This window comes from Ceratotherium simum, chromosome 25, assembly GCF_057802395.1.
Source record: "Ceratotherium simum simum isolate JZ-2026a chromosome 25, ASM5780239v1, whole genome shotgun sequence".
Lineage (NCBI taxonomy): Eukaryota > Metazoa > Chordata > Mammalia > Perissodactyla > Rhinocerotidae > Ceratotherium > Ceratotherium simum.
Genome location: NC_141924.1, coordinates 9,601,160 through 9,709,896, shown reverse-complemented (window position 1 = coordinate 9,709,896; position 108,737 = coordinate 9,601,160). Strand labels below are relative to the sequence as shown.

Sequence of the window (108,737 nt, the reverse complement as noted above, 5' to 3'; positions counted from 1 at the left end):
GCCATTAAGATCTCTTTCCACTTAAACTCCCCTTCATTTAGGGTGATGCTAGTGACCACGAGCTAACTGAAAGGTGAGTTGGGGACACAGCTGGATTTAGTGCTATCTATTTATATGTATGGTTAAGTTACCGCTAGACGTTCTGTTATAAGAATGGCTTCCAGGAATACTCCAACCACTCCCTAGGGTCATTACATAAAGGCGCAGGTCCAAAACTCAAATGAAGATAGGATTCCGGCACTGGAGAGACAGAGCTGGTCCATTGTAAAATTTAAGCAGAGGACTCAGTTCTCATTGACCCCTAATCAAAGTGGAAGCTCTCTCCTGTCAAGAATGTACTGGATTATGTAGCACACAGATTTACAAACACTTGACAAATACTCTCCCTTTATGATGGTAATTGAACACAATAGAATTTATCAGAATTCCCATTGTAGGGCACGAACCCAGAGCAGATAGCATGTCCATCCCTATGAATTCTTTTGCATCCCACTTCTCAAAAAATATTTTAATCAACATGGAATTATCTTTCTATTCTACTGAAAACACTACCAAGTTGTCATATAATCAGAGTATGCAGTGAAAAAGGTAGCAATTACACATGCACATCACTTAGTAAATGGAACTATTTCTGTAGTTATGATGTTTATTTCCAATTTTTAAAAATCATAGTTGTAATGCTCATCTCCAATTTTTTTGGGGGAGGGGGTGAGGATGATTGGCCCTGAGCCAACATTTGTTGCCAATTTTCCTCTTTTTGCATGAGGAAGATTGGCTCTAAGTTAACATCTGTGCCAGTTGTCCTCTATTTTGCATGTGGGTCGTCATCACAGCATGGCTTGACGAGCGTAGGTGCGCATCCGGGATCAGAACCTGTCAACTCCGGCCGTCAAAGCAGAGCACACCAAACTCAACCACTACGCCACCAGGCCAGCCCCCTATTTCCAATTTTTAACAATCGTAACTTTTTTGCTTCTTTTTGTTCTACACACTTTTACATCTAATTTAGTATTCATAATTACATACTTTCCTTAGAGGGCTCCCTCAATTATATAAAAGCACCAAGTCCCCCACACTATGCAAACAATATAAGATTCAGCATCATTCTGTTTACACCCAAGCCATCAATACAAAATGAGTTAAAGGAACCTAGCCAGAACTGATCATTTCATGTATGCTGCTTCTATACTGGCATACTTATGCTTAAGTTAAACTGCCACCTGAAAATGTCCTAGTCACCTGGATGACTGAAGTACTTAAGAACATCCTAATTACCTAGATACCTAGATTTCCAGAGCACCATACATGTGTTTATGCTATTTCTATTCACCTCCTTGCTATTCTGGCACCACCTTAGAATCCACAATTTTAAAATTAGTATTTCACCTAAAAAGAATGTCAGAATTTTTAGTTTATTGTCAGACAACTTCATAGAAAATTGTGAATTTACACTCCCACCAGCACTACACAAAAGATCTCCCTGAATAATTGCTAAGATACTTAAAACTTCTGCCAACTTGACATGCCATACTCAAAGTTGGCCATTTTTAAAGCTTAACAGCTACTGTTAATCATCTATATTTGTTGCCTGTTTACTTTAGGATATTTTCCTCCCCAAACTGTATGTGCTCTATTAAGTATGCTATATTGGTTGTAAAGATTGAACTAGATTACAATTACTGTACCATGGGGGCAGCCCGGTGGCGTAGCGGTCAAGTGTGTGCGCTCCGCTGCTGGTGGCCCGGGTTTGGATCCCGAGCGCACACTGACACACCACTTGTCAGGCCATGCTCTAGTGGCATCCCACACAAAGTGGAGGAAGACGTGCATGGATGTTAGCTCAGGGCCAGTCTTCCTCAGCAAGAGGAGGATTGACATGGATGTTAGCTCAAGGCTGATCTTCCTCACACACACAAAAATAAATATAAAATAAAATTACCATATTTTTTGTGTGTGTGTGAGATCAGCCCGGTGCTAACATCTGCCAATCCTCCTCTTTTTTTGCTGAGGAAGACTGGCCCTGGGCTAACATTCACGCCCATCTTCCTCCACTTTATGTGGGATGCCGCCACAGCATGGCTTGCCAAACAGTGCGTGGGTGCACGCCCGGGATCCGAACCAGAAAAACCCGGGCTGCTGCAGCGGAGCACGCACACTTAACCACTTGTGCCACCAGGCCGGCCCCAAAACTACCATAATTTTTAAAGATTTTATTTATTTTATTTTTTGCCCCCAAAGCCCCAGTAGATAGTTGCATGTCATAGCTGCACACCCTTCTAGTTGCTGTATGTGGGACTCGGCCTCAGGATGGACAGAGAAGTGGTGCCTCGATGCGCACCCGGGATCCGAACCCGGGCCGCCAGCATTGCAGCGCGCGCACTTAACCACCAAGCCACAGGGCCAGCCCATCCATAATTTTTAAAACTAGTTCTTTTCTTGTCCCTGTCATTGGGCCTGTCACAAGTGGGCCAAGCACTTTAATTATGCTGGGTCCCTTCTTATCAGGAGAAACCCATTGGATATGCACATGAGCACACCCAAAGGATGTGTGATATTCCTTATTTAACCAATCCCCTTCAAATGCACATTTTGGTTGTTTTCAATTTCTTGAAGTAATGAACAATTCTGCAAGAAGCAACCTTGTACAGAGAGGGGGAGCAGAGCATAGAATTAAGGAGGAAGATTTCTGAAGCCATAAGCCTGGTGAGAACCCCAGCTCCACATACAATCAGGAGTGTTATCCTGGGCTATTTACTTGTAGTCCTTCAGTTTCCTCATCTATATAAAATGGGGATAAGAGTACTTACTCCTACGCTCATCATCAGAGTCAATACTTGCAAACTGATTACAAAGTAGTTGACATACAGTAAGTACTACTTACCTGATACATGTGTCTACTTGGGTGCATTGATTTTAAGATTTTATTTATTCATTTTTTCCCCCAAAGCCCCAGTAGATAGTTGTATGTCGTAGGTTCACATCCTTCTAGTTGCTGTACGCGGGACTCGGCCTCGGGTTGGACGGAGATGTGGTGCCTCGGGGCGCGCCCGGGATCCGAACCCGGGCCGCCAGCATCAGAGCGCGCGCACTTAACCGCCAAGCCACGGAGCCGGCCCTAGTGCATTGATTTTAGATATTAGCAAATCTCTAAAATTTAGTTGTTTCTCCCTTGTCCCATTAGGCCAGTATTTCCTAGTGTGACAGACTGCTAGTTGTTATCCCAGGTCTTTTTCCCATTTCTTCTGTTGTAGTAATTTTTTTGTTGGACATGTGACCACACAGCTTTGGACTATTATTTTCTAGCTTTCCTTGCAGCTAAATATGGTCACAAGACAAAAAAAAAAAAAAAAGCTGACCAATGGGATATGAGGAGAAGTAATAAAATGTTAATTCCATGTATTAGCCTCAAGATCTCAGTATATGCTTCCCTGGCACCCTCTCCTTTTTCCTCAGGCTAGAAGATGAGCACCAGAGCAAGCACTTTTGGACCCAGAAACGGAAGCTACCTTTTGAGTATGGCAGAACTGCTTACCTCTGGACTGCTACCTGAAAGAAAAGTAAAGCTGTTTTACTTAGTCGAATGTATTTTTAGGGGTCTTTGTTAATAGTACTTTATAATCTTAAGCCTACTATGCTCAGTAAATAACTTAAGATGAACACTAGAAACATAAAATAGAACATGTGCTGGAAAAAAGGGGGCCAAGGAGGGGGAGAGTCAATATCCAGTTCGACCATAAGTTTATTTTTAACGTAGCTAGAACTATCCAATAACTTTATACTTTTGAGCAGGAAAAAAAATCTCCTTTACTTTTCCCTTCTTATAGCATTATTAGCCCATGAAAAGAACATTTCTAGTTTAGAAATGATATTGAGTTTCTATGAAAAATGGAGAATGTATTTCGTATTTGTGGAAGTTAAGAGTCTAAAAGCATAGGACACATTTTCAAAAGACCAATTTTACTTTTACCCACTTATGGTAATATTGCAATGTTAGAATGTACTTAGGTAACGTATAGTTGAGTAAATCAAATGAGGAATCCAGAAGCAACTGGTCTTCTTGAGTTATTCACAGCACACAGTGGAAATTTTGAGAAAAGAGAACACACATTAACAAAAAGAACACCGGCAAGCTCAAACACAAGTTTATATGCTGAGTATTTCTAAAGGGCTTAAAAAGCATGCTCAATTAGCATACAGCTTTTTCTCACTTATATAACAGAGGCATTTCTATCTGCTTGTGTACAACAAAGGGTTAGAACCTGAATCAACTTATGATTTCAGAAATGTGCTATTTCAGAAATGTATTCCATGGAATATATTTCACAGCTCCTACCACTGATTCTTCAAATAAGCATAGAGGGTCTCATCCCTTGAAACTGCTTCTAAACGCTAGCACTTTAAATTGAAAGATAGGTAGAAACCTAGCAATTCTTGGTACAGAGCCTGGACTTAGTCTTATTTAATATAAGAATTGGATGTATAACAGAAAATTTATCATTTTCTTTATCCTTGGAGGAGAGGGAAAGAGAAAAAGGAGAGGTGGAGCTATGGTTGCAGTATTTAAGAGCTGAATAGGAGAACAATGAATCTTGCACAATGCCAACAACTCCACAATGAAGAACAACCATGGATCACATCAATTTTATAATTTATGCTGGATCAAGAAGTTAGGTTCCCCTCTATGTATAATTCAAACCTCATCCTCTCCAAAATAGAAAGATGAATACCTCAAGATAAACTCTAACTGCAACAGTATTTCCTAAGTAGAAGACCAAACACCCAAAGGAGTCCCTCCTTCCAACATCTGTTGATATAAGATTTCATTGAAGTGGAAATCTAACATTTAAATACAAAATCACTTGGCCAAGTAAGAAACTACAGCTGTTACGGGTATTACCCTACATAGTCACTATATGTATTACATATTAAATTAAACCCAGCATTAAATATGCTTGCACAATTATGCTGTGAGTGATAGCAGTAATGCTAGTGAAAAAGGACTAGCTTTAGCCCAAGAAGAGTAAGGGGAAAAAAATGTGAAAACAAGTAGAAAGCAGACAAAGAGTTGGGCATTTTCTGACGAGGAAAAATAATTTTAAACATAGAAATATAAAAAGAAAAGTATTCCCTTATTTCCCCCATGTGGAAATAATATGAAACATTTATTTTATATGTCAGACAAGAACACAACTAAGTAACCCAACTCTACTGCAGCATTATAAAAATCATCCCTTCACCACAGTGTAAGATTTAAATGCATCTGCACAAGGGCACATGTTATATAAAATGTAGTAAGACTGTGGCTATCCTGCCAAGTACTTCCAGTCCCTACCCAGGTTCTACTGCAATACTGGTGGTCCCAATAGTTTTATCGAAATAAATCATTTTTTAAAAAATAAAGCATTTAAAAGGACAAATCAAAATGCCTCACTAACCATATATATCCAACTCAAACTTTATCTACTTAAATGTTATATTTGCCTTCTGCTGATAAACCTTTATTTCATTCAAACTGAGCAATAAATCTTCCATACTGAAGTATTTTTCTTGCCCAATTAACTCAAAGGAAAAAAACAAAATGATTAGTAAAGAAAAATGTAGAGATTTAACACACCCTTTTAATTTGTTTTTAAATATTTTTAAGATTTAAAAAGTGTTTAAAGTTTGTAATTCCTAGTAGGAAAACATTATCTGAATGAATACCCTAATGGCAAACCACTTTAAAATGTTTCAGCTGCATTTGGGGCAGAGGGGTAGGGATTATCTTCAAAGCACCCCAGCTTTCTTCACAAGAAGGTCAGAGGTACACTGGTTTGTATTATTGCGACATCCATTAGGTGATCTAAGTTGCTTTTCCTTCAGCAAGGGCTTTATTTGTCAGAAGGGCATTATGCTTGACCTCCAAATTTGGCTGATAATTTGCTGATGAGATTCATAACCTTTGGGTTGCTCTGATATTTTGACATATTTGCCGGGTTCTGGGCCACATCCTGGAAGGCCGCCATGACTTCTGGATCCTGCAAAGAAAGGTGTTTTTTAGTATTTAAAAGTGTTCTATGGGTCAACAAGTTTATCATCTTAAATCATATCTTTATTTAGACCTATAATTTTGTCATGGCCAAGTTAACTAGGGTTTGGACAAGTCCCTGAAGTATAAATATTATTAATGTGTACTTCAAAGTCAAACTCAATTATATCACTTTAACTAGATAATGAAAAAAAGCATATACAATTTTTTTTTTTTTTTTCTGTGGGGGGACTAGCCCTGAGCTAACATCCGATGCCAATCTTTCCCTTTTTTCTTGAGGAAGACTGGCCCTGAGCTAACATCCGTGACCATCTTCCTCTACTTTATATGGGACGCCACCACAGCATGGCTTAACAAGCGGTGCGTTGGTGCACACCCAGGATCCGAACCAGCGAACCCCGGGCTGCCGCAGCAGTGCGCGCGCACTTAACTGCTTGTGCCACCAGGCCAGCCCCAGCATATACAATTTTGATACAAAGAAAAGGACAATTGGATATAATTACCAACTATTACAGAGGATATCCTATAAACAAATTTTTAAAAACTTAAGCTACTCATTCTGAAAAAAGAACATGAATGTCACAACTGCATAATTAGCTATTTGGTAATTCAGATCAATAAAACATGCTAACAGAGTAACCTCTGTCTCCACACAGACTTATGAAAGAAATGCCTTAGTGATATAAAGTCCATGTTCTTCCAAGTCTTACCTGCATGGCTGCAAGAACCTCTGGATCACTAAGAATTTCATTGAGCCCAGGCATCCCTGCCATTCCAGGCATGCCCCCTCCCATTCCAGGCATTCCTCCAGGAAAATTACCAGGCATTCCCCCAGGAAAGCCACCTGCAAGAATAAATGAAAGAACGTACAGACACCAACCATATTCCCAAGTAGTTTGACAGTATACTATTTCCTTCCGGATTAAAATAACACACACACTCACACGTGCATGCACCAAGAACAAGGGTGTTACTAAACCCAAAGTAGTCTGACCATTCTAACTGGAAGTAAGAAGATAATTTTTACCTTCAAATTTTCTCTTAAAAACTAAGGCTGTAAATCACACTTTGCTACTTTCTGGATTCATTTTTCCCTAGTAATAAAACTGTTAAGAAAACTAATCTTACCTTAAAATAAAGAGAAAGCTAACAGTCCCTTGGAATTACAAAATTATAAAGTCTAATAAGTCATCTTATATCTTATCTTCTCATTCTTTAATATTATTTGTTTCAACTTAAGTTAATTCATGTTTTTCTTCTTTTTAAAACCACAGTCCTCTAAAGCAGCTTTTTCTTCAAGAACTACATGAAATGCTTGTTATAAAAAGCTGTGGATTTTTATCTTCACTCCAGACAGAATAAAAATTTCTGAAAGTGAAACTGAAAATCTGCATTTTTAACAAGCACTCCTCGTGTTTCTTCTTTGCACTGAGAACAATGCTCTAACAAAAATGATTTAATTCTCCCAGTATCTTTTTAGATTATAAACCTGAATTATTTGCTACTCAGTTTTTCAGTACCATAAACCTTTATGTCCACTGGAGATATTCTGAAATCACAACTAGCCAATGTAGGGACATCCTAAAGGGAAATACAGGTAACATTAATGTGTTCTACAGATTAAGAGTTTCTACAAGTAAAGCCCTCATAAAAAAGAAACAAAGATGATAACAAAGTCATTTCCACCTGGCTCAACAATTTAAACATGCCGATAAATAAATAACAATCACAGATAAGGAGATCTAAGGGGCTCTGAAAGCAACAACTAGCTTCTTTTGCTGCCCCTACTGGCTTTGAAAACCTAGCCTCTACCCACGAAAAGATTACTGGTGCAAGGCAACGACAGTTAACCAGTCTGCTTGTTAAATCTAGATAATAAAATCCATATAACAAAAGATTATCTCTAGTTCTAGTCCACATTGGTGGTCATTTTCTAAAACAAAGGTACCCGACGTAAGATTATTTTGTGAGGAAGATTAGCCTTGAGCTAACATCCATTGCCAATTCTCTTTTTGCAGAGGAAGAGTGGCCCTGGGCTAACATCCGTGCCCATCTTCCTCTACTTTATATGGGACAGCGCCACAGCATGGCTTGACAAGCAATGCCTCAGTCTGCGCCGGGGATCTGAACCTGTGAACCCCAGGCCGCCAAAGCAGAGTGCATGAACTTAACTGCTACGCCACCAGGCCAGCCCCAAGATTCTTTAAACAGGAAGTAAGCTATGAGCTAAAATTTATTTTCTTCCTTTTTCTTCAAACAGCAAGTCATCCCCAATCAATATATGTTCTTCTTTTTGTTTTAGTTGCTTGGCACTTGCTTGACCTCTCAGAATAGAGGGTACCTTTACCTTTTCTAGCCTCTGACCATGTAAGTGAAGTTCCACCCGGTGGCATATAAGCCTAACTGGTGTGTAGTTGCCTCTATAAACCTTCCTTTAAGAGAAATCTGGTTACTATTAAACAGCTGGAGGCAGCCGATTCCCCATTAGAATTACAAACTTTAAAAAAAATCTCCTCCTGATCTTTTTTATAATTTTTTATTTTTATTTATTTTTTTCCCCCAAAGCCCCAGCAGATAGTTGTATGTCATAGCTGCACATCCTTCTAGTTGCTGTATGTGGGACGCGGCCTCAGCATGGCCAGAGAAGCAGTGTGTTGGTGGGCGCCCGGGATGCGAACCCGGGCCACCAGTAGCAGAGCAAGCGTACTTAACCGCTAAGCCACGGGGCCGGCCCTCCTCCTGATCTTTATATAAATTTCACACTGCCTCACTCAGGAAGTATTCAAAAATTATTCTGAGTACCTTTTTAATTGTTCTTCTACCTATATCATATAGGCCTCTGCTATCATTCAAGGCTTTGCCTCACTAATAATTTCTGATCATTTGACATTTGCAAGAAAAGGAGAAGTGTATATTATTTTTACACTGGACTCAAAACATTTTTTTCTGCTAACTCCATACAGTGCTTTCACCTAGTATCTCATGAATATCAATGTATAACAGAATAAAATTCGATTATGGCAATTTAGAAATACTTAGAATATATCATAATCAATTCTTACTTATAGTCTTTTAATAAAGTACAATGCTCAGGCCTCAATATATGTTAGCTATTTTTAAAAACTATACTGCTCAAAGTGTGAGGAAACTAACATACTGTATTTCCACTAACATAAAATTTTTAATGAAAATGAAACCTTCTAGAAGATAACATTCTAAAGACTCTTCAGTGTTCCAGGGACTAATGGTACCAAATATAATAGACATATCTGAGCCTCCAAATCAGAATATTATCCAATTATTAACAATACTAATAGTTTTAATTTTTCTTTAAAAATACCTGGAAAAGAGCCATACTGAGCTCCTGATTGTCGTCTGGCTTCTTCCTCCTTTAATACAAAGAAGAAATAAATTATATAATGGGGGTGGGGAGAATCTGCTGTCCACCCCTACCCATGCACAACCAGGAAAAAACTGTAAAAATAAGCTAGTTAGAGGACTTAGAAGAATGACAAGTTTCAAATGGCAATACTGGACTAAAGGATATACCCCATCCCACCCCAACCCCAAATAATTTCCAACTGGATTCTCAATGAGCATTACTTTTGGTAATAATTTCAAGTAGCATTTTGTTTCTACTTGGGGGAGAAAAAAAAAACCTGGAAAGCAATTTAGAGTACTGATATGTTTGTCCATGCTTATGAAAACTGGAAATTCTTACTGTTTTTAAAACTCTCAAATGAAAACACATGGTAGATTACTAAGACTGCTAGGACTTTTGTTTCCCAGGTTCCTCTTTTCCTTACTCTCCCTACATAATTCAACAACAAATACAAGTGAAGATTTACTGATTTTTGTTCTCTTAAAGATAAAATTAAAGAAAATATAAATTTCTCTCACAACCAGTTATAAAGTCATCAAGGAGATATATAAATGTAAAAATTACTTTTGAAGATTATAAACTATAATCCTAAAAGTCAAGCATGATGCTTAAAAATATTAAACAACAGGGGCCAGCCCCATGGTGTAGTGGTTAAGTTCTCGAGCTCCGCTTCAGCGGCCAGGGGTTCACAGGTTTGGATCCTGGCGCAGACCTACGCACTGCTTATCAAGCTATGCTGTGGCAGGTGGCTCAAATAAAATAGAGAAACATGGGCATGGATGTTAGCCCAGGGCCAATCTTCCTTCGCAAAAAGAGGAGGACTAGAAACAGGTATTAGCTCAGGGCTAATTTTCCTCACCAAAAAAAACAACAACAAAATGACAAAAAAATTAGGATGTAATGTTATATAATTATAATACAGCTTTATGTCCTTTAATTCAACAGTGTTGGAAATAAGCAGATGAAAATTGATAGCATCAATGCAAAAAGCTAATACAGAAAAAAACTAGGAGAAACCTTAAGAACAGAAGCAACAATATTGTGAATGAATTATGGATAACTTTTTTCCTAATTTCCATATAATATGACTTTGTAATTAAAAATAAAAAATAGCTAGAATCAATTTTAAATAGCTATGAATCCACTGCTGGAACAGGAGGAATCATAAAACAACAAATCAGGGCAAGCATCCTCAAGAAAACAAATAATACTGCCAAGTTTTAATTACTCAATTGGGAAAAATTCCTGATTTTAGGAGGACACAAGAATATTCTAACTTGGTGAAATATAAGCTCACTTAAGAATTTAAAGACTAAAAATAGCCCACAAATTAAAGGTAACAAAGGGAAGGAAAACTCCCTTTAAGTAGTACCATTATCCTAACAGAACTGCAGCCAGCATTAAATAAGAGCCAGGAATTAGAAAGATATCCTAAAAACTCTAATCTACTGTATTTCCCCCTTTAATGGTTTAGCTATGGAAACCTTACCCTCTGGGCTCTCTCATGTTCTTCCCGAGCCTTCTTAACCCTTTCCATTCTTTCTTTGATCTCTCGCTCTTCACGTTTTCGCTCATACTTTCTCCGATGTTCTGCAATTTTCTGGGCCTAGGGAAAAAAGAACCACAGAAAAATGTTCTCTCTAAAAGCTGAATAAAGTCAACACAAATCAACAGTTTTATTAAAGAATTACTTGTCTTTGTGGAGAGGTGTTCAATTCAACACATAGTTCTGAATTATGACAGTTAGATTTACCTTATAGAAGACCTGACACAACCCAGGCTTTAACAAGCCCACTGTGAAACATAGGAAAGAGACTGGAATTTGAAATGAGAAGTGTTATAAATCTCAAACAATTAACTAGTGCAAGTATGACAATTAGGTTTCAAATTGCATGACAATTCTTGCCTGATATCTGCTATGGGAAGGCAGAGATTTGGAACACACATATCACTTATTTGCCACAGTCTACCATACAATAAAGGGGTGAGGGAAGAGAAATATCTAAGTCTTACAGAACTGCTATAAGGATTAAGAAAGAAAATATATGTACCAGGCACTGGTACACATTCTGTGCCAAATATCTGGAAACTATTATTTATTCAGAGAATAAAGTAAACATAAAAGACTCATATTCAACCATTACTTTAGCTTGTTTATGAGTATTTTAAATTTTTTTCTAGAATATCTCATAAAATAACCTTGCTGAGTTAGCCCAGTTATGAGAATAAAAAAAGAAATCAAATAGTCTCTGATAGTAGATAAGTGAAATTCAATAAAATTTCCACCATCTTAAAATCTTTGGGAATAAATTCTTGGTAGTGAAACTTTCCACAAAGCTGAAGGGTTTACCATGTAAATGCATTAAAATCATTTAAACTAACAATTTCAGATAGAAATTATCTTAAAACAGAATATTCTAGCTTTTGGATTCAATAGTAACATTTTAAAAAGGTTGAAACTTTTTACTTCCATGGGCCTTCATGCTTTATACAGTGGCTGTATACAGCTACGATATATAAGGACAGACCAGACTCAATCTTGGGTCACATTTTATAAATTTTCTATTTCTTTCCTTGCTGTAAACTTGATGCCACCTTTTCCATTTCTAACATTCTGGTTATAATTCTACTCTAAGCTTGCAAACAAAGTTAATAGAGCTTGCTATAATACAGCATGAGAAATGAAAGTATGAAAACCTAATGCGATATCCTGCGTTGAGCACAAACTTCAGTGATTACAGATTATAACTTCCAAATGTTTGTTTCTGTACATCTGTTTTCCAGGTAAGTTACTGCCGGGGCTCCATACTAGAGCCACAGAGTGTAACAGTAATGACTTTCCCTTTCTCTGCTTGAACATACCCTCGGTTGAACTTCCTTTAGCATTGCGCTAGCATCTTCATCATAATCCAGTTTACAGGCAAGAGCAAGATCGTGGGCAGCTTCTTCCCAGTGGCCCAGAAGTCTAAAACAGATTTAAATTCATTTTAGGAGCCTTTCATACATATTCACTTTTGTGGCATGTGGCATGGAGTCTTTCTTCCTTATTATAAAAAAGGATTGTTACAGAAGAGCTTTAAATTAAATACTGAACTATAAACTTTCATGAACTAATTCAATTACTATGTTCTACCCTAGGAAAATTTGAGGGAATTTAAATTTCCTTTATGGTAACTGTAAAGCTGCTCTACTAAAAAATGTTTAAAAACTTAAAAAAAAAAAACCTTTCTTAACTCATAATATCATGAAATCAAAAAAAATTATGTAGCGCCACAGCTTTCAACTCATCAAAAACAGGGTTAACACGATGTATATTTAGCACGCTACCTTCTACAACATAGAAAACAATACGTGTGCACATTTTATTGAAAAAGGAGAGAAAAGATAAATTAGAAATTAAAGGTTGGTGAAGGTAGCTTAGAATGGAGTAGAGGGGATAGTAATGGAAATGAGACTTCTCTGGGTATGCCTGTTAACTCGGTTTTGGCTCTTTTAAACCTGCCAATGTTTACATACTCAAAGAAGACAATTTAATCAGCAAGGATGGAAATAAAGCAAACTCTAAACCTGAATGACACAGAAATAAAAAGAGGCTAATTTTTTATCACATTGACAACATAAACCATACAGAAAAAATTAATTCAAGTAACTTTTATTTTTTTTTTTGTTTTTTTTTTTTGTGAGGAAGATCAGCCCTGAGCTAACATCCATGCTAATCCTCCTCTTTTTGCTGAGGAAGACTGGCTCTGAGCTAACATCCACTGCCAATCCTCCTCCTTTTTATCCCCAAAGCCCCAGTAGACAGTTGTATGTCATAGTTGCACATCCTTCTAGTTGCTGTATGTGGGACCCGGCCTCAGCATGGCGGGAGAAGCTGTGCGTCAGTGTGCGCCCAGGATCCGAACCCGGGCTGCCAGCAGCGGAGTGCGCACACCCAACCGCTAAGCCACGGGGCCGGCCCTCAAGTAACTTTTAAAACAGTATTGTAACTGTGTATCTTAAATGGAATATATTCTAAGGATAAGAACTGCAAAAAGAACTTCGAACTTTACTTAGAAGACATATTATTTTTAAGGCACGATTCTGAAACAATTTTATGTATATCACAAGATAACACAAGTAAGTAAAGAGGGACAAAGATTTTGGATCTAGGAGAATAGTGTCAAAAATACAAAATAAAAGGGAAAATATTTAATGTTGAGTTTTAATGGAAAATATCAGTATAAACTCAAAATTTGATAACTTTTTTACTAAAAATCATTATTTTTAACATGTTTTTTCTAACTGACATTGAAATGACCAAAGTAATGATATCCAGGAAGCAAGGAACACACCTAGTAGCCAAACTTTAGTTTCTATAAATATAATCCCCACTAAAATGAACCACGGTTTCTTGAGAAACAGTTTATTCTAAGTCTGGGACAAGCAAAGTACAAGATGAGCTCATGCTGTCTTGTACCAGAAGGCAAAGAAATGCCCAACGCCTACTAGGGTCTCAAGAGAATCAACAGTAATGCGTGAGCTTTCAGAGGATTAATAAATTTTATTTCAACCTTTTACCTATATCTTTGACATGTGTCTTCATAATCACTAGAGCTACTTTTTTGAGTCACCTAATACAGCTGTCCCAAACATATCCAGCTTCACCTCCATCCACACTTGAAGTAGAGCACTTTTTGAATCCACGTTAATATGTAAATGTCCCTGGACATTTCATCCACAAACCACAAATACTCATTTGTATAATATTAAGTTTGGCTTCCAGGAATGATTACTAATCAGGGTTAAATTCATCTCTATATTTTCCCCTTTTTCTGATTTTTCAGGTGACTCAGCAGTGACTGAAGTAGTTTGAGGCTAGTGAATTCCTTCTTCTATAAAATGTTGGTTGTTTAATGTTAAGTTACAAAGAGAAAGTCTGAAAACAAGACAAAATTTGCAAGGACACTGACATAAGGCCACTCTCTTTTCTTAGAAATACTTTTGAGAAAAATCCTTAAATTTGACTATATATGGTTAAAAACTGTTAACAGTGGTTTTCTTTGAATGACAAGAGTGAAAAGAATTTTTACTTTCTTATTTGTTCCGTATATTATCCTCTCTGTGAATTCTTCCACATTGAGCACATATTACTTGGAAATTAAAGCCTTACGCTATTTTGGGTTTTTCTAGAAAGCATAGTAAAACATCAGATTTAAATTTAAAGAGTTCTGAAAATAATTAAATTCCACTATTTACCTGTGTGCTTTCCCTCGCCACTTGTAAGGCTGAGCTGAATCAGGATTTATTTCAATAGCTCTGTCACAGTCTCGGATGGCAGCATTTGGCTTCTGTAATTTGATGAAGACACTAAAAAATAAGTATGACATTAAAACATATTCATTTCAAACAATAACACCCTTGGGATCACCACAGAAGCAATTCTATTTAAATAAATGAGCAGAAATGATTCACTAGGGCACGCTTTTTGGTTAGCATCCTCACCTGGCTCTCTTGGCATACAGAATGGCCAAGCGGGGATTCAGCTTGATGGCATCCGTGAACAACTCAATGGCTTTCTGTAGTTCACCTAAAGTAAAAGTTATTGAGAAATAGAGGATAAAAAATATTAATAAAAATTGTTGATCTTTTATCCAATTAGTCTTTCACATTCTTCTTTTAGTCCAGTGAACAAAGACTAGTTTCTAAATTAATATAAAAACTGGCTCTTCAAAGCAAACCTTTGCCACACTTATATCGTACATCACTCAAGATAGAGATAATTTTCAGGTACATAACCCCTTAACAAACAGCAGAATACCACATTCTTAGTAGGACTCATAGTGATTTTTTAAATTAAGAAAAAAATAAAAGAATAAAATTAATTTAAAGAATAAAATAAATTTTATTTTATTAATTAAATTGTCTTTTATCCATTAAGTTAAAAGGATAAAATTAAACTTATTAAAGGAAAAACTACCCATACTAAATCCATAAGGCTGGTTAAAAAAAATTACTATTTGAATTCACAGGAATAGCATAAAAATTCAAGAAAACTAGAACTCATGAAAGACCACAACCCACATTTTAAATTCATTTATTGTATCCCATTCTCATAGGTAGCTTCTTTGTTTATTAGTCCCTTCAGTGAAGTCATTCAACAAATACAACATACTATAGAATTAGAACAGTTCTTTGCATAAAGTCTAATTCTTGGACACAGGAAACATGGGAAGGCAAGACAAACAGAATTTTAAAGTAAATGCTACAACCCACTTTGAAAAATATATTTACCCAGCTACTAAATGTGTAAAGGATTTTACCAGAACTCATGAACAATGCAAAAAAAGGTTCAGTCTTATTAGTTGCTACTAGGAGTCTAGGAGAATAGTGTCTATTACAAGTTACTACACTTGGATCTAATAAGCAACTCATACCTACCATGTTCAAAACTGAACTCTCAATTCCTACTCCATCTCTAAATCTATTCCCCATCCCTATATTCCCAACTAAGTAAATGGCTCCTCCATTTAGTCTAGCTTAGAGGTTGGCAAACTTTTTTGTGAAGGGACGTATAATAATTATTTTAGGCTTTGCAGACTGTTAACAGTCGTAACAATTCAACTCTGCTGTTGTAGTGGGAAAGCAGCCACAGACAATACACAAACGAACAGGTGTGACTGTGTTCCATTAAATTTTTACAAAAACAGGAGGCTGTAGTTTGGCAACTCCTGATCTACCTCAAGCCGAAAACCTTGGAGTCATTCTTGACTCCCCAATCTAAAAACCTAAATCCTTTTATCTCTACTTTCAAAATATATCCAAAATCTATCCGCCTCTCACCTTATCACCCTAAGCCCCGAGGTTTCCACACTGCGCACCACGGGGCCACAGGACCCTTGATTTGTTAGCCCTGCACAAACTACTGGCTCAATATAGTTCACATTTTCAACACTGGATCACTACATTCTTTTTGATAATGTCTTGGAAAAACCGTGTTTGTAGTAGTTGCTATGATAAAAAGGAAGAACTGCAGAAAAGTAGATGTGGAACAGGAAATGAGGGTGTCAGTGTCCAATCTGATCCCAAGATTTTAGAAGCTTAGTACCCAACATACATACACAGCTTCTTAGAAAATAAACATGGTTATTTAAGAATGAAATTAGGGGCTGGCCCCATGGTGTAGTGGTTGGGTTCACGTGTTTCGCTTTGGCAGCCCCGGGGTTCACAGGTCAGATCCTGGGCTCGGATCTACACACCACTCATCAAGCCAGGCCATGGCGGGGTCCGATATACAAAGTAGAGGAAGACTGGCACAGATGTTAGCCCAAGGACAATCTTCCTCAAGCAAAAAGAGGAAGATTGGCAATATATGTTAGCTCAGGGCCAATCTTCCTCATCAAAAAAAAAAAAAGAAAGAAAGAAAGAAACAAAAGAAAAAAAAAAGAAATTAAATATATCTGCTTTTAATTTGTGTGTACTATTTTTTCAAACAATCACTGACTTGTTAGGACTATACACTTACTAAATTGTTGGACCTAATTACACTATAAATTAAACTCGTATGCATTTCTTTTTGACCTAGGAGTGTTATTCAAAAAGTCAAGACAGTAAGGGCACTGTAAACAGAGAAAGTTTGGGAACCTCTGACCTAATCCAAGCCACTATCATTAGCCACCTAGACTAGAAAGACTCAATTTCTTGCTTTCCCTCTCTGGGATCATGAAAACACACCTCAGATCTGGTGTGGGGAGCATAACTGATTGAGAACTCCATCTTCTGTGCTCAAGGCTACACTTCAAAAGCTGCTCCCAGCTAATGACTGAATACAGCAAGGATACCAAGGCAGGCCCATTCTTATGAGACGTGCAGCTCCTGTAATGGGCAACTTTATCTTGCCCAGACTTTTTAAGAAACATAGCTATAGCTGAAGACTTTTCCTACGAAGGGGTATAAGACCTATATGATCATCTCACTGCCTTCCCAGACAACTCTGGCTCTCCCTGCTCCCCCGTTTTCCCTCACAGGTATTTTCCTAATATATCTCTGGTATATAGACTCATGTTTTGGCTTCTACTTCTCCAATGAGCTAACATACCCTTATTGGCCCCCACAATCTGATCTACATGAAGTAGTAATAATAATCCTTTTCAAAGGTAAATTCAACTCACTGTGAAACTCTCCGTGTCAAAAAACCCTCAATGGCTTACCATTATCCTTAAGGATAAAATCCGAAGTCCTTAGCATTATCTATAAAAGTTCTTTGTAATTTATCTATCTATCCTCCTCACCACTTCCCACCACCCGTCACCCGCTCCCAGGTGCTTCTCTGACCTCAATTCTAACACTCTTACCTCTTCACTCACCACACTCCAGCTACACTAGCCTTTCTGCTATTCCTTGAATATGTAAACATCCTACTCGCTCTCCCAGTTAGCTTCTCTACTTGTTCTTCCCTCTGTCTCAAAAGCCCTTCTTCACATGGCTTGCTCCCTTCATGTTGTCAGATGCTTTCCTGACCACCCTATGTAAAATATAGCTTCCATCACTGACTATCCTTTTACTCAGCTCTATTTTTCTTCATAGTATTTATTACCACCTAACATTATATTATCAATTTGTTTTTGTTTCCCAGTAATATATGAGGTCCATGAGGTAAACAACTTGGTCTGTTGTTTCCACACTGTATATCCAGCATCTAAAACATGGCCTGAAACACGGTAAGCCTTCAATAAATATTTGTTGAATAAATATATTAAACTAAAAAAGCATAGTAAAAATACTACTAATAATGCGACAGCTGGAAACACTTTACTAAAGTCTTACTTAGTAAGCAAGAATACTTACACCTTAATAAAAAGAACAGTGCCAGGTACTATTCTAGGCATATTACACATATTCACTTATTTACTCCTCATGACTCTATTAGGTAGGTACTGTTATCCTTAGTTTACAAATGGGGAAACAGGGCCGGCCCCGTGGCTTAGCAGTTAAGTGCGCGCACTCCGCTGCTGGCGGCCCGGGTTCGGATCCCGGGTGCGCACCAACGCACTGCTTCTCCGGCCACGCTGAGGCCGCATCCCACATACAGCAACTAGAAAGAAGTGCAGCTATGGCATACAACTATCTACTGGGGCTTTGGGGGAAAAAATAAATAAAATTATATAAAAAAAAAACAAAACAAATGGGGAAACAGAGGCAAAGAGAGTCACTTCTCTAAGTTTACCTAGCTAGTAAGTGCCAGAGCTGAGATTCAAACCCAGGCACTTTAGATCCATAAGTCTAGTGTCTAACTATATTCCTGCCTCTCCAACCCCAAGCAAGGCCTGAACCTACAATCCCTACCTTAGAATATTAGTGTTTTATCCCTTTAGGATGTACTATAAAATTGTGCTTATTCTAAAATTAGAACTAGGTTAAATTTACACATGAACATAGCTTGGAAAGAAATACAGAAAAACAAGAACGTGACTTATTAGATGGTGGCAGTTCATTTTCATTTTGTTAAATATTGCTGAGGAAATAAATAAGAAAATAAATTTAAAAAATACGAGACAAAACGCCAAAATAAGTGACAAATATAATGAGCTGACAGTATGGCACAGTAAGATCCTGGACAAGTCAAAAGCCCTCTGAGCCCTCAGGTTATTCATTAATTTGTAAAATGGTATTAGTATGAGGTTTTCATGAAATAATGCACATTAAAACATAATAAAACTGCCAGACATGTTGAAGGCACAAAATAAATGCTAGATAAATAGAAATCTTAGGAGGTAGCGAAAGGAAGAAAAGATTAGTGTGGAAAAGGAATGGTCAGGAAGAGAAGTGGCTGGGATCAATTAATGGGTGTGAATTAAAAGTTGAAACAGGTGAAGAAGAGCTTTACAGAGAAGCAGCAGAGCACAAGCAAAGGAACGTTCTAGGACTGTGAGATCTGGCTGGAATGGAAGATTAATATTTAAAAAGAAGAGAAGAAAGCTGGGAAGGCAAAATATGGGCTCTGACTCTAGCAGGTCTAATGCTATGATGAAGATCTTCAAACTGTATGCAAAAAGTTAGTCGTAAGTTACAAGCAAGGGAGTGTGTAACAATACAAAGCAGTTCTAAGTAAGAATAATCTAGGGACAGTTAACAGAAAGCAATAAAGGAAACAGACATTTCAGGTAGGCACACTACTGAGGCCATTGCAATAGTATAAACATATGATAAGGACCTAAACTAAGAAGGTAGTAGGATTACAAAAAAAGGAAGTGAATATATTTGCCAACTTGGAACAGTAATCAATACCGAACTCATTCTGCAATAAAACTTCAGTCGTCTTTTAAGTCTACAGATGAAGTCCAAAGGCACATCAGCATTATACAACAGCATCTGTTCAACGATGGCATTGTGATGTACTACCACACAGCTATGGGGGGGATTTGCCGAGTACCCAAGTTAATAAATGATTTTACTGATTATAACTGATTATAACATTATACTTAATATCAGCACTCTCCCACTCTGATAGGATTTTCTGAAGAGGATCTAACATGTAGAGACTAGAATAAGAGTGTTATGCCTATGGACATCATTTGTTAAGGGTGTTACTATGCATAAAGTTGTTCTAATACCACTTTTTTTGAAAGCCTTTCACCTTTTATTTTATTTTTTTGTGAGGAGGATCAGCCCTGAGCTAACATCCATGCCAATCCTCCTCTTTTTGCTGAGGAAGACTGGCCCTGCGCTAACATCTGTGCTCATCTTCCTCTACTTTATATGGGACGCCGCCACAGCATGGCCTGACAAGTGGTGCGTCGGTGCGCGCCCAGGGTTCCGAACCCGGGCTGCCAGCAGCGGAACATGCACACTTAACCGCTACGCCATGGGGCCGGCCCCCCTTTCACCTTTTAAAACCTCTTCTCAATAGAGAAACACCAGGATACAGTCAGGAAAGCAGTCTTTGAGTGACATCAGGATCTGTCTATGCCCTGAGGCAAGGTAATTAATTCCTGAGTGATTTCAGCCTCTATCAATGGGGAAGAGGTAGGCAGCGAATAGGACACTTTCTTCTCCGGTGTAAGATACTCAATGAGTTTAAGTTCCCTTCCACGTTCCCACTATTTAACAGTTACTGCAGTAGAGAAGAGAATATTCAGACTACCAGAGAAATGTACCAAAGAGAAAAAAAATCACTCACCATCATTTAGGGCATCAATGGCAGCCACTTTTTTATCATTTGCCTGATCCATCATCTCCTCGGTTATCTAGGGGGAAATTGAAGGTCAACTTAGAAATAGTAGAGAAAGCAGAAGAGGAAGGAATTTAGACTTTCCTAGGGAAGGGGTAGTCACAACTCCCACTTTCACTCACTTTCTCCAGTCTCCAGGGAGCAAAGAGAATAACTGATTAGTAAGAAATTACACAAGATTAGCTTTAATCTTTCATACTAAACAATAAATTTCACTCCCTACAGTCTGCCTTAGACATGACCTTTGCTTCCCTCCATCCTAACCTGAGCAAGTTGTTTTGCCCTTGTTTTACCAACTCCTTCCTGGTTATTCACAAACACTAAAACTCAATCTCCTCACAATGGAGTAACTAAAGCTAGTTCCTTTTAGGCTTGAATCTTCAGAAGAGAAACAAGTCATTCTTTTGTTCTAACAAACATCTATTGAGTACCTATACTACACAGAATAAACACTGTAAAAGACTGCTGATAGTACAATGATTACTAGTAACAAAAACTTACAGCAAACATCCTACCTAAAATGGAAACTTAAGAAGCAGTTTCTTTAATAAAAGGAAAAAAATCCACTCTATTACCACCACTGTGTTCAATATTACTGGAGGTGCTGGCTAATTCATTAAGAAAATGAGTTGATGGCTTTAAGCATTGGAAGGAAAGTACCAAGCAGTCTTATTTACATTTGCTGAGAAAACCCAATGGTACTGACAAGTACTAGATCTACTAAGACAATTCAATCAAGTTCTCAGAAACTAACAGCAACATCAAAACAAATGCAGAGTTCCTCCACATCATCAAAAATCAATTATAAAATATGACAGAACAATATACCATTCTAAGAGCACACAAGACTTTCACAGGGGTGGGAGGAGTAAAATTCTATTAAAGGAGACAAGATATACACCTTGTTCATGGAAAGATTTTGAATATTTCAAAGCATCCCCAAGTTACTCAATAAATTCAAAGCAATTGCCACAAAAATTCCTACAAGTTTAAGACAAACTTTAAAAAACTTTTTAGGGCCAGCCCCATGGCGTAGTGGTTAAGTGCATGCGCTCCGCTGCTGGCGGCCCGGGTTCGGATCCCGGGTGCGCACCGACACACTGCTTGTCAGGCCATGCTGTGGCGGCGTCCCATATAAAGTGGAGGAAGATGGGCACAAATGTTAGCTCATGGCCAGTCTTCCTCAGCAAAAAGAGGAGGAATGGCATGGATGTTAGCTCAGGGCTGATCTTCCTCACAAAAAAAAAAAAAAAAAAAAAAAGACAACCTTTTTAAAAGAACAAAGACACACTACCCAACAGTAAGACATCCTACAAAGCTAGGGTAACTAAAAAAAAAAAAAAAAAAAAAAAAGACTGGTTTATGGCAACATGGTGCACTTGATACCCTGAACAAGTCTAAAAAACCACCTTTTAAAAGCCATCTTTGATCTCAGAATGTAGAAATCCTCAAAGAACAAGATTAAATAATGGCTTGAAATCCAGCGAGGTAGCCAAGTGCACCATCTGCTTTCACTCTTCTGGCAGGAGTCAAACCTGGTGACCTTGCAATTCTGTTTTGAAGGTAGTGCAAGACACATTCAACAAAGTCTAGATTCAGGTAAAGCGAATGTATGTGGTCTAATCATACACCTTCTAAAATAAATCTGAAACCCCAAATGCCTATACCTGCAAGCAAAATGGTAAACCAAAGATAAACTATTCCGAAGAAAGGGAGAGCCAAGAAGAGAGAAAAAAAATCTCCCCTGTAAATTCATAACCACAAACCAGCTTTTCCACTGGACTTCACATTACTTGTAAAGTTAAACAAACCATAAAAAAACCACGCTGAGAATTTAAAGCGGTCCTTGAGTCGGTAGCCCCAACTCAGAGTCTTGATGGAAGCAAACATATTCCTCTTTGGAGGAACACACCTTCTACCCAGGCCTCAAAAACTTTCCACAGGTGAAGTTTCAAAGACCTCATGGTCAAAATACACACACACACACACACACTCCACAAAGTACCTCAATGAGCAAGAGTCAGGAAAAATAAAAGAAGAATAAGACCAGCAATAGAGAACAACAAAGAAATTAATGTGTTTAAGAGAATAAAGGCAAGTTCTGAAAATGAGTAAGGAGCAAGAGACTTATAAATAACCAAATGGACTTTAAAAAGAAAGTGAAAAGTATCAAAATAAAAATCATAAGTATTTGAATTACATCAATGAAACAGCTGATTAGACAAAGAAAGCATACATAATTCAGCAGTGATAAAGATATGGAACTTAATAGCAAAAAAGTCTAATATGTATCTAACTAGGGCTCCAGAATGAGAGCAGAGAGAATGGGTTAGTGGCAATATTTGAAAGAGATACTAGTTGAAAATGCTCCAGAGCTAAAGAAAGTTTAACAACCCTACAATTTAAGATGCCCAATAAATTTCAAGTAGGATAAATAAAAAGCATTATAAACCTAGACACATTGAAATGACACAGCACCATTAATAAACACAACACAATTTAAAAAAATTCCTCTTAAAAATAGTGACAAAAAGTACTTATATTTGTTTTTAAAGATGTACAAGATCTTTATGAAGAAAATGTTAGTAAGCTTTTAAAAGACATTTAAAAAAAAAAGACCTAAAAATTAAATACCACATTCATGGATAGTTAATCTCAACAATGAGGAGATGTAGCTTCTCCCTGACTTGATTTAGATTTAATGCAATTCTAACAGGGGAAAAAAAATCCTAATTTGCAGGGGGGGGCCAGGGACTTGACAATCTGATTTTAAAATTTATATGGAAGAACAAAGGCCAAGAACAGCCAAGATACTCCTAAAGTGTTGGGGGGGGGGGGTCCTTGCCCCACCAGATAACAAGACTTAGTATAAAGCTATGTAAGACAATGTGTCATTAGTGTATGGAAAAAATGAGACAAGTAGAACAAGAGAGCACCAAAACTGAACCACACATATATGGAAACAAGTGTATTTTGGCATTGGTGAGGTAAAGAATTCTTCACTAATGGGAATGACAGGTAGATTAAAGGTGAAAGGCAAACGTATAAAATTTTCAGAAGGAAAAACAATATATTACAGCAATTAAAACCTTGAGATAATAAAGCATAATATATAAAAGAATTATCAATTTAACTGCACTAAAAGATTTTGTTTATTAAGACAACGTAAAGAAAGTAAAGACAAGCCACAGACTAGCAGAAAAATATATGGAGCACACACAGATGACAAATTGTTAGTATCCAGAATATTCAATGAACTATAAATCAGTAAGAAAAAGATGACCACCAGGAAGAAAAATTTAAGTTAGAATAGGACTTCACAAATATCTGTGAATAAACATCAGAATATACCCAACTTTATTAGAAATCAGGAAAATGCAAATTAAAAGCCACAAGGACACACCATTTCACACAATAAGATTGGCAAAGATGAAATCTGACAGGATCAAGTGTTGCTGAGGATATGGACCAACCTTTTAAGCTGCTATTACTATATCACACTGTTTCTCAAACTTTTTTTCATTACCAACCCCCAAAGAGCCTTTGTAGACATTTTTTTCGTAATTCTCACCCCCTCCATCTTAATACTACAGATATACTTCATATATGCTCATGTGTTATGACCCTTTGGAGGACTACTAACCATTGTAATATATTAAGTTTTTTTCAAGCCCAGCTCACAAAAACCTATTTTCACCACCTTGAAGGCAGTATTGTACCTGCTGTGACAAAACCATTTTGGAAAACAATTTGGCATTAGACATCCCATTAATAGGCAATTCCCCTTGTAGATATACATGTTAGGTGAACTCTATAGTCTAAAGAGCAGTCAAACCAGATGCAAACTGAAAAAGCAGGTAAACAAAAAATAAGGATTTCAGAGATTGTTAGAGAATATGATTAAAAATAATGGGAATTTTCCCAAATACTTTAAAGATTTTATTTATTTTATTTTTCCCAAAGCCCCAGTGGATAGTTGTGTGTCGTAGCTGCACATCCTTCTAGTTGTTGTATGTGGGACTCGGCCTCAGGATGAACGGAGAAGTGGTGCCTCGATGCGCACCCGGGATCCGAACCCGGGCCACCAGCATCGCAGCGCGCGCACTTAACCACCAAGCCACAGGGCCGGCCCCCAAATACTTTAAACAGTAAAATAAAATGCTTTCCTAAATGCCTTAAGTCAGAGAAAGATTTAATATGTGCTTTCCTGGAAGAATTATATCATAAAATCATTGCAGTAGGTGGGACCTTCACATCCCTTACAACAAGCAGAAAGTAAGCTACTAAACTTACCTCTACATTTTCATCTCCCATTTCCTGAGGGGCATCAGTGTCTGGTTCAATCACACCTTCATTGTCAATTTCTGCCAAAGAAAATGACAATAAGACCCGTGCTGTCCAATATAGTAGCCACATGAGGCAATTAAAAACTAATAAACTTTCCAGCCACGAGGCAATTCAAAACTAATAAACTGTCGCTAGTGCAACTGACGAACTGAATATTTTACTTCATGTTAATTTTATTTAAACAGATGCATTGTAAAACATTTCCCCATTAAACAAAACTTTATTGTTTTGGTAAGACTACATTTCGTTTTAACTGTTGCATCATGTAAGATATTTATCATCACATTGTAGTGGGAATGTTGACAAGTGCACAGTTTCTGGTATCACGCATAGACATACCACTGATTTAGTCAGTGTCAACAAATTGATCCAGTTCAAATATTTGTTCTAAACACCAATGCACTGTTTTTTAAAAAAAATTTTATGCAGATAGCACCAGTTATAGTGATAATTTGATGTAAATCATAAGGAACTATTTAATTTTAATATAATTATTTTTGTTTCAAAAAATAGTATGGATAAATTGTAATTTTAAAATAAAGGCATATTACTGATGCAGAAATGAGCCCCAAAGCTAGCATTATAACCAAAACAGTAAAGAAAGAGACTGGAAAAAGGAATGTTGCAAACTTCATGATGGACTGTTTGCTACAGCAAAGCAAAACAAAATAACTGTTATATATAGAAAACTTTTAAGAACAATAGACAATATTCAGAGATTTTTAGCAAATAGAGTGAATTTGATAAGAAGTTTCCTCTTAACAGTCAAAAAAGAATGAAATTAAAATCAGCCATCTGATGCAACAAAAAAATTTTAATCCATTTTTAACAGGAACTGAGCTTATAATTTTGTCTAATTATAAAACAGCTTGATTCATGCACAAAAAAGAAAATGCTTTTAGATGGAGATTTGGTAAAAAAAAAAAATTATTATAGTTATGGAACTTGTTAGAAAATTATAAGACTAAAAACAATGACAGATCTTCAATTAAGCCCCCGAAAAACAAGCCCATTCTAACCATATCCATGATCAACTGATGCAAAATTTCAAAAATCTAAGTACTTTTCGTTAGCTTTTACATAGGGTCTGTGAATTAAGAGATTTCCCAGTTAATAACTGGGGTATATATTTATAGTTTCAAAGGACTTCCAAATTTACGAAGAGATTTTGTCAGTTTGCGGCCTAAAAACAAAAAAACAAAAAACAATACAACCAAATTCTGCATAGAAATCAATTCCTCTAAAACGAACCAGTTTTATCAACATGGACGCAAGTACTAAAGGAAAATAATATTTTGGTATTTGATTCAGTTATTGGAAAACCTCTACATATGTTTAGAACAACCTGGGACGTGACCCAACTTTTTCAACTATAAATTTCATGACCTCTCAATATAGACCAAGTATTTCCAACAAAAATGTAACATTTGCATTGAGACATGTTATAAGTGTAAATACACTCTGGATTTTGAAGACTTAGTATGAAAAAAAGAAGGAAAACATTTCATTAATAATTTTTCCATACTGATTACATGTTGAAATGTTAATATTTTAGATATATTAGTTTAAATATATAATTTGAATTAACTTCACCTGTTTATTTTTTAAATGTGGCTACTAGAAAAGTTTAAGTTTCATACGTAGCATATATTATATTTCTATTAGATAGAGCTGCTCTAGTCAATTTAGTAAAAATCAACACAGGATCTTATGAGGTAATCAAATACAAACGACCATCTCCTCACCTAGATCACTTTCCTCACTTGAGGGTTCGTCTGTCTTTACGCTTTCCTCCGCCTTCTTACTATCTGTTTTTTCTTCCTAGCAAAGGGAAGGCAAACAACGCTATTAGTATTTAATAACACACCTAACATATATACTAATTTATACAAATTTACATATAAACTGTTCACATCCATTATATTCCAGTTGTTAATGCATTTATAATAAGTGGGAAAAAGACTATAAATAGTCTCGTGTCTGTTCAGATCATGTTTTATTGCCAAATTTACTAAAAATCTTCACATTTTCAAGAGTTTCTGAGTTTTGGAATTGTAAATAAGAGACTATGAAACTGTAATATACAAAAATCCAAAGAATTTAAATACACACATGAGGAAAACCAAATTTCCTTCCCATCCTATAAGTAACCAGTATGGTTTCGTTGTATATCCCATTCTAGACATTCTCTATGTATATAAGACAACTCTGCACTTTGATTTTTCCATTTAACAATGCTGTGTATCTTAGAGAATATACCACGATCAGCCCACCTAGATCTATTCATCCAACTGTTCAGTATAGCATAAGTTATGTAACCAGTTATTTAGACAGCTACTCTCTGTTTCTTAAAAATTGGAATCAGCAGCCAGCCCAGTGGCACAGGCGGTTGAGTGCACGTGCTCTGCTGCGGCGGCCTGGGGTTTGCCGGTTTGGATCCCGGGCGCGCACCGACGCACCGCTTGTCAGGCCATGCTATGGCGGCGTCCCATGTAAAGTGGAGGAAGATGGGCATGGATGTTAGCCCAGAGCCAGTCTTCCTCAGCAAAAAGAGGAGGATTGGCAGATGTTAGCTTAGGGCCGATCTTCCTCAGAAAAAAAAAAAAAATGGAATCAAATCCCCACCTTATTACAAAATATTTCTTGAGTCCCTACAATGTGCAAGATGCTAGATGCTTTAGCATATTCTGAGAATAAGACCAATCATAATTCTAAATCAGAATAAAAAAATTTTAGCAGAGATATAGGTTAAATATAATTTTGTCTTCATCCATGTTTATCAAATGGCAAAATATCCTATCCAGGGCTCAGAAACTACCAAACTCTGAGAAATCATTCATCTAAAAAAAAAGACTACTTTTGGGGCTTTTGCTTAACTTCTCTCATTTCACTTGTTCAAAGATATAACTTCTAATTTCATATCCAAATAGATAAACCTTGTTCAGCTTTCTAAATAATAAAACAGTAAATTTTCTTATCAATTTAAGATGGCTAATCAGAAAACTCGGGAAAAAATCTTTTTAGACATGAAGGCAGAAAATGGGAGAAATAAGAATTCTGAAGGGAGCATTCTTAAGAGTACACTCCCCCATCTCTAAACTTCAGCTACTGGTAACCTCCTCTTCATCTTACACACCCTTCTGGCAAATATGTTAAAACAACACCATGAATCACACTCAAATACTCCTCAGGTAGTAGGCAGAAAAACCTGAAAATTACTGATTCGGGCTAATTGTTCATTTACTTTGCAAATATTATTAAACAAAGTACCTACAGTGCATAAAACACTGTGCTAGGTGCTAAAGAGACAATGATGAAGACTACAAATACACATAATTACAGGGCTTAACACTCATAGGTCATGCATATAACATACATGTAGCATTTTCTCTCACTTATTCTAAAACATGGTAAACATTCAACCCTAAATTCTCACTTTTAAATCAGATTCCAGAGACTTGATGTCCAAACAGAAATTTTACCAAGATCCTTTTCCAAGTGGTCTCGGGGAAATCAGGAGTGATAATTTGAGAGCAGAAGTTAAAAAACACCCCTAAGAAACCTTACAGTACTTTATCACTAAACATATAAATGAAATTCATAACTCACCTTGATATTTTCTTCTGATTTAGTTTTATGAGTAGCAGGTGGTATTTTACCCCCCATGCTTGAGGAAAATGAGAAAAAAAGATATATTTGTTTAGAAAACTAAAAATCACTAAGCCAAGCAACATTTATTTATGCTGGGAAAAAAGTCAGACATTTAAATGGTTACCTTTTCAAACCTTTAAGAGTAAACTCAATTAATTTGAATGCTTCAGTATTACTAATAAGTTTCTTCCAGCTTATAATTACATAGCTTCTCTGTGCCCATTCCCAGAGAAAAGGGACAAGAGGCAGAGAAACATGCAATGACAAAATCATTTGTATAGCTTGTTAGTTTAGAATTCACTAGGTACACTTGAATCCGAAACTTGAAGTCTGACATTTAGCAAGAACAGCTCAATTAATTCAAATAAACAGTTTATGAAATAATTATAAAGTCACAGTACAATAACTCAAAACGTTTGTTTCCTCTGACTGGGACCTATGAGGATTCTTCTTGCTTATATTCATATACCCTTCACATTATAGATTTTCTCCTTATCCTTCTCAACACCACCCATTAGTACCTCCTCTTGGCCTTGCAAACTCTTCTTTCCCAAATATTCCAGGGCAACACCATGAATTATATACAAATAACTTAAAAACAAGGGAAAAAAAGACTACGAAAAATTAGTGCTATATGCTCCATTTGGGGTAGACTCTGAAGCATATGGGCTACATGCAACAGTCCAGTAACTAAAATATTCAAAGCTGCAGATGACAGAGACTTAACTAAAATTGCCTTAAAAAGAAAAAAAAGCCATTAACCTTTATGTAAAAGAAGGAGACAGATTAACTTGGAAAACAGAAAGGAACCTACTTCAAAATACACTTAACTGTCGATTCTTTTTAACTGCAGTTATCACATCCACATTTACATTCATTTCAGGTGGGTGGAATTTCTGGACGTAGGGTTACACTTAAGTGGATGTTGGTTTTCCAAAGTTCTTTTACCAATTTACACCTCTCTTAGCAGTGTACAAGAATTCCAGTTGTTCTACACCTTGGCCAACACTTAACTATTGTCTTAAATTTTTAGCCATTTTGATAGGTATGTAGTGGTATCTCATTGTAGTTGAGTGCCTTTTCAAATATTTACTGGCTATCTGAATAGCCTTTTTTTTGTCAAGTTCAACCCTCGTCCAGCTTTCTATTAGGCTGTCTATCATATTTATTTGTAGGTGTACATTGTATATTCTGCATATGAGCTCTGTCAGTTTTATGTGTTGCAAATATCTCCCACGCTGCCACTTGCCTTTTCACTCTCAAGGTTATCTTTTGATGAAGCCAAAACAAAGCAAAAGTATAAATGTAAAATAGCAAATGTAATAAGAAACAAAGTTTGGAATTTCTTATTAATTACCATTCAATTAACAAAAATGTGCACACTTTTCCCATTCTGTTTAATGTGATAGTTACAAAAAAATCTTCAGTTACTCAAGTACCCTTAATAAGGAAAAATGGCTCCCATACGCCAAATAAATTATTAGATGATCCAAAACATCTTAGTTTGCAACTCAGCAAAGTAAAAAGATTTAATGATAAGGGACAGACATATAAGCACAACAAAATTTTTAAAAATTCTGTTCCAAAGAAAAGAGAGTAATCAAACACTAGTTCTTTGCAGTTAAATTTTAATGAAGACACAGGGTTTCTTAAGCTGTATTTTTCCTAAGTTTCAAAATACAGCATCCAGCAATGTATTCAGGATGATGTCCAAAAACAGTCGTAAAAATCTAACTTATGTTAAAACTTTGGGAAGTGATAATCCTGCCAAGAAATATATTAAACTACATCTAACCCTAAGGAAAGATCAGATAAACCCAAATTGAGGGAAATTCCATAAAATAATTGGCCCATAATATTCAAAATTGCCAAGGTCATGCAAGCCAGGGAAGGACTGAAGAACTGTTTCAAAACGAAAGCGAATAAGAGACATGACAACGAAATGCAACATGTAATTCTGAGGATTAGACAGTATTAATGTATCAGTATTAGTTTCCTGAGTTTGATGGTTGTAGTATAGAGACTGTCCTTGTTTGTAGGACATACACACTCAGTGGTGTTGGGGGCACAATGTTGGAAATAGTTCAGGAAAAAAGTTCTTTCTGTTGTACTTGCAATTTTTCTGGAGGCTAGAAATTGTTTCAACAAAATAAAAAATTTTAAAGCTTGAGGGGGAACACAGGAGGGTTTATTCATGAGCTAGACTTAAGAGTTTCTCAAATTCCAATTCTAGTTAACTACTGGAAGGTAACACCAATTGATAGGTGTTACAGAAATTTCATTTAATGCTTCCAAGATTTAAAACAAGCTAGTTCCCTGCCAAAAACTCCAAATTGGACACAGCCAGTATAGACTTTTATGTAATCAACTAGGACTAGTGCAGAGACCTTCCTCATATGGGATCACACAAGACTTCATTTATAATTCTCTTAATTTGGTAATATTCAATCTGCTTTGTGCAATAGTTACTTATTCACATGTACAAAAAACCTGGGTGCTATGTTTTAAATTTGTTGAGGGTAGAAATGCATCCGTCATTTAAATGTTCACTTCATTTAAAATATCTACTGAAAAGCCATGTGTCATGCACTGTGCTGGAGATTAGAATACAAAGATACTTCCTTTGATCATAAATTACCATAAAATGAAATGATTAAAGCACATATAAGACACAAAGTTGTTAAATGGAAGAAAATAGTGTCAGGCAATGCTTCTCCCCCTAGTAAAACAAAAATACCCCAAAACTTATTTGTTGAAAAGATGGTAGTCTCCCTGGATCCCCACTGACTACTGGGCCCCCAATTTTTTTCTTCGTATTTCCCTTTGTCCAATTTAAAAGTTTGTTAAGGGCCAGCCCCATGGCTTAGCAGTCCCTCAGCTACTGGCGGCCCGGGTTCAGATCCCAGGCACGCTCCAATGCATCACTTGTCCGGCCATGCTGAGGCGGCATCCCACATACAGCAACTAGAAGGATGTGCAACTATGACATACAACTATCTACTGGGGCTTTGGGGAGAAAAAGGAAAAAAAAAACGGGGGGATTGGCAATAGATGCTAGCTCAGGGCGGGTCTTCCTCAGCAAAAAGAGGAGGATTGGCATGGATGTTAGCGCAGGGCAGATCTTCCTCACAAAATAAATAAATAAATAAATTTACATTATAAAACAAAAGTTTGTTAAGCTAATAAATTCTTAACATTGAATAAAATTTCAAGCTAAACACAATGGTAGAAATTATGGCAAATACACAAATAGACTGTTCTTCAACTTCTAAGCCTGGGTATCTGTAACGAATTTAGTATGGAGGAGAGGAGAACTCTAAAATGGTTTCAATTTGAGGAACCCTAATAGTAGGATTAGGTCTAGTAATATTAATTCCTGGACCTGGAAATCTCCACATTCAGCCCAATCTCCTATAATTTTGAATTGCTTTAAAAAGACTGACATGAAAGCAGACAAGAGAGGAATTGACACACCTTGAGCAAAGGCCTCAGAGACTACAATAACCTATGGTTAAATTTAGACTGAAATAGAGATAGCAAAAGCTTCTACATTGATATCTCAATTTAAATTGAGAATAAGACCCCTACATGGGCCAAGGTGCTCCATCCCATACTTAAATCAACAATTTAGGATGCCGCAAGAAAAATATAAATGTATCCAGAAAATAAAACTGCAATTACCTATAGGAAACGTTAAAGTAAGATACATGGCTATTTCTTGGGAAATGATGCCTGACAATATTTTCTCAACTTTAAATTGGAATTCTCCACACAGCCATAATCACTCCAGCTCAAATTACACTGTTCTTAGATCCGTTTTAACTTTTTCTTCACAGCGTCCCCTCTTCCTCTCTAGGAGTGGAACAAAACATTGTATCCACTCAGTATAACGTTCACTCTTGGTGCCAGGTAATTCCTGGAATTTTAGGAACAATTTAATTGTAGGCTCTTTCCTGTAATGAGTAGATACAAGAGAATAAAGGCATACAAATATCTTAAGCAAGGCATTTGGATTATCAAGCTATTCAGAAGAGAAAAAGACTAAAATCTAGGCCTCAATTCGCAGTCCTGAAATTTACCTAACAATAACTTGTGGGTTTTTCTGTTGAAAAGCAAGGAATTTGCAAAAATGGTATTCTTGCTAACTACCGTTAACAATAGTTATTAAGCTACTACATTAATTGTAAGTGTTCTCAGAATTTTACCTATATAACATGAGCAAAAATCTTACACTACAGTAGCTAGAAAACTGATGGGGAAAAGAAAGATTGAGAAACTCCTTAGAGGATAAAAATTATTATACCACCATACACAACCGTAGAGTTTAAAGTTTCTTCCTTAGAACTAGCTTATTGGAAAAAATAGTCTTTCAAATATTTCGTAATAATGGGTTCATCTTTCCCCATGAAAATGTTACTAAAACAAACATCAATGCATCAATGTTTAGGGTAGTACCTCTTAGGACTCACATTACTTTGCACTGTCACTATTTATCACAATGAGGTACAATTTTTTTGTGTGTGTGTGTGAGCAAGATCAGCCCCGTGCTAACATCTGCCAATCCTCCTCTTTTTTTGCTGAGGAAGACTGGCCCCTGGCTAACATCCATGCCCCTCTTCCTCCACTTTATATGGGACGCCACCACAGCATGGCTTGACAAGCGGTGCCTCGTTGCGCGCCCGCGGTTCCGAGCCAGCTAACCCCGGGCCGCCACAGCGGAATGCGTGCACTTAACCACTTGCGCCACCGGGCTGGCCCCCGAGGTGCAATTTTTATGTTATCTCTTTTAAATTCCCCACCAGTAGTAGCGATTTTTAAAAATCATCTTAGGGAACATCTCCCTTTCTCCCATAAGTTCCCCTCCAATATGCATCTCTATTACATGGTAAATATCAAAACTAATTTCTGCATTTATTCAACTATATCCCTAAATAGACTATACTTACACTGTTTCCTAGATCTGGCACAGTGCCTGTTCAATTAATTCCGTGCACGTAGCGAAGTACTCTAGTTTTAAGGGTAACAAGAATAGATCATTGTAACGTGCCGATTCTTGAAAAATCACTTTTCTTAAAGTGTTTGGAGTGACTGCCACTGCGGAGGCATAGTAAGTAATTCCCAAAATAATTCCACGCAGTTAGAATGGCTGCAAGTTATAATCAAATAGTTACCAGTTTTATTATAACTCATTAAACAATAACATCATTATTACAACGTTAAAGGAATAATGCATAAAGGATCTGCTACGTGTCACTGCGACCTAAGCAAGACAGCAGAGATTTAAAGAAAACTCCACGCGAAAGCTAAGTCTTGCAGCTCTCCCCGCTCCTCACGTCCACAGTACCCAAGTCCCCGCAATCGTCTGCATTTATATTTCGCCAGGACAGACGCCTGGCGACCTCAGGGTGCAGGGAATCCAGCTCCACCTCCTCCTTCCCGCCTCAGTACTGTCTAAGCCTCCCGATCCTCCATTAGCCCCTGAAGTCGCCTCCCTTTCCTAGCCTGGGAGCGAGCCACAAAGAGGCGGCGACTCCGCTGGCCCTCGCTCCCCGCACCCCGCCCCAGCCCAGCTTCCCCTCCGCCGTCCCCTTTCCCACCCACAACGTTCCTCAGGCCCGGCTCTCACCTCTCCACCCACTCCCTCAGGAAGCGCAGGTCCTCGGTGTGCAGAACGCTCGGGTCCTGCTTACACATTTTCACGAAGGCCCGAAGCTCGCTCACTTTACGCGGGTCCATGGTTCGGAGTCGGCAGCCAGATTCCGGGCCCGGGCGCTAGCTCAGCGTGACCGCGCAGAAGGGGGCGGCTGCCGCGAGGCAGAACAGACTAGAACCTCCCCGGCCGCTGGCTCCTCCCACCCAACGGTCTGGTGACCCCGGGTCCTTCGCCTGTTTATTCCCACTCCCTCTATCTCTGCTTCTGCGCACTGGCTAGAACCTTCTGGAAGCATGGCTGTTCGTCCTGTTGCCTGCCTCTCTGCGCACGCATTCTTATACAGTATTCTTAACTCTGAACCAGTTCCCTGCCAGGATCAACCCCCTACATGGTGGTTTCGAGGAGGCGGGAGGTATCAGCCCCTGCAGGGAGTATTTAGAGTCCGACATTTTGTGAGCGTGGGCTTTAAGTGGAGCACGACGTCATGACGCCAAAAGGGCCGTTCGGCGGGAGCTGCGGTCACAGCTCTGGGCGTGACGTCAGTATCCTGCGCCGCCGTGGGAGGAAAGCCCGGCGTGCGGCGCCAAAAGGGGCCGCCAAACGCCCAGCCGGAAGGGGAGGGGCGTTTGGCCCGGTTTCCTGGCGACGCAGCCTGGCGGGTGGCAGCTTCTCCCGCTGTTTTCTTTCTGCCTTTCCTGACGCGTGAGCCAGTCGGTCATGCGCTGGTTACTCTCAGCAACTAAGCTGGTTCCCGGTGTAGCAAGCGCCAGCAGCCTCTCAGGTTAGACTCACCTTCTACAGTGTCCCCTCCGGCTCTTGCTCTCTCAGAAGCCTGAGGCGCCCGAGAGGGATCCGAGTTGGTCTCAGGCGATCCCGGGTTCGGCGGACCCTTCTCCTGGGGCCTCCACTCCCAAACCCTCTGCGTGCTCCTCGGATTTCTTTTTTACCTGCTGCTCCCGGAAAAGGGTGGGCCCTGTGTTCGCTCTACTGTTGAGGTATTCTGGGAAGCGAAGTGACTGCAGAGAGAAACGTGTGTGCCATCCCAGAGGGGCTGTCTTCAAAGTTACTCAGACTCATAGAAGTTGTCAGTTGTCACACTTGCTTAGGTGACAACTTGCCACTTGCTTAGGTGACAACTTGCTTAGGTGACAAAGTGTCTCGCATCAAGTAGCTCTTGTTTCTGTTCGGTTAACCTAAAATCCTATTTTTGTGTTTTCAAAGAGTTGAGAGCTGGCTCCAAAATGTACAAGAAATGTTATGTTTAGTAACACAAATCCTTTGAGCAGTTCCTCTCGGAAGAGGCTGTTTGGAAATATTCTCGGGGCTTTTTATGTGTGAAAGCGCTGTTTGTAAAGGCAAGATGAACGAGTCCAAGAATAAGGGAGACCATTTTATACGGTATACTCTATCGAGCAATTAATCTGGTCAACATAAAGCTTGATCAGTGAAAGCTGAATCCGCCTACCTTGCAGGCGGATCTGCCATTGGATCGTATTTCAGTTTTTGGGGGCGGATATGTGAACAATGTGTGAACCAGAGCATATGGTATTTAACATCAAAACTATGTCTGGCGTATATTTCTTATGTTGATATACTTGAATTTATTGAAAATGGAATGGTAGTTATATCAAGACTTACTCCTTACTCTAAAAAATAAAAGAAGATGAAAAGTAGCCGTTGTGTTGTGCACAGAACTTGCTCTTCGGTTCTAATAGTAAAGCTACAGAAAGCTTTCCCTCTCCATGGGAGTAGGTGAATAGATGTGCAGTTAGTCAGTCTTAGAGAGGCCACAACCTATGATTTAGAGCTGAAACCATCCTTTGCTTGTGGCTTTTTTTGGATTTGTTGAGGCTTTGTGTAAAACCTGATTAATCAAGGTTTAGGCCTAGATACTGCATTATACACACGAAGATCTTTGAAAGAAATATTCATTATGCTTCATTTTGCCTAAATAGAATAAATAAATTTAATCACCTGTATATTAACATCATAGAATATATAGGCTTTTGAATGAATGAGTGATCTCCTTGGATCTTCAGAAGTCCAATAAGTTAGGGCAGATATTCTCATTTTGCTGATGAGGAACTGAAACTAACACAGGATCACAAGTAGCAAGTCAGGAATTTCAGTTGTATGGTTGCTGTTTAGTGGTTTTTTTTGTTATACCACCCTAGGTCTTACTCTGGCTTAGGAGAGTCCTTTGGGAACTTTTTATTTAGCCAGAAAGAATGTATCTTCGTTCAATATCTTTTGAATTAGTAATCATTGTGGATGAATCTCCACTTCTCTGGAGTTGCTCATAGTCTAGTCAGAGTGATAGACAAGCAGTAGATAAATGACAGTACAGCGAAGGCTGGTAATAGAGTCTTGTCTCAAGTGACAGGGGAGCTCAAGAAAGGCAGAAATGGGTTGTAAATATTACGTTTTTCTGGGATTTTACTAAGTTTAAGAATTTGAAAATTTCACTCACTTGTGGTACTCATAAATAGAACTTTGAATGTCTGTAGTGCTCTTGGTTGCCCTTCTTTAGAAAGGCTCTGGGTACAGGGTATTGAGTACCATAGGAGACTTGCTCATCTGTGAGTTACATGATCCTAAAGTGAAAATGTTTTGACTAGCTAAAGGTTAACCTAATTAGGAGTGTGATTTCATTTGTTGGAATGTGCAGTAATTAACACCATCTAGTCATCTGACAAAAAGCAAAATGAAGCACTAATGATGCATAAGTATGTTGTATTTAAAAAATCTAAATCATTTAAGATAAATATAAGTCTGAGATGGGGAAGGGAAATATTGAAAATATTAAAGAATAAGTAGAGAATGATTTTTTTTTTCCTGGGAAAGATTTGCCCTGAGCTAACATCTGTTGCCTATCTTCCTCTTTCTCTCTTTTTTTTCCCCTTCCCAAAGCCCCACTACATAGTTGTATATTCTAGTTGTAAGTCTTAGTTTTTCTCTGTGAGCTGCCGCCACAGCATGGCTACTGACAGACAGGATTCTCGCTCGGGAACCGAACCTGTGCCGCCAAAGTGGAGCATACCACACTTTTAACTGCTGGGCCATCTGGGCTGGCTCAAGAATAATGTTTTAAAAGCCTGTTTGCAGTTAATTCATTCAACAAACGTTAGTTGAGCACCACATATGAGCACTGAGCAGAAAAAATTTCTACCATCACAGGAAACAGACAAAAAAGCAAGTAGTTGTAATATAACATACTAAATTTAGTAATAGAGGTCCAGTGGTGGGGAGAAAGAAAAAGTGATAGATATTTTCCAGGAGCAGGGAGGAGCAAAGAGGAAATGTGGGCATGCCTTTAAAGATTAGGAGGTAAGATTTGAGACCTGAAAGAAGGCTTTGACTAAGCAGACTAGAGTAATGGAGATATCCTGGCAAAGGGAACATGTAAAGGCCCAGAACTCAGAAACAGAATGACTGGTACAAAGATATGCAATCAGTAGTAAGCCTGGAGGAGCTTTTTTGAAACATGTTCCTGGGCATATTAGTAGGTGTTAGCACCAGAATGATTCTGTGGTCAAATAAGTATGGGGAATGCTGCATTTCATAGTGCCCATAATAGACTAACTCTAAGTCTCTGAGAAGCAAATGTATTTGGTAGTAATTTGCAAAATGTGTTTGACTATGGAGCCCTTTTTCTGTGGTGAGTCTTGAACTGGTATTCCGTGGAACAACTTTTGGAAAAAGCTGGTCTCCAGCATAAGATGTGTAGGAAGCGGTGGTAGAAAATCAAGTTGGGAAGAAAGCTGGTGGCTGGCTTATGGAGGGCCTTGTATATTATGTTAAGAAACAATGAGGGCTGGCCCAGTAGTGTAGTGGTTAAGTTTGCACGCTCCACTTGGGTGGCCCAGGGTTGCAGGTTCGGATCGTGGGTGCAGACCTACGCACCACTTATCAAGCCATGCTGTGGCAGGCGTCCTATATATAAAGTAGAGGAAATGGGCACGGATGTTAGCCGAGGGCCGATCTTCCTCAGCAAAAAGAAGAGGATTGGCAACAGATGTTAGCTCAGGGCTAATCTTCCTCACCAAAAAAAAAAGAAAGAAACAGTGAGCTTTTTCCTTAGGCAATGGGAAACTATTGAATAATTTTAAGCTATTGGGTAAGATTAAGTCTGAATTTTTAGTTATCTTTTAAGGGTGGAAAAATGGACTTAAAGGCAAGTGATGGCATTCTTAAATTTTCAGAGATACTGGTTTTTGCTTTTGTTGGAAAATTGCATTTTTTTCAACTCTTGATTAGTCCCACCTACATGAGGACAGATAAACTCTACTAAATACCACATTTTATATAAGTAGCATTTAAAATACCCTAAGCTTTTATGATTTTATTTTCTGAAAATAAGCTTTAAATGCTAATTGTCCCCGTCCCTCCTATAGAATGAATGACCATTCCTCCCTACCCACCTACCCACTAAAAATCAAACAAAACAAAACAAAAGCTCACGCTTTACTACAGCAGTCATTTTAAAATAGTAAATCTTATAATTTTTTCTGGTTTCCAAATTTGTTGCATTGCTAAATACCCCTGAACTGTATTTTGCCAAAGGTAGATTGGGTTTAAGTGCTGCTAGATTATTTGCTCTCATCTTTTAGTCACATTAAAATTTACAGTAATTACATTTCTAAGAGATAAAAAATTAAAATAATATGATCAGTACATCTTTTTGCTTAAAAAAAGGGAAGAATTCAATGACAAGAGAACATGCAGGATGCAAGGCATCTCAAATGTAGCACGTCCAAAACTTAACACCTGCAGTCCTATCTCAGATTAATGGTAACTCCCTTCTTCTAGTTGCTGAGGCCAAAAATCTTGACTTCCATCATACCCAGTATCCAGTCTGTCAGCAAATTCTGTTTGGCCCTCCCTTTAGAATATATCTAGAATTTGATCACTCTTTACCACCCCCACCTCCACCACCCTGGACCAAGCTGCTACAATCTTTTGCCTGGATTATGGTCATAGCCTGATTTCCTTGCTTCTACCCCTGTTTGCTTTGAGTCTGTTTTCAATGACAGCAGCCATAGTGGGCCCTTTTAAATATGTTGGATTATGGTGATAGCCTGATTTCCCTGCTTCTACCCCTGTCTGCTCTGAGTCTGTTTTCAATGACAGCAGCCATAGTGGGCCCTTTTAAATATGTTGGATTATGTCACTTTTCTGCTCAAAGCCTCCAGTGGCTTCCTGTCCCACATATAATAACAAAGTCCATACTGTTCTCTAGCAGTCCCTGCGTAATCTGATCTCCTTTCTTACTTCATCTACTTGCTCTCTTTGTTTTTTTTTTTTTTTTTTTTTTGTGAGGAAGATCAGCCCTGAGCTAACATCCATGCCAATCTTCCTCTTTTAGCTGAGGAAGACCAGCTCTGAGCTAACATCTATTGCCAATCCTCCTCCTTTTTTTCCCCTTTTTCTCCCCAAAGCCCCGGTAGATAGTTGTATGTCATAGTTGCACATCCTTCTAGTTGCTGTATGTGGGACGCCGCCTCAGCGTGGCTGGACAAGAGGTGCGTTGGTGCACGCCTGGGATCCGAACCTGGGCCGCCAACATCAGAGCGCACGCACTTAACAGCTAAGTCACGGGGCTGGCCCCTACTTGCTCTCTTAATCGGCCACACCAATCTCCTCCATGTTGCTCAAACACTGTCTGCCTTAGGGACATTTCACTTGCTATTCCTTCTTCCTGGAATTCTCTTTCACCAAGTATCCACGTGGCTAACTCCTTCTCTTTAGATCTTTACTCAGATGTAACCATCCCTTTTCCCCAGCTCCCTTACCTAAAATTTCAACCCTCATACTCCAGAACTTCTATCCTCTTCCCCTACTTTATTTTTTTTCCTTAGCACCTGTGACTAACATTACATTTTACTTAATATTTGTTTATTGTCTCTCTCCAGTTTGTAAGCTCTGTGACAGCTAAGATATTTGCTGTTTGTTCATTACTGTATCCCAGGTACCCAGAACACTACCTGAGAAACAGTAGGTACTCAAAAATACTGTTGAATGAATAAAAATAATAGACTCAAAAGCAGGATATTTTGAAAATGAAATAATTACAAGAAGCTAAGAAGTAATTGTGTTGAAATTAAACTAAGTTAATTAAAAGAAGCAAACATTTAGCTCAAACTACTTGCTCAATATCTGATGTATCTGTAACCCATCTATTTTTCTTCCATCATAACCCTAAATTATAATGGCCAAAGATAGTCTTTTATTCTTTTCTTTTCTTTTCTTTTTTGTGAGGAAGATCAGCCCTTAGCTAACATCCATGCCAGTCATCCTGTTTTTTTGCTGAGGAAGACTGGCCCTGGGCTAACATCCGTGCCTATCTTCCTCCACTTTATATGGGACGCTGCCACAGCATGGCCTGACAAGCGGTGCATCGATGCACACCCGGGATCTGAACCCAGGCTGCCAGCAGTGGAGCGCGAGCGCACTTAACTGCTATGCCACGGGGCTGGCCCCCATATAATGGCTAAAGATAGTATTTTAGAGTAATATATTTGTGATCCTGTGTGCATACTGAAAAAGAAAATAGAAAGTTTCCTATCTGGAGTGATTCACTGATGGCCTACCACATGTGATATAGCCAGATTGCTCTGAGGAATTCAGAGTAAGTCTGGCTTTTTTTCTTCAATTGTGGTTAAATACATATAACATAAAATATACCATGTTAATCATTTTTAAATATACAGTTGTGAAACAGAGCTCCAGAACTTTGTCATCCTGCAAATCTGAAACTATACCCATTAACAACAACTCTCCCTTCCCCCCTCACCCCAGACCCTGGTAACCACGATTCTACTTCTTGTTTCTATGAATTTGACTTTAGATACCTCATATAAGTAGAATCATAAAGTATTTGTGTATGTCTGCCTCATTTTACTTAGCATAATGTCTTAAAGTTCATCCATGTTATAGCATGTAGCAAGATTTCCTTCCTTTTTAAGTCTGAATGATATTCCACTGTTTGTATATAAATATTTTATTTATCCATTCATCCATCAATTGGTATTTGGGTTGGTTCCACCTCTTGGCTATTGTGAATAAGTGCTGCTATGAACATGGGTGTGCAAATATAAGTCTGACTGTTTTTAACTTAAAAGAAAATACTTTATACTTTAATTTTTAATGTATAGTGTCTTTAAGTTATGTGTCAAATGCTCTGCCTCTTGGAAAAAAGTCATTTCATGAATAATTATATAGTCTGAACCTGTGGATCTTAATACATTTTTAACTCCTAATGCTATACATATTTCAGAAGTTTGTATAGCAGTTTTAACTTGATAAAAGGGATGAAATAGATTGTAAACTCTACTAAAGAAAAACTGATATGTAAACATTTAGCTCAAAAACAAAAAGTAAAATAATCTTTTCTGTTTTCCAAATTCTTAACATCACTGTCACCACAAACTCATCTTTTTCTGACATACCTAATCTGAAAACCACTGACCAAATATCCACAATCCTTATAAACATGTTAAAAACATAATCTTAGTATAATATTAAACAAATGTTATCTACAAAACTCTGATTAACCAAAACACGCCAAGTGTCATGTTCAAATGTTATATTAACATAATGTGTCTGAAGAGTCAATTTAATGATTCCTTTTGGTTGACTTCTTCTTCTGCACCTCTTTATGCTTCTTTTTTTTCCTTTTACTACCTTCTTTGAATCCTGCTGAGAACATAGAGGGATCCCAGTTGCTTGTGACCCAAGGTATTCCTTGCTCATCATTGTCCACAAAAGTATATTGACATACATGTTTGGGGCTGTAGGACTTTGGTGAATAATTGTTGAATGACTGTCTTCTCCAGCTGCATTCTTCTGCAAAGCCCTCTTCATCTGCCACACCATTTATAAGGAAAGACTTCAACTCACCATCGTCTTCAACTTCTCTTTCTTGATCGTTCTCAATAATTCTTTTTGTATTGGTATTTCTGCCGTTAACAATTTTACCTAAAGTTGTTACAGATACATAGTTGCCCATCCCACTATCATCAAATGCCAGGGAAGAGAATGAATTAAGGCCCTCATGACCCAGTAAACCATATGGTATATATCCTGTATCACATGAAGAAAATGTCTCAAAAATTGGATATTCACTGGAGGTAGAGAAAAAGGATCTTGCACCTCTGTTTCTGCTTCCGTAGGAGCTTCTGGGACTGTTTAAAAGGTCCTCAAGTGAGTCTTCAAAGAAATGAAATGAAAATGGGTCCCTTTCACCAAAAATTTCTTTAAAGACATCATCTGGCTTACGGAATGTGAAGCCATACTCAAAAGAAGCATCAAAATGACTTTCGACTCCGCCGTTTAATCCTTCTTTGCCATATTTATCGTAAGTGTCCCGTTTTTTATCATTTGATAATACCTCATATGCCTCAGCTACTTCTTTGAATTTTCTCTCAGCTTCTTCTTTATTTTCTGGATTTTTATCAGGGTGCCATTTAAGTGCCACTTTACGATAAGCCTTTTTAATGTCCTCAGGTGAAGCATATCTCTGCACTCCTAGAACTTCATAGTAATCCACCATGTTTTCACAGATTATTGGAAAGGGATGCTCTGGGTAGTGAGAACCGTGGTTTCCTCAGCTCAGGCTCTGCTGGTGGTGGTGGTAGAGGCAGTGACTGTAATAGGCATATTTTTACATTGAAGACAGTGTTATTTCCATGGGCCACTGCTAGGAGACATCAGGATACTGATTATGTGGCAAGCAGAGTTACAAGCTTATGTCAGAGAGGGCTGCATTATGGTGTCATTCTGGGGTTTGGGTAGAGACTAGACCTTCCAAATGGAGCTAGGCCAGAGTGATACCAGACCATCCTGAACCCTCTGGAAGCCTCAGACAAGGCCTCATAAACCAGTGGAACCTGTTGTTGATGGCCACAGCATGCCCCTTGCATAATATGACCTCTAGGTTACTGAGCCTTAATAACTTACTTCTCAGTTCTTCCATGTTTTGGTTTGGAAAAATGAAAAATTGTGAACTATGTGAAAAAAGTACTCAAGCAATTGACACATTTGTTTATTTGAATCAAGAGATTTACAGTTCAGTAGGAGATACAAACAAGTAACTCAATTACAATATAGTAAAGGCTATGATGGAGGAAGTACTGAATGCTAAGCAATCATATGAGAGACACCTAGCCCAGACTTTGGGGTGTCAGGGAAGGCTTCCTGGAGGAAGTAGCCTAATATACAAGCTTTCTGCGTGCCAGTGGTGAGTCATATGAGAAGATGGTATCTTTGACCACTTAAAGTTTACTACTATACAACATATAGTTAAACATTTTGAAAATTACACATTTATGTACTCTGTATATAATTATGGAATGCCTACTTTGTGCAAGTCACAGTTTTAGCCACTGGTGATGATACTATTAAACAAAAAATACCAATTTTTATGGCATCTACATAATAATGGAGTACAAATAATAAGAAAACAAAATAATTTGAGATAATGTGATATGTGCTGCAAAAAAATTGAGTAGTGTGATGAGGGTGGAGAGCTACCTTGGACTGGTTTTAGAAGACCTCTGAGGAGATGACATTAGAGCTGAGACCTAGATGACAGTGTCAGCCACGTGATGATCCAATACAGTAGTTACTAGCCACGTTGATGGACATTTTGGTTGTTTCCAGTTTTGAGCTATTACAAATAAAGCTAGCATTCATTCCAAGTATAGTGGGAAGTCATTGAAGGGGGTTATGCATCTGACTTACATTTTTTTTTTTTTTGGTGAGGAAGATCGGCCCTGAGCTAACATCTGCCAATCCTCCTCTTTTTTTGCTGAGGAAGACTGGCTCTGGGCTAACATCCATGCCCATCTTCCTCTACTTTATATGGGACGCTGCCACAGCATGGCTTGCCAAGCGGTGCGTCAGTGCATGCCTGGGATCCGAACCGGCGAACCCTGGGCTGCTGCAGCGGAATGTGCGCACTTAACCCCTTCTGCCACCAGGCCGGCCCCCTGACTTACCTTTTTAATGGGTTACTCGCTGCTATGTGGAAAATCAGTTGTATGTGGGAAAGTAGAGTTAGAAAACCCAGTTAGAGGCAAACTAGACCAAAGTTGATTTTCTTGTGGGGCAATTTAAATTATCAGTAGACTATACCTGAATTAAAAAGACTTGTATTGTATTCCTGGCTCATTTTATGGCCCCAGGAAATTCCCTATAATGGTCTTTGTTTTTCCTCCCCTATATTGTATTTATTTTTCATCACATTTCTAAACCCATCGGTTAAGTGATATTCTAATGAGATATAAAACAATGGTATATGTTTCTAGACAGTCTTTCAAGACTGCTTGCCAGCTCTGAATATTTTTTGCGTTGTGTTTTTGTTTTTGTTTTTGTTTTGAGGAAGATGGGCCCTGAGCTAACATCTGCCAGTCCTCCTCTTTTTGCTGAGGAAGACTGGCCCTGGGCTAACATCCATGCCCATCTTCCTCCACTTTATATGGGACGCCTGCCACAGCATGGCCTGACAAACAGTGTGTTGGTGCGCGCCTGGGATCCGAACCAGCGAACCCTGGGCCGCCACAGCGGAGCGCGTGCACCCAACCACTTGCGCCACCGGACCGGCCCCTGTGTTTGTTTTGATATACCAGTTGACTAGAGGAATTGCAAAACTCTTAAACTCAAATAATTTCAATTCTCTACAGTATATATGCTTACATATATGTATGTATGGTTTACGCATGATTATATTTGCCTGCCATTGAAATAATAACAACAATAATAATATTGAACTTTTTTTTTTGAGGAAGATCAGCCCTGAGCTAACATCTGATGCCAGTCTTCCTCTTTTTGCTGAGGAAGATTGGCCCTGGGCTAATATCCATGCCCATCTTCCTCTACTTTATATGGGACGCCGCCACAGCATGGCTTGACAAGCGGTGCGTCAGTGCACGCCCGGGATCCGAACCCGCTAACCCTGGGCCACCGAAGCAGATTGTGTGGACTTAACCGCTGCACCACCGGGCTGACCCCAATATTGAACATTTTTTGAGCACCATCTTTGGGTCAGACACTGTACCGAGTGACTTACATGCAGTTTCTCATTTAATTGTCACAGTATTCCGGCAAAATAAATATTTTGTGCCCATAAGAAACCTAAGGTTCTGAAAGATAAAGTAATTTGTCTAAGGCTACTTAGCTTGTTAGTGAAAAATCTGATATTTAAACTTAAGTCTATCTGATTTCAAATTCTGCTCTTTCCACTCTATCGCATTTCTTGGACCAGGACTTAAGAGTTTAGGTTCTAGACATTCCACAAACATGTATTGAGAACCTATGATATGGAGAGGAGTTAAAAAATAGAAAATTCTGCTCTCAAGGAATTCATGTAATTGGAAAAAGCACTGAAAACCTAATTTCAATAGAGTGTGAAAGTGTAAGACAAGGATTTGCTTTTGTAATTATTTCCCCCTCGCTTGATCCCTTGCCTCTTCCAGCTGTTATGCCATTTTCTCTGAACCCCTCACAACAAAACTTCTCAAAATTGTTGTCTCTCTTTGATGTCTGTGCTTTCTTCCATCCTGTTCTTTCCTTGGCATATTCTAGTCTGGCTTCTGTCTTCTCCCCCCCCCCCCGCCCCGTTTTATTGAGATATAATTGACATATTGCATATGTTTAAGGTGTACAACATAATGATTTGATATAATGTATATATTGCAAAATGATTACCAAAATAAGTTTAGTTATCATCCATCACCTCACATAGTTACGATTTTTTTTCTTGTGAAAAGAACTTTTAAGATCTACACTCTTAGCAACTTTCAAATATACAGTACAGAATTGTTAACTATAGTCACCATGCTGTCCATTACATCCCCAGAACTTATTTATATTATAACTGGAAGTTTGTACCTTTTGACCACCTTCACCCATTTTGGCTTCTTTTATACTCTACTAAAACTGTTCTTGTCTCCAGTGACTTCATTGTTGCCAAATCTAGTGGTTGTCCTTTTGGCCTCCTCTCATTTAGCAGCATTTGACACAGTTGAGCACTTCCCCCTTCTTAAAACACTTGTTTCTTTAACTTCCTAAGTACCATATTCTTCTAGTTTTCTTCCTTTCTCCTATGCTTTTCCTTCTGACACTAAAATATTATAGTACCTGGACTTTTATCTACACAGTCTCCCTAGGTACTATCCAGTCCTAGGGCTTTAGATACCATCTATGTGCTTATGACATCTTCATTTATATATCTAGCCTGTTACTTTTCCCCCTGAATTTAAGACTGCCTATTTGATCTCTCTGTTCAGGCCAAAAACCTGGGAATCATTCTTAATTTCTCTTTTTTCTTTACTCCCTGCGTATAATCAGAGGCCATAACTTGTTGGCTTTTGATCTTCAAAATATATCCCAGTCTAATCACTGGAGAAATAAAGTCAGATAACAAATGATCCCTGTCTTCCACAAGTTTATAGTAGACTGGCAAGCTAATTAGTAGTTATGTGCAGTGTAGTAGGTGTTAAAATAGATTTAAGCACAGGAGCATTGAAGAGGGGAGTTTGCATGAGAAGCATTAGGAGTGGGGAGTTTTAAGAGAAGGCTTCCTAGATTAAGTAGTGTTTGAGCTGATTTTTGAGAAGTTGGGTAGTCATAGAAGCAGGCAAAGGCCATTTTAGACAAGAGAACTGCATTTTTGAAGACAAATGCTGTTCAATACAGACTAATAAGTTGAGGCTCTTCAAGTGGTTTAGTGTGGCTGCAATAATGTTTTTTGAGGATTAGGCCAGAGGAGTGAGCAGGGACCAGATCAGGAAGGGTGCTAAGCTAGAGTTTGAAGCATATAGTGTTAGTACAGGAAGCTGGAAAGTTAAGGATAGATCCTGGAATTTAAACCTGATTTTGTTGACAATATCTTTGACGAGGTTGAGGCAAAGGACTAGAGGGATTGCTTTGGAAATAGCGTATCCTATAGAAGATGAATTGAAGAAGAGAGACAAGACCCAAGACAGGCAGATCAGTTAGGAGACTTGCAGTAGTCCAGATGGATTGAGGAGGGTCTAAACTAAGGAATGGCCCTCCTTTGAATTGAATTGGATATTTTAGAAGTAAGATTTGACATACCAGCTTTGCTACTAACTAATATATGACCTTGGGCAAAAAATCTTGTTTAAGTGAATGTAGGTAAGAAGCTATCGAGACTGTATTTTTTAAGTTACTGAGAATAAACATCTCACTTTATGTCTCATGTTAAAGTATTTGTTTGCTTTGCATTTGTTAGAGTTAAGCTTCCTTTGCTTGGAAGTGGTCCAAAATTAAAGGATTGGGTGTTCTAGTAGTATTTCATCTAAACATTAAAAAAGAGAAAATGGGTTAACTTTTTACATTCAATTATTTTACTGGTGAAATGGTAGTGTAGACAGACATGAGCTCTATAAATTGATTGTTGTTCAAATCCTAGTTCTTAGTTCTTCATCTTGGGCAAGTTTCTTAACCTTTCTGTGTATCTTTTTTCTCCTTTTTAAATGGGAAGTACTTCAATAGATGAACTCAAACATAGAATGCTACTATTTGGGCCGGCCCCGTGGCTTAGCGGTTAAGTGCTCGCGTTCCGCTGCTGGCGGCCCGGGTTCGGATCCCGGGCGCGCACCGACGCACCTCTTCTCCGGCCATGCTGAGGCCGCGTCCCACATACAGCAACTAGAAGGATGTGCAGCTGTGACATGCAACTATCTACTGAGGCTTTGGGGGGAAAAAAATAAATAAATAAAATCTTAAAAAAAAAAAAAAAAAAAAGAATGCTACTATTTGTTTAAAGAAGGGGATATCTATAGATAGATTTGATTTCAACAAAAAAGTGATAATACTGGCTACCTCAAGGAAGGGATACAGGGTAACTTTGGGATAGGTATGGGAGAAAGTCTTTTCCCTGTAAATCACTTCTGTATCTTTTGAACTTTGATCCATATGAATATGTTCCCAGTTCAAAAATTAGTTACAAATTTAAAATAGTGCTTACCTTACACAGCTATAAGGATTAAATAAGTTAATACATGCAGAGTGCTTAGCATACTTTCTGGAATATAATAAAAAATAGAATAAATGTTAGCTGTCATCATAATCATCATTATCATCATTGACCATCTGTGATTTGAAAGCATTAAATATACTGTGCCTCTACTATTTGTTGTAATAAGGAAAAATGGAGCTACATCCTATATTGTGTGAGCTTTGATTAGGACGAGAGTTTGCTTACAAGTGAAAAAAGCTCAGGGATTTCTGCTACACTTCTAATTGTATCCCTTTTCTTCATACTACTCATCCCAGTTACTCCACCAACACGTTCTTGTACATAGACAACCCACTATCACCTCTTCCCTGGGCTTTCTCTACTTTCAAGAAACACAAATGTCAGCGGTCAAGTAACTAAAAAATTAAGTGGGCCAGAGGCTGCTATGCTTTCGGGAAGGTCTGAGGGTGTTTGCAAATAACAGTGTAGGGAATCTGATGTTTGGGTGGGGCAGAGGTTATACTCAGGATCCCTTTATACTCTTGCAAATTATTGAGGATTCTCACATCTCCCCTGTCCCTTAACTGGAGGTGATCTCAGTATGGAGACATAAACTTTTAGTGCAGTGTTTTTCCAATTGCAAGTTGCAATCTTAGTAGGTCATTGTGTTAGTTTCCTGAGGCTGACATAACAAATTACCACAACCATGGTGAGCTTAAAACAACAGAAATGTATTCTTTCAGAGTTCTGGAGGCCAGAAGTCCAAAATCAAGTGTCAGCAGACCTGCACATCTTCCAAAGGCTCTAGGCGAGAATCCGTTCTTTACCTCTTCCAGCTTCTGGTGGCCGTAGGTGTTCTTTGGCTTGTGGCCACATCACTCTGGTCTCTGCCTTCGTGGTCACATTGCTTCCTCATCTTCTCTTCTGTCTATCTCAAATCTCTCTCTGTGTTTCTCTTATAACAACACTTGTCGTTGGATTTAGGACCTAACCCAGATTATCCAGGATGATCTCCTCATCTCAAGATCCATAATTACATCTGCAAAGACCCTTTTTTCAACTAAATTAACAGTCACAGGTTCTGGGTATTAGGGTTTGGACATATCTTTCTGGGGGCTACCATTCAAGACATTATAGTAATAAAATCATTTTAGTGCACTGAGACAAACTTTTTTTAATGGAATAGGACAGAAAAAAATATTAGTCATAGAACAGTATTTAGTGAAACTTTTAAATATATTATGAATATATATAGGTCTATATATACTAGGTTACTGTGTAAAATATATTTCTGACTGTGGGTCTTGGTTTTAAAAGTTTGAAAGCCACTACCTAATATAACTGCTTTATTTCACAGGTGAAGAAATAAGTGCAGAGTAATTATGTAACATGCCAAGGTCACATAGGTAATAGAACTAACCTAGAACTAGCACTTTTTTTCCACTGTACTATGCTGCCTTTAACTCTTTGTCTTAGATTGCCTTCCAGAGTGCGTACTTATTTCCTTTGTTTTTCTCCTTATTTACCTTTGTTTACTCCTTGTTAACCATTTTTTTCTACCTTTTACTACGGAAAATTTCAAACATATACACATGTAGATAGAGTTGTATAATGAGCTCTCGTGTACTCATCACCCAGCTTCAACAATTATCAACTCATGGCCAGTTGTTTCATCCAAATTCCCATTCATCCTCTCCCCAATCCACCCCACCTCCATAACATTTTGAGAGAAATCCCAGATCATATCACTTCATCTGTAAATATTTCAGTTTATATCTCTAAAAGTAAGGTTCTTCCTTTTTAACATAACTGTAACACCATTATCACACCTTAAGAAAATAAACGTTATATCCATAATACCATCAAATATGCAATGACTGTCCAAATTGCTAATGATCTCATAAATGTAATAAATAGTGTGAGTGCGTATTTGTTTTACCATTCGTTGCTTGAATCGGGATCCATATGAGGTCTACATATTACAATTGGTTGATAGTGAATTTTAAGGTTTTCTTAATCTGTAAATTCCCCCTTCCATCTCTTACCACCCCTATCTGCCTTGGAATTTATGTGGAAGAAACTGATTTATTTGTCTTGTAGTGTTTCCCACAGTCTGGACTTTGTTGATTGCATCCCTATGGTGTCAGTTAGCAAGTTCCTCTGTCCTCTGTATTTCTGTAAATTGCTTGCCTTGTCTTTGTTAAGCTTTCAATGTGCATAGACTGGGCATATTCTCTAATATATATTCTGTACATTTTCTAAAGGCAGATTCCAGGAAATACTTGTTTAATATTTTGTCCTTTTTCTCATTTTTCATTATTCTTAACTGTATTTTCATACTGCCTGGAAACCTGTACCATTTTCTGTCTTTTTAATCATCCCAGAAGCTATAATTTTTCTTAATAATCCTCTGTAAATTTAATTCAGAGTTAACATTTAAGACTTCTAACTCTCCAGGGGCCGGCCCGGTGGCGCAAGCGGTTAAGTGTGCGCGTTCCGCTGCGGCAGCCTGGGGTTCGCCAGTTTAGATCCCAGGCGCACACCGACACACTGCTTGGCAAGCCATGCTGTGACGGCATCCCATATAAAGTGGAGGAAGATGGGCACGATGTTAGCCCAGGGCCAGTCTTCCTCAGCAAAAAACAGAGGAGGATTGGCAGATGTTAGCACGGGGCTGATCTCACAAAAAAAAAAAAAAAAGACTTCTCTCTCTTCAAATACATATACCATCATTCGTACTTCATAATCTCTACAGAAACCTTTAACTTGATCCTGACTTATCACATTCTGCTGTTGTGGTGTTTGTATGTTCACAAGAAGATTGTATAGTACTGATTGTGCTGTTGGGATTCAACAGACAAGACCTACTGAGCAGCAGGGTAGAGGAATACGATCAAAGATTTTGGAGTTAAATAAACCTGGGTTTGAATCCCAGCTTCCCCAATACTAACTGTAATGTTGCACAAATTACATCTCTGAGTCTGATTACTTATTTGTAAAAAGGCGATGATAAGGCCTACCTCACACGGCAGTTAAAAATCTAATTCCTGGGGCCGGCCGGTGGCGCAAGCGGTTAAGTGCGCGCCCTCTGCTTTGGCAGCCCGGGGTTCGCGGGTTTGGATCCTGGGTGCGCGCCGACGCACTGCTTGGTAAGCCATGCTGTGGCAGCACCCCATATAAAGTAGAGGAAGATGGGCACGGATGTTAGCTCAGGACCACTCTTCCTCAAGAAAAAAGGGGAGGATTGACATAGGTTGTTAGCTCAGGGCTAGTCCTCCTCACACACACAAAAAAATCTAATTCCTTACTTTGCCAAACAAAGCCTTCAATGGTCTGAGCCTTACCTTTCTAATCTTTTCACCTCCCTCCAGCAGCACCAACCTGAAATTCTCTCCCTCGTCCCCCCTACACACACACACACACACACACACACACACACACACAGTGCCTTCTGTGCCTTCTCTTTCATAATATCATTCATGATACCTTCCCGACCCCTTGTCTCCTTCACTTGACTAATTCCTATTCAGAGTAAGCATCACCTACTTCTGCAGTCACACACAAACACCTTTTGTGTGCTTCTCTGTGTTCCCCAGAGCACCGTGTGCCTATCTTTGTCATTGCACCCATCCCCCAGCGTTATATTAGTCTTTGTGCTCTCAAAAGCCTTGTGTTTGAACCTACCACTGCGTTCACCATGTAGTATTGTAATGCTCTGTTTTGTCTCACATCCACTGGACTGTATATTCTTTGAAGACCTGGACAAATAGTCGTGTCTTATTCTTGTGTCTTTCCCAGCATGTGTTCTAATCACATGCTTAATAAATCTTGTTGAATGAATGCTAATAATAGTGTTTATTGTGTGCTATGATTAAGCATTTTTCATACATTATTTTATCTAGCTTTAACATTTGAAGATTAAATGAGATAGCATGTACATGTTTCCTCGTACTTCACATATTCTCAATTAAAATGTTAATTCTTTTTCTGAATTTTAGGTCACAGCTTCGCACTACCTGTGTGAAATACTTCCTAAACCCTCCCCTGCTTTTGTTTGTTGACTTCCTTCTGTTCCCATAGGTCCCTATACTTGTCTTAGTCATACTATATGTATATATATACCTCTATTATACTGTAATAGACTAAGGGGTAAAGATGATCTCATTCTGTAGTCCTAGAGGCCAACACAGACTCTGGCTGGCACAAAGAAGGGCCATATAAATAATGAAGGAAATACTCATTTACATTTTTCTAAAGCATCAACTTCTGGAGATAGGTAAATGTATATATACTGTGAGGACTTTCTAGATTCATTGTTCCATTTCATCCCCTATTTTTCCTTCAGGATGCATGTCATGTTCACGGCGAAGGTACTCCCTCCAGCCCATCCCAGAGAGGAGGATTCCAAACCGATACTTAGGCCAGCCCAGTCCCTTTACACACCCACACCTGCTCAGACCAGGTAAGGCCTATTAATTATAATAACTCTCTCTCTCTTTAGATGCTTAATCTAGAACTGTGCTATCCAATAGAATTTTTTGCAGTGATGAAAATATTCTAGATCTGTGCTGTCTAATACAGTAGCCACTAGCCACAAGTGGCTGTTGTACACTTAGAATATTGCTAGTGCAGCTGAGGAACTAAATTTTTAATTTTATTTTATTTTGGTAAATTTAAACTTAAACTTAAATAGCTACATATGGCTACTGGTACTGTGTTGACAGCACCATCTAGAGCAATAAATACAATAAGCCTTATGATTCAGAATTATCAGTGAAAAGTATGTATTTCAGGATGTTTTTAGAGAAAAGTTCTATTACTTTCTAAAACAAAATTTCTACAACTGTGCTCTGATTATTGATTCCTTATGAACTACTGTGTTAAAGACATTTTAGAAAACATGTTTTTCTTGAAAGTGTCGAATGCTCATTTCAAAATTTTGTTTAACAAAAAGATTTCTATATAGATTATGCAAGATGTCCAGATCTGATTGTCACAGCTTTGAGAGATGATAACAGTGATAAAGGTGATGTAGAAAATCAATGAAGGGCCGGCCCTGTGGCTTGGTGGTTAAGTGCGCGCGCTGCGATGCTGGTGGCCCGGGTTCGGATCCTGGGTGCGCATCGAGGCACCACTTCTCCGTTCATCCTGAGGCCGAGTCCCGCATACAGCAACTAGAAGGATGTGCAGCTACAACATACAACTATCCACTGGGGCTTTGGGGGGAAAAAAATAAAATAAATAAAATCTTTAAAAAAAAAAAAAAAATCAATGAAGGTTTACTTCACTAATTTTTATAAATTGATAAAGGTTTACCTCACTAATTTTTTTTCTGCTGTAAGATTCCAGTGTTGCTGCTAGAAGATGTGTTATCACTATTGCTCAAATTTATGCCTAAAGGTTTTTGTTTTCTTTTGTTTTTAAAAAAAGGCAGTTAAGGGGTGAACTATGGTAAATGAATATCATCCCAAGGAGGTAGGTAGGGTAAAACTAAATGCTTTGTAGCAAAAGCAGTCAGGTTTTTAAGGGAAATTAGCTGTTGCTTCTGCCATGGGAAGTTAAATCTGTATTTACTGTGTAAGCGTATGTGTATTAATAATCTAAATTGCCTTGAGAAATATGTTGCTCTTTCACTATCTCCACTTAGTGAATGATACCAGTGTGTCTCTCAGTGAGGGCTTCCTTTTGCTGATTCTTCATCAGACTGGACTTCCTGTGGCTGCGACTCAGGAAATGCAGCTCACCACTGAAACACACAAGAAATCAGAGTTTTTCAAAGCTGTAAGGTAAGCTTAATAGCAATCCAGTGGGTATTAATTTAAGTATTTCTCTACCCTATCAACCTACCTGTAGCTTCGATTTTTTTTTTAAGTGGAATTGATATTAAGTTTTACCAGCTTTGAAAATTATTGATTTCTCATGGTGAGATACTTTTACATGGTGAGCTGCATTTTCCAGGCCTTGAAACTAGTAATCATATCGTCAAGATGATGGCCTCTGTATCTAGACTGCTTGCTATGTATGTTATGTGTGTGTTAACTATACAAAAAATGAATGTAACTAAATATATACCCATACATTTTCATACATATACATATGGTCATATCAGCTATGGGGGAAAAGGGATGTCTGTCCTAATTTTTACTCTCTTCGACATAGGGTTTTGGACATTGGGGTGAGAAGGAATAGAAGTAGATGGAATTTTAAAACAGAATTATCAGCGTTAAAGAAACCATCAGGTATACAGTAGTCCCCCCTTATCCATGGGGGATATGTTCCAAGACCTCCAGTGGATGCCTAAAACCAAACCCTATATATACTATGTTTTTTCCTATACATACATATGTATGATCAAGTTTAATTTATAAACTAGGCACAGTAAGAGATTAACAACTACTAATAATAAAATAAAACAATTATAACAATATACTGTAATAAAAGTTACATGAATGTGGTTTCTCTCTCAAAATATCTTATTGTACTGTAGTCACCCTTCTTCTTGAGATGATGTGAGATGATACAGTGCCTCCGTGATGAGATGAAGTGAGGTGCATGATGTAGACATTGTGACGTAGCATTAGGCTACTATTGACCATCTGACGATATGTCAGGAGGATTGTCAAGCCATGACGATGTGATGGTTGGATGTCTGCAGTTGACCACTGGTAACTGAAACTGTGGAAACCATGGGTAAGGAGGGACTACTGTACAGTTTTTGGAGGCAAAAACTATATTAGAATCCAAAGTATTAATCATTCATCTTTCTCCATGTAGAAATGCAAAACAGGGAAGTGTTAATATGATTGTGGGGTGGAGGAAGAGTAAGTTATTAAGAAAAATTAAAAGGCATGTAATACTTTTTAAAAAAATCTCTTTTACAGAGCCAAAGTCAGTTTGTTAGTTTGGGGTATAAAATTATTTTGGCTGTTACTTAGTTTGCTCCCAAAGGTTTCACGTTTGGCATAGTTATTTTCCCAATACTTGCCAGTACTTAAAACTTTTGGAAAATATCTCAATCCCTTTCCTAATTATTCCACAAGTTCCATATATGTTATAGAAAAATTAGAGAATACAGAGGAGCATAAACTTTTTAAAAAATTACTCATAATCCCATCACTCAGAGAAACCCTCTGTTGAGATTTTGGTATATGTATCTTTCTAGACTTATTTCTTATATATAAATGTATGTGTGTGTGTGTGTGTGTACACATTCTGTATAGTGATCAATTATTTCCCTAAAATAAATTCTTAGAAGTGAAATTACTGGATCAACTCCTTCTGGATTTTGGAGAGTTGTTTCCCCTGGATTTCTCTTGGCCATTCCTACCTAGGTTTTCTGAAGCAATAGTAACTTGGAAAATATTCGGCAAAATGACATGGGAGATAAAGGAATTCTGTTCTGGCTGTGCTAATACTGCTTTAGATGGAAATAAAGAGTCAGGTTGACTCCTCTAAGTCCTTCTAGTGATTTTTAAAACTTATTTCCTTAAAGAAATCTGAGCATCGTTGACCATTCCTTCTTTTTATGACATTGCCGTCCTTGTGCTAAGGACTGTGTGTATAGAGACAGAAAATGTCAGTTCATCCTTCTTGATCACTGATGTGCCTTCCACTTACCACCCAGGAAAAAAAGGTGATTCCATGTAGGAAGGCGAGTGGCATTCTGAGCTATATACTATTACGAACTGTCAATCTGCTTTTTATAATATCTGTACAAGAAAGACACTTACATAGTTCCCTGACATTGCCACAGGAGTAATGCTTTCATTAGCAGAACAGCAAGGTGTTCAGCTCACATAAACACTGAAACTTATCAGGGACTAGGAAGAATTAATGCCAAATGAAGAATTATTTTCAAAAACCTATATTTCTAACATTTTTACATTCCTAAGCAAAATTAATTTTGGAATATGTGATATAGATTGGAGTGCTTTAAGAAAAGGCTATTCAGAGACTTGAACTTGTCAGAATGACTTGTCTGACTTATCCAAAACCAATTCTTGGTTTTCTTTCAGCTACAACAGTGAACAGATTCATTGGGAAGTAATCAGAATATAACTGTGTGGCCCGTAATTTAAGGGAATGCTTTCACCATTTACTTTTTTGTCCCTTATCATCACATATAATCGCTGAGACTATACAGTTATTGTCAAGTATAATATTTTAAATGATGAACAGATTGGTTCTAGAGTGGGTTATACATAATAATTCCCAAATATTCTTCCTTTAAATGTTTCAAAATCAGTTAGGTATCCATCTTTCAGTGATAGTTTAGTTGTAGTTCTGCCTTGAGCAAGGGGTATATTTTTTTTTTAAGTTTTGTTAAACATGGTTGACTTGAATAATATCTAAAAGATCAAGACTTATTTTGGTGGGGTGAGATTTTATACTATTTAAAAGACTAAAATATATGTCTAAGAAATGACAGAAATTGAAAGTGGTTTGAATCTATCTAAACCATTAGGTGAGCTTTCTCAAAATACAGTATGTGCCAGGATCCTGTAGACTTGCTGAATCAGAATCTCGATGGCAGGGCTTAGACCATGTATTTTGAACAGCTTCCTCGGAGTTTCTGATGCACACTACTGGCCTAATGGGTACTCATTTGGTTGGGTGCATGAGAGCCTGATGACTTATGGGGACAAGCCAGATCTTTGGCCACAGGCCATGTTTTGAAGCGGAGTGTGCCTTCCCCATGCCTCTCAGATGTCCTCCTCCCCAAAGACTTAGTTCTTAAATTCATTCACATCTTTATCATCACCACCATCAAACATTTACTGAATGACTTAGATTTATCTAGCCATTTCAGAACACTTTTTATAGATTACACTTGGTAGGCAGAGTAGTAGTCTAAAAAAGTTTTGTATTCTAGAATTTTAAAATTTAAGTTCGAGGCCTACTTTTTCCATAGATACTTCACCTTGAAGTCTACCTGTTTTTATTAAGTAATGTATTTGTTTTCCTCACTCCCTGTGTACGTATGGAATTTAAAAAATAAGTGTATATTCATATTGATTATGCATTTTCCTCTTCATCTTCTGAATTAGATTTTAATGCAAAGACTTTAGTCTTTATGTATATAAGTTTATAGGTGAATTAACCTATATGTGTGATGTGTGTTAACTGCTCATTTCAAGGTACCATTATACTGATAACTAGCTTATAGAAATTCCATAAACTGCCATCTAGTACAGAATTATAGAGTATTTCTCTGTTTTTAATACTGTGAGAAAAAAGAAAATTTTGAAATATAATAATTTTCATGTGGTTTAAATACTGGTACATTAAAAATAAATAACTTGTTTATTTCTCTTTAACCTTTGTGCATATTTCTCATTCATACTGAGAAATTCTCTGAGGTCAAGATTAGCAAGAATCCACCCCGGGCAAGAATAATCTTCTAAAGAACTGAATAATAAAAAGCTCCTGGGGCCGGCCTCATGGCTTAGCGGTTAAGTGCGTGCACTCCGATGCTGGCGGCCCCGGTTCAGATCCCGGCGCGCACCGACACACCGCTTCTCCGGCCATGCTGAGGCTGCGTCCCACGTACAGCAACTAGAAGGATGTGCAGCTATGACATACAACTATCTACTGGGGCTTTGGGGGAAAAAATAAATAAATAAAATTAGTAAAAAAAGAAAAGCTCCTGAATCACTTGAGACTCATTCTTTTTTTGTGTTTGTGTGAGGAAGATCAGCCCTGAGCTAACATCCATGCTAATCCTCCTCTTTTTGCTGAGAAAGACCAGCTCTGAGCTAACATCTATTGCCAATCCTCCTCCCTTTTTTTCCCCCAAAACCCCAGTAGGTAGTTGTATGTCATAGCTGCACGTCCTTCTAGTTGCTCTATGTGGGACGCGGCCTCAGCATGGCCGGAGAAGTGGTGCATCGGTGCGCGCCCGGGATCCAAACCCAGGCCGCCAGTAGTAGAGCGCGCGCACTTAACACTAAGCCACGGGGCCCGCCCAAGACTCAATTCTTGTTGTGTGAGACAGCCAAAGACTTGCAGGGCTTCTATGTAAATAATTACTTTGATAGAGTTAGTGGTTGTCTATGTAAATTTTACTCTTCCAAACTCCTGCCTGGTTTTGGATTACCAGGATGACAACCTCTTCAAGTGTAAATTCTTTATTGTGGTAATAATTATAACTAATACTTACATAGTACTTTCTGTTCTAAGTATTTTATTAATTATTTAATCCTCTTGACAACTTTGTGAAGTGGGTGCTATTATTATCTCCATTTTAGAAATGAGGAAACTGAGGGACAGAGCAGTTTGGTAGCTCTCCCCAAGTTAAGACAGGATTCCAACTCATGAAAGTCTGACTCTGAGTACACACTTAAACACAAAACAGTATGTAACACCTGTGCCAAAGAATACTATCTGGGAATTTTGTAAGTCTCTTTTCATTATAAAAGTTTTGGTAAGAAATTCAACTGAGAGAAGTCTTAGTGTAAAAGTTATTTCAAGTTTAGAGAGTGGTATGGTTTTTTTAATGTAAAATTTAGGTACAGTGAATTGCACAGATCTTAAATATGCAAAATTCATTGAGTTCTGGCAAAGGTATAAACCAATATAACCCACACGCCAGTCAAGAGAGAGAATATTTCCATCACCCCGGAAAGTTCCCTCATGCCCCCTCCAGCCCATCCCCAGCTCCATCCTTAACCACTGCTCTGGTTTCTATCAACATGGATTGTTTTGCCTGTTCTTAAATTTCATGTAAGTGGAATCATACAGTATGTACCCTTTCTCTCTGTTTTGTTTTCCACAATATATGCAAATGAACTATTTAGAGTATTTTTTATTTATTTGGTCATTTCATTTTTTCCTCGGGGTCTTTGTTTTACTTCATAAAGGAAACATTTATTAGCTTTTTCTTTAGCCCCATTTTCCAACTACATACTAATAGATCAGTTTATGGACTACTTCCTTATATGTAATAAAAACTACCTAATATTAAACAGAATTCTTTTCAAGGACACTCCTTTAAAATCAGACCACATTAAAATCCTAATCTCATTAGTTTCAGAAAATAATTAAAATACCTACCTAGATTGTAGCAAAGACCTGCATCTTTCCATCCATTTTCAGTGTTTATAAAATTTTCTTCTCTGGGTTTTCTTCTTGGCTGATAAAATATGAAGAACCCTTTTCTCATTCTCCTGGGAGGCCCAGGCCTAAATGTCCTAGAAGAGGAACCCTTTTCTCATTCTCCTGGGAGGCCCAGGCCTAAATGTCCTAGAAGAGGTTTTCTTCTTAGCTATAGAATCTCAGAGTTGATTGTGAGACTTTGCTTTTGCAGAGTCCAGATTGTGACATCTTGGCATTTGATTGGTTAAATAAGCTTGTTAGAGTAGCTCCTCGATCCTTAATGGAACCCATGTGATAAAATACTGACTTTGTTTCTTAATACTTTACAATATAACAAAGTTGCCAGAAGGTCTATTCAGATACAGTTTTATCAGAAGAAATTCAGGCCAGATTGACTTAATGGTTAGTTCTATGATCAAAGGGCATAACAACTGCCAGGTTTACCTTTAGGGTTAAAGTTCATTGCTTTATCACACCTTTTTTGTTGCCTCCTTCAAATGATAAGAAAAAATGTCTTTTTCTTTGGATAATTTTTCTGTCATGACCAAGACTTCTTTGTCACTTTGAGATTTCAGAAGTTTGGAAGCATTTAGTTTATTTATTTATTTATCTATTTATTTTTATTTTTATTTTTTTGTGAGGAACATCAGCCCTGAGCTAACATCCATGCCAATCCTCCTCTTTTTGCTGAGGAAGACCGGCTCTGAGCTAACATCTATTGCCAATCCTCCTCCTTTTTTTTTTCCCCCCCAAAGCCCCAGTAGATAGTTGTATGTCATAGTTGCACATCCTTCTAGTTGCTGTATGTGGGACGCGGCCTCAGCATGGCCGGAGAAGCGGTGCGTCGGTGCATGCCCGGGATCCGAACCCTGGCCACCAGTAGTGGAGCGCGTGCACTTAACCACTAAGCCACGGGGCCGGCCCCGAAGCATTTAGTTAATGATCACTCTATAATACTGATAATTAGTAAGCTTGGAAAAATGTAGCCAGTGTTTTAAATATTTCTCATATAGTCATTTGTATGAAATTGGATTCAGCAAAGAGGAATACTTTGAAGGATGTAAAAGATGATTTTCCAATCCTGCTTTGATTTCCAAATAATTATATCTTTTTTCAGAAGTTATTTCATAACATATGTATATGTATACTCTGTTATTAATGAAAATGAGAGATAACACATAGACTAATGAAGGTCATTAAAATTGTGGGGAAAAAACACAAAATGAATTGATTTTTTATTTAGTTTCATTATATGGACTGTAGCTGTGAAGTAACCAAAAGAAAAACACAGGAAAGGGAGAAAGTAAAAAGACAAAAAGGAAAGGTCAGACAATTCATCAATTATAACCAGCCTCTGCTTTTATAAAAGAGTATTGACTGCTTGGATAAACTGGGAAACTTCCAATGTTGGGTAACAGTGGCAGTCTTTAACATGAATAATTATCAGAGAGATTAAATAGTTAAGCTGTTCTTGGGCTCTGGTACAAAGTTCAGTATTCTGCCCAAGAGCCCTAGGGGACTCTTAGCTCAATCCTGAAAAAAGAAAATGTGATGTGAGCTCTTCTAGGACCGACTCTGTTGCTTTGCCTGATTGAAACTGGTCTATAAGGTCCTCTCTTATTTATCTCTTTTATTTCTTAGCAACTTCATCAATAAAAATGTAAATTTTTTATGTTGTAGATAAATAAAAGTTAAATAAAAAATTAATATTTTATTAATGGAATGCAAACTACAGAATTTGCTGGAGAGAGAAACTATATACAGGTGAAACAACTAGACAGTTCCAAAGTAATCATAAACAACTGAGTTATGTGTGCTGAACATGAGTACTAAGACAATTCAAAGGTCTTTGATCCAGCAATTTCTCTTCCTGGGACTATTCCATAGAAATAAAAGCACCAGTACATGGGCCATAAAAGTACCAGGATATAAGTACAGAGATTTTTATTATTGCAGCAAAAAGCTGAAAACAATATGAATGCCCACCAGTATGGAAATGGATCAGTAAGTTATGATCAGAGACGAGTGTGTAGTATCCCATTTTTGTAACACTAGTGACCCACAAAACCCTAAATGCAAGTATATTTGTGTATGATTATATGAGCATTGAGAAAAATAGGAAAGGATACATACTAGATTACAAACAAGGGCAAGGTGCTGATGTGGGTAGGAGGGAAGGGGAGTGAGGAGTCAAGCAACGAAGGAAAAATATTTAACTATTGAAAAGAGTTCAGTATGATGCGATTACATTTATACACAACTATAGGATATAGGTATATAAGTAAATGAAATAGTTAAAAAAATAATTCAAAAGGACAAATCAACATGATCTGGGCTAATCAGGAAAGCTTTTTGATTGAGAAGAGTCTAAAAACAAACAGATTGAGCCCAAGATCTTGGAGTGGAATTGCTATGGAGGGAGCAAGAGGACACACTGTAAGCAAGCTAATAGAGAAAGAACAGGTTGGACTTACGTAAGACATGAGAAGGAATTAATTTCAGAATAATTAGGGGAATGATAAAAAAGTTGGCCAAGTCATCAAACACCATATATTGTATGATTTCATTTATATGAAATCTCTATAATAGCTGAATCCCATAGAGACAGAAAATAGATTAGTGGTTGCCAAGGGCTGGGGCAGATTGGCAGGAAATGGGGAGTGACTGCTAATGGGCATGGGGTTTCTATTTGGAGTGATGAAATATTCTAAAATTGATTCTGGTAATGGTTGCACAATTCTGTAAATATACCAAAAACCATTGAATTGTATGCTTTAAGTGGGTGAATTGTAAATATGTAAATTATATCTCAATAAACCTGTTAAAAAAAAACGTTGGCCAGATAAATTGGAGTTACCTGGTAGAGAACATTAAAATCTAGGCTTAAGAGTGTGAATGTTGGGCCGGCCCTGTGGCTTAGCGGTTAAGTGCGCGTGCTCCGCTGCTGGCGGCCCGGGTTCGGATCCCGGGCGCACACTGACGCACCGCTTCTCCGGCCATGCTGAGGCCGCATCCCACATACAGCAACTAGAAGGATGTGCAGCTATGACATACAACTATCTACTGGGGCTTTGGGGGGAAAATAAATAAATAAATAAAATCTTTCAAAAAAAAAAGAGTGTGAATGTTATTTAATGGACAACAAAGAGCCATTGTAGGTTATGAGTATAGAGTGGACTGTCCATGGTTTCCGTTTTTTAGCCTCTCTTTATTTGGGATTTTAATTATAAAAGTATATACTCATTGCAACAAAATTCAAATAATATTAAAAAGCATGTTAAATAGAAAATTTCAGTCTTATCTCACTCCCCAGAGATTACCACTATAAAAATGGTGATTCTTTTCTAAATTCTTTTCTCTCTCCCCATTTTTTTTGAGCATAAATGGGATCATGTTATCCATATTGTTCTGGGGCCGGCCCCATGGCTTAGCGGTTAAGTGCGCCCGCTCCGCTGCTGGCGGCCTGGGTTCGGATCCTGGGCATGCACTGACGCATCGCTTCTCCGGCCATGCTGTGGCCGCGTCCCACATACAGCAACTAGAAGGATGTGCAACTATGATGTACAACTGTCTACTGGGGCTTCGGGGGGAAAAAAACAAAGGAGGAGGATTGGCAATAGATGTTAGCTCAGAGCCAGTCTTCCTCAGCAAAAAGAGGAGGATTAGCATGGATGTTAGCTCAGGGCTGATCTTCCTCACAAAAACAAAACATATTCTGTAACTATTTCATAGAGCAGTTTCATGGCTGTCTTTCCATACTTGCATGTGGAGACTGGCTACCGCAGGGAATAATCATAATAACCCACGAGCCAGCCCTCATGGCCTAGTGGTTAAAGTTCAGCACGCTCTGCTTCAGTGGCCCGGGCCCAGTTCCTGGGCATGGAACCACACCATTCATCTGTCAGTAGCCATGCTGTGATGGCAGCTCACATAGAAGGACCTGCAACTAGAATATACAACTAGAATATACAGCTATGTACTGGGGCTTTGGGGAGGAAAATAATAATAATAATAGTAACCCATATCATAGAGTCATTGTAAAGATTAAAGGAGTTGATATATGTAAATAATTAGAATAGTATCAGAAACATAGTAAGCATTCAGTGAGCATTAGATTTTGTTTTACTGTTATTATTGCTAAGTTTAGGCTGAAGGATACAGATTTTTTGAGTGATTGTTGTAGTAGTTCTTTTGCTTTGGAACCTGAAGTGAAAGCAGGCATAATTTCCATTTCAGAAGAGAAACATTCACCCAGTCATCACTGGGCTAGCAGCCAAGCAGTCTGCTAGGTAGTAATATTAAGAACACACAACACTTCATAACAGAGGTTCTTTTTTGTTTGTTTGTTTGTTTTTTGTTTTGTTTATTGCAGTAACATTGGTTTATAACATTGTAAAAATTTCAGGTGTACATCATTGCACTTCTATTTCTGCATGGACTACATCATGTTCACCACCCAAATACTAATTACAACCCATCACCACACACATGTACCGAATTATCCCTTTCACCCTCCTCCCTCCCCCCTTCCCCTCTGGTAACCACCAATCCAATCTATAACAGAGGTTCTTAATCTGGGTTTTTTGGGTGGGCTTAAGGGAATCAGATACTCTTGAAACTGTATGTCAAAAGTTTGTATGTGCCTACATCCACTTTAGCAAACAGAATGAATCCATAGCTTTCAAAAGTTTCTTTACAGAGTCGTCAATCCTTAAGAACCACGTCCTTCATCAAATTTGATTTTCATGACAGCCCCAAGAGGTAGATAATATTATTAAAGTGTTTGGAGGATACAGAGATAGCTCTGACCCTCGAGGAGATTATATATACCCAGTTCACTGTTAATACAAGGTAGAGAGTGAAAGGTCCTATTAGAAAGGTATTATTATGCCTTCGAGATTCAGAAGGAGAAACTTATTCTAGTTCTTGAAATTGGGGAAAGCTTTTTGCCCTTAAATTCTATTATGTTAAAAACTATGATCATTTAACAGATATTTATCAAATGCCCCTATATTCCAATTGTTATTCTAGGCCCTGGGAATATAACATTGAACAGACAAAAATCTGTGTCCTCATGGAGCTTACATTCTTTTAGAGAAGTCATACACAGATAATGTGATTCTTCTCCTCACCTTATATATTGAAACTTCAGGGCAACTTTGATTATATGCCTAACAATGCCTTCCACATAATAATATTCAGTAAATGTTTGATCGAATGAGTACAAGAATGAACCAAAGAGCTGGAAGAGATCTTAAAGAGTCATGATCCCAGTTTTCAGGTAGGACCACATTTAATTATCATTTCTTCCAAATTTTTACAGTGGAATAGAAATTTGAAACCTGGGTTATCTCCTTAATTCCCCATGTGCTCTGAGGAGATTTGGCATAAATTGAAGAAATGAATTTGGGTGTCTCTATCTAGTATTAAGCTACCTTAAGTACTTTGGCACTATAGAAACGCAAAGCACGACTGTTATTTGTCATTTCTAGGGGAGGTGACGCCAGGACTATCCCAGGTGGAATATGCACTTCGCAGACACAAACTAATGTCTCTGATCCACAAGGAAGCACAAGGTCAGAGTGGGACAGACCAGACAGTGGTTCTGCTGTCCAACCCTACATATTACATGAGCAATGATATCCCCTATACTTTCCACCAAGACAACAATTTTCTGTACCTCTGTGGATTCCAAGAGCCTGATAGCATTCTGGTCCTTCAAAGCCTCCCTGGCAAGCAGTTACCAGCACACAAGGCTATGCTTTTTGTGCCTCGAAGAGACCCCAGTCGAGAACTTTGGGATGGCCCACGATCTGGCACTGATGGAGCAACAGCTCTAACTGGAGTGGACGAAGCCTATACGCTGGAAGAATTTCAACATCTGGTACCGAAACTGAAAGGTAACAAATGGGAGCAGAAGTCAAACCACAGGCTAGATTGCCATTAAGACCTTCCTTGCCTATTTAGACAAAGTTCTTAGTTTTCTAAAATGATTGTCTTAGCAGTGTTTGCCTGAACACCATGAAAGGAACATAAGTCTTTTCCAGAAGACTGGGCTACTTTAATGATTTCATTTATTCATTTGCTAAACCTTCATTAGGTTATTCATTCACAGAGACTGTTAACTATTCTTGTTTGAAATCCCAGAAGAATTTCTTTTTATAGTGGAAGATGGGCATGGGCCACTTCAAGATTACTGACCAGTTTGTTTACTTTTGACCACTGCTGCTTATTGCTTTTGCTGGCTCTTCAAAAGGAGGCAATATTCTCAAAGAATGATCCATGCATCACTAGCATCAGAATCATCTGGTGATGCATATTAGAATTACAAATGCATAATAGATATTGGGAATGTAAAATCATAAGCCCCCACTCCATACCTACTAAGTCACAATCTGCATTTTAACAAGATTCTCGGGTGATTCAAATATGCCATTCAGTTCTTGCCCTTCAAAATAGTCACCTTCTCTACATTTATTCTAGTGAAATTATGATCACTCAGAATGTTTTGAATTCCTTTTCTGGAACTTTTCAGAACCTATATTACATTATAAACTATCCTTAGTGATTCTTGTAAATCTACAGCTCTGGGAAGTGTTTTATTTTTTAAAGTATCCAAAAGTCAGAGCCAATTTTGGTAAATAAGCTACATGATCAAGTTGAAAAATCCTGATTTTAGACCAGAATAGTGTAAAATTTTAGCCTGATTTTTATGGTTTGTAAACCATTTTTGAAGTTAGTTTCTAAAAGACAATTCCAAAATTGTTTCCAACAATCATAGAATATATTGGACTTGTTTCCCACAAAGACTCCTTTGAAAGAAAATACTCATTTGAATATGTAAGTTCTAATATGTTTGAATTCTTTTACTTTATATTAATAATTCGTATTTTACAGAGATAAATACCCAGCTAAATTAGTGGGACTTTCTTATATCTTCAAAGTCTTCACAAATGTGGGGCACAGAATCATTTTATTTGTAGCTTTTTTTGTTTTGTTTTGTTTTTGTTTTTTTGTGAGCTAACATCCGTGCTAATCCTCCTCTGTTTGCTGAGGAAGACCGGCTCTGAGCTAACATCTATTGCCAATCCTCCTCCTTTTTTTCCCCCAAAGCCCCAGTAGATAGTTGCATTCATAGTTGCACTTCCTTCTAGTTGCTGTATGTGGGACTAGGCCTCAGCATGGCCGGAGAAGCGGTGCGTCGGTGCGCGCCCGGGATCCAAACCCGGGCTGCCAGTAGCGGAGCATGCGCACTTAACCGCTAAGCCACGGGGCTGGCCCCTTTGTAGCTTTTTGATTTCTTGAATTAGTTGCTGGGTGTCATGTTCTACAGTCTAAATTTCGTTAACCCAGTGTTATTAAAATATTACGTAAAATGTATTTCTGAAAAGCACTTTTCATTTACCATTCTAATGTTAGTAGTTTACTAGATAAAACCACTAGGCGAAGGAAAAGATTAATGAAATCATATTTATTTAAAAACCTAAAAAAATTGGGCTGTGATTTCATACACTGATAACAGGTAGTTGAGGCTGTTTTACTTCTTAAAAATTACAATAATTAAATTTCTATTAAAAATAGGGTTAATGTTGCACATGTAATGTACATTTAAAACCATTTTTATTTTAAAATGAAGATACATGGGAGATTGTGTCACTAATACATACCCAATCAAAATTTTTGGGATTTTTTTTCCCCCCTCTTCTGTCCCATAGTACTTTGTATAAAACATACAACCCTTCAGACTTAGATTGTTGGGAATGCTGCTCATAGACTACTGTCAGAAAAAAATAAAGGAACAAATGGAGACCTCGTGTAAGTGGTAAACATTTTCATGATGAGCCTTCTTATCTTATATCTCAGGCAAATATAGATCATTTCCTTGGGTCTCTAAAATTAAAAGGTGAACTGTGATTGTCTAAAATGAGAATACATGACAGGTGGAAAAGGAAAGATTTCCTGGATAAGTGTGGATTAGCACATATTATCAGCAATAGTGTTTCTGTAGCCATGAATAATTGTTCCTAAATGAGAGGAGAACCTCCTTTCACTGATACTGAAATTTTTTGTGAAGGGATGGAACACTTTTAATCATAAGGTCATCATTTGAGTACTTTTTTTCGTCCTTTTTCAGTTAATCAACAATGCCTCTAGCTCAATAATAAATAAAATCAAAGCTTGAATAAAGCTTTAGTCCCATTTATTATCTTTATAAAGAACACTGAAGTTTGGGGGCAGAAAAGCTATATATTCAGTCTCAGAATATCTTGCCATTTTCAAAGAATGGCCTTCCAGTGATTTATGATCAAACCCTTCAATTACTTCAGCCCTGAGAGAGTTTGTGCTCAACCCTTTAGAGTTCCACGCTACAGCTTTTATAGTTTTGACTCTTGTTAAAGTCATTATGACAGGTGATATTTCTTGTTGTTGCTGTTAGTTTTATTTTAAATTTATTTTTTGGCTTCTTCTCTTAAGCTGAGACAAATATGGTTTGGTATGACTGGATGAGGCCCTCTCACGCACAGCTTCACTCTGACTACATGCAGAATCTGACTGAGGTCAAAGCCAGGAGCAAGAACAAGGTTCGGGCTGTCCACCAGCTGGTACAGCGCCTCCGGCTGATTAAATCTCCTGCGGAAATTGAGCGCATGCAGATTGCTGGGAAGTTGACGTCACAGGTATAGTTCCTACTAAAGAAGTTTTTACCAAATTAAAATAATCTCAGCTCTTAGGGTTCAGTAGGCACCTTGAGGTCATGTACCCAATGCAATAATCTCACAGCAGATGAACATCTAGCTTCTATGTCAGTGTTTAGTGAACATGTCTGGAGACTTGCTCAGTACCTTGCAAGGCAAAGTAAATCTGCCTTCTTGTATCTTTTACCCATGACCTTAGTTATTTCTCTTTGGAATAGCATAAATTAATTAATTTTTTATTTCCTTTCCTTATGATAACTGCAATAATAGTGGCACTTAACAGAGTTTGATTGCTAAAGAACACTCATTGGACTCAAAATGACATTGCTTATAAATCTGCAATTTATTATAGGAAAAGAGTACAGTATAGCAACAGCATTAAAGTAGGAAGACAGCCAGTGGCTGTCTCACACAAGGGTCCAGAGAAGCCAGGTGCAGGCTCCTATTGTCCACTCTCAGTAAGGGCTGGGCAGGATGCATTTTCTCTTGTAGGTCAGGAACCACATATGCACACACAGAACACCTCAGAGCTGGGGAGCCCAAAGTGGAATCTCAGCTAGGGATTTTGGGGTTTTGGTCACCTTGGCACATTCCTGCTGTGTAGCAGCAAAGCCCTTCAGAGGTCTCATGGAAACCAAGTACAAACCATTAATCTCACTGTTATCAATACTGACAAGCTGATACAAGCTGCTCTGAAATTCCTCTCAACACTGTTAATCAGTATATTTGAGGCCTTGACCAGGATCAGTGCCAGGCAGGAACTTTAGCAAAACAGCTCAGGCTAATTCCAGGCCTGCTGGAATTAACCTCACAGCCTCATAGCACACAAACATTTGAAGGCTGCTCTCCTGTGTTCTACCTTTAATCTTCCCCAAGTGAAACATCCTTGTTTTCCTTAACTCTTCCTCATATATTATAGTTGCCTAATTTTGGTAACCCTCCTCTGTATGTGCTCTAGTTTGTCAGGGTCCTTCTTCAAGTCCAGTGTCCAGTGCTCTAGCCACAGCTGGACCAGCAAAGACTACTTACAACTAATTACAAATATGATAAGCGTATGTCTTTGTCTTCCTTCAAATCATTGATTTTTAAGATAAGGAAGAGAAGAAGCCAAGAACAGATCTGTTGAACAATGTTAAGTGCTCCAGAGGAATTGATATCAGTCCAGTGATCAGATGTCTTTGGATAAGGTGTAAAATCAGTTATAAATCTGCCTAGGGCTATTCTGATCCACACTTTCTCACTTGTCCAGGATGTTATCCTAAGACTATTTTAAGTGTTGTGCTAAAATTTAAAAGTATTAAGTCTATGGTATTCCCTTTATCTACCAACCCAGTAATGACATCAGGCAGGGAGGTGGAATTTGGCCTTATTTTTCTTAATGAACAACTGCTAGCTGCCAGTGATCGTTCCCTTAGTGTTCCCAATTTGGGTCTAGAGTATGTCTGTAAGAGTTTTGGATATTTGGGCAACATAGTTTCCTTAAATTCTTAAGGAATTGAATAATTATTCAATTATGCTATAATTGTATTGTTCAGCCCAAATGAAAATTTCCCTTCTTTTGAGGGGCAAGCCAAATATAATTTGTGCCTATGTGATACTGCTCATTTGGATTTTGTTGCACTCTGATTTGGTTTTAGTAAAGGACCTTTCCATCAGAGTTAAGTAACTCTTACAGACATGGAGTTGGTAGAATACGTGGGCGGAAGGAAAAGTGGGGAGGGAGTCAGACTTTGTCCAGGTCAGATCTCTCCTATGGCTGAGCATGTATCCTGCCTCCTGGACATCTCTACCTGAATTTCCCCTGATTATCTAAATTTGTGCTCTACTCTCAACCAGACCTGACTTTCCTGCTGTATTCTTTTTCATGGTTGATAATATCAACATCTACCCAGCTACTCTAGATAGAAATAGGGAAATTATCTAGACAAATGCTTTTCCCCGACCCTTATATCTAATTAACCAATCCCCAAGCCCACTCCTAGGGAGGCAGAAGAGTATGGTGGAAAACAGACAGACCTGAGTTTACGTACCAAGTTGTGTTATTTTGGCCTGTGCCTAGCACAGTAGGACACCTCATATCCCTTTGCTGTCTCCCTGCTTCCATTATTGCCTGAGTCTAACTGTACCCTAGCCAGAGTGATCTTTGTAAATCTGACTGTCCCTCTCCTCTTAAACTTCTTTGGTGGCTCCTTGTTTTTAGGATTAAATTTCAACTTGCTCACGCAAGGCCTTTTATGAGCTGGCCTCTCCTGTCTACCCTTCCAGCTTCATCTCGTCTTATTATTCCACTTGTGCTTGACACTCTAGCCATACTGAACTTTCGAGATATGCCATAGTCTCATGCCATCCCTCTGCCTGGAGTGCCCTTCCCCTCCTTTCCAAATGGCATAGTCTCCCTACTCACATCATCCCCATGTGGACACACCCACATAAAACCTTTATGAAATCATTCCTGAAGTGCTTTTTTTCTCCACTCTCCCTTCTCCATAAGCTATACAGTGTCCATTCATGATGTGTTCTGATTACGAGATGCACAGAGTAAAATGCAAAAAAACCCCATTTTACATTTTTAAAGAATCAAAATACAAACGTTTAAATAGCACCTAGTGAAGTAAGAGGGTCAAGTGTTGATTGGGAGAGTATGGGGTACATTGTGACAAGACAACCCCAATAAGAAGTGGCAGTCATAAAATTTGCCCATCAATCTTTATCAGTAGGACATCACACACATGGTAAGGATAGGTGGCATTTGAACCATGTACCATAAATACCTGAAATCATCTGTGAAGAAATGGACTCATGGGAGGCACATTCATTATGAAAAGAAATAAAGCAGGGTCAGGCATTTGACCACCTAGGAGGCAAGAGGAACTTTCCTGTCATGTTTAGTCTGCATAGCAGTGTGAAAGGGCCATGACTTCAAAAATTCTGCTATTCAGTAAAGGTTTGAAAGGAAATTAATAAAAAGACAAAGAAATCCCTCTTTTAAGTGAATGAGCCTCACTAGAGCTACCACACATTTTCCTTTTTTGTATGTCGTTTTAGCTTCATGCTAAAAGTGTAGTGCAATATCAACATTTGTATATGTATAAAACTAAGTATCCTTTAACTAATTTTAATTCCTTATTCATTCAGCAGCTATTTATTGAGTACCTGCTGCAGTGCCAGGCACTGCTCTAGGTTCTAAGGATACAGTGGTGAGCAAAACAGACCATCCATGTGTTCTTTCCCTCAGTCTACATTCTTGCTGAGGAGGGACAGTAAACCAATGTATGCTATATAGTCAGCTGGAATTAAATGCTGTGAAGAAAAATGAAATGGAAGGGGGTAAAGCGTGATGTGAAGTGCTAATTTAGATGGGGTGGTCGGGAAGGTCTTCTCTCCATTTGAGGAAAATCAGAATGAGAAAGGGAGCAGCCATGCAGGTATTCCCACTGCGGCCCCACTTCCCTTTCCTCTACTGGGTTGTATGGTCATGTCATTATCTTGTATTGAGAAATGTTACTAAAAACATTCCTTTGCACATTCCACGCGTTCACTTTCAGAATGTAGCAACTCGAGAGAAATTCCTTTCTAGTTGTAGCGTCATATAGTCATATCCCTGTGCAACCAATTTGTTTTTATCACACAGACATTGGAAATTATATAGCTGACAGGGTTTCCCTTTTCACATTGGCTGCTAGAAAACTGAGGGGTAAATGTGTGGCCCATCCATTGTAGACTAATAACTGAAGGGCATTATGTGTGCACTTTTATTTTTTTGAGCTCCATTCATCCCAAGCCTTGCTTTCCTTTAAGTCAACAGTGCATTTATGCTATCTTGTAATAGTTTATGTATGCATGTATGCTAATCAAAAATCCTTTTGGAAACAAGATATAGTGGTGAATTATAAAGATTTACGCTTATAAAAAATAGAAAACACACACACACATATAGTGTGGCTATCATAGAGAATTAATTAAGGTACTTATGGTATAGGCCAATGCTTCTCAACTAGGGGCAGTTTTGCCTCCCAGAGGGCATTTGGCAATGTCTGATTATCACAACTGGGGAGTGCTGCTGGCATCCTACATCGAACAGGACAGCCCCCCACAACAGAGAATTATCTAGCCCAAAATGTCGATAGTGCTGAGGTTGGGACCATTCAATCAAAATTTCATACTTTACCGGGCTATAGACATTGGATTACATAAATGACGAATGTGTTTCCATGTAGCTTATTCTAGCATACAATGTATATTCTGAGTGGGAAGGTTGGGTGCCCTTCCACTAAATCTGTCATCATTCAAATATTCCTGAAAGCAGTATTTTTCCCTTCTGAAATCTATATTATCATGCCCACGAAGTCACAACTTCAGGTCAACAAAATTGGAGAGAAGGGTGCTTTTCATTTGAGCTCCAGTATTTTGTATGTTTGAGTAAGCAGTATAGTTAAAATGAGACTGTGTTCTTTTCACTCCTTTCTCTTTGCAGGCTTTCATAGAGACCATGTTTGCCAGTAAAGCCCCTGTGGAGGAAGGCTTTCTTTATGCTAAGGTGAGCTTTAAATGGTTGGAAATCTCTCGTTAGAGGCAAATGTAAAGTAATTTCATTGATTTGCAGATGGCATCCAGTAGGCTTTCATGGAAGTGACTAGGAGAGGATTTGGTTCCTAAATGTCACTGATAATTTATTGGGTGAGTGTAAAATATGCGGAACTACAATTAAATGAAGAAAATTGCAAAGTAGAACAGATGAAGAGGGAAAGACTTACCCAAATGTGAGATGAGAATAATAATACTGTTTAGGTAAATGTAAGGAAGAGAATCTAAGGGTAGTGCCATAGGTAGTGGCAGACACTCGCCAGTCTCCAGCTCCATCCTAGGACATGGTGAAATTAGTAGAACTTGCCATTTGCCTAGCATCCTTTTTCACTTTTCCAGAGCATATAGGTTGGTAGCTATTTGACAGGTTGAAATTAGTAATTCAGAGCTGTTGTTAAAACTGCAAGCTGTATGCTAGTGTTTAAATAAGAATAAACAGGGCCAGCCCCGTGGCTTAGCTGTTAAGTGTGCACACTCCGCTACTGGCGGCCCGGGTTCGGATCCCGGGCGCGCACCGACACACTGCTTCTCCGGCCATGCTGAGGCCGAGTCCCACATACAGTAACTAGAAGGTTGTGCAACTATGACATACAACTGTCTACTGGGGCTTTGGGGGGGCGGGACGGGGAATGGAAGAGGATTGGCAATAGATGTTAGCTCAGAGCCAGTCTTCCTCAGCAAAAAGAGGAGGATTAGCATGGATGTTAGCTCAGGGCTGATCTTCCTCACAAAAAATAAATAAATAAATAGGAATAAACAAACAGTAACTTTACATGACTGTATCTCTGTACTCAGCTTTGATCATAGGTTTTCTTTTTTTTTTTTTTTTTTTTTTTTTTTTATTTTTCCCCCAAAGCCCCAGTACATAGTTGTCTGTCATAGCTGCACATCCTTCTAGTTGCTGTATGTGGGACGCGGCCTCAGCATGGCTGGAGGAGTGGTGCCTCGGTGCGCACCCGGGATCTGAACCCGGGCCGCCGGCAGCGGAGCGCACGCACTTAACCGCCAAGCCACGGGGCCGGCCCTGATCATAGGTTTTCTGTGTCCTCTTCTGGACTTAACAATTTGAAAATTTAGAGTGCTTGGAAGAAAAGAACAGATTTAATAATAGAGTTGAATAACAGGATTGGGGTGAGAATAAAAGAAATGGACTGAAATTACAGCATAAAAAGTTTGATTAGAAATGATGAATAATTTTCCAGTAATGACTTAAGGTAAGTACTTGAATGGAGGTATGGGCTGTTGAAGAGAGCATGGGCTGGGGCCACCCTAAGGAAATCCTTTCTTCCGTCATACTTTTGGTCATACTTTGCTCTTGTTTTGCAGTTTGAATTTGAATGCCGGGCTCGTGGTGCAGACATCTTAGCCTACCCACCTGTGGTTGCTGGAGGTAATCGGTCGAACACTTTGCACTATGTGAAGAACAATCAACTCATCAAGGTACATGAAATGCCCTTCAGTGCTGCTGCTTCTGATTCGAGATGCCCTAGTAGAAAACTCACTAACCTCATCGTCCCCTAACCTTCAGCTTTCACAAAATAACTGCCATTTATAAAGCACTTAATTGTTTATAAAATGGTTTTATGGACGTTATCTCATTTGATCCTCACCTTAGCACTGTGAGATAGGAGCAGTTATTAACATGCCTGTTTAATAGATGAGGAAAATAAACTTAAAAAAATTAGGCAACTTATTAGTGCAGAGCCAAGTATTTCACTCTGAAGCCTCATTTCGTTTTATAACACTGCTTCCCTAAGGACTTGTGGCAGCAGTGGGCCAAGCATATTTTGGGAACAGATTTTAAGAATACTTTGTTGGCTGTGAGGGAACTTATCTTTTATGATTTTCTCCCCAAGTGACTGTATAAGTACAGAGTTGTGTATTCCTTTATTGTCTACTTTTAATTATCTATTTCAATTTTAAGTAAATTCAGAAGAGTAAATATAGCAAACATGTAAATTATACAGCATAATTTTTTTAAGTGAATATCCATGAACCAATCATTCAACTCCAGAGCTAGAACATTACCACTACCTTGCATCTACTCCTGTACCCTTGTGCTCTGCCATCCTGCTGCCTCCCTCCCAAAGATAACTAACTGGCATCCTCAATTTTTGGTTTGTCATTCCCTTGATTTTTTAAAAATTGTTCTATCACATATACATGATTCCCTAAACAATATTAATTAGTTCTGCTTGTTTATGAGCTATATAAAAATTATATACTGCTATATGTAGCTTTTTGCGACTTAATTCTTTTTTTACCCATAAGTATGATAAGTTAATACAGATTTTTCCCCAAGTATTTGTGTCTGTTTACACTCCTAGCAGCAGTGTATAATTCTGTTGACCACATCCTCTCTATCCTCTGATATTATCAAACTTCTTAATTTCCGCCATTCTAGTTGCTCTAAAACAGTATCTCATTGTGATCTTAATTTCCATTACCTTAATTACCAGTGAAATTAAGCATCTTTCCTTATCTTTAGCACAGCCAGTTTCAACTTGCTAAAATGTTTAGGATATTCTGGTCTGTGTTTATGAGTGAGATTGTCTTATAATTTTTCTCATACTGTCTTTCTGGTTTTCATATCAAGGTCAAACTAAGCTCATAAAATGAGTAGTTTTTTCTTTAATATTGTGAAATGATTTGAATTAATGTTTCTTGAAAATTAGGTAGAACACATCTCTGGAACTATTTCGGCCTGATATTTTCCTTGTGGACTTTTTAACTGTTTAATATACTGAGGCTTTTTACTTCCTTTTTTTTTTTTTTTTTAACATTTCTTATGGTAAAATGTAACTACTACTGGAAAAGTATTTAAAATAGAAAAGACCAGTTTAACGAGTAATTATCAAGTGAACACTCATGTAACCATTACCCAGGTCAAGAAGTACAACAGGTGTTGGTAAGCTACAGCCCTCTGGGCCAAATCCAGCCTACAACTTTGTTGTAAATAAAGTTTTATTGGAACGCAGCCGGTCCCTCTTTCCCCCTACAATGACAGAGTTGAATAGTTACACCTGAGACAGTATGGTCCACGAAGTAAAAAATATTCACTATCTAGCCCTTTACAAAAAAAGTTTGTCAACCTCTGGAGTAGGACATTACTGTTCCCCTACCCCCAAGAGGCTTTTCTACTGCATGGTCCTTCCCAGTGATAAATAACTCTTTCTCTCCCTGATAGAATAACCACTTTCCCGATTTTGATGGTAATCGTATCTTTGCTTTTCTTTTTATTTTACAATTAATAAAAAATATAGTTTAACATAGTTTGATTTTGGTCATGTTTGAACTTTATATATTTGAAATATTGTATTTGTGTCTTCTTTCATGCAACAGTATATTGTTGCGTGCCACTGTAGTTTGTTCATTTTAATTGCTATAGTGCAGAACAACAAAGTGTGGTCTGCGAGGTTAAATGTATTCTTATAAGAATACTAAGACATTATTTGCCTTTTTCACTCTCATTCTCTTTCAAGTGTACAATGGAGAATCCTAGAGGCTTTATGACATGCAATATTACACCAGATTGAATGCAGAAGCAGATATGAGACTCTAGCTATCTTCTATTATGCTAGACAAAGAGATTTGCAAAAATGTAAAACAGTGCCACTTTTCTAACTAAATATTTATATTTATAAAAATAGTTATTTTTCATTAAAAATGTTATTTATATTAACATAGTGAGTTTATTGTTATTTTTAAATGAATTAATAAATATTATAAAATTTTCTCAGTTTTAATTTCTTAATGTGATAAATATCCATAGATGGACATTTATATAGTTTCTAGGTTTTTACCATTATGAATTATGTTCTGTGAACGTTCTTCCTAGTATACAAGTTGTAAGGTTTGTCCAAGGGACACCTAATAATGGAATTACTGGGTCATAAGGATATGCATATTTGCAACTTTAGTAGACAATACCAAACATTTCCAAAGTGATTATATCAATTTATACTTCCACTCTTCCTGAGACAGTTTGGTAAGTTATATTTTTCTACCGTTTTGTCTATTTTGTGTAAGTTTTTTAAATTACTCATAGTATTGTCTTACCTTTTAATCTTTTGTATTTGTAGTTGCATACTTTTTTACATTCTTAATATGTTTTTGCCTTTTCTCTTTTTTTCTAATAAATCTTATTAGGCAATTTCTTTAAAAAGTAAACATCCATATACCCTATAACCCAGCAATTCCATTTATAGGTATTTTTCCAAGAAAAATTAAAACAAATGTCCACAAAATGCCTATTCAAGAATGTTGATAGCAGATTTACTCATAATAGTCCAGGCATCCATCACCAGAATATTAGATAAGGAAATTGTCATGAAGTATATTCTTAAAGTAAGAAGGAACAAACCACTGCACTACCAACAACATGAATGATCTCAAAAGCATTATGCTGAATGAAACAAGCCAGACACAAAAAATTACGAACTATGTGATTCCATTTATATGAAGTTCTAAAATAGGCAAAACTAATCTATGGTGATAGAAATCAGATCAGTGGTTGCTTCTGATGGGGAGTTGACTGGGAAGGGGCATGAGGGTGGGGTTACATGGATGTATGCGTTTGACAAAGCTGACTTAACTCTGTATACTTAAGATCTGTGCATTTAACTGTGTGTAAATTACACCTAAAAGACATTGGCTAAAAAAAGAAATCTCCCGAGAAGTGTATTGGTTTTTATTAGTCTTTTAAAACCAACTTTTTGCATCACTAGTGCAGTTTTTTCTTGGTTTGCTATCTCATTACATTATCCTCTTGGCTTTGTTACTTTCACCCTTCTACTCTTTATGTTTATTCTCTTGTTCTTTTTCTGGCTTCTTAAATTGGATGCTAAACTCATTAATTTTCATCTTTTCTTCTTTTCTAATTATAAGTATTTAAGGATAAATTTCTCATTTTCATTATATTCCACAAGGTTTTTTTAAGTTGTTAAATATATATTAAAAACAATAAATATAATGTACCATTTAAAAATAATAATAAAATGAACAGCCATATATCCACCATCAAGGATAAGAACATTATTCATACCTTAGAAGTCCCCTGGGAGCACATCCCCCTTTCTGTCTCCAACCATCTTGACTTTTGTTTTAATCATTTTTTTTCTTCATAGTTTTACCACCAGTGTGTCTATTCCTAAACAAGGTGGTGTTCATTCTTGAAAAACTGGAGAGCAAGCACAAATGTAGCTTTATAGAGAGAGAGAAGTATTGCCGTTATGAGATAAAGTGGCCCAAGAGAAAATAAGTTAAGAACTTCTAGGTCTGGCTTTGGTTATCTGAAAGTTAATAAGGGCCCCTTCTGAAGTCAGTGAGCAAGGTCATCAACACACTGTGAGAAATGCAGGGTACTATTGGGGCATCTGGAAACGCTCTGGTGTGGACCGTGTAGTAGGCATCTGGCAGAAATGTAGTCAGAGAGAACAGGCTGCCTTGTGGTTCTGCCTCTCTACATCCAGCTCTCAGGGATAGGTCAAAGCGGAAACCTTCTGACAGTTTGTGTAGATTTATCTACACATTCACCTTTCCTTCTTACATCCTAGATGGCCTTTCTGGGATCACCATCCATCTACCTGAAGAGCATCCTTTAGAGAAAGATATGCTGCTGTTAAACTTTTTCCATTTTTGTTTAGCCAGACTGTCTATTTCGTTCTCATTCTTGAAAGATGGCTATGCCAAGAAAACCATCCTAGATTGACAGTTATTTTCAGTCATCAATTTTAGTATGTTATTCCCCTTTCTTCTGACTTGCAGTGTTCCTGATGAAACAAACAAAAACACTATCATTTCTTATGGGAAATCTCTTTTTGCTTTGACTACTTTTAAGATTTCTTTTTCTTTGGTATTTCTCAGTTTTATTATATGTCTAAGTACGTATTTTTATGTATCCTCATTATGATATCTTCTGCTTCCTGAATCTGTGGATTCATGTCTTCATCAGTTCTAGGACATTCTCAGACATTATTTTACATATCATCTCTCCTACATTCTCTCTATTCAGTCCGTCAGGGACTTCAGTTAGATGTATGTTAGACTTCTCTCTGTTTTCAATAAGCTAACTTTTCTTTTGCATTTACATTTGCCTGTCTCTCTCTATCACAGTCTGGGGGATTTTGGTAATTCCATCTTCCAGGAAACGTTCTCTTCAGTTGTCTGATCTACCACTTCAGCCATCCACTGAGTGTTTTATTTCAGCAGTTGTTTTTAATTTTCATTTGGTTCCTTTCAAATCTGCATAGTTATTTTTGACTGACTCTTGTTACTTACTAATCTTTGTGATTCCTTTCTTTATCCCTCTAAGCATTTTATAATAGCTATTCTATATCCAATAATTCTACTGTCTGCAGTCCTGGGAGATCTAAATTTGGTATTTGTTGTTCCTGTTAACTCGTCACTCACAGTGACCTACCTCCTTGGGTGGTTGAAGACCTTTGGTTATGAGCTCATACTTGCTTGATGTTATTTTTTGGAAAATGGGCAGGCCCAAATTTGGAGGAAATTTCCTCGAAAAGTTATTTGCATGTGCTCTTGCCAGAAGCCAAGTGGGTCCTAATGACCTAGGGCCCTTTTATCCCCCGTGAGTGTCCTGGATTAATGCAGGACTCTCCTGTTCGTTTTCCCTACTTTGCTTCAGGGCCTCAGGGCGATACCCCCTTTCCTATATACTGTAACACTTACCTTATCGTTACTTGCAGCTCTAGATCCAGTTCTGGGTTGTCTTTCTTCAAGAGAGAAAAAATCTTTAAGATGTCTCTTACGTTATGTAATGTCAATATTTCATAAAATATATTTTTTATCCAGGATCTAGTTGTTTTCTAATAGGAAATTTATTCTCATTTTGCCAGAAACCAAAACCACATCCATTCTTCAAAGTCGCCATTACTGTATATGTACTTATTTGACCATTATTCTACTATGTGCCAAGTTCTGTGCTTATTTAGATAAGAATAAGATAGGCCCTGTCTTCAAGGGCATAAATAGATAATTTCAATATAACATGGCAAGTAGTGAGATTGGAATTTACCCAAAGTTTTCTTTTTTCACCACATGTATTTTGAGGGGGAGCAGAAGGAGAAGTGATATTCTAAAGTTAAATAGTTAAGGATAATTGTAGTTGAATAAGGCCCTGGATACCAACTTGTTTAGGATTTTTTTAAATTAATACTGATAATGGTAACATTTATGATGTGCTGATGTTTACACCCAGTAATTCAAACCCAAGCGGTCTGGTTCCAGAGCCTATGCACTTAACCACTATGCAGTGGCAACTTTCTTGAGCCAGTATGAATTCATTTGAAAAGTTTAGATGCTGTTTCTTGTGAGAAGGAACCAGAGAAGATTAGTCTCCTTTAAATTAGAGCCTTTTAAAAAAAAATAAGATGAAAGGCACAAAGTGCTCAAATTAGAAGAAACAACTGACAATCATGAGGTCACCTACTTTGACCTGTCTTACTTTTGTTTCAGGATGGGGAAATGGTGCTGCTAGATGGAGGTTGTGAGTCTTCTTGCTATGTGAGTGACATCACCCGTACCTGGCCTGTCAATGGCAGGTAGGGCTTCTACAGATCCCACTGCTTTTTAGGAGTATGAGTTGGAATATGGATATATTTGGAATAAATGACTAAAGAAATATACAGGTCGTCTCTAGGTCAGGTTAACTGCCTTTGCAAAGCTCCTGATTATTTTCTAAGACTGTTTTATTCATCATATCATAGGATCAGGCATCTAGAAACACACCTAGTTAACACACACACACATTTTTTTAAAAAATTAATTTGAAGTTTTTATTTTCTGATCAAAAATAATACTTAGGTTATGGCAGAATAGTTTGGCTGGATTAACTTTCCACAGATAATAATTATAAAATCTGTATAAAATATTTGAAGGTACCAGAGAGCTTCCAAAAACTGGCAGAAACTACCTAAGTCTGTCCTTTTTTTTTTTTTTTTTAAAGATTTTATTTATTTATTTTTTTCCCCCCAAAGCCCCAGTAGATAGTTGTATGTCATGGCTGCACATCCTTCTAGTTGCTGTAGGTGGGACGCAGCCTCAGCGTGGCCGGAGAAGCGGTGCGTCGGTGCACGCCCGGGATCCGAACCCGGGCCGCCAGCAGCGGAGCACGTGCACTTAACTGCTAAGCCACGGGGCCAGCCCTACCTGAGTCTGTCCTTGAAAGAAGAACTGTATGGGTAAGATATAAGTGGTTACGGCTTTTTGCCTGAGGGCACTCCCCAATCCACACAGCTTGGGCAGCAGAAAGTCACAGCTTTGTTGGCTTGAGGTGTCAGAGGACAGAATTATGCTGAATAATGCTGGCAGAACAGCCAGAAAGATGGGGGGAAGTCTTGGAAGAGAGAGTGAGCTCCAAAATCTACGTATCAAATATTCCAAAATCCTTGGCTGATCACTGCATTGAGGGGAGACCCCAGGAGGCTCAACAGAATACCAGCAGCTAGAAGTTGAATTGACTGAGCAGAGATTTTAGTTGCTTCCTACTGAGAGCAGAGTTTGCAGTTTGAATCCAACCAAGTTAATAAAAATCACTCTTCAGAAGGACATACAGAATTCTAGAATCTCTACATTGTATCATTTATAATTTTCAATATTGTTTAAAAAAAATCACTGGACATGAGAAAAATCAGGAAAATAGGACCCATAATCAAGAAAAACATAGTCAATTAAAACAGATCCTAAATAACCCTATGGTTCCAATTAGCAGACAAGGACTTTAAGGCAGCTATAATAGATATGCTCAAGGAGTTAAAGGAAGATGTAAGCATAATGAGTAAACAGATGGAGAATCTCAGTAAGAAATAAAAAACTATAAAAAGAATCAGGGATTCTGGGGAGATGGCAGCAAAAAAATAGTTTTTCAGTCTCCAAATTGTCAAATAAAAACAGAGCAACTAGGTAGCAAAACCAAATACTAGATGATAGGGTATCACTAAAACCACAAAATACAGAGTTATGAACACACTATGTACAACCGCAAGGCCTGGATGGTATCAGTATCTGTGTGGAGGGAAGTAGAAGGAAGCAACAATGATAGGGGAGGCTATCTGACAGACCTGAGACAGAAGAACCCCCAAATAACCAATAGCTATTCACTGGAAAGGATGGTGAGTCCATTTGAAAACAGAAACTGAAAACGAGAAGAATTTGCCACTCCAATGACCTAAGGAAGTTGGAAGGTGCTGGGCTCCCATCTAGGAGAGGGGCTCACACTGAGGAGAAACTACTGGAAGTAGAATCAAAATTGAGCAGGTTAGGGACAAGAGAGAGGAAGGAAAGAGACAATCTAAATCAAAGTGAGGGAGAGGAACTGAACCAGGAAAGCTGCCATATTTTTTTACCACCACACCAAAACAACAGAAGAGTGAACTCTGTGAAGTTAAAAAATCTTTTCTAAATCCTGCCTCATTCTAAAAGTTCAGGGGGCCGGCGCGGTGGCGCAAGCAGTTAGGTGTGCGCACTCCGCTGCGGTGGCCCACGGTTCGCCAGTTTGGATCCTCGGCGCGCACTGACGCATCACTTATCAAGCCATGCTGTGGCGGCGTCCCATATAAGTGGAGGAAGAGGGGCATGGATGTTAGCCTAGGGCCAGTCTTCCTCAGCAAAAAGAGGAGGATTGGCAGATGTTAGCTCAGGGCTGATCTTCCTGACAAAAATAAATAAATAAATAAATAAACGTTCAGGAAAATTAACTTTACATAAAATAAGCAATAAGAAAAGTGTCTAGGTTAAATCTCATACAAAATTATTAAAAGCAAAAAGAGAATAAACAGCAGAATAACATCCCTACAGATAATGACAGCATGCCAGAAAGATGTGGCTACAAAATAGATCAAAACAGTGGCCTATTATTTTAAAACAAGCCAAATTTTTTAAGCAAATCATTCAAGACATGAAAGAACAATATAAATCAGAATTAGAAAATCTCGGAAATGAAGTGACAGAACTCAGGAAAGAATTAGAAATAAAATTAAAAGTCATTTCAGGGGGCCAGCCTGGTGACACAGCAGTTAGGTGCGCGTGCTCTGCTTTGGCGGCCTGGGGTTCGCAGGTTCAGATCCCAGGTGCACACCGACACACCACTTGTGAAGCCATGCTGTGGTGTTCCATATAAAGTAGAGGAAGATGGGCACGGATGTCAGCCCAGGGCCAATCTTCCTCAGCAAAAAAGAGGAGGATTGGCATCCGATGTTAGCTGAGGGCTGATCTTCCTCACACACACAAAAAAAAAGGTCATTTCAGGAAAAAGACTAGACTGAAAGGTGCCCGGTACCCATACACACAATAAAGCCATAATAAGAAATAGAAGATGAAAGGGAAGAAAACTTTGAAAATCAAAACGAAATAAAGAGAAAAAAGATTACAGGTGGGGCCAGCCTGGTGGCATAGTAGTTAAGTTTGGTGCACTCTGCTTCAGCAGCCTGGGGTTCACAGGTTTGGATCCCAGGCGCGGACCTGTGCTACTCATCAAGTCACGCTGTGGCGGCAACCCACATACAAAAAATAGAGGAAGATTGGGGGGTGGCCCGGTGGCGCAAGTGGTTAAGTGCGCGCACTCCGCTGCGATGGCCCGGGATTCGCTGGTTCGGATCCTGGGCACGCACCAACGCACCACTTGTCAGGCCATGCTGTGGCAGGCGTCCCATATAAAGTGGAGGAAGATGGGCATGTTAGCCCAGGGCCAGTCTTCCTCAGCAAAAAAAAGAGGAGGATGGGCAGATGTTAGCTCAGGGCCGATCTTCCTCAAAAAAAAAAAAAGACAAAAAATAGAGGAAGATAGGCACAGATGTTAGGTCAGGGTCACTCTTCCTCAAGCAAAGGGAGGAAGATTGGTAACAAGTGTTAGCTCAGGGCCAATCTTCCTCACAAAAAAACAAAAAAGATTACAGGGAAAATGGCAAATACTAAAGATAGGCAAAGAAGTTAGAACATACACGTAAAGGAAGCCCTGAAGAAGAAAACCAAAGCAAGGGAACAACACATACTGAAAACTAGAATTCAATAAAGTTTTCCTGAAATAAAAAAAATTTGAAACTACCTTTGAAAGAGCACACCTGAGAATATCAACCCAGAAAAAGCAACACCAAGACAAATTCTAGTAAAATTCTGAACCTGCAAGAAAAAGAAAATTTCTTTGGGGATCAAGGAGAAAAAGAACATAAGATTTATAAAGGAAAGAAAATTAGATTATCATCAGACTTTTCAAAAGCAATGCTTTATGCAAGACGAAAATAGAGTAACATATTGAAGATGCTCAAAGAACAAAAGTGTGAGCCAAATATTTTATCTGCAGCAACAGCAACTTTCAACTGTAAAGGGCACAGACAATTTGTTATGTAGGAACTCAAGGAATATTGCTCCCATGAGGAATCTGCTAGAGCTTTGTGATCTAATATGAAGCCACTAGTCCCATGGGGCTATTTATATGTAAGTTAGTTAATATTGACTCAAATTTACACTTCAGTTTTTCAGTTGAACTAGCCACATCTCAAGTGCTCCCTAGTCACGTGTCACTAGTGGGTGCCATATTGGACAACACAGATACACAGAACAACACATCATCACACATTTATTGGTCAGCACTGTGCTAGAGAATGAGCTTCTGATGACCAAAATGACTAGAGACATTGATGTAAGGACCACTGTGAACATTAAAAACAGTTAATTGTAGAACTAAAACTAGATAAAGCTAAGAGGAAGAGAGTATGGTATGTAATGGCTATATGCTCTGATAATGTAGAACAGTACAATATTTTTTAAAATAGAAGAGAATAGGAGGAGCATATTCAAAAAAACTCAATATTTTCAACGATTGTATTGGTTATAGTATTTGTGTTGTTATCCTGAGACTGTTATATGCAATAAAACCAAAGAGTAGGAGATATTTTAATTCTGTCATTCCCTGTGTCCTTAAGAACCAGATGCATGGTATGGAAGAAAGAAGATAACACATGAAATATAGAGAGATTACGTAAAAACTCTGTATTCTCAATATGAACTCAAATGATGTTTTTTCTCTTTATATGTTTTTTTCCCTTCTCCGAGTCTATCTACTGAAAAGGCTAGAAACTATGACCAACTTAGTAGCAATGAGCATCACTAGTCCCCAGATTGGATCTTGAAATACAATTTTTCACTAAAAGAAATGAGAACTTCTTGGAGAGTTGGCTAATTCCAGGCCTGGGTCAGGAAATTTACAAGATGAACCTGGAACATCTTATAATACCAGATAGCAAGGAAATTAACAAAAACCACTAGGATCCTGTCAAAAAGAGTCAGGAGTCAACTTGAAGAGGTCCCACAGGTCAAAGATGGGACACTTTGAGCTTCAATAATAGTAATAATTTAAACCCATCAAATACATTTAAATCCAAGAGTTCATAATGATAGTTTAAAAAAAAAATTGGTTATCTTCAGAGGATGGTGGGAACCAATTTATTATGTTAAAAACTGGTAAATAAAAGAGTCATTTATCCTTCTTTTTTGTATAAACTCTATCACTGGATAACCAAATAGATGAGGGGGAGTATCTCTTTAAAAATATTCCAAGAAATGAATGAAAAAGAAATTATAAAATTAAAATTATTACCATTTTGCAAAATCTGTGAATGAATAGATATAAGCACTAAGCGTTAGTGGCTGCTAAGATCACAAAAAGAGAGACAATCAGATATGTGCCTCCTATAATTCTGCCAAGTACTACGTATAGCCTTGCCAAAGGAATTGAACCTGAGTCTGATTCATTTTCTGGATCCAGCTGCCAATTTGCAGAAAATTAAAAAAACAAAGGAATATGTTGAACTGCACCAAGGGTATGTGTATTCATCAGCTCTGGCTGCCATAACAAAATACCACAGACTGGGTGGCTTAAACAATAGAAATTTATGTCTCAGTTCTGGAGGCTGGGAAGTCCAAGATCAAGGTGCTGGTGAGGTAGGTTTCATCCTGAGGCCTCTTCATCATCTCACTGTTTGCTCACATGACCTCTTCTTTGTGCCCACACAGGAAGAGAGAGAGAGAAAGGGAGAGAGAGAAATCAAGGTCTCTGGTGTTTCTTCTTTCAAGGACACTAATCCTGTCAGATCAAGACCCCACCCTGATGACCACATGTAACCTTAGTTACTTCCTTAGAGGCCCAGTCTCCAAATACAGCCACACTGAGGGTTAGAGCTTTAACATAAGAATTTAGGGGGGGGACACAAACATTCATTCTATGAATGCAGTTAGCAAAATCCAGACTGTGATAAACATTATGTGTCAAACAGCCTGGACTCTTTAACACATATATTATAAGGAAATGAAAAGGGATGGAGGAGGAACCTGTTGACTAAAAAAGACTTAAAAGGCATATCAGGGGCCGGCCGGTGGCGCAAGCGGTTAGGTGCGCGCACTCCGCTGCGGCGGCCCGGGGTTCACCGGTTCAGATCCCAGGCGCACACCGTCGCACCACCTGGCAAGCCATGCTGCGGTGGCGTCCCATATATAGTGGAGGAAGATGGGCACGGATGTTAGCCCAGGCCCAGTCTTCCTCAGCAAAAAGAGGAGGATTGGCAGATGTTAGCTCAGGGCTGATCTTCCTCACACACACACACAAAAAAGGCATATCAAATTTATTTGAAATAAGTAGGAAGAAAATTGTCTTGGGATGCATATTTGAGTGACAAAATATTTTTTTTAAATACAAGAAATGGGGAGTGTGTGCTAGTGGATACGGGAATTTTGCAGGGGGAGGTGATGAAAATGTCTTGCAATTAGATAGTGATGATGGTTGCACAACTTTGTGAATATATTAAAAACCACTGAACTGTGCACTTTTTAAAGTGGGTGAATTTTATGATACATGAATTGTATCTCAATAAAAATGATAAACATGTACATAGAAATAGAAAACCACAAGGAAATGGTGACTATAAAAGTTAGGATAAGGGTTACATGTTGGGAAAATTGTAATTGTTATGATATACATAGAAGGGGCTTCTGTGGTAGTTGGCCAAGATCTTTTTTTTTTGCGAGGAAGATCAGCCCTGAGCTAAAATCCGATGCCAATCTTCCTCTTTTTTGCTGAGGAAGATTGGCCCTGGGCTAACATCCGTGCCCATATTCCTCTACTTTATATGGGATGCCGCCACAGAATGGCTTGACAGGTGGTGCCTCAGTGTACACCCGGGATCCGAACCTGCGAACCCCGGGCCGCCAAGGCGGAGCGCGCGAACTTAACTGCTGCGCGACCAGCTAGCCCCCAAGATCTATTTTTTGATCTGACTGGTGTTCACCTTATAATAATTTCTCAAGGTATATATTTGGATTGTTTGACTTTCTGTGTTTGTGTTTTGATTTACAGTAAAAAGTTTTTTTTAAAAAACCAAATGAAAATTCTAAAGCTGAAAAGTACAATAACTGAAATGGAAAATTCGTTAGATGGATTTAGCTGATTGGAGGCTGCAAAAGTCAGTGAACTTGAAAAGAGAGAAATTGTTGTCTGAAGAACAGAAATATATCATAGAAAAATAAACAAAACCTCAGAGACCTATTAGGCATTCTCTAATTGGAGCCCCAGAAATTGAAAAGAGAGAATGGGGAAGAAATAATGGCCCAAAACCTCCCAAATTTGGTGAAAGGCATCAGTTTATGGATATGAATGACACTACACTCATGCGTTGCTTAATGACAGGAATATGCTCTGAGAGGTGCGTTGTTAGGTGATTTCATTGTTGTGTGAACATCATAGAGTGTACTTACACAAACCTAGATGGTATAGCCTACTACACACCTAGGCTATATGATACTAATCTTATGGGACCACTATCACATATGCAGTCCGTCATTGACTGAAATGTTATATGGTGTAGGACTGTATCACCACCTTGATTTTATTGACATTTGTAGAACACTACACCCAACAACTGCAGAATACACATCGTTTTCAAATATGCATGGAACATTCACTAAGATAGATCATTTGCTGGGCCATAAACAAGTCTCAATCAACTGCAAAAGACTGAAATTTTACAGAGTATGTTCTCTGACTACAATGGAATTAAATTAGAATATTGTAACAATAAGATATATTTTTAAATTTCCAAATACTTGGAAATTAGTAAAAACATTCTAAATAACATGTAGGTCAAAGAGAAAACCACAAGGGAAAAGGAAGAAACCACAAAGTATTTAAAATTGAGTGATAATGAAAATACTACATATCAAAATGTGTGGGATGCAGCTAAAGCAGAAATGTATAGCTTTGAATACTTATATTAGAAAAGAAGAAAGGTCTAGAATCAATAATGTAAGCTTCCACCTAAGGGCCAGCCCCAGTGGCCTAGTGGTTAACTTTGGCGTGCTCTGCTTTGGCAGAACCGAAGTTCCTGGGCACTGACCTACACCGCTTGTCCGTTAGGGGCCTTGCTTTGGCAGCAGCTCACATACAAGGAGGAAAAAGAGGAAGATTGGCAGTGGATGTTAGCTCAGGGCAAATCTTCCTCGGGAAAAAAAAAAAGCAGCAGCAGCTATTAAAAAGATGAGCAAATTAAACCCAGAGTTGGTGTGAGGAAGGAAATAATGAAGATAAGACCAAAATATCAATGAAATAGAAAAAAGACAAGCAGTAGAAAAAAATTAAAGCCAAATGGTTATCCCCTAAATAAATTAATCAAATTGATAAACTCCCTAGCAAAAGAAAAAGAGAGAAAACACAAATTATCATAATCAAGAATGAAAGAGGAGATGTCATTATAAATCCTACAGATATCAAAGGATACTAAGGTAATATTATGAAGAACTGTATGTATTCATCATTGTTAGTCATTGAGGAAATCCAAAATAAACCACTACACATCCCCTAGAATGGCTAAAATTAAAGAGATCAACCATATCAAGTGTTGGCAATGATGCAGTGCAAATGGAACTCGCACACATTGCTCTTGGTAATGGAAAATGCTATGATCACTTTAGGAAAAAACATGACAGTTTCTTATACAGTTAAATAAACACTGGTCCTTCGACCTAACCAGTTCACTTCCAGGTATTGATCTAAGAGAAATGAAAAGTATGTCCACAAAACGACGTGTACAAGAATGTTCATAACAGCTTTATTCACAATAGCCAAAAACTGGAAACAACCTAAATGTCTATCAACAGGAGAATGAATACACAAATTATGGTCTATTCACACAAATTATGGTCTATTCATACAGTGAAATACCACTCAGCAATAAAAAGGAACAAATTCCTGATCAAATTAACACCATGGACATTATGCTTAATGAAGGAAGCTGAACACACATATTATGTGATTCCATTTATGTCATGTCCTAAAATAGGCAAAATTAAGGTGAAGATAATCAGAACAGCGTTTGCCTCTGGAGGTGGGAGTATTGATTAGAAATAGATATAAGGAACTTTTGAGGGGGATGACAGTGTTCTATATCATAGGGATCTGGATCTGGATCAGTCAGAACTCTCCAGAGAAACAGAACCCATAGGATATATTATGTATGTATATGTATGTAGGTAGGTAGGTTGATTGATATTGATTGATTGATTTTAAAGAACTGGCTCATGAAATTGTAGGGGCTAGCACGTCTGAATTTTGTAGAGTGGGCCAACAGGCTGGAAACTCAAGCAAAAGTTGATGTTGCAGTCTTGAGGCAGAATTCCTTCTCCGGTATAGCAAGGCAGTTCCGGCGTTTGAATTCATTCAGTGTAGTCTACCTTTTGGTCCGTGTTTCAGCCAACCAGCCGAATAAACTGTTAGAGCCTTTCTGGCCCCTCAAGCTATAACACCTGAATCCAGAATCTCTGCTTAATGGACCTATATCAATAAATTTGGCCCGATCCAACTTTGTGTTCCTTCTACCATTATCCTACACGTTAATATTCATTGCCACACATATTCCTAGATTTCTGTCTATATAAATAGAAAAATCATTCAGTTCTTTTGGGATTGTAGTGCGCCTCCTCATGGGTCACACTTTGTACCTAACCTTTTGGAACCTGCTAGCAGTAGTCTAGTTATGGGTCTAGAAGTAACTACCTCAGGGCAGGTACCTGTAGGTTCTCAGTAAAAACAGGGTTAACCTCCTCAGACAGAGGGCTGCTTCTGCTGGCAAAGAAGACTCAGCAGGGGCTGGCCCCGTGGCTTAGCGGTTAAGTGCGCGCGCTCCACTACTGGCGGCCCGGGTTCGGATCCCGGGCGCACACCGACGCACCGCTTTTCCGGCCATGCTGAGGCCGCGTCCCACATACAGCAACTAGAAGGATGTGCAACTATGACATACAACTATCTACTGGGGCTTTGGAGGAAAAAAATGAGGAAGATTGGCAATAGATGTTAGCTCAGAGCCGGTCTTCCTCAGCAAAACGAAGAGGATTAGCAGGGATGTTAGCTTAGGGCTGATCTTCCTCACACACACACACAAAAAAGCAGAATTTAGGAGTTCAGTGTCCCCAGCTTCATCAGTATCGGTACATCCATTTGTCAAAGTTGTACAGCTCAGCTTTGTGCGTTTCCATGTATGTAAAATTTATATTGAAAAAAGAACTGTTAAGAGTCTGGCCTGGTGGCATAGTGGTTAAGTTTGTACGCTCTGCTTCAGCGGCCTGGGGTTCGCAACTTCAGCGCCCGGACGCAGACCTACATACTGCTTATCAAGCCATGCTGTGGCAGGCAACCCACATATAAAGTAGAGGAAGATGGGCATGGATGTTAGCTCAGGGCCAATCTTCCTCAGCAAAAAGAGGAGGATTGGCATCAGATGTTAGCTCAGGGCTAATCTTCCTCACCGAAAAAAAAAAAAAAAGAACTGTTAAAAATATTTAGTAATTCTGTGGTGGGGTGGAGTATGGGAACACTCATAGATGATACAGACATAACAATGTTGATAATGGCTGAACCTGGGAGATGGGTATGTAGGTGTTCATTGTACCATTATATTGTTATATTTAACCATTCTTATTAGGAGACATTTAGATTGCATCTATTATAATTATTTAAAAAAAACACAATGAACATTTTTGTACATTCAGCCTTTTTTGAATTTCAAATATTTTCCTTTTTTTTTTTTCGGAGAGGAAGATTGGCCCTGAGCTACTATCTGTCGCCAATCCTCCTCTTTTTGCTGAGGAAGATTAGCCCTGAGCTAACATCTGTGCCCATCTTCCTCTATTTTGAATGTGGGATGCTGCCACAGCATGGCTTGATGAGCGGTACATAGGTCTACACCTGGCATCCGAACCTGTGAACCCCAGGCTGCTGAAGTGGAGTGCATGAACTTAACCACTATGCCACTGGGTCAGCCCCAAATATTTTCTTAGGAAGGATTCTTAGAGCATAGTTACAAGCTCATATTTTATGAGTATCTTTAAGGTTTTTGATTTAATTGGCTATACTAATTTTCACTCCCATCAACAGTGTATGAAAATATATATTGTTTGTGACCCCAGCTTAATTTTTACTCGTGATTGCTAAAGAAATTATTATTCTAAGGACACCTAGAAACTAGTAAGTTTCTGGTAGCCAAAGTATTGACTAGTTTATCCCATGACATCTGCTTTGCCTATAAGAAATGGATCCCTAGGCTTTGCCTTTTTTTTTTTTTTTTTTTTAATGGTAAAAAAATGGAAAGGATCAAGGGTGAGCCTGTTCTGGCCCTCCGAGTGCATTCATGGCTGAGCGCTTCTTCTGGCCTCACCTCGTGTATGTCTGCTGACCACATGAAGGAGAGGCTGTGGCTGCCCCAGCTTGAAGGATTGTTGCTCTTCCCGCTGAGCATCTAGAGCACGGTTAAGGTCCTGTCAGTGATGATATATTGCTACTGATTAAATATCAACAGTGTCCCATCATCATCGCCTCACAGGTTTGCTAATCAAACTTAGAAGCAAACTTGCAATATCAGATGGTTCCAAATTCAAATTCTTTGATTTTCCTGTCCCCAGGTTCACAGCCCCTCAGGCAGAACTCTATGAAGCTGTTCTAGAGATCCAGAGAGATTGTCTGACCCTCTGCTCCCCTGGAACAAGCTTGGAGAACATCTACAGCATGATGCTGACACTGATAGGACAGAAGCTTAAAGAGTTGGGGATCATGAAGAACATTAAGGAAAATAATGCCTTCAAAGTACTTCACTTCTTTTGACCCCAGTTCTCAAAAACACCTGACATGCTGCTTGGTTTTTGTCCTATATAAAGCTAATTAGATTTAGAAATGGTCTTTGTGATTCTTGTCTGTAAGAGGAACTTAGATTAACCATGGATTAAAACAAAAGGAGTCAGTACTTATTTCTCCCAGAAGATGGCAGCACATTCTGGTTCATTGCATGCTGTGTAACTAGCTCAGTTGTCAGAAAACAAAATGAAGACTAGTGCGGACAGGGTGGAAAAGGACACAAAAAGGAGGAGAGGTTAACTCTAAATTCTTTTGTGGTGATTTTGAAGAGGTCGGGGTCGAAGGGGAGGGTATTTGTTACTTCACTGACGTTGTTGAGACTTTAAGAATATCCTCAAGAGCCACGTCTTTAGTGAGTTTCATCTGCATCCAAAATGTAATGGTGTTCTGTACAAATGTAAAGCCTCAGCTTTAAATTAAGATGTCGGGTGGTCGAGCCAAACAGACCATTAAGGCATCTCCTATCTCCAAGTTTAGACTGCCAGGGTTTCTTTTATCAATAGGAAGGAAGCTATAAATTCTTCCTACTCAGGCCAACAAATCGTTAATTAACAGATAGAAATATCCAAACTGGTAAATGCCTAATAATTACTGTATTATTTCATGTTTCATGCCTACTCCACAAGTTGCTGTGAGATACTTAGGGTCTCCGGAGTAGGCTTCCTGAGGGATGTATGAACATTGAAGAGAGAACTATTCTAACATAATCATCCTCCTTCCCTCAAGAAAAGAGATTTTCATTTGTCATAGTCATTACTGGGGTTACCCAAGTCAGCATGTGTATAGTATATTAAATACTGGGAATGAAAATGTGGATTAGTTGGAATGCCGTTGGCAGAATTGCGTACAAGAGGCGGCAGTTTATCAGGTTTCCTAAGCATTAGCCCAAGGATAGGTTAAACATAAGTGGCAGAACCATGAGGGAGATATTAACACATATCTCACTGATTAATACATGCCCAACTTCCCCCTTAAAGGGTCATTGCTCTAATAACACTTTTGTAATTATCTTTTCCAGGCTGCTCGAAAATACTGCCCTCATCATGTTGGCCATTACCTTGGGATGGATGTCCACGACACTCCAGACATGCCCCGTTCCCTCCCTCTACAGCCTGGTATGGTAATCACAGTGGAGCCAGGTAAGGAGAGGTGCCAGCAGCCTCTGACCCCTTGGGACACATAATAGTAGTGTCAGATAGAAAGGTAAACATCGTTTATTTTTACCTGACCCAACATAATTAAATTAGGAGAGACAGGAAAATGAATCTTTCCGGTGTAGAAGGGAACTTAAAATATTTTAGATTTTTCTTGAGTTTTCTTATTTAACATCACACAATTTGTTTAATTTGACTTCTCCAATAAACAACAGATGGGGACTACTTTCTATAAGTAGATATTAAGAAATAAATCTTGGGCCGGCCCCGTGGCTTAGTGGTTAAGTGCACGCGCTCCGCTGCTGGTGGCCTGGGTTTGGATCCTGGGCGCACACTGACCCACCGCTTCTCCGGCCATGCTGAGGCCACATCCCACATACAGCAACTAGAAGGATGTGCAACTGTGACATACAACTGTCTACTGGGGCTTTGAGGGAAAAATAAATAAATAAAATTATTAAAAAAAAAAAAAAGAAATCTTTTTTAACCCTGCCTTTACCAGGGCCAATTTGTACTAGTCTCCCATGTAGTAGTGGTGGCTGCTCATGCTTCCGAAGCCCCCAGTGCTTTCCTGCAGAAAGACACTCAGACTCACCATGTTCACAGTTGCAACTCCACTGTAAACTGCATTGAACTGCCTGCATTATCCTGCTTCTTAGTATCAAAATCCTTTCTCCTAAGCTTCAGAGAAAGCTGGCAATCTAATGGTCCCCCAGCTTGAATGATGCTGGGCATTGGGCAGAATTCAGCAGAGAAGTGGTGGCCACAGCAGAGCGTGAAGATTGATATTCCAAGTCAGTTTTTAAACACTGATACTGTTTGTGTCATGAAAATAGATCTCAGTCTTAGATTTCAAGTGTTTTCAACTCTAAATTATATAAATTATAGCTGAGACACATCTTTCATACCACCTTTTGAACCTAGTCATTTGTTACTCTCTGTGGCCTTATGTACCATTTAGTCCCATCTAGTTGGCTCATGGGGGCTTCCTTGGACTTTGACACCATTTTCCTTTGCTGTTCTGTTTCTTTTTATCCCACAGCAGCATCTGTGAGTGTAGCAGAGGAGGTTTACAGTTTCTTTAATGTGACAAGACCTGTTGTCTAACTTCATGATTAGAAAGGGTACCTTGGGCTCTTAGAATTTTTGAAATGTTCATTAAAGTCGTCCTATTTCTCTCTTTCTTTACATCGTTTGCATCAATTACATTTATGACTTATTTGAGAGGGCTTATTTAAGTATTTCTGCAGCTTCTCGTTGCTAATAATCTCTAAATAAGTGGGGGTTTTTTAGTACATTTTAAAATACCTTATGTCTTTATTTTAGCAAAGTTCCCTTTTTCCAGGGGACTATTAGGCAGAGAAAGAGTGCATTTATATTGTCTACTGGTTCCCAGCGTATATTGACATGCTCATAAGTTAAATGACTTTAGTGGCCTGCTTGAGCCACTAGAATATGACAGAATCATGATCAACACTATAGCAGTTGTATGCAGCCTATAGTCTAATATACAAAATATAATAATAGTTCTAGTAATGATAGCCAACATTTATTGACCATTACGTACCAGACACTTTTACATGTATTATCTTATTTAATCTCCAAAACTCTTTAAGATCCCAGTTTTACAGATGATTTGAAACAGATTAACTTACTTGCCCCAAATCATCCAGTTACTGCCATTTATGAACAGCACATTCTTTTTTCTACTCCTTAGGCATTTATATTCCAGAGGATGACAGAGATGCCCCAGAGAAGTTTCGTGGTCTCGGTGTACGAATTGAGGATGATGTAGTGGTGACTCAGGACTCACCTCTCATCCTTTCTGCAGATTGTCCTAAAGAGATGAATGACATTGAACAGATATGCAGCAGGGCCTCTTGACCCTCACTGCAGCCCACGTGCATCTCGGGTTCAAGAGGGGTGTATGTTGGCATCTGTGCACATGTGCTTTCTGAGTGTCTCTGTGTGTGCATTTATACTCATGTTCCACTCACGAGTGTGACAGCTGTATGATGTGTGTAATTGTGTATGTGGTCTTTGTTTTAAGTAGCTAGACATCTGAAAAATTGAATATTTGAACTGTATATTACTGCAACTTTAGTAACATTAATTCTGTAGAATTAATGACCCAAGAAAGTTTAATTTCTAAAAGTAAAAAAAGTTCTTGGTTACATATGTCCATGCATTCCAGGTAACACATTTAAACATACAGAAAATTCTCTCCTTCTCTGCAGGTCATTCTCTTTCTGCACCTTTGCTGAGATACACCTGATAGCGTAAGATGTTTGTGTGATGCTTATATTTTGAGCTAATCACCAAGGTCTCTGCCTACACTAAAAACCACCCGTCCGTTGTGGGTGGCCAATACATACCTTCTATAACTTCCACCTACCTATTCCAGAGCCTGTGTATCTACTGGGGCCACATGAACCCTCATGGACACTGGTGTCCTGCAATCTCACCATTAAGCCACAGTCCAGATCCCAGCAACACTAGCTATCGAACAAAACAATTTTGAGCCTTTCTTGCTATTTGATTGCCTGGGCGCTAGAAAGTGTTTAGATTCTTGATAAGGAAGGAAATGGAAGAGGAAGAAAAGTATGTATGTGTCTGCTCCAGATCCAGACCTCCATCCGTCTGTTCTCTATCTAAAGATGATCCTTTCCCAGACATCCATGCTTCCTTTATAGATTCTTAATGTACTAACCCTTATAACACACCCTTGAAGCTGCCAAGGGCAAATCCTCTGCTTACCCTGTTACAGTCAGATGAATGGCATGCAGTATTCAGAGAGATACCCCTGTTATCCTTCTGTGACTTCTTCTAGGTGCTGATAAAGCAAACTGGAACCCACTAAGTACCTGTACACATCCTATGATCCTTTTTTTTCTCTAACGTAAGCACTGCAAGGGCAGTGGTAAAGAGTCATATTTCCCTCAACACAGCATTGGATGCAATTATACAACAGCTCAATTTGCAGAGTGAAGGGGGCTAGATTATTGCAGATAGTTTATTCAGAAGCTTCTGTCATAGACAGAAGCTTTAAGAATTAGTGTGTTCACCTCCTTTAAACCTGGATATGATGAGCCCAGGATGTATAAAACATACTAATTGTTAGAGCATGAGTTCGAGGGTTTTTAAGAAAATATTTGTAACAGGGAAGCACAGGCTAGGGGATTAACACTCCCTGTAGTGCTAGAGGTTTGCCCATCTTCTCAAGAAAACTCAAGGTACAGAGCCCAAAGCAGGCAGGCAGTGACTTCATCAGGAGGCAAAGACAATGTTATAAACCAAAGTGATACAAGTCATGTCCTGACAGTGCTCGCCCACGAATGCGTGGCTTGGCTGACCTATAAGCAGCTCTGGGAATGGATGGCTGCACAGCTGGAGTCATCATCCCCATGCCTCCCTCCCCACCTCCCTCCAAACTCTCAGTCCTGTGCTACTTTCTAAAAGAAGGGGACTGAAAATAAGGCCACAACTGGCTTCTTACTCCTGGGGTCTCAGTGGCCCCAACAACCCTTTCCTTGGATTGAGTTTCCTTTGTTCATTTACAATCCTGGAAAAAGGAATTTCCTTTTCTTCCTGGAAATCATTTTCTGTGATTTTCAACTTTCTAGCTAAAAGTTTGGTGGCTTTTATGTATCGTAGCATACTTGAACATGAAACACATTTCTTCTGGTTAGATTCCAGTCGAGTTCTGCAGATGTTGTGAGTAGTACTTAGAGTCTGAGGCTGTGGTGGAATGCTGGTGATTTTTAGTTCCTGACCCAGGTATATTGTCCTTTGAGTCCCAGATTAACCGCAGCAGGTAAGCATTTGAATCAGACTGTAGAACCATTAGGAGATGACATAGTGAACATCTCAGAGCAGTGTTTTAGGGGCTGTCTGATATGTGCAGGATTTGTTGAGCAGATAATTGTGCACAGTACAGGAATCTCATTCATTCTTAGCCGTACCAGAGACTTGCCCCATATTTCCCTCCATGACTAAGTATAATAAATACTTCATATGTTTACCAGGCTCTCCTAATGAAAACCTTAATTAAAAAAAAAAATCCTTGGGGCCAGCCCGGTGGCACAAGCGGGTAAGTGTGCACGCTCCGCTGCAGCAGCCTGGGGTTCGCCAGTTTGGATCCCGGGCGTGCACCGACACACCACTTGTCAAGCCACGCTGTGGCAGCATCCCATATAAAAAAGTGGAGGAAGATGGGCATGGATGTTAGCCCAGGGCCAGTCTTCCTCAGCAAAAAGAGGAGGATTGGCAGATGTTAGCTCAGGGCCGATCCTCCTCACAAAAAAAAAAAGAAAAAAAATCCTTTAAATGTTATACTTGAATTTTTCTCCCTGAGTTGAAGAGAGATGGTTGAATCATTAACGATACCATCTAAATGAAGGAAGCATACTTTTATGTGTTTATTTCAGCAATTGGTATTTTTCCCCATAATCGGGAAACTGGGAGTGTGGTTTTTATTTGAAACACAGTAGTAGAAATACTGGAGTAAAAACTCTTCTGTTCCCGTAGTCATAATATCCAAGTTAGGAAGGTACTTCTGATGGTGGCTAAAGTTTTCTGTGTATATCTTCTTTCAAAATATTGTTGTTTTCTCATGAATTTTTATAAAGTCAGAAAGGGAAAATTCCTACTGTAGACATTATATCTTAATTGAGATTAAGATCCATAAAACAAATTAAATCTCCAGATAAAGACATTGTAACTCATTAAAATAGAAAAATTTGAGCTGGGTGATTTTCCCAAATGTACATAACCAACACCCTCTTCAGCTTTCTTAATAATAGAAAGATTACAGATCTGAAGCATGAGTGCTGCCTCCCTCTCCTGTGCCCACGTCAGAGATCACGAGTAAAGCATAGCGACTGCCCCACCAGTCCAGCTACGACCTCAGACTCCTTTGTAACACAGTGTTTCCTGTAACCGCTACCAATAAAAATGGAGTTGGAATTTGAGGTAGACCCTATCTGCCATCCCTCAATTAGCATATGATCGATGATAATGTAACTTATTTGTGTGTGTATGTTAGAAACTGAGTGAGGGCCCAGGATGGTGGCAGCATAAAGGGCCCTGCTTGGAAGAGGTTTGTATGATATGGTTAATTTTTTTAAATTTTGGTTTCCTAAAGTAGGATCCATAGTCCAAAACTTAAGCTGATAGGGTCAAGTTTTAAGCCTGGACAAATATACTTCAAGCTGAAGTATTTAATGCTCCTGGTATAATGAGACGGGGAATACATCATTAAACCCTAACATTTGAGCAGAATTTCATTGTCACAAAGCACTTGGGTCCTCCTGGCTCCTCTTTTTACCTTGCCCGTGTGGCACTGAGGAACTTGGGGTGGGCGTCAGTATTGTTCAGATCTGGGGTCCCCACTGAAATCAAGGTGTCTTGGGATGTGCTTCAGGAGGATCTGAGAGAACTGCAGTCTTTGTTAGCATTTCTTAATGCTTTGTATGACTTTTATGCAATTATATAAGTTCAACTTGGACAAAATGCTGTTACTTTTTAAGGCTCTATCCACTGAAAATAGATAGGTCACTCCCCAACAAGGGAAAAGCATTTGTTACTGTCATTTTAAAAGTAAACTATGAAACAATATAAAAGTGTATGGCGTGTATGTGTTGTTTTGAATCTAGAGTCTGCAGCTTTAAACATGAGAACATTTTGTCTTACAAAATGTTTTTACAAAGTATTCATTTTACAAAGTATTCATTAAATGCTGTCACAAAATCATGTAGCAAACTTGAAATGATCTTTTCAGTCAGTTGGTCAGAAAAACCAACGGATTAGATCCAGCCCATTAAAGACTGACTCTTGACAATCTAATGTATAACATGGTGGCTATAATTGATAACACTGTATTGTGTAATTGCAATTTAGTAAGAGAGTAAAACTTACATGTTCTCATCAACCAAAAAAAAAGATGGAGCCAGCCCTAATGGCCTAGTGGTTAAAGTTCAGCACGCTCTGCTTTGGTGGCCTGTGTTCTGTTCCCGAGTGCAGAGCCACGCCACTCATCTGTCAGGAGCCATGCTGTGGCAGTGGCTCACATAGAAGGACCTACAACTGGAATATACAACCATGTACTGGGGCTTTGGGAAGGGGAAAAAAAAAGAGAGAGGAAGATTGGCAACAGATGTTAGCTCAGGGCAAATCTTTCCCAGCAAGAAAAAAAAAAAGTATGTGAGTTGATGGATGTGTTAATTAACTAGATGGGGGACGTACTCTCACAACATATCCATATATCAAATTGATGACAAAGTACATTTTAAATATCTTACAATTTTATTTGTTAATTATACCTCAATAAAGCTGGAAATAAAAAAAAAGGTTGACTCCACAAAACTGACCATAGGTCTCCAGACAGCCCCTGTAGGACTCAAAACTAAACTATAGCCATGAGCATTTCATGAAGAATGAATTTTGTGAGGAAGTATGATCAATTTACAAAATTGTAAATATGTGAACTTTCTCAGTGACCCATATAAAGAATCATAAGTGTAGCCAGCTCTCCATATTAGGAATCCTTTTTAAAATCTGAGGCTCCCTATAAAGGATGCTTTCCAACATTTTTCACATCCTGGCACACAAAAAATGACATTTTTTGTATGGCACAATGGAATAAGCGTGAGGGGACCTAGGAATGAGTACATATGATTCAAAAAAATTCATTACATATCCTTTATGTAATTACGATTAGAAAAGAAAAATATATATACAGAGTTTCATACAAATTTTTTAATTTGTATAACACTTGCAAAAAAATAATTTTTAAAATGTCAGTGGAAGACTTAGCATACTTCTGAGAACATGACTATTTTGATATCAAAGTAAAACACCTGCACACAATTCCTGATCCAGACTTTTTAGCGGTAACATCTTCAGATTCTTCATGATCACCATTTACAAGAAACTTGTTTAAATTTAAAACCATTTTTATGATAATTCAAAAATTTATGATTGAACCAATGAATGGATAAACAAAGAGTGGTATATCCATACAATGAAATATTATTCAGCCATAAAAAGGAATGAAGTACTGATTCATGCCACATGGACGAACCTTGAAAACATTATTCTAAGTGAAAGAAGCCAGACATAAAAGGCATAGAGTGTATGATTTCATTTATACAAAATGTCCAGAAGAGGCAAATCCATGGAGACAGAAGGTAGATTATTGGTTGCAAGGGCCAGAGGGTAGGGGGAAATGGAGAGTGATTGCTAACAGGTACAGAATTTTTTAGGTGATGAAAATTTTCTGGAACTAGATAGTGGTGGTAGCTGCACAACTCTGAATATACCATTGAATGGTATATTTTTAAAGGGAATTTTATGGTATATGAATTAAATCTCAATAATTTACAATTGAAATTAAAGAACCCAATAACTCTTCATTGGCAAATGTAATGTGAAATTTCTTACAATGTGGATTTCTAATCAAATAGAAATCATTTACAGCAAATATTTCAAGACAATGAAGCTATAATTCACTGAATGTACACGTATTTTTAGAACAGTCACTCTGCCCATAGCTTTGACCACAAAGCTCAGATGTATCCAGTGTATGTGAAGCAGAAAGCCGGGCTGTCTGGAGCTGCACCTGCAAGGAGCCCGACCCAGTCTTCAGCCCCATGACACTCATGGCCAGCAGCACCTTGGGTATCTGAAACTAACTGCTTCAGCAGCTGCATGGCTCCCTTGTCTTTGCTGAGCCACAGCGAACTCAAGAGCTGCTGCTGAAGTGGATGACCAGAGCGTAGCACCCCTCCGTGGCCATGTTCTCTTGAATCCAGGGCTCTTGGTGATAGGTGGCAGGTAAGGGGGCTCTGGCTGCCCCAAGCCCCATCCAACTGGTCATCCTGAGAACAGAGGGGATCAGTATCTCCCAGCACACCAATTTCAAGGCACATCACTTAGGGTATTTAATTTAGGATCATAAAATCTAGAATTATACTGACCAGAGCTTATCTTGGACATAAAAATTCGTGGCACTGTAAATATTGATCCAGATTTCCACGAGTTTTTAAACCCCAGTGGTTCTGGATAGTTGCCACTAAATGCTATCTTTCTTTCCCTAGGAAACTTGAGACTGGGAAGCCTACAATGGTTTATCAAAAATGTTTATAAAAATAGTCATCTTGAAAAATGTTATTCAGTATCTTATTGCTCAGTGTTTGGTTATGCTTCTCTGCATGTTACACAGATTAAAATCACTAATAAACTATAGCCAAATCCTGCACTGATTATAATCTGAGCAGTGGACTATACATTATACTTGAGCAATTCTGCTTTACAATAGGAATCACCATGGATAATAAATTGTACTTGACATTGCATAAACTAGTTAGAGCAGGCACAGAGTCCACCTAAAGAAGCCTGAAAGAGTCTGCTCTTGACAGAAATATAACAGTATGGCAGTTCCTCAAAAAATTAAACAGAATTACCATATGATCCAGCAATTCCACTTCTGAGTATATATTCAAAGGAATTGAAAGTAAGGACTCAGGTATTTGAACACCCACGTTCATAGCACCGCTATCGACAATAGCCAAAAAATGGAAATAACCCAAAGCAGATGAATAGATAAACAAAATGTGATATATACATACAATGGAACATTATTCAACTTTAAAAGGGAATGAAATTCTGATACATGCTATAATATGGATGAACCTTTAAGACATTGTGCTAAGTGAAATAAACCAGATACAAAAGGACCGGTATTGTATGATTCCACTTATACGAAGTGCCTCGAGTAGTCAGATTCATCGAGACAGAAAGTAGAAGGGAGATCACCACGGGCTGGGAGAGAGGGAGGAATGGGGAGTTATTGTCTAATGGGTACAGAGTTTCAGTTTGGGAAGATGATAAAGTTCTGGAAATGGATGGTAGTGATAGTTGCACAACAATGTGAGTATACTTAATGCCACTAAACTACACTTAAAAATGGCTAAAATGGTAAATTTCATGTATATTTTACCACAATAAAAATTTTTAACTAAAAAAAAACAACTATATTAGCATGTGGGCAAAGGAAAGAGGAGAGCTAGAGGGAGACTGAGGTTGACAGTATTTAAGTAATTAAAATGAGAATAAAAATGCTAAATCAGTATCACCAAATAACAGGAGTTTCTAATCTCGTGGTTGAAGTACCATGTGTATTTTTGGGTACCTATTTTTTAAAATATATACCCAAGTGAGAGTTACCAGGAAGTAGTGTCATAAAAAGTGGTTGAAAGAGTGGAGGCTATTTTGGGTGGAGAAGAGAAAGGTAAGGGGAAGCATGATGGCCAGCTCCGAATATTTGAAAAGCTGTCATGTAGAACATTTTATTTTATGCTGCTCCATTAGGCAGAACCAGAAGTGGTGGGTGGAAGCTGGCACTCTCATAGAATCAGAATTTTAGAGGTAAAAGGGATGTTAGTAACTTTGTCCAACCCTCTTAGAGATGAGTCTAAATAAAGATGGATGACTTGCCTTAGATCACACAGCTGGTTAGTGCAGTCGGGTTTACAAAGAGGTGTCCTAGCTCCAAGATCAGGGTGCTTTTCACAACAGCGTGCTGATTCCCACAGCCCACTCCAAACCTTGTCCACTCTCTTCAAGATTTCAGCACGTTTACCTTCTCAAACTTAGCTAAATATGTTCCCCTCCATTTTCAATGAAAATATCAACTCATTGTGACCTCTCTCTCCTTCACTCTCTTAGAGGTCAACATGCCGGTTTCCTCCTGTCTCAGTCATCTCTCTTCTGCCTCTAGCTTTGATCCCGTCTCTCTCCATTGCTCTATGACTCTACCCACTCAATAACGCTCCTCCTTCTTTTCCCCAAAGAAATTTTCCTCAGCCTACCAAAATCCACAGATGGATGTATTCTTCAATTTCACTCGACCTCTCTGGACTCTGTACTATTTTGTTGCTCTCTTTTGTAGTCACATTTCTTGAGTGAATCAATGGATTCTCTACTAAGCTAGTAACTACCACTCTGAAACCAACCAGGGTGACAAAAGGCATTCATTATCCTAATGCTTAACCTCTAAAGTCTTGACATATGTATCAGTCGGAATCCAGTCAGGAAAACAGAAGCTACTGTAAACATTCAAAACAGAAAATGTGATATCAGGAATTGGTTTCCCAGGAGATGACAGGGCAGCCAAATGGGATGGTGAGACATTCTAAAGATTAGCAACAGCAGGAAGCCTCTACCAGGCCCAGGCTGGAGGACAAAAAAAGGAAGTGGAGTTTCTCAAGTCCAGGAGCTGAGGTCAACTGCTGAACCTGGGCCACGGGTGGCCTGCCTGCTGGCAGGAGCTGAGATCACAGACTCTGCTGCATCCAGGGGTACTGCCTGATGCAAAGAGAGGGAGAGAAATATCCTGACTCTCCCTTTACGCCATCCTCTCCTCTCCCGCCAGTGCCTCCCACCGGCAGAGCCAAAAGCCAGCTGACACCGACCTCCAGGTCAGCCCTGCCCCGACCCCATGACATGAAGCAACGCAGGGAAAGGGCAAGGAATACAGCTGAAGCAAATGGATTTTGCAATTTTATGAGTGTGCATACAGTAAAGTTACAAAGTGTATAAACGCTCTTCCGACAAAATCCATGGGTCTTTTTTGTTAATGTGCGAGATTAGAGTATAAATCTGAAGATCTCCTGATATAGAAGAAAATAACAAGGTTTGATACCATTCTAACTAAAATTTAACTTCTAAAAATTAACAGCTTTTCCACCATTTTATTGTTTTACATCAAGTTGCTAATTGATACAACACACCTTGTAAACGTTAACTTGCAAAAGGTCATCCTAAAAATGAAGTAAGTTCTTGATTGAGTTCATTTTCCAGTTTCTTCTTGTCTTTTGGTTCTGGGACCATTTAGAATCCATCTTAGATCTGATTCAGGGCCTGGGCAACCAATTTGACTATATTCACCTAATCGCTTGTAGACGACCAAAACATTCCCTGATAAACTAACATACAACCAAAAGGCATATTCTGATCGACTTCAGTTACTTATGTTTAAAAATGTACATGGAGGGCCGGCCCCGTGGCTTAGCGGTTGGGTGCACGTGCTCCGCTGCTGGTGGCCCGGGTTCAGATCCCAGGCGCGCACCGACGCACCACTTCTCTGGCCATGCTGAGGCCGTGTCCCACATACAGCAACTAGAAGGATGTGCAGCTATGACATACAACTATCTACTGGGGCTTTGGGGGAAAATAAATAAATAAAAATTAAAAAAAAAATAAAAATGTACATGGAGGGGCCGACCTGGTGGCAGAGTGGTTAAGTTCCCGTGCTCCGCTTCAGCAGCCCGGGGTTTGCAGGTTCGGATCCCGGGCAAGGACCACTCGTCAAGCTATTCTGTGGCGGCATCCCACATACAAAATAGAGGAAGACTGGCACACATGTTAGCTCAGGGCCAATCTTCCTCACCAAAAAAAAAAAAAAAAGTACATGGAGCAGATTAGTGATATCTGCAATCCTAGAAAACAAACAATTCCCAATTCACTTGTTTTTTACTTCGGAATTTTTTATGGGATGATATCATTTTATGTCAAGATTATATTCCAGGAAAACTCCAAATTATAGCAAAAAGGGGAATTATTTTCATAAGAATTAATATAAAAAGTCTAGCTGCGTTCCCAGATAGCTACCATCCAATATAATACTTATAAAAATTGTCCCCAAACTCTCAGATAACATGATCGTTCTTAATTTTAAAATGTTGATTCTGGGCTTGAGAGAAGATTATGCAGATGTTCTTGGCATTGCCCCAAGACAACTGCCCAAGTGTAGCCCCTGACCTGAGTGAATTAGGCAAAAGCTGAGGACAGAGCTGAAGAGTCAAAGAGCCGCCTTGGGCAACCCCAGGTCTACACCCAGGAGACAGCTCCACAGGGAGTGTGAGAACATGCAGTTGACCAGGGCCTGATGGTCCTCCCTCTTTTTCACGATAATGAAGTGTCCATTTCCCTCTACAGTAAATCTTAGCCTGGAGAATCTCACAATAACACACATAAGCACAACATAACCACAAAATGCAATCATTTATACCAAAACGTGTCCCTAATAAATAAACATCTCGGTGCAAAAGGGAACAACATAGAAAAGATCAACACAGAACTGTAGATTTTTTTTTCAATATCAAACAGCTGGCAGGGCCGGCCCCGTGGCTTAGCGGTTAAATGCGTGCGCTCTGCCACTGGCGGCCTGGGTTCGGATCCCGGTGCGCACCGATGCAACGCTTCTGCGGCCATGCTGAGGCTGCGTCCCACGTACAGCAACTAGAAGAATATGCAACTATGATATACAACTATCTACTGGGGCTTTGGGGAAAAAAAGGAGGAGGATTGGCAATAGATGTTAGCTCAGAGCCGGTCTTCCTCAGCAAAAAAAAAAAAGAGGAGGATTAATTAGCACGGATGTTAGCTCAGGGCTGATCTTCCACACACACACACACAAAAAACAGCTAGCTGGCAGAAGAGAGAGGTAGTGCAGACGTGTACTGCTGGGCAACAGGAAGAAGCCCACCTGCAACTGAAATTTTGCTGTGAGTGAAATACGTGAGGGCTGACTGAGCAGCCACATGAAGCTGCTAGGAGAGGAGGACTGGAACGCAGTGCCCTATGCTGCAGGGGGCAGGGCCCATACTCATCGTCAGTCATTCAACTTATGGAGCTGAGACTGAGCTAGGTGCCAGAGGTACAAAGGTGAAGAGGGAACACACAGTCTCCGCCCTCCAAGAGCTCCTTTTCTGCTAAGAGACACTGGCTTGTAAACGATTACAGTGCAGAGTCATGTCAAAGTAGAGTTATAGTGACAGCACGAAGGAGAAGGGATGGGCTGCATTTGGGAAGGGAGTCAGGACCACTGGTCAAAGAAGATACCTCATGAGTTTTACAGTAATATTGCAACATTTGGATAGCACTTTCACTTACATTATTATCTCATTTATACTTATGATGAACCCATGAGGCATGTCATTATCCTCATTTTACAGATGAGGAAAATAGACTCCCGGAGGATGTGACTCACTCAACTTATATAGTAAGTAAAAGATCTGGATGGAATTCAGTTCTTCAGACTTAGAACTATGATTTGTAAACCTAACACTCACTGAGCACTGAGTAGGTTTGATGTGCTGGGCCGAGCATTCTGTGTGCATTGTCTCATTTAATCTCTGCAGCAAAAATTCTTATTTTATCCTCATTTTATAAATGAGAAAAACAAGACTTGAAGAAGCGAAAGTAACTTGTCCAAGCCAGGATTTGAATTTAGCTACAATTCAGAACCTGAGCCCTTAAAGACTCTACTAAAAGATGTTGCTTCCCATCCTTATGCAAGTTAAATACTTAAAGTTTCAATTATCCAAATTAGCACAGTGCAGTTGATGCCAGGCACACCTGGGTTAGAATCTCTCCTTGGCCATTTACTAGCTCTCTGATCTTAAGACAATTTACTTAACCTTCTCTTACCTTTACTTTCCTCATCTATAGAATAGGAATTGTATATATCTGGCCACTCCAGTTATTTTCACTCACAACATCTCCATTTATTCTTTTATTTTGCATTTAACCCAATTTGTAATTCATTGCTGTTGTCTGCCTTTCCTTGTGGAATATAAGCTACATGAGGTCTAAGACGCTCTAAAAGTGTCTTGCTCACCATTGTATCTCTGACATGTAGCACAGGGCCTGACACATGGTGGGTACCCAATAAATATTTGTTTAATTAATAACTCATCCCAGAGGAAAAAGAGAGTTCTCTCTCTCTCCCGGCTTCGTTATATATGACTTCCCTGGAAGGATTCTAGTAGAAGTAACCAGGTTGATGAGATATTATGAATGACCACTCCTGAAAAATTTAGGATCATCTCCTGCCAAGGAAGGTGAGACGATGATTGACAATCCTACCAGAATCACAACTAGGGCCAGCATCACAAGAGCGTGACCTGCACAGTCACACAGGGCTCCCAGCTCAGAAGGGCCCTGCATGTGGGTTAGTGCTCTGCTGCTGCTGTCTTGAAGTTCTTAATAGTTTTTGAACAAGGACCTTTGCATTTTCATTTTGCACAGAGTACTGCAAATTATGTAGCTGGTCCTGATCACATGGAATGGATGGTGAGGGAGGAGAAAGGGGAACAGGAGGCACATCTACCAAAACAAAGTCAGGGGATACTGGAAAGTCCAAAACTGTCAACACTGCGTGTATCTTGAGCAACGCAGCTATGTGCCCAGCTCCTCACAAGATAGACTGGGAGCTCCTTGAAGGCAGAGATGATACCTTATTCGGTGCTGTCTGTAGCTTAAAATGGTGCCTAGCATTTTCTTTTAATTAAGCTTATTATTTTGAAATAATTGTAGATTCTATACGCAGTTGTAAGAAATAATACAAAGAGATCCTGTGCACCCTTTACTCAGTTTTCTCCAAAGCTAACATCTTGCAAAGCGATAGTAGAATATCACAACCAGGATATTGACATAGATATGGTCAAGATACCGAACATTTCCATCACCACAAGGATCCCTCATGTTGCCCTTTTATAGCCACACCCACTTCCCTCCCACCTCCATTCCCTCCTTAACTCCTGGCAAGCACTAATCTGTTCTCCACTTCTATAATTTTATCACTTCAAGAATGTTAAATAAATAGAATCATTCAGTACGTACATAACCTTGTGGAACTGGCTTTTTTCACTCAGTGTAATTCTTTGGAGAGTCATGTATCAATAGTTTGTTCCTTTTTATCACTGAGTGGTATAGATGTACCACAGTTTAACCATTCACTCATTGGGGGACATCTGGATGTTTCCAGGTTTTGGCTATCATGTATAAATAAAGCTACTAAAGGGCCGGCCTCGTGGCTTAGCAGCTAAGTGCGCACACTCTGCTGCTGGCAGCCCAGGTTCGGATCCTGGGTGCGCACGGACGCACCGCTTCTCAGGCCATGCTGAGCCCACGTCCCACATACAGCAACTAGAGGGATGTGGAACTATGACATACAACTATCTACTGGGGCTTTGGGGGGAAAAATAAATAAATAAAGATTTAAAAAAATATATTTCCTTTAAAAAAAATTAAAAAATTAAAAAAAATAAAGCTACTAAGACCCATGTATGGATTTTTATGTGAACAGAAGTCTTCGTTTCTCTGGGATAAATGCCCAGGAGTGCAATTGCTGGGTTGTATGGTAGTTGTATGTTTACCTTTCACAGATCCTACCAAACTGTTTTCCAGGGTAGCTGTACCATTTTGCATTCCCACCTGCAGTGTATGAATGATCCAATTTCTCTGCATTCTCACCAACATTTGTGTTGTCACAATTTTTTATTTTAGCCATTCGTGTGTAATGATACATAATTGTGGTTTTAATTTGCATTTCTCTAGTGGCTAATTATGTTGAACATCCCTTCATGTGCTTATTTGCCATTTGTATATCCTCTTTGATGAAATATCTCTTTGTGTCTTTTGTCAATTTTCTAGCTGGATTGTTTGCTTTCTGATTGTTGACTTTTAAGAGTTCTCTCTAGGGCCAGCCCGGTGGCTTAGCGGTTAAGTGCGCGCGCTCCGCTACTTGCGGCCTGCAATTTGGATCCTGGGCGCCGCACCAACGCACCACTTCCCCAGCCATGCTGAGGCCACGTCCCACATACAGCAACTAGAAGGATGTGCAACTATGACATACAACTATCTACTGGGGCTTTGGGGAAGAAAAAAAGGAGGAGGATTGGCAATAGATGTTAGCTCAGAGCTG

The 108,737-nt window shown here is 38.7% G+C and overlaps 3 protein-coding genes across 8 annotated transcripts; 1 reads left to right on the top strand and 2 right to left on the bottom strand.

The window, feature by feature from the left end:
- Positions 1-3,936: 3,936 nt before the first annotated feature.
- On the bottom strand, positions 3,937-34,448 carry ST13 (ST13 Hsp70 interacting protein). Its single transcript, XM_004437893.3, has 12 exons — positions 34,244-34,448; positions 28,576-28,633; positions 26,712-26,787; positions 24,913-24,983; positions 20,569-20,635; positions 14,895-14,979; positions 14,649-14,759; positions 12,273-12,375; positions 10,900-11,016; positions 9,369-9,417; positions 6,739-6,872; positions 3,937-6,017 (listed from the first exon to the last, which is right to left on the bottom strand). Exons 1-12 carry the CDS (start codon positions 34,351-34,353, stop codon positions 5,889-5,891), a joined length of 1,110 nt encoding a protein of 369 aa, XP_004437950.1. The 5' UTR covers positions 34,354-34,448; the 3' UTR covers positions 3,937-5,888.
- Positions 34,449-34,902: 454 nt separating this feature from the next.
- XPNPEP3 (X-prolyl aminopeptidase 3) lies at positions 34,903-95,142 on the top strand. 6 transcript variants are annotated; one of them, XM_087448877.1, is made up of 12 exons: positions 34,942-35,051; positions 42,442-42,626; positions 52,600-52,716; positions 64,841-65,248; positions 67,824-68,026; positions 72,519-72,581; positions 73,955-74,068; positions 80,105-80,190; positions 80,668-80,829; positions 91,586-91,766; positions 92,833-92,953; positions 94,686-95,142. In XM_087448877.1, the coding sequence occupies exons 3-12, from the start codon at positions 52,605-52,607 to the stop codon at positions 94,850-94,852; spliced, it is 1,617 nt and encodes a 538-aa protein (XP_087305003.1). In that variant the 5' UTR covers positions 34,942-35,051; positions 42,442-42,626; positions 52,600-52,604; the 3' UTR covers positions 94,853-95,142. The 6 variants fall into 6 exon arrangements, with proteins under 6 accessions (XP_087305002.1, XP_087305007.1, XP_004437951.1 ...); XM_087448880.1 differs by lacking the exons at positions 34,942-35,051; positions 42,442-42,626 and adding exons at positions 53,902-54,040; positions 64,380-64,629; XM_087448876.1 differs by lacking the exon at positions 42,442-42,626 and having other exon boundaries at positions 34,903-35,051.
- DNAJB7 (DnaJ heat shock protein family (Hsp40) member B7) lies at positions 41,886-42,821 on the bottom strand. Its single transcript, XM_004437896.3, has one exon. It carries the CDS (start codon positions 42,819-42,821, stop codon positions 41,886-41,888), a length of 936 nt encoding a protein of 311 aa, XP_004437953.1.
- Positions 95,143-108,737: the final 13,595 nt, after the last annotated feature.

Coding starts and splice junctions, on each gene's coding strand:
- ST13 (XM_004437893.3), bottom strand. CDS start 34,353: ATGGACCCGCGTAAAGTGAGCGAGCTTCGGGCCTTCGTGAAAATGTGT. Junction 20,636..24,912: donor TGGGAGATGAAAATGTAGAG/GTAAGTTTAGTA, acceptor ATTTCCCCCTAG/ATAACCGAGGAGATGATGGA. Junction 6,018..6,738: donor AGGTTCTTGCAGCCATGCAG/GTAAGACTTGGA, acceptor CTTTCTTTGCAG/GATCCAGAAGTCATGGCGGC.
- XPNPEP3 (XM_087448876.1), top strand. CDS start 34,988: ATGCGCTGGTTACTCTCAGCAACTAAGCTGGTTCCCGGTGTAGCAAGC. Junction 65,249..67,823: donor TCTGGTACCGAAACTGAAAG/GTAACAAATGGG, acceptor TCTTCTCTTAAG/CTGAGACAAATATGGTTTGG. Junction 72,582..73,954: donor AAGGCTTTCTTTATGCTAAG/GTGAGCTTTAAA, acceptor CTTGTTTTGCAG/TTTGAATTTGAATGCCGGGC.
- DNAJB7 (XM_004437896.3), bottom strand. CDS start 42,821: ATGGTGGATTACTATGAAGTTCTAGGAGTGCAGAGATATGCTTCACCT.